Genomic DNA, 144179 nt, shown 5'->3' on the forward strand with positions numbered 1-144179 from the left:
CTAAGCAGACTAAAAGTGGAATTGGAAGAAATTATATTGGGAACAATTAGTCCAGAAAGGTTGGTGAATTACCGTGATGAATAATTATTTTTATTATTCATGTGCAAGGAGATGTAGAGAAATCAAAGGCCTTACAATACACATATCGATTGGATTTTATTGACAAAGATCTAGAAAGACTAAAGCCTTCAGGAAAGAGATTACAGTTTAAAGAACTTTTAGCTACCTTGAAACCATGGGGAGAAGTAGAAAGATGGGAAGACAGATGGGCCATAAAGAAAGAAGATATGGCAATGGTTTTGCCTCTATACCCAATGATGTAAAAAGAGAAGGGAGAGGCAGAAGCAACAGCATATCCTATGAGAGAAGTGCCAGGTGGAGGATATGTTCTTGTCCCTTGGTGTAGTCAGGATATTTTGTCTTTTACAAATGACTTTCCAAAATTGAGGGAGAAGCCTGTTGAATGGTACAAGCAAGTGGAAAAATATGTTAAGGTGTCAAAGGTTTTGTTGAAAGATTTGGACACTCTGATATTGTAGTACCAACTGATTTGTGGACTGAACGTAAAATTGCTGTTGATTGGCCAGCGATTCAAAAACTGGTGGGCTATAGGTGGAAGTGATGAGAAAGTATAATCAGGTTATTACTTATCTGAAAACAAAGATTTCGCTGAAAGAAATCGATTGGGTAAAAATAGACAGAAGCATGCAGGAATTAAAGGAGACAGTGCATACTTATTACAAAAGGCTTTTGCAGGCCTTCAAATAATATAGAGGAACTGAGAACGTGACCGAAAAGAAAATGGTGACATTTTTATGTATTGGTTTGTGTATGGCTTAAGACATGAAATAAGTTCCATGATACAACACAATTTGATCCGTTGGCAAAGTAAACCCATTAATGAGATTCTTTGTTATGCAAAATATTGTGCAGATGACATTGATTCGCGTCACAATCATTGAAAATGCTAAATCACTCTGTTCTGGTGCAATACATAGATGATTTGTTGGTCTCTTCTGGTACTAAAGAGGATTGCGTTTATGACACTATTGCTTTATTGAATTATTTGGCAATAAGGGGACATATGGTATCACCCGCAAAAATCCAATTTTGCAAAAGAGTAGTTCTTTATTTGGGACACCAATATTGAAAAAGGAGTCAGGAAGGTGTCACTGGATCGGATCACTGATATTCTGCAGATGAATCCGCCAAGTGCCCTAAAAGGGGATGGAATGTTTATGGGAATGGTTGGTTATTGAAAGCAGTGAATACCAATCATTTTCCTGATAGCCAAGCCACTTTAAAGACTTAGGGCCCGATTCACAGAACTAACTTAAGACAAAATCCTAAACTTACTACCATTTTGGTATTCACAGAAGGCACTTACTCATTTTGGTATTCACAGAATGCACTTACTCATTTCGGTATTCACAGAAGTTAGGAGTCCTAACTTTAGGACTCCTAAATGCCTTCTGTGAATACCGAAAGTCTTAAAATTAGGATTTTTCTCAGTTTAGTAGTAGTATAGTTAGGACTCCTAACTTTAGGACTCCTAAATGCCTTCTGTGAATACCGAAAGTCTTAAAATTAGGATTTTTCTCAATTTAGTAGTCCTAAGTTTAGGACTCCTAACTTTAGGACTCCTAAATGCCTTCTGTGAATACCGAAAGCCTTAAAATTAGGATTTTTCTCAGTTTAGTAGTAGTATAGTTAGGACTCCTAACTTTAGGACTCCTAAATGCCTTCTGTGAATACCGAAAGTCTTAAAATTAGGATTTTTCTCAATTTAGTAGTCCTAAGTTTAGACTTAGGACTACTAAATTGAGAAAAATCCTAATTTTAAGACTTTCGGTATTCACAGAAGGCATTTAGGAGTCCTAAAGTTAGGAGTCCTAACTATACTACTACTAAACTGAGAAAAATCCTAATTTTAAGACTTTCGGTATTCACCGAAGGTATTTAGGAGTCCTAAAGTTAGGACTCCTAACTTCTGTGAATACCGAAATGAGTAAGTGCCTTCTGTGAATAACAAAATGAGTAAGTGCCTTCTGTGAATACCAAAATGGTAGTAAGTTTAGGATTTTGTCTTAAGTTAGTTCTGTGAATCGGGCCCTTACACACAAAGATGTTCCTGATCTCATTGCATGGGATGAGATCCTATTCCATGGGACTAAGAATGCACGCTTTCTTTTCATGAACGGCAAGACAATTTGTGTGGAGCTCCAGCATTGTGAATTTACAAGAGGTTTACATTGTTCTGCAGTGAGTGCGAAGGTTGTGCACTATCAGCTCTAACACAAATGCATGGAAATGCTTGCAGACCTTTTTCATACTTTTCAGCTACATTAGTTCCTGTAGCTGCTGCATTGCTTGGATGTTTGAAAGCTTTTGCTGCAACATATGTGAGTTTGGAACAGTGTGAGAACATTGTGATGGGTCACCCTTTGAAAGTGTATGTACCTCATTCTGTCGAGATTCTGCTTACTCGAACTAGAACACAACATCTTATAAATAGATGGTTAACCAAATACGAGCAAGTTATTTTGGGAGCAGAAAATGTGACTGTGACAAGATGCACAAGTTTGAATCCAGCTACCTTGATGCCGTTTCCAGGTCATGAAGTTGTGATGGACGAAGAGGATCATGATTGTTTGGATGTGACTGAACTGTGTACCAAACCTCGTCTTGACATCCAAGATGTCACATTGCCTGAGTCAGATCGCGCTCTGTTTGTGGATGAATCTTGTATGAGAGTTTCTGGAGGTACCTTGCTAGCTGCATATGCCATCTGTACTGTGGTGTGTGTAGTCAAAGCATTGTGGTTGAAAGGAGTGATTCATCACAAGTGGCTGAATTGATTGATTACACTTACAAGGGCTTGCAGCATTACTGAACAAATGAGAGTAACCATATTTACATACAGTCAATATGGTTTTGGGGCTGTCCACGATTTCGGGCAGTTGTGGTCTCAACGTGGGTAGATGATCTCTTCAGGTTTGCCCATACAAAACAGAGAGTGTGTGAAAAACCATCTGATGGCACTACAACTGCCAGTGCAGATTGCGGTGGTGAAGTGTTCCGCCCACCAACCTGGTCATGATTATGTGACGGCTGGCAATCGTTATGCAGATGAGACTGCACGCTATTGCGCTCTAAATTCGTATGCATTCAATGGGGAACCTTTGCAAGAGCAGTCTGATGACACAGAATTCAGACTAATGTTTTCAATTGTAGAAACCTGGGAAGAGATCAAAGAATTACAAGATGCAGTACCCCAAATTGAAAGAGAAGGGTGAATTAAAGCAGGAAGCATTAGTCAAAAAAGAGGATGAACTTTGGGTGTTCACAGATGGGAGACCAGTTTTACCAGATAGTCTGTTGTCACTTATGGCAAGGAACTGCCATGGTCCTGCACATGTGGGAAGAGATGCTATGCTATGTCTGTTTTGACAGACCTCGTATAATCCCTGATTCAGAGCCATTGCAGTGAGTTTGTGTCAAAGATGTGTGACATGTCAACTGTTAGACCCGGCCCTCGTAATATACCTAGACCTGACCCCTGCACCTCACACCAGCCCCCAAACCCACGGCCTAGCCGATCCTTCCCACCAGAACTCGCACGCACCCAACCCGGGCTTCCCCGTCCGTGGCCTTCTGCCCTTCGGCCACACCGGGCCCGCGTGCCCACTTCATGCAACAAGATGGCCGCCCGGCCCCAGCGCGACCCTGGCCTAGAGGCACCACTCCGGCTGGAGGACATCATGCTCCCCTTGGGATGAGAGAGGGAGGAGCGGTTTCTATCACACCTCTGCGCTTCCCTGGGACGGTGGGTTTCGATCGACCTGCCGGCCTCCCCGAGGGCTGGCTCCACGCCTGCTGGGTGTCTGGGACTCCTCCCGACCCGGCCCTGAAAGGATCAAAAGACAATGGCAGGAAACCCCAACAAGCGACCCCTAGGTGACAAGACCCCTGCCTGCACGGACTCGGACATCAAAGAGGAGTCGCCCTATAACAAGGGGTGCTCTGGGACTGTCCGGCAGATTCGCCTTGGAACACCTGAGCCCTGCTGAGTGACTCGCGGCTCCCTGAAGATAGTAAGACCTCCGAACTTGTGCTTGAGCCCTGCTGAGCGACTCACGGCTCCCTGAAGATCGTAAGACCTCCGAACTTATGCTTGAGCCCTGCTGAGCGACTCGCGGCTCCCTGAAGATCGTAAGACCCCCGAACTTATGCTTGAGCCCTGCTGAGTGACTCGCAGCTCCCTGAAGATCGTAAGACCTCCGAACTTGTGCTTGAGCCTTGCTGAGTGACTCGCGGCTCCTCGAAGATCGTAAGACCACCGAACTTGTATCCGACCCCTGCTGAGTGACTCGCGGCTCCCACAGACTCTCTTGGTCCCGCCGGACCCCACGACGACAAGCGTATCCCCCAGCTCGAGGATTGTGAGCTGTGCGACGGGTACGCTCCTGCATTTGATCCATATCCCCAAAGACTGTCCCGCTACCTCCTACTCCCCTCCAAGACTCTGAGAGCCCACGCTCTGCTTGTATATATTTGCCGTGCTGATCATAAAGATCTTACCACTCCAATCTGATAAAGATTTGCTCGTAAGAACTCCTCGTGTGGTGTCTCTCTGTCGTGTGGTGCCGAGTGTGCGATCCTAAAAACGAGGTTCCTCCCCTGAGGAGTCTCCCGCCAGTGCCCGGCTACGATACCTCGAGGGTGGGTCTCAGGGCAGTCAGGCCCCCCTCCGGGCCCCTCTGAGGTCGCCTTCCAACATTGGTGGCAAGCGACGGGATTCGGGCCCATAATCTAGAGATCGTACCGTGAACGGCTGACGCACTACCGACAAAGATGGCAGAAGGAAACGCCGTGGTTCTCATAGAAGACGACGCCAGTACAGCTGGAAGAGTACACTCACAAACAACTAAAACAATTCTGTAAGGAACTCAGAATCGCTACCACTGGTCTCAACACCAAAGAAGATATGCAAAAGGCACTGAAAGCTTGGGTGGATTCTGGAGCCTCCCGGCCAGAAGGAGCGGGGGAGCCCCACGACAAACCTGGACCCTCCCAAGGAAAACGCAGCAGCAACCAGGTGCGAGGCTTCGTACCAGACGGGGGCCTATCCCCGGAGGAACTCGCAGACAGAGAAAAAAGTCGCCATCACGAACTCGAATTAGCCAAACTCAAAATTCAGGGCGAGCTGAAATTAGCCGAGAAAAAGCTAGCAGTAGAACAGTTGCGAGTTAAGGAGAACTAGAAGAGAAGAAACTCCAATGAGAAAACGAGGGAAAGAGACTTCAACTGGAACATGAACGCAGCCTGAAGGAAATAGAACTGAAAGCAAGAAGCGAAGAAACGCGGCCCCCGGGGAACCGGGAGGCTGCCGCCCCGACGGAACAGAAGGTCCACATCCCCAAGGATTGTGGTCAAAGGATATTACAAAAATGATGACATTCAGCAGTGGTTCCGGGCATACGAGGTTGCCATGGCCTCCCATCGGGTCCCACAGAAGGATTGGGGGGCTGGGTTATGGGGACGATTCCTGAGCGAAGGGAGAGACACCCTGCTCGACCTACCCACCTCCATGCAAACATCCTATGAACACATGAAAGCGGCCCTCCTCACAAGGTACGGCCTCACCCCGAAGATGTACCGCCAGCGGTTCCGGGACTGCAGGAAGATCCCGGGTACCACCTGGGTGGAATATGTGAATTTCTTCAGCCGCGCCTTCGATGGATGGATCAAGGGCAGCAAGGTATCCACCCTGGAAGAACTAACAGACCTTATGCTGTGGGAACACCTGGCGGCCAACGGCTTTGTGGAACTCCACCAGCATCTGCTCGACAGCAAGCTCACGGACCCAAGAAAGCTGGCTGTCGAGGCTGATCGCTGGACCAACACCCGGGTCTCCCGGGGCCCTGTAGGAGAGTACCCCCGAGCCAGTCAGGGTCCACCCCGCCAGAGAGGGGGGGGAAACCAGGGAGGGCAGAGAGAGTCCCAGGCTAGTCCCCCGAAGTCCCAACCTCCACCTTTTCCGGCACCCTCACCAGCTGTATCCGGCCCCCCCCTTAGACGGGGGCACCGGGTAACACTCACTTGTTTCCATTGCCAGAAGCCCGGGCATTACGCCAACGACCCTGAATGCCCCATGGCCCCACGCACCACCCAGGCAGCACCCCCTACTAGACAGATAGCCAATGTAGCCCTGGGGGAGGAGGTTGAGGAGGCCGAGGAGTGGGAACCCGCCGCTATGGCCCTAGTATCCTTACGAGACAGAGAGATGGTCCCTGGGAGCCTCCTGCCCTCTAACACAAAGAAATATGGGCAGCTCGTAACGATCAATGGCCACCAAGTAGAAGCCCTCCGTGACACCGGGGCCAGCATCACCGGTGTCATTAGCCATTTAGTACACGAAGACCAGGTCCTCCCCAACGCCTTTTGCCCTGTCATTTCAGCCGACAACACAGAAAGCCTATGTAAGGTAGCCCTGGTGCCCTTTGAGTGGGGAGGGGTGGTCGGTAAACTGAAGGTTGCAGTGAGAACCTCCCAGCCCGTCGACTGTCTAATGGGGAACGACCTGGAAAGTTCCCCCTGGGGACAAGTTGAGCGCAAGACCCATCTAGGGATGATGGGCCTCCCTGAGTGGGTGTGCGCCACCACTCGATCCATGGTGGCTCGACTGACCCCCCTGAGGGAAGTCGACGACGCCCCGACCCCTGAAGATAGGATGGTCCCAGCCGAGGGTCCCCCCATTACCCCACCAGAAGAGTCGATCGCCAGTGACGAGCCCCCGCCTTCCGACTCCACCCCAGTCACCGAGTTCGTCGATCTGCCCGAATTAGCCCAGTGGCGCCACGAGGGGGGCCCCTTCCGAGAAGAGTTCTGCCGAGAGCAGGCTACCTGCCCCTCCCTGGACGGGCCCCGGCAACAGGCAGAGGCCCAGGCCGCAGGCGACCAGACTGGGGCTCACCGGGTGTATTGGGAGAATGACCTCCTGTACAGCGAACAGAAGTCGGTGGAGCTAGGGTCCGGCCGGGTGCTGGTGGTACCCCAACGCTTCCGAAACCTCCTCCTGGGCTTGGCCCACGATGTCCCCCTCGCAGGCCACTTGGGCCAGGACAAAACGTACAGTCGCCTCGTGACCCACTTCTACTGGCCCAGAATGAAAGCAGATGTAGGAGCCCACTGCAAGTCCTGTCCCACGTGCCAGGCCAGTGGGAAGAGCAAGGCTCCCCTCCAACCCTTCCCTGTCGTCAGTACCCCTTTTGAGCGGGTCAGGATCGACATTGTAGGGCCCCTGGACCCCCCAACTTCCCAAGGGCACCGGTTCATCCTCGTCCTGGTGGACCATGCCACCCGTTACCCTGAGGCCATCCCCCTGCGCACCGTCACGGCCCCCGTGGTGGGCCGGGCGTTGATGGGAATCTTCTCCCGCATGGGTTTCCCCCGCGAGGTCGTGAGCGATCGCGGAACCAACTTTATCTCCCGATACATGAAGTCCTTATGGCAACAATGCGGGGTGTCCTATAAATTCACCACCCCGTACCACCCCCAAGGAAATGGCCTGGTAGAACGGTTTAACCGGACTCTGAAAGGGATGATCGCGGGCCTGGAAGAGCCCCTCCGGCATAAGTGGGACATCCTGCTCCCCTGCCTCCTATTCGCACACCGCGAAGTTCCCCAGAAATCCTTGGGGTTCAGCCCCTTTGAGTTACTCTACGGGCACCCCGTCAGGGGGCCCCTCAGCCTGGTCAAGGAAGGCTGGGAGGCGGCGCCTCGGGGCCCCCCCCGAGATGTGTTCCGTTACGTCCTGACCCTCCGAAATCAGACTAGAAGGTTCCGAGAAATGGCCGAGGCCAACCTGGAGGCGAGTCAGGAGGAGATGAAGCGCTGGTATGACCAGAACGCCACTCTGGTCGAGTTTCAGCTGGGCCAGCAGGTATGGGTCATGGCCCCCGTGAAACCCTGCGCCCTCCAGGATAAATGGACCCTGCCCTTCAAAGTGGTTGAGCGGAAGAGCCAGGTCACGTACTTGGTGGACGTCCAGTCCCCCCGGGACCCCCTCCGGGTCCTCCACGTGAACCGCCTCAAGCCCCACTTTGTGCGAACGAGCTGAGCATCCTACTGGCCACTGATGATGGGTCCGAGGAGGAGTCAGATCCTCTCCCCGATCTCCTGTGCACCAAAGAGAAGGACGGCTCCGTAGAGGGAGTGAACCTCTCCCTGTCTCTCACTCCCCAGCAGCGTGAGGATTGCCGCCAGCTCCTAGGGCAGTTTCCGGACCTTTTCTCCCTGGTCCCCAAGGTCACCGACTGGTGTGTCCATGATGTGGATACCGGGGACAGCCCCCCAGAGAGAAACCGAGCCTACCGAGTCCCTGATCGGGTCCGGTCCTGTATCCAAGCCGAAGTCTCGAAAATGTTGACCCTAGGCGTGATCGAACCCTCAGACAGCCCCTGGGCCAGCCCCGTGGTCCTGGTCCCAAAAGCAGCTGCCCCGGGGTCGCACCAGAACTCCGCTTCTGCGTGGACTACCGGGGACTCAATGAAGTCACCCGAGCCGATGCCCACCCCATTCCCCGAGCCGACGAGCTCATTGACCGGCTCGGGGCTGCTCGGTTCCTCAGCACCTTCGATCTCACCTGCGGCTACTGGCAAATTGCGCTCACAGAAGGAGCCAAGGAGCGGTCCGCCTTCTCCACCCCGGATGGGCACTATCGCTTCCGCGTGATGCCCTTCGGGATGAAAAATGCCCCGGCCACCATCCAGCGACTGGTAAATAGAGTCCTGGCCGGGCTGAAAAAATTCAGTGCCGCATATCTCGACGATATCGCAGTTTTTAGCTCTGAGTGGAGTGAGCACCTCCAGCACCTTCGTAGGGTGCTGACCGCCCTGCGCCAGGCAGGCCTCACCATGAAAGCCAGCAAGTGCCAGATTGGGCAAGGTTCGGTAACCTACCTGGGGCACCAGGTCGGAAGCGGGCAGGTCGTCCCTTTACAACCCAAAATCGACGCCATCCTAGCCTGGGAACCCCCACTACCCAAACGGAGGTCCGAGCCTTTCTGGGCCTCACGGGCTACTACCGGAGATTCATCCGGAATTACGGCAGCCTGGTCGGTCCCCTCACGGGACTCACGTCCAAAAAGCAGCCCAAGAAGGTGCAATGGTCCCCTGCCTGCCAAGAGGCGTTCGAGGCCCTGAAAGCGGCCATGTGTACTGCCCCCGTCCTCCAGGCCCCCGACTACTCCAAAGAGTTTGTGGTACAAACTGATGCCTCCGAGCATGGCATCGGGGCAGTCCTCTCCCAGGTGAATGACCAAGGCCTAGACCAGCCCGTAGCCTTCCTCAGCCGAAGGCTATTGCCCAGGGAACAGAGATGGAGCACCATCGAGCGAGAGGCATTCGCCGTAGTCTGGGCCCTCAAGAAACTACGCCCTTACCTGTTCGGCACCCATTTCAAGGTCCAAACCGAGCATCGCCCTTGCGATGGCTCATGCAGATGCGAGGAGAAAACCCCAAGCTACTGCGGTGGTCAATCTCCCTCCAGGGGATGGATTTCACCGTGGAACATCGCTCTGGGACTGACCACGCCAACGCCGATGGCCTCTCCCGGTTCTTCCGCCTCAGCGAAGAGAACCCCCAAGAAGATGGGTAGTTCTCTCCGGCTTTCAGCTGGGGGGGACGCATGTTAGACCCGGCCCTCGTAACATAGCTAGACCTGACCCCTGCACCTCACACCAGCCCCCAAACCCACGGCCTAGCCGATCCTTCCCACCAGAACTCGCACGTACCCAACCCGGGCTTCCCCGTCCGTGGCCTTCTGCCCTTCGGCCACACCGGGCCCTCGTGCCCACTTCATGCAACAAGATGGCCGCCCGGCCCCAGCACGACCCTGGCCTAGAGGCGCCACTCCGGCTGGAGGACATCACGCTCCCCTTGGGATGAGAGAGGGAGGAGCGGTTTCTATCACACCTCTGCGCTTCCCTGGGACGGTGGGTTTCGATCGACCTGCCGGCCTCCCCGAGGGCTGGCTTCACGCCTGCTGGGTGTCTGGGACTCCTCCCGACCCGGCCCTGAAAGGATCAAAAGACAATGGCAGGAAACTCCAACAAGCGACCCCCAGGTGACAAGACCCCTGCCTGCACGGACTCCGGACATCAAAGAGGAGTCGCCCTATAACAAGGGGTGCTCTGGGACTGTCCGGCAGATTCGCCTTGGAACACCTGAGCCCTGCTGAGTGACTCGCGGCTCCCTGAAGATCGTAAGACCTCCGAACTTGTGCTTGAGCCCTGCTGAGCGACTCGCGGCTCCCTGAAGATTGTAAGACCTCCGAACTTTTGCTTGAGCCCTGCTGAGCGACTCGCGGCTCCCTGAAGATCGTAAGACCCCCGAACTTATGCTTGAGCCCTGCTGAGTGACTCGCGGCTCCCTGAAGATTGTAAGACCTCCGAACTTGTGCTTGAGCCTTGCTGAGTGACTCGCGGCTCCTCGAAGATCGTAAGACCACCGAACTTGTATCCGAGCCCTGCTGAGTGACTCGCGGCTCCCACAGACTCTCTTGGTCCCGCCGGACCCCACGACGACAAGCGTATCCCCCAGCTCGAGGATTGTGAGCTGTGCGACAGGTACGCTCCTGCATTTGATCCATATCCCCAAAGACTCTCCCGCTACCTCCTACTCCCCTCCAAGACTCTGAGAGCCCACGCTCTGCTTTTATATATTTGCCGTGCTGATCATAAAGATCCTACCACTCCAATCTGATAAAGATTTGCTCGTAAGAACTCCTCGTGTGGTGTCTCTCTGTCGTGTGGTGCCGAGTGTGCGATCCTAGATACGAGGTTCCTCCCCTGAGGAGTCTCCCGCCAGTGCCCGGCTACGATACCTCGAGGGTGGGTCTCAGGGCAGTCAGGGCCCCCTCCGGGCCCCTCTGAGGTCGCCTTCCAACATCAACAAAGAAATGCAGGAACAAAAACATCGGTCAGTACAAGTTATTTTGGCAAAACAGGAGGTCCTTTTAGCTGAATGCAGATTGACTTTGTTGAAATGCCCCCTGTAATAAATTAAAATACATCCTTGTGATAGTGTGTTTCTACTCTCGTTGGGTGGAAGTTTACTCTACAAGACGCAATGGCAGTCTAACAGTAGCCAAACTACTTCTTAGAGAGTTGATGCTGCAATTTGGATTTCCGACCTCTTTGCAATCGGATAGAGGTACACATTTTAATAATGAAGTAATACGAATGCTATGTGCTGCATTACAAATTGAACTGAATTGTAAATATCGACGTGAGGCGTCTGGAGTGGTTGAACAGGTAAATGGAACTCTAAAGCCCGACTGGCAAAAATGCATGCGTCCACATCCTTGAAATCGCCTGATACTCTCCCTTCGGTTTTGATGAGTTTACTAAGCATCCCGACAGAAGAACTGGACTGTACCCTCACAAGATCATTATAGGCATGACTATGAGACAGCTTACGGTCCCAGCAAATCAGTTTGTGAATATTACTGACGACTTGATACTCGATTATTGTAAAAGATTGGCTGTTGTGGGAAGTCGCAACTCCAGCACAACAGGAGCAGTGCCTTGACCTGTGCCCAGATGACTGGGTACTGGTAAAGAAGCAAGTATGAAAATCCTGCTTGGAACCTTGTTGGCATGGGCCTTATCGAGTGATACTTGCAACCTCAACAGCTGTGAAATGTGGTGGTCTGCCTAATTGGGTGCATGCTGCCCACACTCGTCGAGTCCCATGTCCTCTTGAAAGTGTAGGGTTTGTGGTGGACTAACCAGTGGTGACACAGAGACATCCCATTCAGATCGATCACAGACGAGAAGGGGTACCAGCCACTGGGTCTTGAAACACTGGTTCAGACGATAGTCAAGGCAGGTTGGTCACGGTTGGTAACGAGTGTCAAATTGAAGGGGTTCTAACTAAGCAAAGTATTGACTTAGATAATGTGAAAAGTGTACCAGGAAAACAAGTGCAAAATGAGACCGTTGGCCCAAAAAATCTGAAAGTTTGAGACACATACTGACCACAGGAAGAATACCTTCAACTGTGATTGAAGTTTCAAGTCCATCTGAGCAAAGTGATACAGACAGAGAGGAAACCTCAGTGTGCAGAACAAAAAGAGCAAGAATACTAAGTCAAAGATATGCAGCTCCAGAATGAACTTATTTAGCAGCTGCAAACGACTGTGAACAAGAATTTTACACTTTCTGTTTTAAAACCGCTTCTGTAAAACCTTACGATACAAAGCATTCTTTAAAAAAAATGAGTACTTCTAGATTTGAGTTTGGAGGTCCAAATCAGTCTTCACTAAGGAATAAACGTATCTGTGCTTGCTTTTGACTGATTTTGTTATAATAATTGTCTTGATCTTAATAATGCTAAACCTACCTCATCATGTTTATTCCAATTCTAACTTTCATGTGACTACAAGTACTGAAACAATAAAAGTACATGAAAAAGTGAATGTGACTAACAAATTAGCAAATACAGATTTACATCATGATCAGTTTATTAATTACTTCTCACTAAATTTGTTTACTAGATTCCTCTATGAGTATGTAGACACTATGAATGTGAGACACTGTTAAGTGTGCATGCAATTACCTTCTACTGCATTGAGGGAGTGGCCTATCATCACTTCCCTCTAACTTATAGCATTTCTTGTTGTTAGAAATGGGGGTCTCTGGTTGGCACAGGTATGCACTTGTGACAAGCAGGGACTCTTACTTCTAAGTCAGGATAAGGGGATCACCCTTTCAAATAACCCCTGATCACCCTTTAGGTAGTGTGGCGCAAGCAGTCAAGACTATTCTCAGGGCGCTATAGGTTAAGCATTTGTGAACACATACAGTAATACAATGACACACCACAAATGGACACCAGTCAAGGTTATATCAAAAATAGTTCTCTTTATATAAGGCTAAGCACAAGACCAGAATAACATGAGGATCACTCTAGGCCGCTACGAGGAGGAACATGGCGGGGGGCTGACGCCGTCCGCAGGGAGCTCCAATCTGACCGGTGATCTCCCGAGGTGAAATGCGGATTTTATGCGGACGACAGTGGCATCTTACACGGTGAGCGGGTGATTATGACCCCCTTTAACGCACAATCCTCTTTCTAAACTTTTTGCGTTTTTCCTTTCCTTTTTTTCCCGTATGTTCCTCCCCACACGACGGACCTGCTCCATTCCGGTTCTGCAAGCTACGGCTGGCCCCGCCTGCGCTGCCTGCCTGCCTCCCAGCCTCCCTACCGGCGTGAAGGAGTGAATGTTATTGCACTAGGACTACGGGAGGCGCTGGGAGTATTCAGCTCTGATGGTGTTTTTGGAAACCGCCGAGCTCCCTGAAACAGCGGTGAGAGTGTTGGGGGGTTGTGGTACTCGTGAGGGTGTCGGCACTGCTAGGTTAGAACTGAGCTACAAATACAAACAAATACAAACAAATCAGTGAGCACAAGTACATGCAAAGGAGCTTAAATTGAAGCACGAGAATTGGCTTTTTGGGCGCGCTAAGTTCTGGCATGGTGTCAGCTGGCCTAGGAGACAGGAGGAAACTCTTAATGGTTAAGGAATATTTATTTAAGACAGGGGCTCGGGTTTGTTTATTGGAAGAGACCCATTTAGAGAGGAGGGAGTGTGGGTGGCTTGTAGGGTGGCAGGGGTAAAAGGGAAAAAAAGAATTCTCATATACACATTAATGAATATACTGGATATGGAAGGGAGCAGGGCTTGTGGTGGTAGGTGGAATGGTTAATATGAATAACAAAATTAAGTTTATTAGCTGGAATGTGAATGGCCTAAGAGACAGGAGGAAACTCTTAAGGGTTAAGGAATATTTATTTAAGACAGGGGCTCGGGTTTGTTTATTGGAAGAGACCCATTTAGAGAGAAGGGAGTGTGAGTCCGGACTGGGAAGGGCTAGGTGGATACAAGAAGTCCTATGTTCAGACCAGAATGGTAGCACTAGAGGGGTAGCAATATTGATCAAAGCTAATGCAGGGATTAAGGTTGTGAAATATGATACTGATCAGTCAGGAAGGTGGCTGGTGGCGTCTCTACAATGTCAGAGTATTCCTTTTGTATGTGCTGTATATTGTGGCCCTAATCAAGATCTTCCAGGGGCACTCCTGAAGCTTAGAACAACTCTTTTAGATTACACAGGGCCAGTTAACTTAGGGGGCGATTTCAATTTGATTTTGGATGACAAGCTGGATCGAACATCGAGGGTTAAATTTACACCCCCATCGAAATCCCGGAGAGAGCTCAAAAACTTATTTAAAGATTATAACCTTATGGATGTCTGGAGAGTTAGAAACAGCACAAAGAGGGACTTCTCTTTCTATAGCCGTAGACATGGCCACCATTCCAGAATAGATTTTTTCCTTATTGATCAGGTGTTACTTGCGGCCGTTGACACTACCGAATATGCCCCAGCTATCCTGTCGGACCACTCAACAGTGGAGTTAATCATTATTTTCAAAGTAAAAGAAATACAAAGGAGATGGACTCTAGATAGATCTATGCTACTAGAGGATGGGACAAAAATTGAACTGATAATTTTGACTGAGGACTTCTTTAATATTAACACAGGCTCAGCCACCCAACAAGTGGTCTGGGAACATTTAAAGCTTTTTTGCGTGGTATGCTGACCTCTTTGTCAATCGTGAGGAACAGGATGAGTAAAGAGAAGAAGGAAGAAGAGCTTCGTAAAATCAAATCAAAAGAGTTGGAACTCCAAGTAGCCTTAGCCAATCAATCCAGCATGAAACCTCTCCTGCAAAAGGAACTAGATGGCCTGCGAGCAGACTATCAAGCGGGCTTGGATAAGGTCCTCAAAGGTAGATGGGACGCCAGCAAACTTCAACATTTTTCATATGGGGAGAAATGTGGTCGCCTTCTTGCCTGGAAATCTCGGATGGACAGAAATAGAAATTTGATCACTAGTCTAACCCGGGGAAGCTCTGGTATTGTTACAAGCGATGATGAGCAAATTAGGGAGGAGGCTGAATCTTTTTTCAAAACTCTGTACACTGCTAAAATAAACCAATCCCCGCTGCTATTAGAAAACTGGCTAAGTAAGATACAGCTTCCATGTCTGGCTGAAGAGAACTATAGCTTCCTTGCGTCGGACATAAAGGAAGGTGAGGTCAGAGCTCAGCTGATGAGAATGGCTAATGGTAAGGCAGCTGGGCCCGACGGTCTCCCTGTGGAAATTTATAGGATAATTATAGACCAAATAGTGCCTGTCCTTACAACTCTGTGCAATAAAATCTTTGCAGAGGGGGGGAATGCTCCCGACTCATGGGCAGAGGCTACTGTAACCTTAATCCTGAAACCAAATAAGGATCCACTAAAGATCGAATCCTATAGGCCAGTCTCGCTGGTAAATACAGACTACAAGGTTTTTGCCGGCGTGCTCGCAGCCAGACTGGCCAAAACGGTAAAGACAATCATCCATCAGGATCAAAGGGGCTTCATCCCAGATAGACAAATAAATGAACTGACATTTCAGGTTATCGCAGCGATAGATGTCGCCATCAGCAAGAGGCTTCCTTTGACCCTGGCGGCAGTGGACGCCGCCAAGGCGTTCGATCAGGTAGATTGGCTATATTTATGGAGGGTTCTGGATGCCTTTGGCTTTCCAAACAAGTTCATAACTGCTATGAGGTCTCTTTACTGCTCCCCACGGGCAAAGATATTAATCAACGGTCTTTTAACCAACTGGGTACCAATTGCTCGTGGGACCAGGCAGGGATGTCCGCTGTCACCTTTATTGTTTGATTTGTATATTGAGCCCTTTGTTTGTTTACTTAGATCTGACTTAGCATTCAAACCCTTTAGGATTTCTGATTTAGAATTAAAATGTGCATTATATGCAGATGACCTTCTTATGTTCACTTCAAACCCAGGGGTCGCCTTGCCCAGAATAATAGCTTTAGCTGAAGAATTCGGGGTGGTCTCTGGCTATTCCATTAATAAAGATAAAACTGAATCATGGAGTGGAACCAAGAGGTTAGTACGGTGGGAGCCAAGTTAAAAATGAGGTACCTGGGGGTCCTTTTGACCCATAAAATGGAGGACATCACTAAAACTAACATGGATAAGGTATCTAAGGAGGTTTGTGCTCTACTGCAAAGATGGTCATCACTCCCCTTAAATATCTTTGGGAGGGTCAATCTAATTAAGATGATCATCCTTCCTAAACTTACTTTCCTATTTAATTCCATCCCCTTATCTTTTAATACTGCATCTATCAAAAAGTTGCAAGGGAAACTGGGTTCCTTTATCTGGAATTCAAAATCGCCAAGGGTGGCATGGAAGAAGCTCAGGAGAACTTTAAAAACAGGAGGTTTAGCCTTCCCTGATCTATTGGTGTATTGCCATGCTTTCCATTTTAAAAACTTTAGACCCCTGGCGGGGGAGATAGAGGCAACATCGTTAGGTTTATTATTTCAAGCTCTGCTACGGGATGTACCACAGGGCCAATCACATTTTCTTTTTAAGTTTGGAGACCCAAAATTAAAAAAAAAATAAGACTAAAGATCTTGGGGACAGCTATTAGAAATTGGGTTTTTGTGAGGCAGAAGCTTGATATTCCCTATTACTCAGTGCAGGCTCCAATCTGGGAATCTCCAGGAACACCGGCCTGCCTCGATGACCTACTATCTCGCCCTCTTAGGGCAGCGGGGATTGAGTGTTGGGGAGATCTCCAGGTTGATTCGCAGCTTCTTAGCTGGGAGGCAATATCTGGTCTTACCGGGGGTACACTTACTAGGTTTAAACATCATCAGCTGTCCAGATGGTGGTTAACTAAGCCCTGGAATCTCAATAACCCTAATCCAAAATTTGATCTAGTATACAGGAAGAATAAGTGGAAAAATCAAATTTCATACTGGTACACAGCTATGCTAGAAGCCGAGAACATCTCTGAATCAGAGATACAAAAGCTATGGAAAAATATACTAGTATCAGAGAGTGTAGACTCGGTGGATATTTGGATCGATTCATTTACTATCTTGCAGGCTGTGGTGAAGCCGGCCACTTTAAAGCGGAACCATTTGTACACTATGTATAGGGCATATATATCCCCAAAGAAACTTATGAAATTCGCTTATCTAGAATATCATTGCCCAAGATGTAGACTCCTGGCTGCAGATGATGTGCATATGCTGGCTGTTTGTCCAGAAATAAAAAATTATTGGGATTCAGTACAGGGCTTTCTGGGGGATGTTCTCCAGATACCAATGGTAATAACAACTAGCACTATTCTTTCCGGACTAGGAGTAGCTTATAATACTGATGATCTCAACAGAAGGTTCATTTTTTACGTCATACTCCTTGCCAGGCGCGAAATATGCAGAGCCTGGAAGGATCCAATACCTCCTTCCTTTTCAAAATGTCTTAAACATGTTATTTTTACCAGTAAGTCAGATATGGCATGTGATCCCACAAGTTTTGATAAAATTTGGAAGCCCCTGGTGGTATGGCAAGACAGGTAAAGGTAATTTGGTGTTCCTATGATTTATCCTGGGCCCTGTCGGTTCCTAAATCTCCCCAGTAACGCAGGGAGCCAGTTACGGCGTGAAAAGGAGTGGATTGGGAAAGCAGTGGCAACTTGGTTGATCAGGCATGGCTCCTTCTGAACTTGGTCGCTTAACATCAGGACCGGGTAGGATTGACCTTTTCAGTTTGAGTTGCCTAAGCTCCCTTCAAGAATTCAACAACGGTTTATGAGGAAACAAAAAAAAATAAAAAAATAAAAAAATAAAAAAGACCAGAATAACGATTAAAATAACCACAGTATTATTTCAAAGTTCAATGTTCTTGCACAAAAAGGCTTAAAATGCAAAAGTAGGCTTCTTTTACTCTTTTCAGGCTTTGTACGGTTCGTTCCTGGGTGTACGACTCATCCGCGTTAAAAACAAAGAAAGTACAAGTCAAACAATCGGTGCGGACTCCGGGGTCCGGGACGTGCACACTGCGGTGCGAACTGAACAAAGTACCTTAAGTTCGTGGGGTCCGCGACGGACAGTGCGAGACAAGTTGATGGGTCCGGGTCGTAGTTCGGCAGCGTACTCGGTCTGGTCCGGTCGCGGCGTCGGGACGCGACGTTGGTACGGGACCTTCAGGGGTACGGGTGGATGAGCCGGATCAGCTTGCAGAGTCCGTGGCGTCGGCGTTCAGACCGTACCTTCGGTGCGGATCGGCGGCGACACTTCTCGGCGCCGTACAGCGTACGGGGAGGATCAGCATACTGCGGCTTCTCGGCTCTGAGTACGGCACGGTGCAGTACGTTGGCAGCGTATGGACCGTACCTGCGGGACAGCGAAGCTTGTGTTCGGCGTACAGGGCTCGGCAGCCAGGGATGTACGTCTCGAATCGGCGGGGAAGGTTAGGTGCAATGCAGCCGGGAGGGATACGGTGCGTACTAACGCTTTTGGTTCAGTGTAGACACACGGTGACGGGCGGCAAAGACACAGCTTCGCGGCGGATGTAGAACGAGGCGTACTGGGGCCAAATCCAGCGGGAAACAAGCAAGAATTGTCCAGGCAACTCAGTTTTTGAAGGCAGATGAGTCCAATGGTCCTGGGACTCAGTTCAGGGGGCAAGCTCTCTTCCAGGCCTTTCCTCTCCTTTCTCAGCAAGGCACCAACTGCAGGCCAATCACCCAGGTAAGGGAAAGTTACTCCTCCTTCAGCTTCTTCCAGGTCCTTCTAGTCAGGCAGAGTTTTTTCGTGGTTCAATCAGGATCTGATTTCTTAGGAGCAGGGCTCCTACATTTATACTCAGTTTCTTTTGTCTTTACAGGCCAGGGGGGCCTTTGCATAATCCCAATCCAGTTCTTTTCAGTGAGGAGCACTTTGTTGTTGAGACTCTGGCTTCTTCTTTCAGCAGGCAGGGCAGAGACATCAGACGCTCCCCAGGGGGTGGAGCCAGCATTGTGGAGGCAGAGCACTGTCCTATTCAGAGTCAAGGTGCACTCCTCCCACCCATCCTGGTGTAATCTTTCTATTCACCACCTGGCAGCCCAAGCCTGTCTCCTGGAACTTCCCAGCACTGTCACTCAAGCTACACACAAAGAAGATAGCCCTCCCCTCCAGAGGCAGACTGAAATGGTTAAGCAAGCAAATGATAACTTTCTAAAAGTAGCATTTGCAAACACAGGATATTAAAATAAACTTTGCTAAAAGATGTATTTTATTATTCTGAGTTCAGGCATACTAAACACAAATTTCTACCATGCTTCCTGAGCCTGCTAGGATTATAGAGTGTTATAATCTAGCAGCCCATTCTGGCCTATGGGGAGCAGGTAGCCTTCAATAGTGAAAAACGAAAATGGCTGTAATTCACTATCAGGACATGCCACACACCTCAGGGCATTTCCTACCTTATCCTTACAATGCACCCTGCCCTAGGGCCTACCATAGGGGTGACTAATATGAAGGTAAGGGAAAGTTTAGGGACTGGCAAGTGGGGACACTTGCCCAGTCAGCATGACAGTACCAGACTGCATGCAGGTTCTGCAATGGCAGACCTTAGACACATTTTACCCTGCTGCTTCTGTGGGTGGCACAACCAGTGCTGTAAGCCCACTAGCAGCATTTGGATATACAGGCCCTTGGCACCCCTGGTGCACTCTACTACGGACTGATAGTAAACCAAATAGCCACACATGGAAGTCAATTCACATAATACATTTTACCATAGGGAGCACTTGCACTGTGGCACTGGATGGCAGTGGCACAGTGCCGTGAGCAGCTAACACCAACACAAAAATACATTGAGGCACAAACAGAAATGGAAGGGTGACCCACGCCAATGGTGCCAGGTCTAACACGTGTCCCCTCCAGCTGAAATGTGGGGAGAACTACCCTACCCCAGGGAGTTCTCATCACTAAGGCGGAAAAATCTGGAAAGACCATCAGCGTTGGCGTGGTCTGTACCGGGGCGATGTTCCACCGTGAAATCCATCCCCTGTAGGGAAATGGACCACCTCAACAACTTAGGATTCTCACCCCTCATCTGCATCAACCATCTGAGGGGCCGGTGGTCTGTTTGAACCCGGAAGTGAGACCCAAACAAGTAGGGTCTTAGCTTCTTCAATGCCCACACCACCGCAAATGCTTCCCGCTCAATCGCACTCCACTTTTGTTCCCGGGGAAGTAACCTTCTACTAATAAAGGCTACGGGTCGATCAAAGCCCTCCTCAGTGATCTGTGAGAGAACAGCCCCTACACCATGCTCTGATGCATCTGTCTGCACAAGGAACTCTTTGGAGAAGTCAGGAGCCAAGAGCACGGGTGCCGTGCACATGGCAGTTTTCAGGGTGTCAAAGGCCTTCTGACAGGTGTCAGTCCATATCACTTTTCTGGGCTGCTTTTTCGAAGTCAGCTCTGTCAAGGGGGCAACGATGCTGCCATACCCCTTGACAAACCTCCTGTAGTACCCTGTGAGTCCTAAAAAGGCCCACACCTCCGTCTGGGTCCTTGGGGGCTCCCAAGCCAGGATGGTTTCTATCTTGGGTTGTAGGGGCGCCACCTGGCCGCTCCCCACTTGGTGTCCCAAGTACACCACGGAACCCTGCCCGATCTGACACTTGCTTGCCTTGATCGTGAGGCCTGCCTTGCGCAGTGCCATCAACACTTCCCAGAGATGTCGCAGGTGTTCTTCCCATGTGCCACTGAACACTGCAATGTCATCCAGGTATGCTGCGCTGAACTCGGACAGCCCAGCCAATACCTGGTTGACCAACCTCTGGAAGGTGGCAGGGGCATTCTTCATCCCAAATGGCATAACCCGGAACTGGAAATGTCCATCTGGTGTGGAGAATGCGGACCTCTCTTTGGCCCCATCAGTCAAGGCGATCTGCCAGTACCCAGACGTTAGATCAAACGTGCTGAGGTACCCTGCAGCCCCTAACCGATCGATGAGCTCATCAGCTCTGGGGATGGGTTGCGCGTCAGTCTTCGTGACCGAATTGAGTCCTCTGTAGTCCACACAGAACCGTAGTTCGGGTGTGGCACCCGGCGAGGCAGCCTTTGGGACCAAGATCACTGGGTTGGCCCAAGGACCGCTGGAGGACTCAACCACCCCAAGAGCAAGCATCTTTGAGAACTCCTCTTTGATGCAAGCTCTGACCCTGTCAGTTACCCTGTAAGCCTTGTGCTTCACAGGTAAGCTGTCTCCTGTATCCACATCATGGACGCACCAATCTGTGATACCAGGAACCAGGGAGAACAGGTCAGGAAACTGCCCCAGCAGGTGGCGGCAGTAATCCTGTTGCTCAGGGGTCAGGGTGGGTGAGAGGTTAACTCCATCCACTGACCCGTCTCGCTCTGAGGCTACCAGGAGGTCAGGAAGAGGCTCAGACTCCTCCTCCGTCCCATCATCCGTGGCCAAGAGCATGCCCACTTCGGACCTCTCCAAGTGGGGCTTCAATCGATTGACATGGAGGACCCTCAAGGGGTTCCTTGGAGACTGCAAGTCCACCAAGTAGGTGACAGATCTCTTGCGCTCCACAATCTCAAAGGGTCCTGTCCACTTGTCCTGGAGTGCACAAGGCTCCACAGGGGCCAGGACCCACACCTTATGGCCAGGTTGAAGCTCAACCAGAGTGGCATTCTGGTTGTACCACCGCTTCATCTCCTCCTGGCTGGCTTCCAGGTTTGCCTCAGCAAGTTGCCTGAAACGCCTAGTCTGGTTCCGGAGAGCCAGCATGTAACTTTATACATTCTGGGGAGGTTTCCTGGGAGATTGCTCCCAGCCTTCCTTGACCAGACTAAGAGGTCCTCGTACTGGGTGGCCATACAAAAGCTCAAAGGGACTGAACCCCAGAGACTTTTGTGGCACCTCACGGTACACAAAGAGAAGGCATGGTAAGAGGACGTCCCACTTACGCCTCATGGGTTCCTCAAGTCCCATAATCATGCCTTTTAGGGTTCGGTTGAAGCGCTCAACCAACCCGTTTCCTTGGGGATGGTAAGGGGTGGTGAACTTGTATGTCACACCACACTCTTGCCAAAGGGATTTCATATATTTCGATATGAAATTGGTCCCCCTGTCGGACACCACCTCTAGAGGGAATCCTACTCGTGAGAAAATTCCCATCAGTGCTCGTCCCACCATGGGGGCCATCACTGTCCTCAGAGGGATGGCTTCAGGATACCGGGTGGCATGGTCCACCAAGACCAGGATGAACCCGTTGCCCATGGCTGTCTTGGGGTCCAGTGGCCCCACAATGTCAATCCCTACTCGCTGGAATGGGGTACTGACCACAGGGAAAGGTTGGAGTGGAGCTCTCAGCTTCCTTCCACTCTTACCACTTGCTTGGCAAGTCTGGCATGTCCTGCAGTGAGTGTCAGAACTCCTGCGCATTTGAGGCCAATAAAAGTGGGTGACAAGCCTTTCAAAGGTCTTGTCCTGCCCCAAATGCCCTGCTAACGGAATCTCGTGAGCCAGCTCCAGTAGGAAGGCTCTGAACTTCTGGGGTACCGCCAGCGCACAGGCTGACCCAGGTTCAGCAACCTTAGGCTCTGAGTACAGGAGGTCGTTCTCCCAGTAGATCAAGTGAGTACCGGACTGATCACCATTGGCCTGGGCTGCAGCCTGCTGCCGCATACCCACTAGAGAGGGGCATTCCTTTTACTCCCTGCAGAATTCCTCCCTGGTGGGGCCTCCTTCTTGCTGTCAATGGGTCAGCTCAGGCAGGTCCCCCAGTTCGGCTATCTGTTCCCCGGTAGGCTCCAGGGCATCCTCCTCAAGGTCTGCTTCCTCCTGGGCCATGGGAACTTTAGGAGCCGGATTCCCGTGCCTCCTGTGCCCTCTCCCTAACGCCGGTTCCTGGGCCTCTCCCTCAGACTCCAAGGTCCCTTCAACACCCCTACTGGCTGCCATCGACCGGGTGGTCACGCATGCCCAATCAGGTAAACCCACCATCCTCAGGTGAGTTGTCTTCTCCACCTTTTCCCAAGGGAAGCTCTCCAAATCGTTACCTAGGAGACAATCAATAGGCATGGCCTCTCTCTCAGCCACTTGCAGAGTACCAGAGACCCCCCCCACTCAAGGTAACCTGAGCCACTGGACACTGACTCTCGGTGTTGTCGGCATTGACAACACGGCAGAATGCGTGTGGGACAACCTGCTCTTGAGACACCAGGTGTTGCTTGACAGCAGTCACACTGGCTCCTGTATCTCTAAGAGCCCCCACCCTTTGGCCATTTATGGTCACCCACTGCCCATACATTTGAGTATTGGGGGGCAGTTGGGCCTCAGCGACCATCTCACTGTCTCCTAATGAGACTAGGGTCATCTGTACGGGATCCCCCGCCCCTTGGACATCTACCTCCCTCCCAAAGGCTACACGATTCACCTGCTTGGAGGGTGCTGGTTTATCATACATGGGTCACTTGGGATCTATGGAATAGTGCCCCAGGTTGTTACACTTGTAACATCTGGGGGGCCCTCTTTGAACAGGGTTACCTGTCGGGCCCCGGTCTGCTTCGGGGGTGGGGGTGGCTGAGAACCTTTCCCTTGGTTCCCTTGGGAATTACTTTGGGGCCCTCTGTAGAACTCCCTCTGTTTACCCTTGTCCCCACCACTCTTCTGCTGGGGACCCTGAACACCTTTGGCGGGGCCTCCCATGGGACCCTTGTGGACCCTGGTGCTGATACAGCGGTCCGCCTCCTCAGCAAGCTTCCTAGGGTTAGTCAGCTTGCTATCGATCAGGTGCTGGCGTAGCTCAGGAAAACAATTATCAGACAAGTGCTCCCATGCAATTAAATCAAATAGCCCTTGGTAATCATTCACTTTGCTACCCTTCACCCACTCATCTAGCGCTCTGGAAAAAAAAGTCACATATTCTACATAAGTGGTACCAGGTTTCTTGGTGCAATCCCTAAATCTCTGCCTGTACAACTCAGGAGTTAACCCATACCTTGTCATCAGAGCTTCCTTCATGTGTGGATAGGATGTGTGGATGTCAGAGGGGAGATCTAGCAATGTGTCCCGCCCCTCACTCAGGGACCTTCCCCACAACCCCACTCACCAATCTCTCTCAGGGACCCGGTGGGAGGACATGGCTACTTCATAGGCCCTGAACCACTGCCCAATGTCATCCTGTTTATAATACTCTTTTACTACATCTTTAGGAATATGCACCCTTGACTCTGTTGAATTGCTGCCACCAGAGGGAGGGCGGTCTAAACTCTTGGCCTGGAGATCCAACTCCCTCATTTTTACCTCATGCGCCATGGCCAGCCTTTTTTCTTTCCATTTCCATCTGTAGTTTTGCCATCTCCACTTCATGTGCTCGTGCAGCACTCCTGTCGGCCATCTCCTCTGGCGACAGGCCTCTGCTAGGCTCAGAAACACCTTCTGGGGGTATCACCTCCCGTGCATTCTCTGGGAACTTGGATTCGTACCAGGCCTTCAGCGCCTTTATGTACTGATCCTTGCTTGTTAATCCACTTTGTTTAAATCTGTACTTGGAGAGATATCCTTTCAAGACTTCATTTGTGCACTTCCTCAGTGCCTCCTGTTCCCAATCTATGTCATCAACTCCAGAGAATATAGAGGACGCTCCGCCTCCACTGACTGAGCTAGGCATGGTTTCTTAAAGCGGAGATTCTTCAGCAAAACAAAAAAAATCAATACTGTGTGGCTGCGTTATTGGTCTGAACTCACTACGTGGCGTTCACTCAATCACTGTACATGAATCACAAATGCAAATTCAAATCCTCACCGCTGACCACCAATGTTAGAAATGGGGGTCTCTGGTTGGCACAGGTATGCACTTGTGACAAGCAGGGACTCTTACTTCTAAGGCTTGTGTACTAACACGCTTATTTTACTGTAAAGGACAATTCCAATATTATTATTCAAATTATCATTTGAACTGTTCAGAAGTTCTGGTCAAGAAAATTTTTAATGTAGTACAAGACGTACAGAATGCTGAAATAATGAGCAAATTTTGGTAACCTACAATAACTATAGATACTGTATATGCGCATCAACATAATCTGCCTTCTGCTTTATAGACAAACTAGGCCACTGTCCTAGAGTTATCTGGTGCTCCGGAGGAGAACGATCCATCCCTTCTTCCTCATTCTGAAACGGTTCCGGAATCAACTATACTGTTCTCCAGGCACACACAGATAAATTGAGGTTGTGGTTTCAGTAGTTCTTTTTATTCCTTAATTGATATACTAGCCCCTTGCCAAAATGTGTTTCATCTCAAGCTGTTGTCACAGCAGACTTCCTCAGGGCATGATTCTATAACAAAATCATAATGTAAATTTTAGAATACAAATTTTGTTTTTTGTTATTGCAGAATGATGAAGGAGTTGTGAAAGGCCCACAACCTGGGTCATGTCACCACAGAAATGCCAAAAGTGTTTAGGAAATATCTAATATTTTAATAGATTGGTATTTAGTGGGTATGTGAATTGGGAACACCCTCTGTCATGCCCAAGACATTAGCAATCAGTGTGTGATATTTCATTGAATTCCCTAACACCAGGTGATGGGTTAAGTGGTATTAAGTAAGCCAAGTAGGGCAAGTACTCACTCAGTCTTGGCAAATTCTATATCAATGAAGTCCTACCAATAGTTTTCAATTAAAACTGGAATACCAGAACAAATGTGTCATGGCATTCCTCAAGAACATGACCTATAATTCAGAGTTCTTAAGTATAAATATACAGGTCTTACCTCAAGTCGGCCTACTGCTGTAATTAGGGCTGATATTGAAATATATTGATGTATCCATAAACAAAACACAATGTCAGAATCATAGTATGTGTGGCAGCTAGCAATGGATTCACTGCTCGCTGAGAAGCATATTCAATAGAAATCTAACAGTACTGTTGCAAACCCAGGGGAAAGCACCTGGGAATGGATGGACTGTGAGCAAAGTAAAGTTCCACCGATTTACATGGAAGTGACAGATTGGTAATTCAATTGAACTTAATAAATCTTAATGAAATTTACAAAAAGGATTACTTAATTATTCTGGAGTTGTGTGATTCCCTGATCACCCCACAACAGCCCACTATGAGTGACCAGTGAGAACCCCATGGACTGATGGAATTGATACATTAAGGACAGCAAACCTGGAACATTTGGTGGTATAACTGCCCCATCGGAGGAGGAGGAGGGGGCTGGCTGTCATTTTTCCTTTCTTGCCCAGCATGCTGTCAGACAGATTTTTAAACCCTATTGTCTTTTCTGTGGCCCTTTCCATCCATACTGGGTGGAATAGACTCTAACGAACTGAACTATATCCAAACTGCGACCTTGAATCCTCTACTTGGCTGGTTGGTAAAGTTGTGCACGAAAAATAACCTTTTGGCTGAGAGGTTATCTGACTCCTACTGTGACACGTGGTGTTGCTGTTCAGACTTGACCAGATCTAACTGAGGGCAAACTTGAAGTGATCATGGTTTTGAGATCTATTTTCTTGACTTGTCTATGCAACACAAGATATTAGATAAATGTTTACTATGAATTATCTTTATGATTCTGTCTCCATCTTTTGGTCATATTTCTTTTCGCAAGGCATTTGTATCAGTGGTTAAGAAAGGAATTGAATTTGGTTTGAAACAACACATATTTTATTCCAGGTCCTCATAGAATAATTGTTAACGTTTCATAGTATACTAGTCCCTATCAGCTCAACAAAAAGATCCATCAGAGGACCATGGTTTGTAGAAATCTAAGAGATAGTTGAGACTATCGAGAGAAAGAGGGTTGCTTGATGAAATGGGACTAGTAAAATAAGATTGTTGTAAGGGTAAAAACAAATTTGGTTAGCTTTGCGCTGCATGAGCATCACTATAATTCATAGAAATTGGATTATATGACTTCCAGGAATCCATCTTCAGTAGCAATCACCAGGCCAGTATAGAAAAACAAATAATTCACACTATCCTGGACCCTAACTGGACACCTGATAAAGTAGGAATAGATTGATATGGTGCTCAATTGCCCTGGCATGATTCATGTCTCCACACTTGTAACATAGAAGCAGAATCGGAGAGGGGGCTGAAACTAGACAACACTGCAACAGCAGCTGCCTCCATTCGGCTTTAAATTAGTTTCCAATTACCATATTCCTTTCCTATGTGTAGGTGGCTCTATATTCCTGGAAATGCTGTGATTATACATTGTCACATCCACCCTAGCCTGTTTGGCTACATTGAAAAAAATCCTTTCAGCAATGAGGTTATATTTTGGAATGAAACAGATCCTTGCAGCTACCCATCCTGCTGGGCACTACAACTCCCCTGTTCTATCCATCAGTTTCCTCCCCGCTCACTTAGTTCCCCACTCCAGTAACCCCACTCCCATGGGAACCACAGATCAACTGCTGAGTCAAGAAAGTCCCAAAAAGCTGCACGTTGGGGCTTATATGGCTTTAGGTAATTGGAGCAGCAGGGGAGGGTGTGAGAAGGGACAGATTAGCACACTCTCAGGCTTCTTGCCTCTCCCATCTTTTTCCCTCCTCCAATTTTCACTTTGGTAATGATGCCAGCATTGGGTGAAGCCAGTAGGGACAGATGACTGCTACATATGCCTGTGACCAGCAGTGACAAGCACGTTCACTGATCGGCCCAGCTGGCAGACTCATCACCAGGTGGCTGTAGTGAAGGCTGTTATGCAAATAACAGGTTATTGTTTTCATCATTGTGTAAGCTCTGGCAACATGCTAAAGCTCTTTTTAGAGACAGCCTATCAAACCTTGACAAAGGCAAAAGTCTTTTTGCCTTTTTGCTTTACCAATTTTATCCACTCGATTTTAGAGTGCTGGCAAATGGAAAAAAGTATCACGGTCAAAGGTGATAAGCATCAGCGAAACAAAAGAAGCTCCAAAGATGTACAAGCATACATATGTAATGATGAATGCTTATATATGCATCATGATGTTTTGCAGCCCCAGTATAATGTATGTGCTTGAATGCATCACCACGCATGAGTGCATATGTCATGACACTGTCGCCATTTCATTGTTTTATTTAATTTACTGTTACAAGAAGGTGGATGGTTACCTTGGAGCAGTAAATTAAAATATTATAAAAGGTGCACAAAGTGAATGTTGCCAAGATGGCAGTGAGCAGCAAGCACCGGAGGATCAATGCAGGAATCCCAGGGGCAGCGACAGATGAGCTACATTTAAGAGATCAGCAGAGAGAGTGTAGGACAGAGTTAAGGAGTACACAATGGAGATGGGCAGCCACATGAAACCAAATGGACTACCACAGAGTGCTAAAAATGAAAGACAAAAAATTGTTCCTTGAATGTAAGCAGTGGAAACATTCAAGACATTCAATCAAATGGATGTTAAGGAATCTATGGTCTTGGGAAGGAACAAACGCAAGAATAGGAAGGTAAATCTTTATCTAAGAGGCTAGGAAATTGGTTTACCAAACTAAACAGTGATAACAATGGGATGGCCTAAAGCCCACTGCAAGTATTGGTATTTTACACAATAGTTCTTAGAGAAGAGACTGCTCAAAGCTGTCAGCAACCAAGACCAAAATAGGAAAGGTGCAAGGCATGGAAGTCATTTAGGGGTAGCCAGAAGTCGCAGTTTGCGACCCCCGACATGTCATCTGTGACCCCAATATTTATGACTCTAAAACCACAATTATAGGTTAACCATACAGTAGTGTCAAAACGACTTGGGCACTCGGGCTCCTCTTTAGATCGAGCTTCGATCAACCTGGTGTATCTCCTCTGTGGAGTTTGGCACACCCACCAATTGCCATTGGTTGTTTTATGTGGCATTCGGAAATGCTGGCTTGTTATTTGTGCATTTCTCTAAATGTCCCTCCTTTGTGTGCTTAGCTCTCTTTTCGGCGATTTCTATCAGAGAACATTTTGGTCGGCCATCACACTGTACTGCAATTAATACGGCACTTCCTCCCTCCTCTGCTTGTCACTCTTTCCCTTGGGCGGAGGGTAATACGGGGAAAGGCATGTGTGCACTTTTTAGTCCTGAATAATGGTCGGACTTGAAATCTCACATTAGTATATGGTTTCATCTAAAGGGACACAGCAGCACTTCAACACTCATTCAACGAAGCCCCTCTATACATCAGTGATTGTGAGTTATTCTGCGATACTTGCACAATCACGCTTCTGTTCGAGGAAGTGGTGCATGCATGTTAATGATTGATTGATTCATCCATCCAACGTTCTCTATGGTATCCATTCATCCACACCCCTCCCCAAGGGCGTCGGTCTGCTCTACACCCATCTGTTGTGTCCTGCTGGACACAGTCTAGTGTTCCTGCCAGCCACTCCCCCGAGGGCTGGCCCACACACACCCCTTCACCCATCCAACACGGGTGTCACCAGTCAGGTGACCCCGCTAATAAAAGGGCCCGAGTGCACGTGCTCGTGGCTAGTCACCAGTACAGTATTCCGGCGTCCGTGTGGTCCTTCCAACAACATGTGGGCCTAGGGCCCAGAACATAACACTGGCGACGAGCGGGATTTCCCCGCGTGTGCAGCCTCCGTTTACACGGTGTTTTGTAAGGGTAATGTGTACTGCCCGTATCAAGGGCACCCCCTGCAGAAGCTGAGAAGATCGCCGGGAGACCCGCGGGGCATGTGCAGAGCTCCGGGGTGAAGAAGATAAGCGGGAGCCCACCCCGCATGTAAGCTGCCTCAAAACCTGCCGGGCGTGAGGTGTGCCCGTGAGTTAAAGGCAGTGCAGCGAGAGAAAACACCCCTGCCTCACCAGCGTCACTGCAGAGGGCGACGATACCGCACCTACACGCTGGCTCCCCATTGCCGGCAGGAAAGGACAATGCACCAGTCACTGCGGCGCAAGAGGTATGACTTTCTTCCCTCTGCCTACTGAGGTGCCTGTCATTTTTCGCTGCCTGGCGCCATCTGCCGCGGAGTGCAAGGAGGAAGCGGCGCCCTCCCCAAGATGAGTGGCGAAACCCAGAGTGAGTGTGGTCCAAGCAAGAGCGTTTCCCCAGTGAGGAGCACGATCAGCGTAGATGTTCGCTGCCCGTCGTGTCTGCCGATCCCATGCGGAGGAGAAGAGAGACACTAATTTCCCTGCCGCGTGTGGTCATGTTGCGGTAGAAGGAGGTGGTGCCCAACCCGCAGGTGAGCGCGGCCACAAAAGGAAACCTGAGTTTCTGTGGAATGCTCTGTGGGGGACGAGAGCGGCATGCTGGCCGTGCATGCGGGAGGAAGTGATGTCAAAGAAGCCTGTCACATCACGTCAGGGTGGTGAAACCCCCATATGTCTGGACACATGCAGTCAATGTAAGGCCTGGTGTGCCCAGCCTCAAAAACAAAAATAAACTTACCGGCACGGCTGAGCAGCGACCACCAATCGACAGCATTCCCTTCTGCCTGCCCCAACGATGCCCCTGTGGGCAGAATGAAGTGCAGCAACAACGAAGTCATCGAGGTTCCATGGAAAGGGAAAACGGCCGCCGGCCGCAATAACATGCCCTGCAGCGCCACCTAGTGACCATTCCGCGATACCGCACCCGCTAAGGAGGGAAAAGATAGAACACAGTACTTGACCAGGACGCACTGCTGGGTCACACAGATGCTGCAAAGGGAGACGCAGCCCATGGTCATTTTGCGAGGTGAAAGGAAAAAAAAAGTGAAATAAAGTGCTGCAGAGGAGAACCTGCACAGGGGAAGACAAAGTGGAATGAGAGGATGCCAGCCCCACCAATACGGCTTCCATACATAATACCACCTCACTTGAGGCAGAGGCTATGAGGAACAGCGAGCATAGGTGCTGAGAGCCTCACAAGCCCCTGGTGACCGACTAGTGCCACTGCTGCACTGGAACAGTGGTTTTACAACAATAGCACATCTCGTTTTGCAAAGCAGACTGCACTAGAGGCTGAAGCAGCAACAGCAAAGTACTAGTCAAAGGGGAAACACACCCTCACTGGGCCTTCCTAACGGTTGTAGAGGGGAAGAGACTGAGTCGTTACAGAGAGAGCCTAGATGCAAGGGATAGAGACAATGCATCCCTTAATGAATGGCACAGCACCAAGCAAGTGTGCAGCAACACAGGAACAGCTGCTACAGTTCTATGAGAAGAAAAGACAGCCAAGGAAGCTATCCCAGCAGTGAAGAGGAAACTGACCGGACTAGGAAACAATAAAGCTAATGAAGACACAGCGCGCAGAAGAGTCCCCCAGGCTGGTGGAGAAAGAAGAAGAGATCCCCCGGGCTGGTGGAGAGAGAAGAAGAGACCCCCAGGCTGGTGGAGAGAGAAGAAGAGACCCCCAGGCCGGTGGAGAGAAGAGACCCCCAGGCCGGTGGAGAGAAGAAGAGACCCCCAGGCCGGTGGAGAGAGTGAGAGACCCCCCAGGCCAGTGGAGTGACTGAGAGACCCCCGACCAGGAGAGAGAGAGAGACACCCTGATGCCACTACCAATGCATCCCATCGCAGTAAAGAGAACCTGGCTGATATTTCTCAGAAAAGTACGAGACAATCGTATACACTAGTTGTGGCAAGTGACCACCACAGAAAGAAAAAGCAAGTAGACAGCACCACTGCTGCCAGAGCAGAGGCAAGGAAAAGAGGAGACGGAAGGGCGATTACCCGCCATCTGCAAAGCACCAAGGAAATTCCCAGAAGGGAGAGGGGCCCTGTGTGGTCCGAAAGCAGGAGGAAGAGAGTTATTAATCACCCAACCTGCATCAAAATCACCCAGCAGGGAGCTAGTGAATATTCAGGGAGTGCCCCCGCTATTGCCTTAAAGACTGTGGTGGGCAACGGTCCATTTGTAGGCAGGAGGAGAATCCAGCACTCCGAGTGGCGCGTCACCACTACTGACGCAAGAAAAGGGAGATCATTACCTCCCACAGCAACCCTAAATCACAGCCGGACTATACGGATCCCTCAAAGCACGCCTACTTCCACTACCATCCCTGAAATTGGCGGGCGCACCTGAGAAGACGCCCTATCCTACCTGACCGGACCGGTGAGAGATCAGTGGCGGGAGCAAATGTATAGCCCAGAGAACACAACGGAGTGAGCAGGAGGCCCCTGTGAGATTTCGTGGCCCTATCGCCACCTTTCAGAGCAGGTGTAGAAGCGACTTGCATTTGCGCGGCTACTGCAACACGATGCCACTGCAACACTATGCCATTGCAGCACGATGCCACTGCAACATGATGCCATTGCAGCATGATGCCACTGCAACACAATGCCATTGCAGCACGATGCCACTGCAACACGATGTCATTGCAGCAAGATGCCACTGCAGCAAAATGCCACTGCAGCAAGAAGCGACCTGCATTACAAGTCTGTCGACACATTTTAGAGAGGTTAAGGAGTGGCGAGATATAGGACAGTGAAAGTCCTATTCTAGGAAAACGGACGACAACAAGTGAGCAGTGGGAATCAACGAAAGGGGACTAGAACAAGTACTCGCACGATCACCTGAGTGCACCTTCTAAGATACGACAGCCACTGGGGTGGGGTGACATCATTCTTCATAGTGACCGTCATCCACCTGTCGCCGGCTGCTTAAAGGAAAGGGCATCCCTGTTCTACTTACACAAATGCCAAATCAGAAGAACTGCACCAAGTGTCCGACGAGTATCATGACTGCCAAGATTCGCCAGTCATCCCTACTCACTGCTAGTTATCACCAGATGTGGTGCGAGTCGTCTCATGGCATCCACTCCATATCTGTCATGTGCATCACTACCATCCTTGGAGCTTTGACTGCCAAGATTCGCCAGTCATCCCTACTCACTGCTAGTTATCACCAGATGTAGTGCGAGTCGTCTCATGGCATCCACTCCATATCTGTCATGTGCATCACTACCATCCTTGGAGCTTCAAGTACAACAACTGGAGTCCCACACCACTTGCCAGAACAATCGACGATCCGAAAATGCAGTGACCATCTGTTTAACCGGCGCATGTTCTGATCCTGGTAGCGAGGGCATGTTTCTGACCAAGGCACATCCACCCCTGAAGTTTGCACGAGTGACGGGGCAGTGGCTCCAGAGTCAGAGCCCATATGCAGTCCCAGGGCAACTCATCCAAGGGGCCTCCCAGAGCGTGAGAGATGGACTTTACTGTGCCCCACCAATGGATTCCAGGAAGTAGCCAGGCCATCTAACCGAGAATTTCAACAGGTCACAGAATGCCAAGTCTGTCGTCAAAGGGTCAAGCGACGCAATCGTCCGGTGTGGCAGTGGACTCATCTATACGCTCCTGATGCACCCATGTTGAACAATAAACACTAATCGCCTCACAGCAAGAGTATGCTGGACTGATGAAAATCTCGTAGGTGGACCATTCCTCAACTGAAGCGAACTGTTCGTCCCCAGATATACCTGGTTAAAGTATGGACATGTGCCAAGATGTCTTGATGCTCACAGCTGCACCTGTCCACCGCTGTCCTGCGAACTACATCTCTGAACTGTGAGGCTTCCATTTTCTTTTAGTTTGTTTTTCTCATTTTCTTTCCATAGGTTGGACGTTTTTGTTTGTTGTCTTTTTCGTTTTATTAAAATTTGGGAGGAATGTTGTGTCCTGCTGGACACAGTCTAGTGTTCCTGCCAGCCACTCCCCCGAGGGCTGGCCCACACACACCCCTTCACCCATCCAACACGGGTGTCACCAGTCAGGTGACCCCGCTAATAAAAGGGCCCGAGTGCACGTGCTCGTGGCTAGTCACCAGTACAGTATTCCGGCGTCCGTGTGGTCCTTCCAACAACATGTGGGCCTAGGGCCCAGAACATAACACCATCTATACATGGCACCAGCAGTGGTACCTATGGGGTCTATAGGCTCTCTCTTCTTACCAATAGGCCCGAAGTTCACAAACTGGCAGGGTTGCGATGTCATTCCAGTGAGGCGGCAGACAGACGTGTCTCTGAGATTGTCTCTGTCTCACACCTCAGAGGATGACGAGTACCCACTTGAGACCCCAGGACTGGACTCCCTGGAAGTGTGGGAGGGGCAACAGCAGCCTCATATACAGAGCACTCCTCTCGCAGGCATGGTGAGGGCTTCAGTGGCATCTACCACGGTTGGCCTCTCCACCTGCAGATGGTTATCATTGGATATATGACTTGCCCCCCCAGCACCGCTACCAGTTGCATGTAGAGAGTGGTTATATTAACAGCTCATTTATCCTGTGGAAACCCTCCCTTTTTGTCGGGCACGTCTAGTAAAATATTTAAAAACACAACCCCAGAGTAGAATCACTTGGACAATTATTGCCCCCATATTAAGCACACACCATGAAACCTATTGTTTTCTGGAGTTCAGACAGTCGGTAAGTACCCAAGTCATTGATTAGTATTTAATTGACAAGAGAAGAATAAAAGGCTGAGTCAGCCCCGTTGAGAATGAAACATATGCCGTCTCTTGGTGGGTGCTTGACCCACCAAGTTAGTGGGCTTCTAGAAACATATTGTACCCGGTCAGCTGGACTTCCCAGTAGGCACCGGTGAGTGGTTGCACAGCAGCAGCACCGCCCTTCCTGACAGCCAGTGCTGCCCCTTCAGCCTGTGGCACCTTAGACAAGCAGCCAGTGCTGCCCCTTCAGACTGTGGCACCTCAGACAAGCAGCACAGCACAGCTGCCGCTCCGCCCTCCCTGACACCCAGTGCTGCCCCTTCAGTTTTTGAAACACCTGATGAGCAGCACAGCAGCACCTCTGTTTCAGTGCCTTAGGCTAAAAAACTCCAGGCTGCGTGAGACCCCAGCACGGAAGCCAATGGTAGATTTAGGGCCCCTTGAACACAGAAGCAAGCATGGGAAACCGACCCTAGTTTGGTCATAAAACAGAGCCACCATCGGGAAGCGAAGTGCTCCTTGCTCACCTGTTCCCTGGTGCCACTGCATCTGCTGCACCCCTGACAGCAGCAGCACTAGCCACTCTGGCTCACAATTTGCCCCGTCCTGCCCGTGAGACCCAGCCCGTTGTGCTGCTGGCAGCTCCGTTCCAGTCAAGCATCAGCTCGGTTTACTCTCCAGCTTTGCAGTGCTGCACAGAAAGAACAGAGCCACACAGAGAAGCCTAGGTGCTGCCTTTTGAGTCGCTGCCTTTTGAGTCGCTTGCTGCTCATGAGGATTTGGGACGGGTTGGTGGGATAGGGGAGACAAGACGCCATCCGAGGCTCCACAACAGCCCTTCTTCAAATTGCTGGGCTAAGAGGATTGGACCAATAATTCCCTTCTCTCCTTCCATGTTTTTCTTTTTTTTTCCAAGAAAAGATTTCTTCTCCTGGAGTAAAACCGTTTAGGATAGAATAGAGGTTAAACAAGCATTTGCAATGCAATAGGTTTCGCATTTGCGAGAGTTTAAGCTATAGGCATTGTAAATGACAATGCATTTTATTTATCTGTTTAAAAACAACACATAAATAAACGGCATTGTCATTTACAATGCCAATAGCTCAAACTCTCATAAAAGCGAGACCTATTGCTTTGCAAATGCTTGTTTTATTGTGCTGTCAGCTGCTTTTAAGTTTAAGGGAGGGGTCAGCCCTGCAAGCACTGACTGTTGTGACGCACTATGTTATAGCGTGAGTAACGTCAGTGCAAACTTCTCTTGCATGCTCACTAGCCTTGTCTGCTTAAAAACTGCCAATGAAGGGAATCAGAGGCAACAACTGTACTGCACATGCGCCTTTTAGCCACAGTTCTCATTTGCAGAGCACCGTTAAATCAAAAGAAGCCTCATGTAATGTCTTTCTTTTCCCTTGGCCTGCCAATCTACTGTGGAATGGGGAAGAGGGAGGGCACAGGAGTAAAAGGAAGAGGCTCAAAGCGGCATATGTTAAATGTAATTTTCCAATCTATCTTTGAAATGGTCAGTGGGATTGGTTAGTGGGATTGCAGGTTAGAGAGAGGATGGGGAATAGGAGGCTGCAATGTGAAGGTGTATGTGCAGATCAGAGGCGCAACTAGAGCCAAATTTTGGGGGGGCTAAGAAAACATTTCGGGGGGCTGAACCTTTAAGCAATAGGCAGAGTGGAGCTGCAGGGGCTCTTAGAAGGGGTGAAACAACAGCAAGGCCTCATTAACATGCAAATGGTCTTTTAAAGACCGGTGAAGTGCTAGGGTGCGGCTGTGTTTGTGCCCGGGAAGCTGTCTCATCCCGGGCCGCCACACACGACGGGGGGGGGGGGGCTGAACCCCTTTGAGTAAGTTTGAGTTTATTAAAGAGTAACAAGAAAGAGACCAACAATAACATGAATAGAACAAATCCTATTTAACATAAAGATGTAAATAAAGTAAGAATATATAAGGATAGGACTATCAAGCTGTCAACAAAAAGAAAAATATACAATATACAACAATAAGGGGAAAGGGCAAGGGAAGTGAAGCAATATGTAATTAATATATAACAATTGAGAGTAAAAAAACTTAATAAATAAATGATTTAACATTGTAAGCATAACAATAACCGGTTGAAAAACGTGATATAAACATAGGGGTTTAAAGAACCTTCTAATCATCTTGGAGTAGAGAGGCAAAGGGAGAAATGAAGGTGGTCTCTGTACATCATCTGATACATTCGTAGTTTTGACATTAGAAGAGGCAGATAGAGATCAATATGTTGTTAAAGGAAGCCATAAAAGATCTCTTTTAATTGCTAGAGATATAGGGGAAACATAATTGGTGTCTAGTCGATGATGAAAACAGACCGCGTTCCACCAGGATCTGAAAGTGACTTTATCATCCTGCTTCCAGTTTGAGGATATTAACTGAAAAGCAGTAGCTAGCAATAAATCTAAAACTTTAAAACTCAGTGGTGATTGTGACGATTGGGGAGATAGAGTGTCTAGGAATATATTTGTGGAAAAAAAGGGATCTGAACTTTGAAAATGATCTTAATTTGGTTCCAACCCAACAGCCAAAATTGGTGTATGGGGGACACTCAGACAGCATGTGTTTTAAGTCAGCAGAAGGACAAGGGCAGGACCAACAAGTAGAGGACACATCTGATGAAAAAGATGCTAGGGTCACTGGAGAAAATAGCACTCGTTGATAAATAAAATAAAGGGTTTGTGTGGTATTTGCAGCACAAGAAATTTTGTGAAGCTTAGACCATAATTTATCCCATGTAGTGATTGGCCAAGCTTGTGATGAATCCTTTTCCCAAGCCAGTTCAATCTTGGATTTGTGTCTATCTGGAGGAAGTTGTAAAGATTTGTACATATTGGATGCAGGGGGGAAGTGTCTAGTAATGAAGATAGATTTTTATAAATTGCAGGAAAGTTAGTAGTTCTTGGTAAAGTAAGGAGATATTGATTGAGGAAAAAATATAGAAGATTATTTTGCGATCTAGTGGATGTTGGTACAGAAAATTTAGTTTGGAGGTCAGAAAAAGAGAGGGCTTAATCATCAAGTATAAGCTGAGCTATCCAAAGTAAGCTTCTAGAATGCCAAGTTTTCCAGTATGTAGAATGATTACTAATTCGTAATGATTTATTATGCCAAATGGGTTGTTGGTGATAGGAGGTAGTTGAGGGATACGATGATGATAAGAGAGGGACCAAGACTTTACGAGAATGGGAAATGAAAGGGGAACGCAAAGATGTAATATTGGTGGTAAAAGCAAGGATCTCTTGAAAATCGAAAGGGGCAATAAGAAATGTCTCTAATTTTTATCCATAGTGGGGGATATACAGGAATTCCATAGAGATCCAACGAGCAGCTTGTTTTAGAGAGAAAGCGTAATGATAAGTTTAAAATCAGGAAACCAAAGACCTCCATTAGGTCTATCTTTCTTTAAAGAGGACAAAGCTATACGAGGGGGTTTACCTTTTCATAGAAATGTTATCACAGTAGAGTCAATTTTCTTAAAATAATATTCAGGAATGTGCATAGGGATCATGGAGATAATAAATATTATTATAAGAGGGGAGAGCATCATTTTAATCGACTCTAGACGACCCCACCAAGATAGAAAGAGCGGGTAATAACGTCATTAGTTTAACTTCATTGTTTCAGGAATTAAAGGGACGAACCACAATCCTAAATATTTTATTTTAAGTGGTTACCATGAAAACCCGGAACGTCAAAGAGATGTTTTTCACATAAAACATTTAAAGGTAAAACTTCACATTTGTCGGTGTTAAAACAGTAGCCTGAGAGCTGAGAAAAGGAGGCTACTTGTTGAAGAAAAGGGGAAAGAGAAGTTTCAGGATTAGAACAGTATAAAATAATGTCATCAGCGTAAACTGACATTTCAACCTGATGTAGACCAAATTGAAATCCTGTAATACGGTCATCCTGTCAAACCCTTGTTAAAAAGGGTTCTAATGCTATGATAAATAATAATGGTGATAAGGTGCACCCTTGCCGCACCCCTCTACTCAATGGAAATTAATCAGAAATGTTACCATTGACAAATATTGAAGCTTTGGGGCCTGAGTGTAACAAACAAATTAAAGAACTCAATTTAGGAGGAAAACCAGCCCATTTTAATGCATGAAACATTAAATCCCAGCCAGTCCTATCAAACTTCTGCATCTAAAGCGATAGCGGATTGTACTTAAGGGTGGGCGTAGTTCGCGAAGTAGCACTTCGCGAAGCTACGCAAAGTGAAGTTCGCACTACGCGAGCTACGCGTAGCACTTCGCGAACTGCGTTGTAACATGTTCGCACTGTGCAAGATGTTGTTTTCAATGATTGCACAGTGCGGACAAGCAACCGGCACTGTGCAATCATTGAAAATAGCAGCTTGCACAGTGCGAGCTGTAGTTTTCTGCTGCTGCTTGAGTAGATTTTTACTCGAGCAGCAGCTTTCTCAATGCGAACTGGTAGTTTCTCATCGCAAGCGGTCGCGAGCATACGCGACCCCTCGCATTGAGAAACCTGACCTCCTCGCGTTGGGAATCTCGCCGGGAGGTTTATTTTCCATGCTCGCGATCGGCAACTTGATGTTGCTGATCGCGAACAAGGAAAAAGTCTCGCCGGGATGTCATTTTGCTTGCTCGCGGTCGCCAACTTGACGTTGAGGACCGCGAGCCAGCAAAAAATTACCGCAGCACTACGCAACACTACGCTACGCGTGTTCGCACTGTGCTACGTGCAGTTCGCATAGTGCGAAGTAGCGCGAACTTCGCAAACTACGCGAGCGTTGCGTAGTGCTTCGCCCAGGCTTATTTGTACTGGGCCAATCAGATCACGTAGGACAGGATGAATGCGTAGTGCCAAAAGCTTTTGTGAGGATCTTATAGTCTGTATTGAGTAGGGAAATAGGCTGATATTTCCTACACAGAGAGTGATCCTTATCTTCCTTAGGGATTAAGCAGATCAAGGCTTCCTGAAAAGTGCCTTGAGATGAACCATTATCAGAGAAAGATTTAAACAAAAGTAAGAGATTAGGCAAAAGAATCTTTGCAGAATGATCATAAAACTCAATGGTAAAGCTATCTGGTCCGGGCACTTTCCCACAACGTCACACCGAGACAGCATTGGAGATATGTGTTCCCAAAGGATCAAAATCAGTGTGGTTAGGAGGAGAAGCAATGGATTGAAAATAGGAAGAAAGATCAGACTTTTCTGGTAGGGATTCAGTTGTGTATAAGTCCTTATAAAATTAAACAAATTCATTTAAAATATCATTATCTTTAAAAATAGGAGTACCAGTAGGACCTAGTAAAGATACTATTCTTGTTATTTCCTTTATTACTTTTAAATAGTTAGGCAGTAATTTCCCCATTTTGTTTTGACCCCCATAATAGCGATAACTACTTTTCAATAAGTATTGGAGGCAGCATCTTTAGCTAGTCTATTAAAAGTAAGTTTAGTGTCAATAAGATTTTTCAAAGAAGACTCATTATTAGATTGATAATAAGTATATTCAAATTGTTTAATTTTACTAAGTAATTGAGTGGATTGGGCTTCTAGGGATTTTTACTTTTGTAATACAATGTTTATAATAAAACCCCTGGCGGTTGATTCAAAGGAATCCCATATCACAACAAAGTTTGATTGTGGGGTTGTTTTAATAGTAAAATATTCAGAGGCAGAGGAATTAAATTGTTGGCAGATATTAGGATGTAGAAGTAGGGAATTATTAAAGCACCATCTTCCTGGGTGGGGAGAAAAATGGATACAGTCTATATCTACATGTACAAGGGTGTGATCTGAGATTAATATTGAAGCAATTTCAGACTGAATGGTATGTTGGGCCAAAGACTTACTTAGGAAAAGGTAATCAATACGGGATTGTGACTGATCTGAGGCTAAATAAAAACTATACTCTCGAAGGTCAGAGTGACAAAGTATCCAAATATCAACCAACGCTTTGCGACGTACTGTGGATGTAAATTGTGAGTGCATTTTAGAGGGATCAAAATTAACTCTAGAACGTCTATCTAGTATGGAATCATGAATTTGATAACAACCACCCCCAAATATAATATAGTCATCATCATGTAGAAGCTATTTGTCAGATATATTAGTCCAGAAAACCTTATCAACCAAAGTAGGTCCATAAACATTAAAAATAATTAAAGGAATTTTATATATGAGAAGCTTAACAATAACCCAACGACCTTCAGTATTAGATTCCTGTTGAACAAGGGAAACATGTATTTTTCTATGACATAAGATCAAAACCCCATTTTTCTTACCCAAAGCTGGAGAATTAAACACATGACCCACCCAAAATCTCTTCAGCTTGGAAGCTTCATCGTCAGAAATATGAGATTCTTGGAGTAAAGCAATGCCAGTTTATAAATTTGCTACATGTGATCGCACCTGTTGCCTTTTAATAGGGCTGCTTAATCCTTTATTATTCCAGGTAGTAATCCAATATGCAACCTAATGATAAAAGCATGAACAAACTATATGCTTACAAGAGCAAGAATAAAGTTTGAATACGATAGATATAAGGAAGAAAGGTGAAAGAAATGAAACATTTGTTTTAGTAAAGAAGACATAAGAGAGGAAGGAGTAAAATACATAAAAGAAAAAAGAAAATGAAAAGAAGAAACCCTAAAAGAGAACACCGATAAAAGAGAGATACGATAGAGAACAAAAAGACAGTACAGTTCAAATAAATGATTTTTTTTTGTTGAAACATTTTTTATTGTTTTCATACACAGCAATACAACAACCAGCTCTCAATCCCCGCCCAGTCAGGAAATACCCCACATATACCCGCATTTCCACTCAGCTGTCCCACCCGGCCCCTTCCCCCCCCGCCCCCCACCCTCTGTCAGTGTGCCCCCGTCTGCTACCCCGGTCCCACGCTCGATGCTTCCCCTCCCCTCAGTCAATGCAATACAGGAGCCCCACCTCTCCCTACAGCCACAATACCTTCCCCCCCAACCCTATCCAGAGTGCAGTCGGTCAGGGCCCGCCAGTCGCCTCCACTACTCCCCACTCCCCACTACCGCTTCCTCATCAGGCCCGCTCCCTTCCTCCCCCGGCTCGGACATCAGCCCCTGGAGTTCTACCACCAACGCTTCCCACGCCCGGGCTGTCGCTAGCGCTTTTTCGTCATCTCGCCGGAGGGCCAGTTGCACCCGGAGCGTGCCCTCAGCCCCTGCCCAGCGCTCCAGGGCTGATCTCCAGCGCAGGAAACTGGGTCCCCCCCGGGATTTCCAGTGCAGCGTCAATTCCCTCTTGGCCAATATCAGCCCTAGATCATAGAATTTGCTTGTGACCTTCGTGCGACGGGTGTGGGGGAACCAAAGCAGCAAGCAGGTGCCCATCTCCGGACCAATGGAGCGATCCGTAACCTGGTTCAGGCACTCCACCACCGCTTCCCAGTAGTCCCCCAACTGCCTACAGGCCCAAAACATGTGTCGAAAGTCTGCTCCGTCCGCCCCGCACCGCGGACACTGAAAATGCGCTCCCCCGAAATATTGTAAAACCTTTGCCGGCGTCAGGTACGCTCTGTGTAGTGTAAAAAACTGGACAAGCTGGAACCTGGCATTCCTCGTCCCCTTCCATGCCCTCCGCACCAGCGTGGACCATGTGGATTCAGGGATCTCCTTCCCCAGGTCCGCCTCCCACTTTCCCCTCAAGGCGCCCAATGGGGGGAGGCTCTCCGTTGACAGCCTACGATAAAGGCATGTGATGGCCTTGGTCGTCCCCGCCGCCATCACCACATATTGGCAACCCGTGGCAGTCGGGGGCTCCGACAGCCCCAAATTCCAATGCCTCTGAAGGCTCGCCACCAAGGCCGCATGGAGCAGGAAGTCTCCCCGCGGAAGCCCATAAGAGTCCTGCAAGTCTTGGAAAGGCAGCAGTACTCCCTCTCGAAATAGATCCCCTACCATCTGGACCCCCCCCCCCTTTCCTCCCAGGCCGCCAACCCCGACCAGTCTCCTCCATGCGGGAACGCCGTGCACATCCCCAGGGGGATCTCAGGGGCATAGGGGTGAACTATGGCGGCCTTTCTCTGGCATCTATTCCAACATAACCGGAGGGTACATTCCTCCATGGTGAGCTGGGCGAGGTCCAGCCTCTGGTGAAGGACTATAAAGGCCAGCACGTGGCGCGGGATTAGCCTGCCCTGGGGACCGTCCGGGCCCCTGTACTCCCTGGCCACCGCCTGCACAGTTCAAATAAATGATGACTGAAAAACATACCTACAAACACTAGACAAAATGGGGAGTGTCTATACCAGAAGAAGACGATGACAGCACTGGAACTCCACCGAACCTCAGGGGAACCACCGATAAAGACATCAACATATATGGGAGACATATGGGAAATGGATTGGTAGGAAAATACACCTGTATATGAAGGGAAGAAAACATTATGAATAAGAATTTACACCAGAAGAAAGGGATAAGCGAGAGAATAAATAAACAACTTAATGATCTAACATTACAAAAATACAAGCAAAACAACATTCAAGGAGTTACATAGACAAGAAAACAGCCAAACAGGGCGAAGCAAAATAATAATTTAAGTAGATTTTGAAGTATCCATAACATCAGCTCCATGTTGACGAAGGAATTCCTGTAATGCAGCTGGCTCATCAAATGTGATTGTCTTTTCCTTATAGGTGACCTTGAAAAGGCAGGGATGGATTAGTCCAAATCTGGCATTAATAGAACGCAACTGAGGACGTAGATCAATAATTTTTTTCCGACGATCTGCTGTATCTTTAGCCACATCCTAAGAGAAAAATAGACGGTGACCTACCCAAAAAAATTGTTTTTGGGACTTGACAACAGACAGGACTTGTAGGAGGTCTGTATATTGCAGAAAAAACATGATGACTCCACGAGGTTTTTCAGAAATCTTAGGACCAAGTTTATGAGCCCTTTGAATGTTAAGAGGAGAAGTAGCAAATAAATTCAAGAGCTTAGGCAAAAATGTCTGAAAAAAGACGGTTGGCTTGGAACCCTCAATATTTTAGGGAAGACCATAAATTCGGAGGTTGTTCCTGCAATTTTGATTTTTTTAAATGTTCAGCTTGCTTTATGAGAAGAGATATTTCAGACTCTAGAAATGAAATGAGAGAGCAAGAGGCTTGAAGAGTATCTGTTCTTTGTTCCACAATGAGCTCAAGCGATACCAACGAAGACCACTTGTCATCCAGATGTTGAAAAGTTTTATTGGTTTCCTCCATGAAAAGTTTCAAAGCACAAATTTCCCCAATGATTATATCCCTGAAGGTTGAGAAAGAGTTTACTGGAGAAGGAGGGTCTTTTTTCGGTCGCTTAGTGGAAATCGCAGATAAATTGCATGAGAGCTTTGTTTTTGGGATGGTGCCTGACGTATGATTAGGTTTCTGAGGAGAAAAGTCCTCCATTTTGTTGAGAGTAGAGTCTGAGTCAGAGTGCGCAGTAAGTTTGAAGGAAGTAGTGAGTTTAAGGTTTCTTAGTCTCCCCATAAGAAAGACAAAGAGAGTTTAGTAACTTTAAATTCAACTTTCAAAAAGCAGTGCAGCTAGGTCAGGCACACTGTGAGGAAAAGAAGGTTTCTAAAAGGAAATCGCAGGGTCCACATCTTTAACCAATAGAGTTACTATAAGTGAGAACAGTAGAGAGAAATGTTTACATAAAGAGAGTACTTAAGCTCTTCAATTTATGATGAAGAAAATGTCTCCACAAAAAAAAACGAGATAATCTGAAGAATAAGGGCACACAAATATATTTGTTCTTTGTAAAAGAAAAGTGCCAACTGCGTACAAGCAGAGAGAAAACTAAAGCGCTGAAGAAAGGCTTTAAAACATTTTGGTGCCGATTCCGATCCTGTAAAACCCGGGTACGAACCGTCGTACGGAGCGTTTTCTCCGTCCGACTCGTACCCGGGAAAATCACCTTACAAACCTGCAAGTACGAATCGTACAGAAACACCATCTCCGTACGATTCGTACAAAACACCGACCGGCAAAAATCTACCCACAATTCCGATCCGGGACACCGCGTATGTGACGTCCGGACGGAGTCAGGCAGCGTTTTACGAACCAGCAAGTACGATTCGTGCCTAAGTCACTCTGCACATAGCATTTTTTACGGGAGCCAAAAAATGCCGGGAAATTGAGGAGGACGCGAGGAAGGAGCACCTGTACGCGATGGACAGCCATGGACCCCATCCTACGTGTCATCCCGGCCCTCATAGCCTACGACCTTGTGTACAGAAACCGACGCAGACGCCGCAGAAGGTCAGAACAACCCCCAGGGGCAAAGGGGGTGGGGGCAAGGGGCAAGAAACATAACCCACACCCCACAAAAAACATATATATCCTGCACATTAATTACCTCCATTGTCTGGTCACTTCTGGGGGCGTGTTCACCAATCCCACGTCCCGCCACAATGGAAGTGGACGTGGACACGTACCTGTACCACCATTGCAGTGGTGATGTAGGGGTACGTGTGTACGAACCGTACCCACGCTCTGGGGGGCGTGGGTACGGTCTGTACCACCATTGTGGTGGTGATGTAGGGTTACGCGTGTATGGACCGTACCCACGCTCTGGGGGCGTGGGTACGGTCCGCACCACCCTTGCAGTGGTGATGTAGGGGTACGCGTGTACGGACCGTACCCATGCTCTGGGGGGGCATGGGTACGGTCCGTACCACATTTGTGGTGGTGATGTAGGGGTACGCATGTATGGACTGTACCCACGCTCTGGGGGCGTGGGTACCGTCTGTACCACCATTGCAGTGGTGATGTAGGGGTACGCGTGTACGGACCGTACCCATGCTCTGGGGGTGTGGGTACGGTCCGTACCACCATTGTGGTGGTGATGTAGGGTTACACATGTATGGACCGTACCCACGCTCTGGGGGGTGTGGGTACGGTCCGTACCACCATTGCAGTGGTGATGTAGGGGTACGCGTGTATGGACCGTACCCACGCTCTGGGGGGCGTGGGTACGGTCCGTACCACCATTGTGGTGGTGATGTAGGTGTACGCGTGTACGGACCGTACCCACGCTCTGGGGGCGTGGGTACGGTCCATACCACCATTGCAGTGTTGATGTAGGGGTACGCGTGTACGGACCGTACCCACGCTCTGGGGGCGTGGGTACGGTCCGTACCACCATTGTAGTGGTGATGTAGGGGTACGCGTGGTACGGCCCGTTCACACCCTATGAATTCAGGGGTACGGGCCGTACCACCCGTACCCCTACGGCCCCTTTACATGATGGATACAAGACGTACACACGCCATGAATGTTGGTTTACGGCTTGGTGCAGCACATCAGCTGCAAATTGGGAGTGGTGTATGCCCAGGACAGCAGTGTACCACAGCAAGGGGGCAAGTGGGTGGTTGGGTGGGTGGGTGCAGAGGAACACCAGCAGTAGACACAGACATGGGGGTGGGTGCAGAGGAATACCAGCAGTGGACACAGACATGTGAGGGGTGGGTGCAGAGGACTCCCAGCACTACCCAGACATATGAGGGGTGGGTGCAGAGGACTCCCAGCAGTAGATAAACATATGAGTGGTGGGTGCCTATCACTCCCAGCAGTGCCCAGACATATGAGGGGTGGGTGCCTATCACTCCCAGCAGTGCCCAGACACATGAGGGGTGGGTGCAGAGGACTCCCAGCAGTGGACAGACATATGAATGGTGGGTGCCTATCACTCCCAGCAGTGCCCAGACATATGAGTGGTGGGTGCCTATCACTCCCAGCAGTGGACAGACATATAAGGGGTGGGTGCAGAGGACTCCCAGCCGTGGACAGACATATGAAGGGTGGGTGCAGAGGACTCCCAGCAGTGGACAGACATATGAGTGGTGGGTGCCTATCACTCCCAGCAGTGCCCAGACATATGAGTGGTGGGTGCCTATAACTCCCAGCGGTGGACAGACATATGAGGGGTGGGTGCAGAGGACTCCCAGCAGTGGACAGACATATGAGTGGTGGGTGCCTATCACTCCCAGCAGTGCCCAGACACATGAGGGGTGGGTGCAGAGGACTCCCAGCAGTGGACAGACATATGAGTGTTGGGTGCCTATCACTCCCAGCAGTGCCCAGACATATGAGGGGTGGGTGCAGAGGACTCCCAGCAGTGGACAGACATATGAGTGGTGGGTGCCTATCACTCCCAGCAGTGTCCAGACACATGAGAGGTGGGTGCAGAGGACTCCCAGCAGTGGACAGACATATGAGTGGTGGGTGCCTATCACTCCCAGCAGTGCCCAGACATATGAGGGGAGGGTGTGGAGGACTCCCAGCAGTGGACAGACATATGAGTGGTGGGTGCCTATCACTCCCAGCAGTGGACAGACATATGAGGGGTGGGTGCATATCACACCCAGCAGTGCCCAGACATATGAGGGGTGGGTGCAGGGGACTCCCAGCAGTGGACAGACATATGAGGGGTGGGTGCCTATCACTCCCAGCAGTGCCCCGACATATGAGGGGTGGGTGCCTATCACTCCCAGCAGTGCCCAGACACATGAGGGGTGGGTTCAGAGGACTCCCAGCAGTGGACAGACATATGAGTGGTGGGTGCCTATCACTCCCAGCAGTGCCCAGACATATGAGGGGTGGGTGCCTATCACTCCCAGCAGTGCCCAGACATATGAGGGGTGGGTGCCTATCACTCCCAGCAGTGCCCAGACACATGAGGGGTGGGTTCAGAGGACTCCCAGCAGTGGACAGACATATGAGTGGTGGGTGCCTATCACTCCCAGCAGTGCCCTAACACATGAGGGGTGGGTGCAGAGGACTCCCAGCAGTGGACAGACATATGAGTGGTGGGTGCCTGTCACTCCCAGCAGTGCCCAGACATATGAGTGGTGGGTGCCTATCACTCCCAGCAGTGGACACAGACATGTGAGTGGTGGGTGCCTATCACTCCCAGCAGTGGACACAGACATGTGAGGGGTGGGTGCCTATCACTCCCAGCAGTGGACACAGACATGGGGGTGTGTACATCCTTATCAGATGATCCCAATTCCATGGGTGTATGTACGCATCCCGATATTTGGACTATGTTGATAGTGTCATAACAACACATCACTGACAGCAGTGTCCCACTCCCATGAGGATGGATGTCTTTCCCCCACTGCATGACACACCACATGTGGGCGTGAGGACAAATCACACATGCATACCCACCCCTGGCGGATGCAGCACAATACACACACACAGATCATGCCACAAGACTGTATAGTCATGTCAATGCCTACTAAACTAAGAGAGACAAAGGGAAAACACACTGTCACGCACATCCCAGGACTGATAGGAATGTACAGGTGCTGGGACAGTCACCAAGATGTTGTCTGTCATGGAAGGAATAGGGTGGAGTACCCACAGATACAATGCCCACAGTTGTGAGTCAGGTGTTCAAATACCCAACAGAACAAGTACCATATGTGTGCTAGTCTGGGATTACACACATGCATTGTGCGGAAAAGGGACAATTTCTCTATTAAGGCATGGCAAAATACTCTATACACAAGTACAGTGAGTACCAAGGATGACCCAGACGATGCAGCCGGAGACATTGCTGAGCAGGCATGGCCAGAGTTGAAGGGATCCATCACCAATAAAGGAAATGTAGACACAGGGCAACACAACAATTGTGCGACCCTCTGCAGGGGAGATGTCAGGTGCCACAGAGGAAGGAACACTCCTAGGGACAATGTCTTCAAACACAAAGAGCAGACACAACCAAAGATTCTTTGCAGAGACCTTGTGAGGGCACGCAGATACCAGGATCCACCCCATGAGATGCAGACTACAACATTTCCATGAAACATAACACATTCCCACAACCCCAACTCCTGGAGCCTCAGCATCAACATCAATACATGAAATGCAAGACTTTTCAAAACGGAAAAGAAAATGCTTTATTCAGCATGAAAAAATAAGATGTAGTAAAGAACACTATGTACAAAGGCCAGATATGAAGTCCTTGGGGGGGACACATGGCCACGCGTCTCCCCTAGCTTGCCTGCACATACTAAACCTCTGTTTCAGCGACTGGGGGGGCATCATGTGGGGAAGGACCAGGCACCGCAGGGACAGGAGGGGAAAGGGTAGGTGTGGTGGGTGCAGGGACGGACGACTCCATACCAGGGGGTGGGGCAGCGCCAAAGGTGGAGGCGAGCTCGGCACTGCACACTTCTGCCAGATCTTCAAGCGTCTCCCCTGCACCCGGAGAAACAACAGGCCCCAAGGAGGGGGGGGGTCGGAGGGATGGCCTGCAGCGCTACTGGGGGAGGTGGTGGACAGGCTGGGGGACTTAACTCCCCTACCCGTGGAGTGCCTTGACCGTTTGCGGCCAGGTGAACTAGTGGGGCTGAGGCCCAGCCTAGCGAAGTGGGCCCCCTTCTCCGATTCTGGGGCAGGGGAGCCAAGGGGAGTGACATGGGAGGGACTGCGGAGTGAGTCATGTGGATGAGGACTGTGGCTGCGTGCCTGCCTGTGTGCCCCAGACCCAGTGGGTGTGCCTGCTTCCCCCTGAGTGTGCGTGTCAGGAGGTGTGCGTTTGCCCTTACGTGGTGGTGTGCTGCTTGTGTCTGGTGGGGTGCGTGTGTTTGGAAGTCTTGGTGTGCTTGGGACAGGCATGGGTGTGGGACTTGTGGATGGTGCAGGGGTAGGGGGGGGACGCAGCGCTGCAGATGACTCACTACTGCCATCAGTGACGAGTCCAGGGACCTCAGCAACATGCGTTGGTCAGACATCGCTGATGACATGCCCTCCATGTACGAAACCATCTGGGTCAGCAGTCTGGTGTGGCCATGGAGGACAGTCAGGATCGATGTCTTCCCAACCTGCAACTGCCGCTGAATGTCCACAGACTCAGCAGTGAGGACAGCAGGGGGGACAGGGGTAGGGAGTGCGGTGCCTGGCACGAAGGAGTCATGTGGTCGCCTAGCACGGACAGAAGGGACCTGAGCAAGTGGGAGGGCGGTGATGGGAATGGAGGGGGCGGTGATGGATGGAGTGCTGCTGCCAGTTGTTGGAGCAGCCTCCGCCCCCTCAGGGAGTTCAGCCTCGGACCCGTCAGCCTCGTAGTCAGTGTTGATACTGGGCAGGTCCTCCGCCTCACTCCCCTCGCCCTCCGTGCCACTAGATTCCGCCGACTCCTCAGCAGTGGTGGCACCAGTGCTCGATCCCTCCTCCACGTCCATGCCGGTGTCTCCCTCGGTGTCCTCCGATGATGCTGTGGGCAAGGTGAAGAGACAGGGAAAAATCAGTCACCTGTATACATCTGACACATGAGTCAAAACAAAATCGGCAACAGTGCATAACAGGAAAGGCATCATGAGTAACATCTAGAATACTCCCCACATATGTGAGCCCTGCACTCCCCAGTTGGTTGACTCACCATGCCACTTGGAAAAAATGAAAATTAGGACACAACAGCAAAAAACTTGAAATCCCAAGATCCTGAGAAGCTAGTGTCTGGGCTCATTTGAGCACAGCAAGACTATGAAGGCATGACACCTCTTCTTCACTGTGAACACAACAGTAATGTTGCACCCAAGGCCAAATACCACATGCCAATGCAGAAGGTGTCCCCACACTCAGAGACCTGTGAGTACTTAGGAAACCCCAAAGAAATACATTGTGATTCCTGGAGAATCACAACCCTTTACACAATGGACATGTCTAGAATGTGTGAATGTGCCACTTTGTGAACAGAACACACATGTGTCTGTATAACAGAAGTCACACAAGGAGGTGCACACCAAACTACATGTACACAGTCATTGTCTGAGCTGCCAGACTCATTCAAATAAGCCACTGGTAGGCAGAAATGGGGTATCAGTAAGTACATATACATGGCACCACGGTGGTCTGGATGACTTGACACTCGTAAGTTGGTATCGGCAACAACCAAGGACTAACCCAAGTGCAACCACACTGTGGGAACATGTATATGTATGAACTCTAAACAAGTTTTGTTCAAACTGTGTCTTACTTTAAAATATAGAAACCAAAGGAAATGATGGACAGAGTGTTGAACATTGCAAGCACTCACCCCCAGTCAACTGATCTGGGTTTAATCCATCACCGTTCTTTAGCCCACTCTGCCACCCCAGTTCAGACATGGCCATATGCAAATCAGTCTGACCCTGTGCCTCATGGGAACAGTCCAGCCCGAACTGCCAAGCCATGTCTTCCCTGGACCGGAAACAAGCTTCCTAGGACCGGTTTCTGGCATTTCAGCCGTCTTCAGCCAGGCTTGCTTGAATCCAGTGGCAAAGTGAGAAAGGGACTCACGTCTGAGCATACCCTGCCAACTTATGGCGAACAAAGCAAAAACCAAAGGAAATGATGGACGGAGTGTTGAACATTGCAAGCACTCACCCCCAGTCAACTGATCTGGGTTTAATCCATCACCGTTCTTTAGCCCACTCTGCCACCCCAGTTCAGACATGGCCATATGCAAATCAGTCTGACCCTGTGCCTCATGGGAACAGTCCAGCCCGAACTGCCAAGCCATGTCTTCCCTGGACCGGAAACAAGCTTCCTAGGACCGGTTTCTGGCATTTCAGCCGTCTTCAGCCAGGCTTGCTTGAATCCAGTGGCAAAGTGAGCAAGGGACTCACATCTGAGCATACCCTGCCATCTTATGGCGAACAAAGCAAAATGTGCCAGCGGGTCCCAGGAAAGTGTAAAGGTGGTCTCTTGTGCACTTCCTTGGGAGACATCTGTCATGCAGGCACATTATTGTCCTTTACAACAAAACAACAATGTCAAGCATATGAAACATTGAGACATGTTGACAGGTGTAGTGATTGCCAAGGGATAATTTCTCTGAGTAACAACTTGAATAATGTCATTTGTCACATGGCTGTCCGTCACCTGATTACACAGTTGGCTACACATATGACCTACTGACTGTCATCTGGAGTGGCACAAATGTCCACACCCAGGACAATGAATAAGCTAATGGGCCTGCAATTGTTTTGTAAAAAAGCCTATCTGTACTGTGGGGACACCCTCATGGCAAGCCAGAATGTACCCACAGATGTCAGCACACAAAGTCACAACTGTGTAGCATCTGAACCACACACAGGTGCAAAAAATCTACAAGCAGGATACATGATTGTCAAAAACTGACACAGCCTACAAAGCACAAACATTAAGCACTGGCCAACATCATGGGGGCACTGCACGGTGACTTTCTGTAATGCGAATTTAGCACACACAAGTCAGAACTGGCATTGAAAAATCTGGGTTGAACATGTACGCCCCTCCCGCACACACACACCCATACCTGAGTCAATGTGACTGATACCGATCAAGAAGTGACACCTCTTATTCATGGTTACAATAACTGTGCTCGAAAACTTCATTGACCTTGTAGGGCTGGCAAAACATATTTGTCACAAACAACCATCAACAGATTGTTGTGAATAGCCACACAGGCACTGCCCAGTGTGAGTAAGCACAAGGAAACTGGTGTATCCCTGTCCAGTGGACACATGTAGCACACATGTGAAAATACAACCTAGGCCAGGGAAGAATGCCACAGAGGCAGGGCAATGCTGAACCCACAGTGAATGTGCACAGTGTTGGATGACACACATGATTAGGAGGGCAGGCTGTGTCTGGGGACTGTAGTGGGCACACTGCTCCATGGTCCTGGAATGAGCTGACTGTAACAGGAGCAACCATCCCGGCACTATGCATATCTCCCACTCATGCACATCATGTCTGAGGCCACAACATTGGCAATGCATGCTGCAAGTCTGTTCTTTTGAAACCTCACACTCCTATGTTGAGACTATCCAGCCCGTACTCACACGTGTACGGGCCGTACATGCGTGAGTGCGGCCCCTATCATTATGGCCTCCGGTAACACAACTATAGTGATAGGGGCCGCACTCACGCGTGTACGGGCCGTAAACGCGTGAGTGCGGCCCCTAACACTATGGCCTAAGGTAACACAACTATAGTGATAGGGGCCGCACTCACGCGTGTACGGCCTGTACACACGCATGTCCGGCCCGTACTCACAATGAATGTACATCAAGTCATTGTAAGTGCAGTCCTTCATGTGCAGGGCCTAGGTGTGTCAGGCAGTGATGTGGCACATGTCTCCTCATGTTGTGGCACAATAGATGTGTGATGAGCTGTTTACACATGTCATGTGTGATGGGGCACTACGTGGCACACTTCCTCTTCACACTTCGCACAGGTGTGCATGTAGTATAAAAATGTCAAGCACTGCATCACTGGTATGCCACAGTCACCAACACCCACAACTGTCCCCTGATGGCAGGTACACGGATAATTTCACCTGACATGTGAATACCAGCGTGCCACGATGTGACTATGTCATGTGTGTGTCATGTGTTGCCATGAGCTTGCAGTTGGTGTTCCGTCAACTCCATCTGCTGTTGCAGCATTGTAGTGAAGATCGTTATCTACCCATGTACAACGCTAAGTTAGCATAACCGCGTTAAATGTTAGAAAGCCATCTTGCCACTTTTGCTGCTTTTGCACACGACACTGTAGTCACATGTTAATAAATTGAGAAATGCTTACTCGACTTTGCTTCACATGAGAACTGTCTGTTGTTAACATCCTAAACAGTGAGCAGCGACCTTGGTCTGTACACAGTTTAAAAGAAACAGTCTGGGTCGCTAGACGGTGCATGTTGTTGAGTTCAGGTTGATCGGGCCACTAGTTTAGCCATAACACGCACGCAGCTGCAAATACCTGAAAGTCGAGTGCTTTTAATATTGCAGTGTTACATGTTTTCAACACATTCGGAAGAAGAGCGTTCCTAGGAGCAGAGCATAGCTGATCCTGTGATGTGAACTCTCTGAGCTGATCTTTACGGTATGGGGTTCCCCATTCAAGCCTAGAGACCTTTTATAAGTCTAATAATACTATTAGTGTGGTAGAGAAAGGAAGGTGGCCTAGAGCCACTGTCATTTTAGTATGATTACTCCTTTCATTTTCTATGGTATTGTAACTATGCTGATGGTTTTGATTTTAATCGTTTGTCTGCTAATGTTAGCCAAACTGCTGCATCTTAGGACACAAGGTTTATAAAATAAACTCTTTAAACGTTTACCGTGTCTCTGTTTACTCTGTTGTGGACTGGTACGAGAATAATTACGAAAAGGTATTTCTGATTCCCACCATTCCTGAGAAATATACTAAGTCGCTTGTTCTGGGTTGTCTATACATTGGGACCACCGAGCTAAACCTCGGATAACGAATGGGACACTGATGCTGGCCGGATGAGGGGTTCTGGGTTCTGAGGTGAGTTTTTGGTACACCACAATTCACTGAGGGCCTGGGTTCCTGCGCATAGTTCTGCGCATAAGCAGAATCCCTGCAACATGGCGCACCTAACGTTTGGTCTATTGATTTGAGATGCCTTAGTAGTGCTTGTATTAGTCCACAACACCCTCACTCTGGTTTCCGGAAGACGGGAGTGACGGTTTAACCTACCTGTGTTTCGACTAAATAGGTTCCTTCAAGCTTGATCATTAAAAAGGTTATTTAATCTGAACCCTAGTGCTTCTAATATTCTGTAGAGTTACTGTTTGTGTCCTAATGGCGGTCGATTTTCCGGCTCATAGCCGGGCACCCCTGAAACGTAATCTGGCGCAGTATGGGGTGCCGGACGATGGTATGGCTTTGATTTTTGTAATAAGTGCCGATGCGTTGTTTCAGTTTGAGTTGTTCTACTCTTGGGTTACTTTGCCTGCGGTGAGTGAGGACGATGATACGTTCCACACCTATACTGCCACGCAGCTACCAGCCAACTATACGCCATATAGGACTCAGGAAATTCCTATTTCTGCCTGGCAGCATAGCATTTGGTTTAATGGCGCCCTTCCCCATGCGGTTATAGCGGTGAAAATTATCGCGAACGCCTATAGACAAGTTGGTCGTAGCGTCTTAGGTGTTAAACCAACTGTGAAGAATCCTGATTTGATACAGCAGATGAAGGCAAACTCGTCTGGTAAGGACGAACGCCCTAATTTTCCAAAACAAAGTTGACGGGCGAAAAAACAGGAGAAGAAGCAACAGAAACAGGGGTCTCGTCCTGCCTCTCCAGTACAGTTTGAAGTACTGGGTTTTTCAGAACCAACCCAGCGGTGCCAGGGGACACACCCGAAGACTTCGAGTTCTTCCTGTTTCAGACTACAGAAACACAGAGTCTTCTAGGTGAAGTCAAAGATCGTATTTATTGGCTGCAGACCAATCACAGGTATCCGAGAAGTACAGCACGGTGTATGTTCTCAGGAGACTGCTCCCAAACAAATACCAGTCTTCTCCTTTTATACAAAATATTACGCTTTAGGCAAACATTCCTTATTTTACAGCTTGGTCATTCACATATCTTCGTTTCAAAGAAAGAGCAAAGTCATGATGACAATCCCACATTTCAGCTCGGCCAGCCCATAATTATTTATACAGCGAGGCTCAGAACCCTCATCAGATATCAGCAGACCCCCAATAAATGGGCACCTCCTCCTCTTAAAGCAAGCCATAAAGTAGGAAACAGAGTCAGATGTAAAAGAGATTAGTCAGAGTTCGTGTAAGATGCATGACTTTATGATGTGTCGGGCCCTGATGCTAATCCCATTTGGCCGCAGTAAAAGGAACCGGCCGGACAGGACTGACCACGGGCAGCGGAGTCAGTTTGCACAGGTCACAGAGAAGTCACAGAAAGATCGCGCGTCCTTCAGGCCTAGGCATGGCCTTAGTCCGCAGCCTATGTGAGGGCAACCGCAAAATGGATGCTGTTCTAAAATAGAACCTGACGGTTCAATATGTAATATCGTATACACGGTGATTTCGTCGATGAAACGTGATGAAAACACTTATATATATCGTATTAGTTATTTGCGGTTCGCTGATACCAAAATCGGCATGGTAGGACCCCGCTGCCCACATGGTTCTAAATTTTACAGTACCACAGACCCTCCTTTTGCCCTTACATAGGCAATAACTGTACTCATACTAATCTGAGTCCAGGTCTATATCCATAAAGTCATGAAGATGTTGCTGCAGCATCATCCTATTGCTTAGCACGTCCCTTGATACACGTTCCATACCCATGATGTAACACAGAGGCTACATATTACAGGAGCACACTGTATACATAGACAAAACATGAAAAGAATGGCTAAGATCTTCCCATTGACTATTATAATCTTCCATCTCCAAGCTGATATCAGTCCCCAGAACCACCCCATAATGACCAGTCTCCTTTATCCACATGAATGGATTCGGAAATCTTATGCAGTTTTGAAATGGCCTGGTAGACTGTCGGAGCGTTATCTGGTATGAAAATACAGCAGCTCGATTGGATAACCTTGCATACCCCACCACGGTCTGCAAGTATAACATCTAGAACCATGCGGTTCTGCAACATCATGAGGCGATCCGCTTGGAGCTCAGCTGTCAAGTTACCAAGGGCACCAGCCTTTACATTAACAGTGGTTTCAACTACACGAGTCAGTTGTCTCAGGTTCCGACTATTGACCATTGGTCCCCAAAACGGCAGGAAACCCAGGAAAAAAGTCTCCCGCTTCCTGACCGGCAGTATCCTCCTCACTAACAACGCTTCTCACAACTCTGGTCTTTGATAATCAGAGGCGGCAGTAAATGTTGGCGGTAGCAAATTTGCAACATAACATGTGCCCGAGAAATCAGGGGGCAACCATGTATATGCTCGGTCATTACAAACAAAGTATGTACCCTTGGCAGCCAAAAACGCAGGGGAAAACTGTGATGGGAAAATGTGCGTTTCAGCACAGTCACCCCTCCCTAATTGAGCTCTCGGATTCTGACCATTGCCTTGTAAACAGAACCGACCTATGTGGGGTACGACCCAAATCGGAGATGAACTTTTATGCTGTTTCTCGCCCAGACTAATGCTATACCCCGTCGCGTTCCATCCCACATAAGCTCGCAACTCATCCTTGGGAATAGATGAATATGCATCGATATCTCTGCTCAAATCAGCAACTCCTCTCATCAAGGCTTTATTGTTCGTGCTAGGTCTATTGGAACGCGGTGGGCATGAGGAATAAGTCTTGAGTGCAAAGAGAAACATAGTCTGGAATGCCCATGATGACCCATTACAGCTAAAAGGCAGCACTAGATACGGGATACCTTTATCAATGGTATGTGGCATCAAACCACACACCCAGCAATTTGTTGTGTTCATAACTAGTTGGTGCTGGTGTAGGAGTTGAATAAACAAATTGTTTACAAACTCAGAACGTCTAGCTTGTTCGTGTTCAGGCAAAGGGTGCAAAGAGTGTGAGGGAACAGTAGGAGGAGGTACGGGCTGTATAGTGGGTGCAAACGGCACTTGAAAAGATAATGATACACAACCTACAGAAAACATCATCATTCCAAATAGTATAAACAGACATAATATTACAAAACGTTTGCTATTCATTACTGTACATATTCTGATCTTAAAATGTATTTTCTCAGCGGGTCTCTCCATCTTGAAAAACTCCATCCTCTAATCGTGCTGCTCACGGCGGATGAGTGTCTTCTGCTAAGGAGTACACCTGTCAGTCCAGGGAACGCCCTAGACCAACCAGACCGTTGACCTAACGTTTCCGGTTTGTACCCCAAAGTATAGGCACCGCGACCCTGCAGCTGAACCCGGATGGTGGTTTGAAAAACAAAAAATCAAAAAGTTTCTCAGATGAGAGAGCTTCACTTTCAAAAATAGTAAAGAAAAATTATTTTTATTTGTCCATAGTTCTTGGCCTCAAATTATAATGACTCCTCCCAGGTACTGTTTGGTCTTGAAACAAAAGTTCAGGTTCTGTAGTGTCTAATCGAATTGACAGTGGCACAGCTTCTTGCAAAAAGTCATCGCTCTCTTTCTCAGAGAGCGTTCCTTTTACTCGTGCATTGCTAAACGGCAGAAAACGAGGCACAGTCTCAGTCTCTGAATCAGCGATCCCTTCCTGGACCCACTGGTCGTAAGGCAAAAGCAAAGGGACTCTCTTGCAATGAACGCCGTGAATCCAGTTCTTTTTCCCTTTCACTCGAACATCTGATCTCGTCGAGAGGAGAACAATATGGGGGCCGGTCCAGCGGGGCTCATCATTTTTCGTCCGCTGGAAATTTCTGACCAGCACCCATGAGCCAGGATCGATAGGGTGTCCTGGAGCTTCAGAGACCTGAGGCAGAGTATCGTAAACCTGTTGGTGTAAGACACACAATTTAGCCGTCAATTCATACAGATAATCGATCAGTACTGGATGTTCAATTTCGCTGAATTTTGTTGTCTTGGCACACCCCATATATTGGCCGGACGGCCAAACACTATTTCATACGGACTAAGTCCCACTCGTGAATGCACAGTCATTCTTGTTGATAGGAGTGCTAAGGGCAGAGCGTCAGGCCATTTAAGACCAGAACTCGCCTGAATCTTAGCCAACTTAAGTTTCAAAGTGCCATTGTAGCATTCTACTAGTCCAGCTGACTGGGGGTGATTTGCAGCGTGGAACTTCTGTTTAATACCTAGTCCTTCACATACATTCTTCATCACTCGACCTACAAATTCACTCCCATTATCACTCCATACCATTCTCGGCATTCCAAACCTAGAGCAAAATTCTTTCACAAGGGCTTTAGCTGTTGATAAGGCAGTGTTGTCTTTTAAGGGATATGCTTCTATCCACCTTGAAAAAGCGCAAACAACAAGTACATATTTCAGATTGTTGCATCTTTCCATGTGGATGAAATGTAGCTGCAAAACCTCAAACGGATACGTTGGAGGCGCAAAATGATCAGCTGGAGTTGGGGTTCCCCTACCAGGATTGTATTTCAAACATACCATGCAATTTTTGACCGCATTCTCCGCACACTTGAGAATTCCAGCATTCTGCCATACTGGAGCCAACAACTTCCAAATCCCTTTCACACTGCTATGCGCCATTCCATGTGCCATCGTAACCACTGGAAGCACATATGCATCGGGTAACAACCATCGCGGGTGTTTTGACAAATCAAACTAACAACCATTCAATTCACCCTTACTTTCTTTCCACATACTCAATTCTTTCTCTGTGGCTTCAGCTTGAAGGGACTTCACACTCTCTATTGTGTCTTCACACATTCCAACATCACCAACCCATCTTGCAGGGCCTGCAACATACATTCGAGCTGTAACATCTTTCGCTGTTTCTTTCGCTATTTCGTCAGCAAAAGCATTACCACGACCAACATCATCGGTAACCTTCTTGTGCGCACTGCATTTCACAATCGCAACCTGTAACGGCAAGGTCAACGACTAAAGGAGATCATTCACCAACTGACCATTCTGAATCTTAGTTCCATGTGAAGTTAGGAACCCACGTTCTTTCCACAAGCGCCCAAAGCTATGGGCCACGCCAAAAGCATACTGACTGTCAGTATATAAGTTCACTTTCATTCCTTTCGACAACACGCATGCACTTGTAAGTGCAATTAATTCTGCTGCTTGAGCCGAATTATGTGGTATACGTGCAGTTTCAACAATCGTGCGCAAAGTCGTGATAGCATATGCAGCAGTCGTATCACCATTCGGAAGCTTGAAACATTAACCATCCACCCATAAGGTACCATCACTCTCAACCAGGGGAGTATCTTTAAGATCCACTCTCCCTTTTGTTTCTTCTTCTGTTCTGAACAGACAATCATGTGGTTCAATCTCATCTGTATCTGCTGGAATCGGCAATAGTGTAGCTGGATTCAACGCGTTGCACCCCTTTATGTGCGCATGACTCGCTAGCAGTGTTAACTCATAACCTGACAATCGAGCACTAGTTAAGTGTTGTGTTTTAGTCCTGTTTAGCAATGTGTCCACCTGCATGCGTAACCATCACAATCAACGTGTTATTCATTACTAACCCAGCAGACTGTCGAATAGACACAGCTGCTGCCGCTGTGGCTCTCAAGCAACTCGGCAATGCCTTAGCTACCGGATCCAAAGTCGACGAAAAATACGCGCATGGGCGCTGTCTGTCTCCAAAAGACTGTGTCAACACTGACAATGCGCAACCTTCCTTCTCATAAACATACAATGTAAAGGGTTTACTGTAGTTGGGAGTACCCAACACAGGAGCTGAACATAATGCATTTTTTACTTCTGAAAAACTTTTCTGACACTCTTCAGACCACGGGACGGGATTCGGTGTGTCTTTACATGTTAATGCTATCAAAGGTTTTGCCAGCAAAGAAAAACTCGGGATCCACTGCCTACAGTATGAAGTAATACCCAAGAAAGCACGCACTTCTCTTTGTGTCCTTGGCACGCTCAATTGTGCAATGGCCTGAATTCTTTCTGGGGTCAGTTTCCTTCCCTCCTTTGATAAGAGATGACCTAAGTAGGTCACTTCTTGTCGACAATATTGCAGTTTTGTGAGGGACACTTTATGATGAAAGTTAGACAAATGGCGCAACAATAACAATGTAGCTTCTTTACAAATCTCCTCAGTATCCACGGCGATTAGTAAATCGTCAACATACTGAATAAGGGTAGCACCACTAGGTAAAACAATTGTATCAAGCTGCGCTTTCAAAGCCTGACTGTATATTGATGGACTTTCGCAGTAGCCCTGTGGAGCGTGTTTAAAACGGAAGCTTCGACCTCCTAGACTAAAATCAAAAATATCACTGCTTTCCTCTGCAATCGGAATGCTAAAGAAAGCATTCTTTAAATCAATCACTGAGAACCAAGCAGCGGAAGCTGGAATCATAGCTAACAAGGCAGTTATATCAGGGACAACTGGAAACTGTGGCACAACTATCTTATTGACCTCCCTAAGATCGATCACAAATCTGTAAACAGGTGGCTGAGAAGGGTCAGTACGTTTTAAAACAGGCAACACAGGACTATTGCAAACGTTGCCTCTTGTCTCTTCAATTACATCCTTTTCAATCAAATCATAGATGATCGCTAACAACGCTTTCTCACCTTCATTAGAGATCTTGTACTGGGGAATACATGGCAATTTAACATTTGCTTTCAAAGTGACCACATATTTCTAAGAGGCCCACATCATTAGGACCAGTAGCCCAAAGGACATCTGGAAGGGATGACAATTCAGCTGGCAGTTTATCCTTCGACAAATACATTGGAGAAATTACTTCCTTACCCAGTGTAAGTTGTACTCCTGAGGGAGAACAATATAATGTTGCATGTAACCTTTTTAATAAATCCAATCCCAACAGGTTTTCACCACAACCTGTCGTTAAGATGAGGGGTGCTTTCAGCTCACAAGGTCCAACAGAAAGGGGCATAGGACTAGAGATCGGGTTCCTAACCGGGGCGCCAGAGAAACCTACTGAAACATTAATTTCGCCAGACAAAGGCGCGCCAGGGAGTTTTAAGTGCATAATAGAACTCTTTGCAGCACCAGTATCCAATAGAAAAGGCTCTGACACACCCGCTGTAGTCACCTTGACATACGGTCCACTCTGATCCACTGGCACTGAAACAACTCCCACTCTTTGTCTATGGCTGTCCTAGCAATCATTACCTTCCGCATTTCCATCTTCTGCATAATAGTCATTATTATAGTATTGGGCCGTCTTACTAGTTGCATTGGCTTGCTGATCAAAACTATTTATCGCATTTTGAGGCGGAAGAGGACGCGCGTTCTGGGGAACATTTCCACGCCCTCTACCTCTAGGAGCTTGCTGGCCACCTCTACCTCTCGTGCCATAAGCATTATTCGTACGCTGTAACAATATGTGACAACTATACTTAAAATTACCTTCTTCCTTACAATACGAACATTGTTTGGGACCTACAGGAACACGCGGTTGGGAATACTCGAACCTTTGCGTGTTTCTCTGAAACTGTTGAGGTTGCTGATAGTTACTCTGACTACCACGTGGTGGGTAGGCCTGCTGTAACAGAACCTTCGTCTTTAATTCTTTTGTTTTCTTGTCTGCCCTATCCTTCTCATCTTTATCTCTATTTTCGTAATACTGAGCAGTAGCCAGTATTTGCGCTGAAGAGGAGACAGCCCAAGAACTCTCTGAATCTTTTAATTTCTTGCACAACTCGGGGAGCAAATTATGCACAAATTTATCAACAAATAACTGCTGACCACCTTCCGTACTCATGTCTTGACCACTGTGGTCTATAAATGTTTCTTCAAACCTGGTGAAAAAATCAGACACTGACTCATCTTTCTTCTGCTTGCATGCGGATAATTTATCCCAATTCACACGCATCGCGGGCATTAAAGTTTTCATGTAGGTAATAAGTCTAGCAGGGAGTTCTGCTACTAAGGGCTCAGGCTTCGCACCACCAACTTGTCTAGTGTCTGCAGCAATGATATTAGCCCATGTGGCACCTAGTTCTGCAGCATGATCTGCATTACGAATCGCTCCCCATAAAGGCTGCGGAACAACATTCCCGAACAACATATCTATGTCAGCTAGGTTCATGACACATGATTCTGCAGTCTGTGATAACTCCTTATAATATCCTGCAGGGTTTTTACGGGGGTCAGGCAGAATCTGCTTAACGGCTAAAACTTCCGATCGCTTCCAAGGCACATGTACCCAAACACGCTGAAAATGTGGCAGAACAGGTGGATTAGCCTGTGCATCACCAGGTCTCCAAACTGGAGGAACCTCACGCATCGGGTATTGGCGCGCTTTTACCTTTTTCCCCACAGGGAACTCCTGTTCGAACAATGACTGATGACAATCTCCATTCCTGAAGGACAACAATGTCGCAACTGCTCTATCAACATCGTGTCCCACAATCGTGCCTTTCTCAAAATTGAACCGTAGATGACACAACTCCTGCGGGCCTGAATCTAAACCATGATCTTCCAATTCCTCACAGAGGAATTCACACATTTTCTCGAAAACGTATCTCTGTTTTGGTGCTTCCCATTGATGAAAAACATTTGCAACAGATTCCACATCATATCTTGAAGGAAAAACAATCCAGTTATGTGCCATGCGGTCTAATACTTCTTTCTCTTCAGAACCAGGCAGCTGACTACGCAACTGCTTACGGTGTGAACCAGGGGTCATACTAGATGACCCAAAGAGAGGTGATATTAAACTAGTGACCGCACTAGCGATTCGCTGTCGTGTAGAAGGTGAAGAAGTTGAGGCAAGAACAGGGGGAAAAACAGAGGGAGGAAAAAGAGGTGCAGGGGTCGTATCAGGAAGAGCGTCGGGAGAGGCAGCTGATGTACTAGGCGAAGTCGCAGGAAGTGCATAAGAGATAGGTAGCGAAGTCGGCGGCCCAAGAGAGGGCTGCGCTGTAGGGATAGGAGCCGGCTGAGGAGGAGCTGGCGGCTGCGGGAAGGCTTGCGGCAAATTAGCTGGAGGCTGTAAATTCAGAGGTTGCGGAGGCGCTGTAGCGCTCTGCGCATACGGGGGTGGCAAGCTCAGCAAATGTGACATTAGGGGATCTTTCTCCTTTTCTTTTGACACATCTTGCTGAAGTGGCGACAAAACTGGGTAACATTTATCAATCACTAATTTACGTTGCCTTCGCAACTGCTCATTCATTTGTTCTTCTTCATTATCTTTAAACTGCAAAGCTGCTTGCATTATCGACATACCTTTCTCTCTCTTATTTTTCTTCGCTAATTTGATTTCTTTCTGTTTGGCTTCCTTTCGCCATAGGCGGAAAGAATCAAACATCGCCGGCCGGGCTTTCTTTTTAAATAATTTAACCTCTAGATTATCCAGAATCTCTGTGTCGAAACTACCATATTGGGGCCATTTTAAATCACCATCTTTCCTGGTGTATCGGATCCATGCTTCATTATACGTAATGGGGCCCACGCCATGTTTCACATAAAGCTCATAAGTTGGAGTTCCAATTGGAGGAACCGGACACGAATCCTCTAATCGGGAATCCTTATTACAACCCAAACAAAACAAATTTCCAAATATACTAGCACCAGGCATCTTCGCTCACTAGTCTAGTTTCAAACTTCAAAGGATTATCAAATACGATAGTCTCGTGAATACACGAGTCCTTCGGCTTTGGCACTTGCAAGTTCCAAATCAAAGCGATCCCGAAGGGATACCAAACCAAACTAAGGACTGGGAGACGCTCCACTTATACTTAACTGAGGTATCGATGACGTCACCAGAAGACTCGTTTGATCGTTTCGCTTTACCAAATCATCAAGGGTCCAAAACAGGGCGATAGTCAGGGCAGCAGTCCTTCATAGCCGTCGGGACGCGGAGAACCTCGCAGTAAAGACTTTCGGACCACGTCGACATGCAGGGGTCGATGAAGTGGCGGCCTTCCTCCAGAATTTTCACACGAAGCTCCTCACGAACCTCTGGCTTGGACCGGTACCGCTGAAATCGCCCCACGTTGGGCGCCAACTGAAGTACTGGGTTTGTCAGAACCAACCCATCGGTGCCAGGGGACACACCCGAAGACTTCGAGTTCTTCCTGTTTCAGACTACAGAAACACAGAGTCTTCTAGGTGAAGTCAAAGATCGTATTTATTGGCTGCAGACCAATCACAGGTATCATAAGAAGTACAGCACGGTGTATGTTCTCAGGAGACTGCTCCCAAACAAATACCAGTCTTCTCCTTTTATACAAAATATGACGCTTTAGGCAAACATTCCTTATTTTACAGCTTGGTCATTCACATATCTTCGTTTCAAAGAAAGAGCAAAGTCATGATGACAATCCCACATTTCAGCTCGGCCAGCCCATAATTATTTATACAGCGCGGCTCAGAACCCTTATCAGATATCAGCAGACCCCCAATAAACGGGCACCTCCTCCTCGTAAAACAAGCCATAAAGTAGGAAACAGAGTCAGATGTAAAAGAGATTAGTCAGAGTTCGTGTAAGATGCATGACTTTATGATGTGTCGGGCCCTGATGCTAATCCCATTTGGCCGCAGTAAAAGGAACCGACCGGACAGGACTGACCTCGGGCAGCGGAGTCAGTTTGTACAGGTCACAGAGAAGTCACAGAAAGATTGCGCATCCTTCAGGCCTAGGCATGGCCTTAGTCCGCAGCCTATGTGAGGGCAACCGCAAAATGGATGCTGTTCTAAAATGGAACCCGAGGGTTCAATATGTAATATCGTATACACGGTGATTTCGTCGATGAAACGTGACGAAAACACTTATACATATCGTATTAGTTATTTGCGGTTCGCTGATTCCAAATTCGGCATGGTAGGACCCCGCTGCCCACATGGTTCTAAATTTTACAGTACCACAAGTCAAGTAGTGAACGCACTTATGATCTGCATGATCGTGCTACTATTAAGTCACCTGATCGATTTCAGGTTTCTGACCAACGTTCTCCTCGTTCTTCCCAGGAAACATCGGCTTCACAGTCCGGTGGCGGAGGCAGTGGCAAAAGTCGGGGTGCACCGCGACCACGTGAGCAATCCCGACAGACTGACGGCAAAGGCAAGCAAGAAGACTCTGCACGTCAACGACCCCCATTTCAGAAGAAGAAAGTTGCTGCACTGACAGCGAGGTATACCTCAGATGGTACAGACGCAGCTTCAGAGCCTGACATGGGCGCTAACACTGCTAGACAGCGCGGCGGAAGTTACAGTAGTGCGACAAGCACTGCGTCCATATCTGGTGGCGACAGCAACTGATATATTTGTGAATATTGAAACTGCTGACACTCGGGTGTCTCCCCCTGATAGACTGTATAATATAGTCATTCAAATTGAAGGTGACATACAACGTACAATTCAAGTTTTTTTTTAGATAATCTGACCACTACCTATGATATTCTGTTGGCGCAGGCAGATTGGCCCCCGGCTTTCGTTTTAGATGCTCCTAGAGGGGAGGAAGTAATCCAGTGCCTAAGGTCCTAGCTAAAAAGTACGCCGGGGAATGGGCTCAGGTGCAAGCCCCTGCGTTATATCGAAATTAGGTTGGCTGGGATAAATTGTCTCCCGGCCATGAGATTCCGTTGCGGACTACGCCCCAACCTCAACCCCAATACCCCATGCGTCGTGAAGCTAGACCTCACGTCGCGTCAATCCTTGAACAATTGGAATATCAGGGAGTAATCAAAACATGTGTGTCACCTATGAATAATCCCTTGTTCACTGTGACGAAGCCTGACGGGTCGTACCACCTAGTTTTGGATTACCGCCACCTTAACTCTCATTGCCGGATGTATGACGTTACAACGCACACTTTTACAACGCATGCACTTACAACGCATTTTTTACAACGCAAAATCCATTACAACGCACTACACTTACAACGCATGACACTACAACGCATTTTTAAAAACTACCTTTACAACGCATACCATTACAACGCATAATATAAAATTGCATTTAAGGTAAGTATTAGATAGTATAGGGGTACAAATGACTATTCTAACTCCAGGGGGTTCAACAGTAGGGTAAGTGTTGGATAGTATAGGGGTAAAAATTACTATTCTAACTCCAGGGGTTGCAACAGTAGGGTAAGTGTTGGATAGTATAGGGGTAAAAATTACTATTCTAACTCCAGGGGGTGCAACAGTAGAGTAAGTGTTGGATAGTATAGGGGTAAAAATTGCTATTCTAACTCCAGGGGGTGCAACAGTAGGGTAAGTGTTGGATAGTATAGGGGTAAAAATTGCTATTCTAACTCCAGGGGGTGCAACAGTAGGGTAAGTGTTGGATAGTATAGGGGTAAAAATTGCTATTCTAACTCCAGGGGGTGCAACAGTAGGGTAAGTGTTGGATAGTATAGGGGTAAAAATTACTATTCTAACTCCAGGGGGTGCAACAGTAGGGTAAGTGTTGGATAGTATAGGGGTAAAAATTACTATTCTAACTCCGGGGGGTGCAACAGTAGGGTAAGTGTTGGATAGTATAGGGTTAAAAATTACTATTCTAACTCCAGGGGGTGCAACAGTAGGGTAAGTGTTGGATAGTATAGGGGTAAAAATTACTATTCTATCTCCAGGGGGTGCAACAGTAGGGTAAGTGTTGGATAGTATAGGGGTAAAAATTACTATTCTAACTCCAGGGGGTGCAACAGTAGGGTAAGTGTTGGATAGTATAGGGGTAAAAATTACTATTCTAACTCCAAGGGGGTGCAACAGTAGGGTAAGTGTTGGATAGGATAGGGGTAAAAATTACTATTCTAACTCCAGGGGGTGCAACAGTAGGGTAAGTGTTGGATAGTATAGGGGTAAAAAGTACTATTCTATCTCCAGGGGGTGCAACAGTAGGGTAAGTGTTGGATAGTGTAGTGTAATATTATGCGTTGTAATTAGGGGTGGGCGGAATTTGCGGAATTGCGTTACGCAAATCTCCGCGAAACGGTAAAAAATCTCCGCGAACACGCAGAAATTCTGCGAACACGCGGAATTGCTTGTTCGCGATGCTTTTTTCCTGTTCACAATTGCTGTTTGCGTGCTCGGGGAGAAATATCTCGCGAACACGCATTTTGAGATCGCGAACAAGCAAAAATTTCGCGAAATCGCGGAAAGCAGACTTTTTAGCAATTTCGCGTTCTCCGCGGAACGCGAAATTACGCAAATTCCGCAAATTCCGCGAGCGGAACGGAATTTACCGCCCAGGCCTAGTTGTAATGGTAGGCGTTGCAATGGAATGCGTTCTAAAGGTCGTTTTTAAAAATGCGTTGTAGTGTCATGCGTTGTAAGTGTAGTGCGTTGTAATGGATTTTGCGTTGTAAAAAATGCGTTGTAAGTGTAGTGCGTTGTAAAAGTTGCGTTTTAAAGGTTGTTCCCCCTCATTGCCGGACCTGTGCAGAACAGAACACCCACAGTTCGGCTCTCGTCGATAGTCTCGTGAGAAAAAGGTTTAAAACTACACTTGACATTTCCAATAGCTTTTACAGCCATGACCTGTCCTCTCTTAGTAGTGAGTAGACGGCGTTCACCTCCGGTGGCAAACAAAAACAATTCAAAAGATTACCAATGGGCTATAAGAACAGCCCAGGAGTCTTTGCCTCTCGCGTGGTCTCCCTCTTGGAGGGTATAGACCCAGATGCGTGCTCGTACGTGGATGACATTTATCTCACGGATGACGAGTTGGACCCGCATCTCCGTCGCGTTGATCGCATTATGTTTGGTTTGCAGACTTCGGTTACAAATTCAACTTTGCGAAGTCACACATTGCCGAATATACAGTGTTGGTCTTGGGGTACAAACTCAACAATGAAGGTCGAGGATTTGCTCCGCACTTTCTAGAGAAGTGCGCATGCCTCCGTGCTCCTACTTCACTGAAGAGATTACAATCCCTGCTGGGTTTTCTGAATTTCAGTCGAACTTACATCCCGGATTATGCCCAGCGTATCAAGCCGCTTTATGCCTTGGTACAACCTACTTTTTCCAAATCTTGTTGGCTGCTGGAGCATTCAGCTATATTGCAGTTATTGCAAGCTGATCTTCTTGCTTCTAAGTACTTACTGACACGTGATAACCACACTAACCTGGTCATAAGAATAGTGCCCGGCGCAGTTGGTTTCACATACTTAACGTTCAATGAGGGCGACACTGTCCCCTTTGCTTACAAATCTCACTTGTACACTTCAGCTGAACTACATTTTTCCGCTGTCGAGAAGGTTCTGACAGCAGTGCAGATGGCGATTCTGAAAGAACGTGCGCTGTCGCAAGGAAAACGCATGTTGGTGGTAACACCCTATCCTGCCCTTGAGGCGGTGACAAAAGTAAGTGTACCAAATTCTAAAGCTTTGCATCCAAGGTGGATACAATGGGCCACTTCCTTGACTTCGCCGGACGTCACTTTTATCTTTGACGTGGCACTTCAGACTCAGGAGTTTTTGCAGTATGAATTCGTTCATCCGGCTCCTCTGTCCTTGCGCCCGCTTGAGGATTACCATTGTGTCATACACACTGACGGTTCTGCGTAACCCGCAACTGGATCAAAGCACGCCTATTCAGCGGCTTGTGCAATTGTAGTCGGTACTTTCGGAAATGGTGAATTTCAGTCCGATGTCGTGCATACGCAGTCATTGGGTGATTGTACCGCTCAGTTGGCGGAGCTTCGTGCTCTGGTGTTTGCACTGGAGTTTGCTGATCCCCGAGTCACTACACTTATAGTGAGTGACTCCTTTTATTGTGTTCAATCTTACAATGACAATCTACGTTTTTGGTCTCAGAATGACTACCATGATTCCAAAGGTAGCACTATTAAGCATAAACTGCTTTGGGTTCGAGTGGCAGATCTTAAAGACCGTCTGCCTCTCGTGAATGTAATTCACACTCTTGGTCACCAACGCGTTGGTGTCCATGCTGTCGGCAACAGCTTAGCTGACGAGGCAGCAAAAACAGCAATGGCGACATACTTAGTAGCAGCAGTTACAAGATCCAAAAGTAAGATTGATGATGACATCTTGGCAGCTATTGCTGCTACAGAACAGGGAACGAAGCCACTGAGAGGTTTCCCTGCTCGTTACCATTATCGCTTAAATCCTGATAAAGTCCCATTAGTGAGGATTAATGATGTTGGTGACAGATTGATTCCCAACGCGGACTGCAGACGTTCTTTGATATTAGCGGCTCACGAGGGCATGGCGTCCGTGCATGCCGGCGTTGCAGCTACTGTATCTCTGCTACAACAACGTTACTGGTGGTGCGGTTTGTACAAACAGGCCAGAGCTTATGTTCTTAATTGTGACATCTGCCAGCAGATTAAACCTTCAACTGCGGCGTGCCCACCACACGCTCAGTTGTACATATCTAATAAACCATTGGGTTGTGTTTATTTAGATCACTGCGGTCCTTTTACCTCTAAAACTGCGTACAAATACATCTTGGTTGCAGTTGATTCGTGCACACGTTTTCTGTGGGTATGGCCACAAAGGAGTGCTGATTCTCGCACTGTCATAAAAGATTTGCTTGTCTTTGTTGGGAGTTTTGCATGTGGAACCTTTCATTCTGATCAGGGCCCGGTGTGCGCCTCTAAGGCGTACAAAGAGGCCATGAGAAATTTGGGGGTCCAAGTCAAATTTTCGTCTCCATACCGGCCTGAGGGTAATAGTGTAGTGGAGCGAATGAACCGTGACTTAAAGCAATCTTTGACAGCCAGAGTTTTGGGTACTGGCCGGAACTGGCTAGCCCACTTGTATGACGTGCAACGTGCACTTAATAATCTCCCTAGAAGGTCTCTGGGTAGACGGACCCCATACATGATGCTCTTTGGTGTTCGAATGTTTGTTCCAGACCTTGATGGTCTAGACATGGCGGCGTCAGCCGCACCCTTTGACGTAGATGAACACTGTGCTGTATTGCAGAATCTTCAAGAAGCCAGAAACAGTCTAGCGAAGGAACACGTACCCTCCTCATCTGAAGCTGAAATTCAGATTCCAGTAGTCGGCTGGCTACCTCGAGTTGGTGATCTGGTCCGTGAGAAGGTGGAGAACAAGAAGGAGTTTGGCCCCTCTTATCGTGCACCGGTTCCAGTGCTTGGAGTGCAGGGTACTAGAACAGTCATTTTACCTCCACTTCCTGGTCGAAAGGATAACAGGTACATTTCGATTGACAATGTCAAACTACAGCAAGTGGCCGATTCTTCTTAGTATGACTCCGGCGGTTTCCTGCCCTTCGATGCCGAGAAATTCTGTTATGGTCCGAGCTTCTGACACAGTGCCTGATGTTGCCATCGAGATGCATGCCGTTACTGGTCCCCTGTTGCCACAAACACCTAGTGGTGTGCTTGAAGAAGTTGAGTATGCTTATCCAGCGGATGTTACCTTGCCTGTTTTACAATCCACCACAGTTGCCCTCTCACAAGACTCTTTTGATTCTCGTTCAATGACTTCCATTGCCCCGTCCAAGGTTTCGATTTTTGTGGCTTGGTTCAAAAGACATTTTTTAATACCCCCTTGGACTTACATTTGGCTGGTGCTCATATGTGTTTTTTTGTTTATGTCCATTGGCTTTGTGGTAGTGTTTTTTAGACTTATCAATGGACACTACCTGAATGAACGGTCTACGACTAATTAATGGAACTTTGGCCCCCTACTCCTCATCACACATTATGAAGAGGGACCAGACTTTTGTGAACATTACTGCCTGGCCTGTACGTGATGGGATCGCTTGGGATGCCGTTAAATTTCAAATTCATGGCCCCACTGAAGTGATTAATGTGCCAAATGTATTTCGTGTTTCTATGGGTGATGTCGTTAAGCAGAACATTCACTCAGATGATTGGGATGTTCAAGCCATAGAAGCACTGTTTTCTGATTTGAAATATTATTCTGCAGTTGATGCTGAGGATTTGTAATTAGATACTGCTAATTATGATGAACAATTTTGTTATCAATATTATGGCACGCATTTCCTACACAAAGCAAATACGTTTAGAAATGTTGTAAATTTTACACAATGGGAACACTGCCCCGCCCCTAGGATGGGCAGCTCTGCCACGTTAGTGGAAAAGTTCACTTATTTTTCTGATTTTGGTGTGTCCAATCCTGCCTCCTTTTATTTTAAAGTTGCGCCTGAGTCTGCTTCTAAAGTTAGGCTGACACACACCAAATTGTTGTATTCCAAGTCCTTTTTGGACGAGTTGGCAATTGGCGGGTATGATCTGTGGAAAGCTACAGTCGATCTTAAATCGGTTTGGGGCTCCAAACGATGGCAAGTACAGGGAACAGAAGCTTTGCATCGTGCCTGTCTTATCCTGAATCATATGTTATTTTTAAATTCCTCAATTTTCAGACAACCTGTTTTGTATTGGCTACGTCTAAAAAATTAAATTCTCCCTCCGTTCCGGATCTGGGTGCTTATCCCAATTGGGGTAATCATACGGATCTATCCCTTGCTATGTTGCAGACACAGGTTTCCAACACATCCTTCAATATTTCTGAATTGGATCCGGAAGGGTGGTTGGTGTGGCAAAAGAGTTCGGACTCCTGTCAACATAGGTTTCTGGGATTAAAGCAGGGGTATACACAGGTTTGTGGGGACCCCCGTTTTGAATCCTCTCACACTGTAACTACCTACTCAGTAGGGAAGTTATGCCAGTCTTGGCTGCAACATTCCACTTTAGCGTCTGTTAAACTTCATTTAGCACGATTAAATGACAAAATAGATTTGAATGATTTTGTTAAAGGTCCTGCAGTTGGCAGGCCCAAACGATGGGTGTATGCTGTTTATAACGAAGTCTGGAAATTATCACAAATTGAGGCTGCATCCAGATTACATGCTATTTATCAAGCCAATATGGAAAAAGTGTTGGCTGTAATAGATAATAGTATTAACACCCTATCTTCTAGAATTTATACCTTAGATAATATTGTATCATCTGTGGTAGACATTGTGCAGGATGATTTGTCTATATTGTATCATGGTGAAAATCAGTTGCGTTCTATTATGCAGTTTGCATGGACGTTGCAAACTTTAAAGGCAGGGAAAGTCCCTTGGGATTACATGCATACTTCATCTTTGTTCCTTCCTTTTAATTTAACTGCAAAACAGCAATTCATGTCCATGAAAGATGCTACATATTCATTGCTACACGTTGAAAAGTTAGAACCTTTGCCTTTCTCTGTTGCCGAATTGAATTCTGCTGTGTGGCTTGTACATGGGTTGATCACATTACCGTTTCCCCTGTTTAAGTTTAGTTTGTGCATGAAACATTATGCTCTAGGCAGATACGAACAATTGGGTACTGCCTTCCTGCATGAAGTTTGGTCGCTCCCTTTCACATACAGATGTGTGAGGGACGGCAAGGAGGTTTACTTGAAAGGTGAAGAGTGCACTTCCACTCCGGATCACTCTGTTGTGTGTAGGCACATTCAATTGCATGGTGCATGTAATGTGCACGTCCCTAATTTAGCTTGCGTCCTGAAAGGGATTCCTGTGCCAGTTATTACTCCATCTTTTACGCTGCTTGCTAACGGTAGTTATTTGCTGTTAAATAATGAAGCTTGCTGTGGGATGTTAGTGGGGATTCCCTACATAGTGACTGTATCACAGAGAGTAGTGTGCTGTAATAACGTCCTGTTCCCACCCCCGCATGGCCGGCTGGATGTATCCATCTGGCCTTCCATTCCAACCTTGAAAGCAGAGTTCAACAAGATGAGCAGAATAAGGGCTCTATTGTCTCAAAAAGAAGTCGCGTTGACTTCGTCCCGGGAAACATTTGTCCTTCACGTAGCAAACACGCGCACTGAGGTGCAAGCGCCTTTAAATACTGATCTGCCGCTTCATTGTGGGACTCTGATACAGACTATCTTTAATGCCTCATCCACAAGTGGCATAGCTCATTTTTTAAAAATTGTGGGCTCCGGCCTCGTGACCTCTTTTCAAACTATTTTTGGAGTGATCCCGGCCTTTTTTCATTCTATTTTTTCCAGTGTCTTCGGAGGTCTCCCTTTACTTCTCGCCCTCATAGCTGGAATACTGTTGTTGATCTGCGCCCTGCGCTATGGATGCACAACTTGCGGCTGCTCCATCTTCGTAACCGGATGCTTGGATTCTATGGCACTTTACCGCTGGCAACTCTGAGCGTAGCCTATGGATTGTCCTTCCGGTTTGCCTACTTTACTTGTGTGCAGCCAGTCTTTCATTGGCTAGATTGTCCGTTCCAATGGGCTCTGGATTTGTGTCTGTCAAACTCGGTGTCTCCTGACCCGGATTATGATCGGCTAATGAGCCCCTTAGTGGCTCATGAGTTGGACTGTTCTGGTGTCGGGATTATGGACTGTGCAGCAGCGCATGGAGTTCTTGGGAATTGGGAAATCGGAACGGCTGCGATTGACTCCTTAGCAAGAAGTTATCTTGAAGAACATGCCAGTTGTCCTCGCCAGGTTCTGGAGGCTCCGGTGGTTGAGGAGCATGTATGTTCCTTCCCCATCCTGAACTGGATGGCAGATAACTTTGCGGAACGTTCCAATGATTTCCTCTTGGAAGCTGTTGCAACTTATTGTGCTTATACATTGATGGATTGACTTTTTGCTTTCATTTCGTCCTACGTCCGTTGATGATTTTTTTAATCTAAATCTACTTGGTTTTTTACTCCGATTTAACTTTTTTCTTTGTTTTTTTTTTCCTCTCTCTTTTCTTCGAACTTTTTCACTTCCCTCATATGGACTTATAGTTCATGCCCTTGGTTCCGTTCTATCAAATTTGAACTCTGCGTTCTTGCAAGTGTGCCCCTACTGGTTAGTGGTCCGATCAAGGGGGGGTGTAGTGAAGATCGTTATCTAGGTATGTACACACTTCGCACATGTGTGCATGTAGTATAAATGTGTCAATCACTGCATCACTGGTATGCCACAGTCACCAACACCCGCAACTGTCCCCTAATGGCAGGTACACGGATAATTTCACCTGACATGTGACTACCAGCGTGCCACGATGTGACTATGTCATGTGTGTGTCATGTGTTCCCATGAGCTTGCAGTTGGTGTTCCGTCAACTCCATCTGCTGTTGCAGCATTGTAGTGAAGATCGTTATCTACCTATGTACAACGCTAAGTTAGCATAACCGCGTTAAATGTTAGAAAGCCATCTTGCCGCTTTTGCTGCTTTTGCACACGACACTGTAGTCACATGTTATTAAATTGAGAAATGCTTACTCGACTTTGCTTCACATGAGAACTGTCTGTTGTTAACATCCTAAACAGTGAGCAGTGACCTTGGTCTGTACACAGTGTAAAAGAAACAGTCTGGGTCGCAAGACGGTGCATGTTGTTGAGTTCAGGTTGATCGGCCCACTAGTTTAGCCATAACACGCACGCAGCTGCAAATACCAGAAAGTCGAGTGCTTTTAATATTGCAGTGTTACATGTTTTCAACACATTCGGAAGAAGAGCATTCCTAGGAGCAGAGCATAGCTGATCCTGTGATGTGAACTCTCTGAGCTGATCTTTACGGTATGGAGTTCCCCATTCAAGTCTAGAGACCTTTTATTAGTCTAATAATACTATTAGTGTGTTAGAGAAAGGAAGGTGGCCTAGAGCCACTGTCATTTTAGCATGATTTCTCCTTTCATTTTCAATGGTATTGTAACTATGCTGATGGTTTTGATTTTAATCGTTTGTCTGCTAATGTTAGCCAAACTGCTGCATCTTAGGACACGAGGTTTATAAAATAAACTCTTTAAACTTTTACCGTGTCTCTGTTTACTCTGTTGTGGACTGGTACGAGAATAATTACGAAAAAGAATTTCTGATTCCCACCATTCCTGAGAAATATACTAAGTCGCTTGTTGTGGCTTGTCTATACATTGGGACCGCCGAGCTAAACCTCGCATAACGAACGGGACACTGATGCTGGCCGGATGAGGGGTTCTGGGTTCTGAGGTGAGTTTTTGGTACACCGCAATTCACTGAGTGCCTGGGTTCCTGCACATAGTTCTGCGCATAAGCAGAATCCCTGCAACAGCACCCAACATGTGTCTGTGTGCATATGTGCATGGCACACAATAACGTACACCATGCCACATGTACAATACCACGTGACATGTGTCTGCATGCATCGAAGATGGTATTGCGACCTGAGGACATATCTGCGTTGTCTTAATGTCTGGTTTATCAGCATTTGACATGTACCCCTTCATGGAAAGGTGTGTGATCTGCCCTTTTTAAATGACTTCTGACCTGTGCGTCTATCTTTCCGCCTGCTGTCTGTATGAGATTACTTCCTTCAAATGCAGATATGTGGATCTCTGTCACTCCTGTAATGTGTCTGGCTGTTCACTTACACTGGCACACAGCTCGTTTCATGGCATGTCACGTCGACCTTGCAATTAATCTATTGTAGCTGGCTCTTCATAGGAGTATCACCTTGCTGGCATACGTGTGCTGGATGTATTGCACAGACCAGACTCTGTATTTAGCAGATGTGTATTAGCTGTTGAACATGTGCTCATTTCATTGACATTGTTGTTGGAATGTACTCGCTCATCGTTATTCCTTCCAAATCTCTGCAGGGCACCACCTCTCCCCCGACCAATGCCAGACCTGGGTACCATGCGTGAACATGACTACATCCGAAGATACCGCTTCTCGCAAGAGTTGATTGAGCGCTTGACCACCCGGCTGGAACCACACCTGCAACCGCGACACAGGTATCCTACTGCTCTGACCCCCAAGATGAAGGTGATGGCAGCCCTACATTTTTTTGCCACCGGTACCTTTCAATTCACCATAGCTGATGTCGGTGGCATGTCCCAGACAATGTTCAGCCGTGTCCTGCATGATGTTTTAGAAGCCTTGTTGGAGCACCTGGATGAATTCATCCATTTTCCCACTCGTGAGCAGTTGATAGGTGTCAAGGGTGACTTCTATGCCCTGGGAGGGATGCCTCATGTAATTGGGGGAGAGATAACAACAAAATCGCTAATACTGCAACTACTCATAAACCTCAAATTTACTTATGAGGGCACATTTTGGGGAACAAAAAAATGCGTATAAGACCTTTGTTTTCGTCAAATTAATGCAAGAATTAATTTATATTTGTTTACATTTTTAACCTTCCATTTTCCAAAGAATCTAAAAATTCAACCATCTATTAATGGGACATATTTTGAACAAAATTATTCACACCATTCATAAAATCACTCCAGAAACTCTTGACACCATTAATAGGTTCACTCTAAACACTCTACTAGCACATGCAATTCACTACTCACAAGCAGCCATTCAAAAACATACACATACTGAAATAGTAAAGTTTGATTTGAGGTAGAAATCTTTCTAACTAGACCACAGAAGAAATACTAAACAAAGTACTCTCTATATTGTTTCTTTTTTTGAAACGTTCAAAAATTCTTATGGTCGCATCACAAGGTCTACGCGTTTCGAGACCCCTTGTTTTCTGGGGCTCTCATCAGGACCTATAAGTAAAAAATGAAAAAAACCTTTTTCAGTAAAGGTGGACTCCCGAAACTACCTCAAAGCACCTGCATGCCTTAATTGTAACTTGATTTACCTCTATGGAATGAAGATAAGATCAGCCAATCTAGCAAGTGGTTGAGCATGAAAATGAAAAAAATGAATGAAGCGATATTGTGGCAGTGTTCAAAAAGCTGTGTTCACGTTACACTCACACACTCAATCTTATTGACTTACATTATGTTTTCATTGTTTGAAGTCTGATTGTGACTTGAAATATTTACGAGTTGTAGAGCTTTGGTCCGACTATATATGACGAGGGATTTGCAATGTAGTCTCTTGCCAACTGTAAAGAAGTATGAATAGTCCTTTTAAGTATTAAAAAATGAAACAAGTAAGTACGTTTGCAATTAGTGCTTGAAAATGAAGTACCTTAATTGTATGCGGGAGACTTTAAGCCGAGTCACAGAATTAACCGGTCTTGAAGTTCTTTAAAGAAAACTGTTGGCGATAAAATATAGCATTAGCGTTCTTACCAGGAGTCTCATCACTGGGCTTTAGCTTATGTTCATAGTTTTGTTAAGAAGTCTGTAGTCCAAGCATACCTGTGTTTTCTCCTCATCACTAGCAGTAACCGTTGGTGAACGCTGTCTCTAATCACGTGTCAGTACGTAGTATGGGTGTTCGTATTTACATTGGGAGACATAGAAGACGGATTTTCAGTGGCGGGGTCCTGGTTTGTATTGATGGAAATGTGAAGTCGACAACGTGTTTTTTGACTCAGTGTTGAAAAATTGAAAAGGCGGACTTTCAATGGAGAGATCTTAAAATCTCCTTTAATAAATCCCAATTAGCGTGTGGTTTGAAGAGGATGAAATGTTATTAGTACTCGTGAACAATTCTAACATGAGCGATGGAATAGCTTTGATATAATGTCGGCAAGCTGAATATTAGCTCAGTTTGCAGAGCTCAGAGAGCTCATTGAGTCCATTGGGGAGACGCAGCGGCAGCAGCGAGGCCAAGCGGACTACGGGCCACAGATAAACCACACGACCCAGGAGACAGTGGGTCTCACGGCAACCTGAGGACACGCCCCCTGACACTGGGGCTGCATTTAAATTCCTCGCGCCTCCCGCAACGCGGGACGTGCACGGGCGGGCGCCGGGCTAAGCCCGGGCAAAGGGCGGGCCATCTGTGGCCGTCAGGGGCCAAAGGAGGCCAGGCCGGGCCAATCCTCTTTCCTGCACACTGCAAGATCCAAGGATGGGTAAGCGGAAACTACTTAATACCCAGGATCAGGGGGAAGCTAAAGCTAAAGCTAAAGTGCCCAGAAAGTCGGGAACTATTATTTCTTACTTAACCTCAGCTGTGGGGGTACTAACTTCAGAAATAGCGCAAGCTGAGAGAGAACTAGGCCTTGATCCCACCCAAGACCAACAGTCTGGCCTTCCGCAGCCGATAGGGAGAACCCCTATCCCACTGGAGCCGGTTGTTGTGATTGGTCCTTCAGCTCATGCACGGGATCATCCTGCTGTTCCCGGAGACATTATGGCCACTATCCTACCCTCGCTTTCTCCCCAACCTACGCCTCAGCAGGCTGCTGTAAGAAAAAGGCCAATTAAACCTCATTTAAAGGGCGCTAAGAGACTGAGTAAAAAGCAAAATAAGCGGGACCCTGCATCTATTTGTACTGTACCAGAGGGTAGCCCTGTGACCATGGACTCCCTTTATTCTTCTATTCGGGACATGGTGGAGAACATTTTTTCTAGTTGACTTGAGGAGACTCTTACCAGCATAGCAAAAGACATTGTTGACACCTTGAACTTGTGTGTTGCTAGCCTACTAGAAAAATGTGCCAAGATTGACTCTGCCCTTTCAGCATTAAATAAGGTCCGCATTACCCCTTATAACAGTACCTCACCTATTTTGACTGATGTCCCAATAGAAGGCCGAAATAGTTCTTTAGCGAGGGGTCCCTCTAGTATCATGACTACAGTTGTGCCCCCTAATTTGAGTAATGAAATGACAATTTTAAAAACAACAGATGCAGAGGACCAGTCGAACGGACAGGTTAGGCCTGTAAAACAAACTAGGACTCAGGTTAAGCCCGTCAGTGGCCATATTCCAATTAACTCGCCCACCTTACCCTGTATTAATCTCCCTCCCGAGGCTGGCCCGTTGGTGGTCATTTTGGTCAAGGTCCCACCTTTAGCACCTGGTAAGGTTGAATCAACCAAAGAATTATTGTCAGTCACTAGGAAATGGTTTGACCAGAATTCTTCTGGCTATGACAATATCTCTTGCCATATTCTAACAGCTAGGCGGGTTGGTTGGATTGGAGGCACTCAGAAAAAACTCAAAGGGGACTGTGTAGTTGTAAATTTTAATAGTTCCTATGCCGTACTACGTATGTTATGGGATGCATCAGATATGGAAGGGGATATTGGTAATATTAGGGCTGTTCCTCTAGGCTTTTTCTATCCACCGCCCCCCAGATTGCCTGGACCCTGTGGGAGTACCCGCCATCCACTATGCCTAGAGTCCACTTTGGCTTCCATGCCTTGCGCTGTATCTAGCAAAGAGGCTGCCCCTTGGTGTTTCCCTAAAGTATCAGCTAAGGTCAACCCCGGAAATAACTGGAGAGATAGGCCCTTAGAGGCTGTTGCTACATCTAACAGGTTATCACCCTTGTCCCAGCTAGATCTAAATGATTGACTAGATCTTCCAGCACCTACAACTAGTAGCACTGTAAAGGAAAGTGCTATCACAGTAGATTCTGGAGTCCTCATTAGGATTATGAGTTGGAATATAGCTGCGTTACGTTCCAAGCAAGAAGACGTAAATTGGCTAAAGTATGTTGCAGGTTTTGATATTATTGCTCTTCAGGAGACATGGGCTAGGGACAACAACCTGTGGATTGATGGATTTAAATCCTATTGCCTGCCTGCTTTACCATCAGTAGCTGGCAGGGCAAAGGGAGGGCTGTTGTTCCTTTTTTCCACTAAACTTAAGGCGGAGATAAACCAGATAGTCACTGCCTCATTAAACTGTTAATTTATGGAATTCATTACTGAGTCCCAACCTAAAACACTGTTTATCAATTTTTATAATGCAGGGGATTGTGTACCTGTGAATGAGCACCTTAGTTTCTTAACAAATTTTTTAGAATTGTATAATGCACGTCAAACCACATTTGTACATATTATTTTTATGGGTGATTTTAATATTCATCTCTGCGATTTTAACTGTAAGATCGTTGACCCCTTTGGCCCGCCCCACTCGGCCCCCCCACACTTTGAACATTCAACTAAGGGTGAGGCACTTGAAGAGCTCCTCCTAACGGCGGATCTCTTTGAGCCATGTTTTTTATCTAAGGTTGAACGGACAGCGACGTTTGAGGCAAGGGATAGTGAATCGATCATTGATTATATCTTCTTATCCCCTGCACTTTTAAGGTGGGTCCACAAATATAGTGTCTTTCGCCTTCCTTTTAGCGATCACAATCCAGTGATCCTAGAACTCGACAAGGCTTTTTGCTTTAAAGTGGCCCCACTGGCGATAGTTCCCTCTGCTACCCTGGTCACTAGCGAAAAGGGCAGGAAAGTAAAGTGGACCAGAGTAGTACCAGAAGATTTTTTGGATAGCTTGATGGTGAAGAGAAATGATGAGTTCAGGAAGTGTATGGGCCCTCCTAATACGGGTGGTGAGACAATAGTTGCTTTTGACTCAATCTGTAAACAGGTCTCCTCTGATTTAACCATACCTAGCATTCCGCGCAGTCAACAGGGAAATAAGTGGTTTGATGCTAGTTGTTCCAGGGCTCATGGACGTCTATTAACTGCCCTAAAAACACTGCCCCGCGATAAGGCCTTAATAGCCACCCTCAGGAGAGACTATAAATCTATGATCCAGCGCCGGAAAAACGATTTAAAACAAGAGGCCTGGGACGCCTTGTCCTCGATTGAAGTCCTTAAGGATAGCACAAAATTCTGGAACATAGTGAACAGCCTTTTCTAACAGGGAACGATAATGCCCCACTCGATATTAACATTCCAGAGGGGGAGTGGCTGATTCACTTCGAAGGAATTTATGCGAGTAACCTGACCCCTGAGCCTTTTAAGGTCCCCGATTCCTTCTTTCCCCTCAACCAGTTGATTTTTAATAAAAAAGATGTGGGGAAGGCCATAAAAGACTCTGCCTCTAATAAGGCCCCGGGACCAGATGGTGTCCCATTGGATCTTGATAAAGGGAACATTGAAATCTGGAGTACCATTTTAACAAATGTTTTTAATGATAGTGTTGAGAATGGGTTCCCGGTATCCTGGTCCAAATCAACTATTGTACCGGTTTTTAAAAAGGGGGACAGGGGTGACCCGAGATGTTATCGGCCCATCTCACTAATTGACTCAGCGGTCAAAATATTGGGTAATGTGGTTTTAAACAAAATCTCGGATTGGGTGACGGAGAAGGGGATTCTATCAGAGATACAATATGGCTTTAGGTCAGGCAGAGGTACCATGGACCAGTGCCTCAACCTGTACCTGCGAATTAATAAATATACTAAAGCCTCTAAAGGGTCCCTATATTTAGCATTTATGGATTTATCCACAGCCTTTGATCTGGTGAACAGATCGAGGCTGTGGACGATCCTGTTGGATCTAGGTTTAGACCCCTGCCTGGTGCATTTCTTAGCGGAACTGCACCAAGATCTATATGCTGCAGTGAGGGTCTCCCACGAGGGAAAATGCACACATCGCTTTAAATCGGGCAGAGGGGTACGCCAAGGATGTATCCTGGCCCCCCTGCTCTTTACCCTATATATCAATAGACTAGATGTAATTCTAGGTAAAGCCAGTTTGGACACTCCGCGTATAGGGAGCAATACTCTACCCGCTCTTCTATACGCGGATGATGCTGTCCTTCTGGCCCGCACCCCGCTGGGCCTACAGAGATTATTGAACTCATCCGGGGACTTTATGAGCTCATTGGACCTCGTGGTGAATAGTTCCAAATCACATGTGATGTCCCTGGGCAGCCAGAAAAACAAAGTTAAAAATTTTTACTGCAAAGGAGTGGAGGTCACTATAGTAAAGGTATTCACCTACTTGGGGGTCATATTTGACGATAGAGGTTCATGGGCCCCTCAGCTTACTGCTAAAAAGAATAGTGTGGGCAGAGCATCTTCAGCCATATTAAGTTTTGCACGACGTTTGGGTGGAAAACCATGTGACGCAGTTCTTGCTATTTATAGGGCGAAATGTCTAGCCATAGCAGCTTATGGTGCTGCCATCTGGGGGTATAAAAAGGCGGAAGGAATTCAGATTGCAGAAAATAAATTTTTCCTTTCACTTCTCTCCGTCCCCCAATCATCTCCAACTTTCTCAATTCACCAAGAACTGGGGATGGGTTTTGTTTCTGATCATTTAAGTTTGGTCCCCCTTACATTTTGGTTGAAAACATGGTTGAATCCCGAACTGTCCCTTAATAGATTGATTCTAAAAGATTGCATGGATTTAGATTGCCAATTTCCTGGTTGCTGCAGCTCGGGCAAGGAAAAAACTTGATGTGCAGTCTATCTTATGATCTTAGTGTTATTTGTATTTGTCGGGATGAATTTTTATAATGTTGTTATTGTATTGTACCTGTGTTTTTAACAATTTGTAATATTGTGATTTTAATCAATCGATTAAAGTGGTGTTGATGATAATGATGATGAGTCCATTAATGGCTGTGTTAAACTTCAAGATTAACATAGCTTCTCTTCTGGATAATTTAAGTTCCAAATCGCCGCCTCTTTCATCTTGTTCCACTTTAGAAATCACTGTCCATTTCAGATCTTTAATTTGATGATTATTGGCTTTCCAATGATTTACTAGTGGGGCTGTTTCAACATTTTTATTGATTCGCGATTTGTGTTGAGACACTCTTGTTCGGATTTCTTGACTTGTTTTCCCTATATATAGTAGGTTGCAGGGGCAACGTATCCCGCAGATCACAAACTTACTTTTACAATTAGTAAAAGATTCATGTTTCCAAAAAATGGAGTTATAGTCAAATAATGAACCCTCCTCTGTGGATTCGCAACAAATACAGGTACCACATTTATGATGGCCTCGCACTGGTGGAAGTCCTACATAATCCCGTAGGGAAGTTTGTTTCTCTTTCGGCATTGCTGCTCGTACAATTTGATTCGCTATGTTACGATCTTTTTTAAAAGCAAAGAGTGGATTTTGCTTAAATGAAAGGTCCAGATTTTTTATCAGATGCCAATTTTGAATGATGAATTTTTTCAAAATGTTTGAATTGGGACAGAATGTGGAGACACAGACAATCCTTTCTAGTGGTGGTTTTTCTGTCTTCTTGAGCAACTCTTCTCTTGGAGTCCACCATGCTCTTTTCATTGCTTTTTTCAAAAGTTTCTTCGGATAACCTCTTTTTTTTCAGATTATCAAGTAATTTAGTAGCGTGGAACATGTATTCATCCTTGAAGTAGAAATTACGTTTTACACGTAAAAACTGTCCGTATGGCAAATTTTCTCTTACATTTCTCAGATGATTACTTGTAAAGTGTAGCGTCTTATTTCGGTCAGTTGGCTTTTTGAATAAAGTGGTCGCAAGTCCGTTATCTGATGGATAAACCTCCACATCTAAGAATGGAATCTTTGTTTTGGAATGGTTCAGACTGAATTTTATATCTTCCGTGCGATTATTTAGCCAGCAATGGAATGTTTTGAGATTCTCTTCTGTGCTGGGCCATGTCATGAACATGTCATCAATATAACGGGTCCATTTCCCAATGAATTGGAAAAAAGGGTTGTCGTTATAGATGAATTTCTCTTCGAATTTAGCCATAAAAAGTACTGCTAGTTCTGGTGCAAAGGGGCAACCCATTGCGACTCCTTTGACTTGATAATAAAACTCACCGTTAAAGTTAAAATAATTTTTCTTTAATGCGAAGCTCGCTAGTTCCATGATGAACTCTGTGGGTGCTTTAGGGCTGAGTCTACTTTCCAAATATGAGCCAATCACTGAGAGTCCTTCATCTTGCGGTATATGTGTATATAAAGAAACCACGTCTAGTAATGTGTGCCTTGTTTAAAATGTATTAGTGTCAATTTATTGATGAAGTCTGTTGTGTCACATAAGAAAGATGGTATTTCAAAGATGAAAGGTTTTAAAAAATGATCAACAAATTTGGAAATTGGTTCCATCAAGGATTCGCAGCCAGAAATAATAGGTCTTCCTAGTGGTGATGTCTCATTTTTATATATCTTCGGAAGTACATAAAACGAAGGGGTCCTTGGATTCTTGTTTTGCAAAACGTCATATTCTTTTTTTGAAAGGAAACCTCGCTGGAGTCCTTTATCAAGTATTGGAAATAGGATGTTTTGTAGTTCAAAAGTTGGGTCTTTGTTGATATTTTGATAACATTCTGTGTCACCCAGCTGTCTCATGACCTCAGTTGTATAGTCAGATTTGTCTAATATGACTTTTGAACCACCCTTGTCTGCCTGCTAATTATTATGGAATTATCATTTTGGAGGTTGAATAAGGCTTCCATTTGCGATTTCGTCGTATTGTATTTGACCCATCTTTTTTTGTTTTCCATCTCTGTAATTGCTGAGAGAATTGTTTTTTCGAAGGTCACTACTTCTTTTGGAATTTTATTGGCAGGTGGACAAAATAAAGATTTTTTCTTTAATCCGTTATTTTCAACAGTTTCCGTTGATGGATTGTTAGAAAAGAAAGTTTTCAGCCTGATTTTATGACAGAATTCAATGGTCTCTGTTTTTAGTCGAACAAAGTCCGTATGTTTTGCTGGAACATAGGAAAGACCTTTTTCAAGTATGCTCTGTTCGTCATTGTTTAACTCTCTCTTTGATAGGTTATACACTAATGATAGTCCTAGCTCTTGTAGTTCTGTCGCCGGGTGGACATCTCCCATGGTTGGGTGTTGAATCTTACTCTTCCCCGTGATCGCTGTTGGCCTCTCCCTAAAAAAGGAGTTTGTTGTTGAGGTTGTTGGAAATTTCCTCTTTGATTAGTGTTTTTGTATCTGTCATTAGTATCCCCTTCACTGCCACTTGATGAGGATGATGTCTCTGAAAAAGTAATAAAGTTTTTTGAGGATCTACCTTGCTATTCGGGCAGGTACCGACAGGACTCTGTTCGTGTGTAGAAGTCGGCTTATAAAAAGGGGTAAACTTTTGTTAAAGCGAAGTTTGTTTTATCTTTTTCGAATTTATTGCTTTTTTGATTGACAGTGTAGTCCTTGAATTCTGAGATTTCTTTCTCGACTTTCTCTAATAATGCTTTTGATTCAGTAATGATCTGATTTGTTTTTATCCCTGATTCTAATACTTCGATTTCCTCAAGTTGTTGTTTGGAATTACGTTGTGCAGTTTCCACTGTCAGGACCATCAGGTCTCTGCTACATTTAGTCTCAATCAAACTGTATTCTTTTTTGTAAAGTGGGTCTTCTGTAAAGATACCCGGAATGTTTCTAATTTGTAATCCACCTGGGATCGTGCCTGTTTTAAGATGTTGAATTAAAAAGTGTCCATGTAAATCTGTTCGTATTTGCTTCTTCTTAAGTCTTAAGAGTTTATCTGATTCATTCTGTTTTTTTTTGCTGAAGAACTAAGTGAAGCTGATGCAAAAAGGGGAGGGGCGTCCAGAAGGTTTTTTATATTTTCTCCACTGTATGCAAAGGTGTCACTCTCAGTCATTCTGTCAAACAAACTGTAAATGTGTGTGAACTTTGTAGTGTAAAAATTCGGGAAGGAGAACCTACTATTTTCAACAAATTTTGTGATTGGGGCCATTGATGGGACACATGTGGCTTTGCTACAACCACAGGCACAGGAGGTAGCCTTTAGGAACCGCAAACATTATCACTCTATTAATGCCCTTGTGGTGTGTCTACCTAACATGTGGATTTCCCATGTCTGTGCCCGTTTTCCAGGGTCAGCACATGATGCCTACATCATGATGCGTAGCAGGGTGCCAGAAATGATGCTGCGGCTGCACGACAAACGAGCATGTCTTGTTGGTGGGTATACTCTGTTTGTCCTCTGTTTAGCAGTATCTTAGTATCTTACGGCATCTCCTGACCCACTTCTTCACATGATGTTTCCATGTAGGGGACTCTGGCTATCCTAACATGCCATGGCTAATGAAGCCACTCCGCAATCCCAGAACAGCCGCAGAACACCGTTACAACGACGCCAATGGGCAGACCAGGTGTGTGATTGAGAGGACGTTTGGCCTCCTGAAGAGCTGAATCCGGTGCCTCCACAAAACCAGCGGGTCCCTCCCATATGCCCCGGTGAAGGTCTGCAAAATCTTCCTTGTGTGCTGCATGCTGCACAACATGGCAGTGGAGAAGGCAGTGCCACTCATCCTGGATCCCGATGAGCAGGAACATCCACCCGTGGAGGATGAAGGGCTTGGGCATGAGGAAAGTGAGGAGGAGGAGGAGGAGGAGGAGGACATCCGGAGTCAGCTCATCCGCAACTTCTTCTCATAATGGTGAGTCCCTGTGTCTGAGTGTGCACGCTTTGAGCCTTGTGTGGTAATGTTTTGTGGAATGTGATGATGAAGGCTAAGGGTGGGCGTAGTTCGCGAAGTAGCGCTTCGCGAAGCTACGCAAAGTGAAGTTCGCACTACGCGAGCTACGCGTAGCACTTCGCGAACTGCGTAGTAACATGTTCGCACTGTGCAAGATGTTGTTTTCAATGATTGCACAGTGCGGACAAGCAACCGGCACTGTGCAATCATTGAAAATGGCATCTTGCACAGTGCGAGCTGTAGTTTTCCGCTGCTCGAGTAGATTTTTACTCGAGCTGCAGCTTTCTCAACGCGAACTGGTAGTTTCTCATCGCGAGCGGTCGCGAGCATACGCGACCCCTCGCAATGAGAAACCTGACCTCCTCGCGTTGGGAATCTCGCCGGGAGGTTTATTTTCCATGCTCGCGATCGCGAACAAGGAAAAAGTCTCACCAGGATGTCATTTTGCTTGCTCGCGGTCGCCAACTTGACGTTGAGGACCGCGAGCAAGCAAAAAATGACCGCAGCACTACGCAACACTACGCTACGCGTGTTCGCACTGTGCTACGTGCAGTTCGCGTAGTGCGAAGTAGCGCGAACTTCGCAAACTACGCGAGCGTAGCGTAGTGCTTCGCCCAGGCCTAATGAAGGCATCAATGTGTGTAAAACGTCCCTCAGGATCATACGGGATGCTGATGGTGGACATAGTGTGGGACATCCCCATAAGAGGCTCAAAGGTGAATTGCAGACTCTCCGTGTGGAGCAAGGGGTGTTTGGTTCACCCACTTCACTTGTGTGCCAGCCCAGTAGGATTTTACCCATCTGTGTGTTGCAGGGGGTGTCCATTGTAGGTCCCACATGGTCAGAAGATTGACCTGTGAGTCTGTTCAAAAGGATGCATTTCCCTTAGTGTGAGCCTGAGTAATAAAGGTGTTCCTCACACTCCAAGGTGCCTCATCTCTGTCAATGCTGGTCTCTTGCCACTTTGCATGCGGCATCTCTGGCATAGTTGTGAAAGATTGTGCATAGGAGTCCATGTGTAGTTTAGCAACATGCATGCAGTTCCTCATGGATAATGATCCCTATTGTGCATGAAGTCCATGGTTGTGTATGTATTGTGGCATGTTGGTCCACACAATGGGCCATCAACACCTGCTGAGGGTGTGTCTCCTGTGCGCAGCTCGGCCTTCAGTTCCCTGATCCGGTGTCATTCATCTTTGGTGTTTGTGCATGCATTGTCTCTGGGTGTTCCATGTGAAACTGGACACTCCTTCCTTTACACACTCCTGTTGCAGTTGTCCTTCTGACATCCTAGTCTTTGTGTGCAAATTTCAAGGACATGCCGCCTGCTGCTGCGGACCATGCAGCAAGGGCCCACAGAGTATCCTGATTTGGCAACACACACGCCTCAAAGATGCTCCTCACTTCCTCCCTCCACCCATTCATTTGGCTGTCTTCAGCTTGTCTATGCCACAGTTGGCGCCACGCGGTGGCAAAGGCTGGATAATCAGCACATGCAACATGCACATTGCACAACCCTCATGTCCTTGCATAACCCACATCACACTACAGTCTGATGTAGCAGCCACACTCCAAGCAATGTCCATCCGCAAATCAACCGCCTGCTGTCAGACATACCCTAAGCGCACACACGACAGGTTTGCATGCTGATTGTGCAACTCCAACTGCCTACACAGCGCTGCCACGCCTTCCAGGCCCTGTCACACCAACCAGGTCATGTCCCTCCTACTCCCCACCGGCTCTGTACCCCAGCAAGGCCATGGGAGTGGGACTCAAGGCTTCTGCATGTAGTATGGTGTCGTCGTCTGACACATGGCACAGGTATCTCCTCTCAGTGTGTCAATCTACAATGTGTTCAGGACCCCCCTCTCCACCATCACATGCACACAGCACCTCATCAGCTCAAATGCCATTGACAGCCAGGTGCTCCTCACCCTCACCAAAGACACAGACATTGCCAGTTCCATCATTCCTGAATGCATGAGATCCATTGATGAATGGCGGTACATGAGCCACCCGAGACTGGACTTGTACAGGACTGAGGTGATCATCTGAGGATTGTCCCCTTACAGCTAGGTCAAGTGCTTGTGTCCCACCCACAAGAGGCCTGCACAAGCACCCAGTGGCCAGACACACAAGATGGTGTGCATGATGTATTGCTCGCACACATTTGCCATGTCAGTCCACAGCATCTGTACCTCATGCTGCAACGCCCTCTGCATTATGCACATGATCCACAGATAGATCCACTCCAAGGATAGACAGACCATCCCCCATGTCCATCACAACATCCGTGTCAAATACTGCCCTGCCCTCTACGGAGCACGTACTTGCAAACTCCCGGGAAACTTGTCCACATCCTGGGTGCATCTGCACACCTCAGCTTCAACATCCTGCGCCCCAGCCACATCACCGTCCACCATAGATAGCTGCAAAGGATCACTGTCTGCTGCAGGATGACCTCAACACTCCCCACCCACACTCAGGAGGCAGTCCACAACCCCGACACAAAACCAACCTTGTACATCTTGTCATACGAAACACCATTGGGCCATCTCTGTGCATCCGACCTCGCCCTGGCCACCATTCTTCACATCCACCGTACTCCAGCATGCAGGACATAGTTCTCCCACCTGCCCACACATACCTGGGACTCCCTCCCAGGGAACCTCCACATGAGCCATGACCTCTACACCTTCATGATAATCTTCCAAATAGGTCTGTCCGCACAGTATTGCAAACCCCCCTCAGCAGCTTGTGGCCATCACAGGTGTGGGTTCTGCTCCATGGCTGCTTTGAATGATACCTTGTGACCCATGTGTGTCCTGTACCAGACTCAGATCCCAGGGTATGGCTGGCTGGAGTTAGTTCAACACTCAGGCATAGTTTGACATTTACACACAAATATGTTGTGGAATTAAGCTACATGACAGCAACGTCTCATGAACCAAATAATATTTTTATTTGTGGTGGGGTACGTGTTTTGGTAGGTGAAATTTGGTGCTCTACCAGGGGAATAGAATCCAAAGTTCACAGGGGGAGATGGTATCCTTGGCATTGGAAGTCATCAGAGTCCAGAGCACAGTGTTGGTCATCATTGGTCAGACTGTGACCAGCAAGTCCATGTGGCAGAGAATGTCATTGGATGAGGTGCTGCTGTTGCGCCAGAGGGCCAGGTGACCTGGGAGATGTTGATGGCCCGCTGACTCTCACGGTCTTTTCCGTGGACGACCCACCTTCCTCCGGGGACCCTCAGATGTAGGCCTTGACGATGTTTGGGACGCTCCGTCGGATGAATCCTCCTCCTCCTCCTCCCTCCCTGTGGCTGGTGCTGGTCTGTGCCTGCTGTCACAGGGAGGGTTGCCCATGTTGTCGGCAATCCAACGGAGTGAATGGCTAATGCCCCTTTGCACCGCCAGGAGCTCAGCCTGTCTTGCCTCCATCCGTCCTTGGTGTTGTTGTTGACTGGCATGTTGCTCGGCCTGCATGTTCTTGATCTCATTGAGGGTCCCCTGCATCTCTGTGAGTCTTGACACTACCTGGCTGATGCCCCTGGTGTCACGCCGGTAGGTGTCCAGGATGTGGCGTATGTGGGACATACCGGTTACCTCAGCTGGCTGGTCAGGTTCGCGCCTCCGCCTGCCTCCACTCCCACCACCCCTGCCCACTTGAGCCTGGCCTGCCGTTGTGGGCACATCAGGTCTACGGGACCCCTGAGGGATGGCATTTGCAGGGTTGCCTGCCTCCTCCTGGGTGCCCCGAGAACCTTGTCCCTCCTGGTCAGACTGGCTCTGTTGTTCAGTGCGAGCAGGGCTCCTGGGTGTCTCCTGGGATGTGGCAGGAATGGGGTGGTGGTTGGCACAGATGTACCTGACGCAGGTGCTGCAGGGGCTTGGGCACCAGAGGGGCCAGGTTGGTCGGGGTCATCCACGGAGTGGTGAGAGTCGTTGCTGCCGGTGGGGTCATCTTCACGCCGAGCCTGGGCCTGTGATTGTTCCCCCCCAGTGTTGGCGGGGAGTTCCACGGCGTTGCCCTGTGTGTGAGAGAGAGACAATGTTAATGCTGTTTCATGCGACATCCATGTTTGATACATATTCATGTTGTCACAGTTCCTCCAGGTAGTTGGATGTGCCTAGTATTCCTCTCAATGTCCACTCGGGGATGGGTATGTTGCAGGGGATAGATTGAGATGTTCTCCTGAGTGTTTGACCAGTAGAAATTAGGCTAGGATGCTTATTTGGCTATGGATTGGTCTTGTGTCACATGTCCCTTGTGAGAGTGTGTAAATCCGTTGCCTGCCCCGGGGGTGTGTGCTTGTGTAAGGGGGGTGTGTGTGACTGGGCCTGCTGTTGGGTGTAGTGTGATTTGTCATTGGGTCTCCCAGGTGATGTGTTTGTCCCCTCATGGTGAATGCTGGCATGACAGTGAGTGTGAGTTCCTGTGCTAGTTACCTGTGCTTGTGGAGTTGGTGTTTGAGTGTACAGTGGTCCCAGGAAGGGCTTGTGCTGCATACAGCAGGGCCAAGTGTCAGCTACCTTGTCAGTACTTTGCCAGTCCATGTGCATTGTGCATGGGTATGTACCTATGCCATATGGGCTGAGGGCATTGGTGTCTGCTTCTCATTTTCACAATGTGTTGTGTGAGGCCCACCCTCCCAGCCTCCCGGACATCCAGTCTTGGGTTTGTGGTTGGTGTAGCCTGGGACATGGCATTGGCTTGATTTGTGAATGGTGCATGGAGACATTGGTGGCATGAGCGTGGTTTTTGAGTGTGGTTGTGTGCGGTGAGTGCTTGGGAGAAGTAGCGTGCATTTAGTGTATTTGTGGTGTGGATGGCATTCCCTCCGTGTTACGTGAGTTGTTTGTGTACTCACCAGGCTCTGCGACTCCTTCTACGCCGTGTACTCCCACCGGCGGAAGCGTGGCCATCACCTTCTCCTCCCAGGGATGGTAGTGTACGGGTCTGCGGGGCAGCCCGCCTCCAGTGATGTGACTCTGGGCGTATTCCTCATTCATCTTCCTCTTGACTGCCCTGCGCAGATCGTACCACCTGGCTTGGCATTCATGCCTGGTCCTTCGGATGAAGCGGTACAAAAGGGGGTGGTGATGGACGGAGCATCAGAACCAATCAAACACTCACACCCAGTCAACAGATCTGGGTTTGATCCATCACTGTTCTTTAGCCCACTCTGCCACCCCAGTTCAGACATGGCCATATGCAAATCAGTCTGACCCTGTGCCTCATGGGAACAGTCCAGCCCGAACTGCCAAGCCATTCCTTCCCTGGACCGGAAACAAGCTTCCTAGGACAGGTTTCTGGCATTTCAGCCGTCTTCAGCCAGGCTTGCTTGAATCCAGTGGCAAAGTGAGAAAGGGGCTCAACGTCTGAGCATACCCTGCCAACTTATGGCGAACAAAGCGGTACAAAAGGGGGTGGTGATGGACGGAGCATCAGAACCAATCAAACACTCACACCCAGTCAACAGATCTGGGTTTGATCCATCACCGTTCTTTAGCCCACTCTGCCACCCCAGTTCAGACATGGCCATATGCAGATCAGTCTCACCCTGTGCCTCATGGGAACAGTCCAGCCCAAACTGCCAAGCCATGCCTTCCCTGGACCGGAAACAAGCTTCCTAGGACAGGTTTCTGGCATTTCAGCCGTACCGCTTTGTTCGCCATAAGTTGGCAGGGTATGCTCAGACGTTGAGCCCCTTGCTCACTTTGCCACTGGATTCAAGCAAGCCTGGCTGAAGATGGCTGAAATGCCAGAAACCTGTCCTAGGAAGCTTGTTTCCGGTCCAGGGAAGGCATGGCTTGGCAGTTCAGGCTGGACTGTTCCCATGAGGCACAGGGTCAGACTGATTTGCATATGGCCATGTCTGAACTCGGGTGGCAGAGTGGGCAAAAGAATGGTGATGGATCAAACCCAGATCTGTTGACTGGGTGTGAGTGTTTGATTGGTTCTGATGCTCCATCCATCACCACCCCCTTTTGTACCGCTTTGGTCCTTCGGATGGGCGCAACAGCATTCACCTTATCGACGATCCTCTGCCACAGGCTGGTTTTTTGGGATATGCTGGTCTGTCTGACCAATGTTCCAAACAGCTGTGGCTCAACTCTGATGACTTCGTTGACAAGGATCTCCAGCTCCGCCGTTGTGAATTTTGGATTCTTGTCTGTGGGCATGGTGTGGGGTGTGGGTGTGGATGGTTGTGGGTGTGTGGGTGTGAATGTGACGGTGTGTGTGTGAATGTGAGTGGGGATGTTTGTTAAGGAGGTTGTGTGAAGGTGTGTGAGTTGAGGTGTAGTTAAGGGCTCAGTAAGGTGCAGTTGTTTGTATGTGGGGTCTGGCAGCAGTGGGTCTGTTGCACAGGCTCAAAGGTGGTGTGTGTTGGCCCTTTTTATTGGTCCATTTTTGGGTGTGGCTGTGTTTGAATTTTGGTGGGTGTGTTATAAGAGGTGGTTGTGAGTTTGGGCCTCTGTTTACCTGTTTGGATGTGCCAGGTCAGTCTTTGAGATGTATTTTGTAATGTAGACATGTTTTGTGGTGCTGTGCGAGTCGAATTGACCCTCCTTGTGCTGTTTTACAGGGTCCTGTCCTGGACAATTATTTTTCGCGTCGGTGCAGACATATGCGGGTGTGGGGTATGCCTGGGGTATGGTGCAGACACATGCGGGTGGGGGGTACGCCTGGGGTACGGTGCGGACATACGGGGGTGGGGTTTACGGTCCGTACATACGGGGGGGTGGGGGGTACGGTCCGTACATATGGGGTGTGGGGGGTACAGTCCGTACATACAGGGGTGGGGGGTACGGTCCGTACATACGGGGGAGTGGGGGGTACGGTGCGGACGTACGCAGGAGGGGTGGGAGGCTGGGGGGGCCGTATGACCCATACCCCGGGCACAAGTGTACTCGGGGTAGGGGTCATACAAAGTTCACTCCGTACAGGGCCTTTTCCATGCGCTTGCGTTTTCGGACGGGCGGTACGGATCGTACTTGCGCTCGGACTTCAGTTTTACGAGTTGTAAGCAAACCTGTCCGGGGACGTCTCGTAGATTTTTTCTGAGGCGATTCGTATGTATTTTCCACGTACGAATCGTACTTCGCCGTTTGTGCGGGACTTGTACGATTCGTACGGAAAAAAATCCGGATACGAGTCGTACGGGAAAAAAAATCCAGGATCGGAATCGACCCCTTAATAATCAGTTTTAATAATTATTTTAATAACCTATAAATTATTAAAAATATTATAAATTACCAATACATCTATACACATAAATAACAATTAAATTATTATGTATAACAAATGTAAAACATTTTTTACTTTTAATATTTTTCAAATTAATTAAATACTACATTAGCTAAAATAATACCAAAAATATTAAATAGCGGAGGGAATAAAACTACTATTCCAACTCCAAAAAAGAACAACAATAAGGAAAATGTTGGATGGCGTAGGGCTTAAAATTACTATTCCAAATCCAGGGAGTGCTACAGTAGGGAAAGTGTTGGATAGCGTAGTGGTATAAATTGCTATTCCCATTCCAGGGAGTGCAACAGTAAGAAAAGTGTTGGATAGCGTAGGGGTAAACATTACAATTCCCACTCCAAAGAGTGCAACAGTAGGTAAAGTGTTGGATAGCGTAGGGGTATAAATTGCTATTCCCACTCCAGGGAGTGCAATAGTAAGGAAAGTGTTGGATAGCGTAGGGGTACAAATTACTATTCCCACTCCAAACAGTGCAACAGTAGGAAAAGTGTTGGATAGCGTAGGGGTAAAAATTACTACTCCCACTCCAAAGAGTGCAACAGTAGCGAAAGTGTTGGATAGCATAGGGGTAAAAATTACTATTTCAACTCCAGAGAGTGCAACAGTAGGGAAAGTGGAGGATAGCGTAGATGTAGGAGAGTAGGATCTGCACTTATGTTATCCCCACTTTTTTTCTGATGTTTACACTTGTTTCTGGCTATAGTCTGGCAGGGACCATGCTAATCAAGGCCCCAGCCTCTCTGTTCTCTCTAAACAACTTGGAGTGCATATTAGATGCACTAGTGATTGGATACTGTGGTACCTTATGAGCCCCTAGTATATGGTACCTTAGATACCAAGGGCATAGATAGGTACATCACAGGCCTACCAGGGGCTGAAGCATGTATTATTATGCCACCCCTGGGAAGCAGACTAAATCTGACACCACAGGCCTGCTACTGCAGCCTGGGTGAGGTAGTGTTAGCACTCCTCACTGAGATATAGGTACACTATATCTCTACCTGCACACACATATAAACCTATCAGTCACCCCTAAGGCAGGCCCTATCAATCCTGAGGGCAGGGTGTTTGGTTTCCATGTAAGGGGGTGCGTCTGCCTGAGCAGGGCCCCTCTGCAGCTCTCAGAGTCCATTCTCTGTGGCTGTTTGTGGATGCGGTTAAACCATATACTCTTAAGTGCATTATAACCTCGCGGTTAATGCTAACTTTGGAATGGCTGCATGAAAACCTATCATGTTTGGTGTCAAATGCTTTGGAATCATACCCCCACACCAGTAACTGGTGTGGGAGTATGATCCCACCCTTCTAGAGGGATAGACATGTACCTACTGTGGAAACACGGTTGAATCCTGAGGAGCCCTGGCATCACAAAATGGGTGCCACCAGCACAGACACTGGGCTGCCCTCCTGCTGCTGACCGAAACTCACAGTGGAGGAGGCCCAACAATAGGCATCCTGTCACAGGGAGGTGTAACCACCTCTCAGACAGGGTTTAGTGTATTGGGGCTCGGTGGGTGCACTCCTAGAGTGCTTTGAAGTCCTGTACTGGGGGAGCAGTAGGCTCCTTTGTGCATATGCCAGCTCATGTTCTGGCGTGAAACTGGACAAAGGGAAGTGGGTGTAGCCAGACACTCCCCTGACCCGCCCATAGGAGGGGTAATAGAGCTAGTCCCTCCCTTCCTTGGAGTATAAGTTAGGGAACCCTTGCCATTGCAAACTAGATATCCCTGGATGTCGCTCTGAAGAAGAATCCTAGACCTTCGATGTTCCACTACCTCTGGAAAACTGAAGAATCTCCCTTGGAGACAAAGAGTGACTCCCCTGCTTGGCAGGCACCAAATCTTTGAACCAATGGTCGCAAACTTTCCCGCTCCTGCCAGAGTCCGAAGTCCCTGCAGCCCTGGAAGTAAATTTCCTGACTTTTCCAAGCCCATCGTGAGTCTCCATCGAAGCTGAGCCAAGTGGACCCCACGAGTGATGAGGAACCGCAATGCCTGGGTACCGGGCACTCTTTTCAAGTGCAACCCCTTTCACAACGTTCTACGAACTTGTGCATTAGACCACGTGTGGTCCAAGCCTCCAGCAGGATTTCCACCAAAGATCAGAGGCCTACCTTGCCCCAAGTGACCGCAGGCTCCTGTTGAGTGAATCCTCCCGAGGAGTCTTCGCAATCCCTTGCGGGTTGGCTTGTGGGTCCCCAGAAGACTTTTCTACAAATCCAAAGGGCTCTCCTCGTTGCTCCATGCCTGCCCTGACTTACCCTTGCTGGGTGAGTCCCTCAAACCTTGATGGTCTGCACCGCTGACTTTTTACACTTTCCACAAGACTTGCTGTTACCAAGGCTTGTTGGCTCCAATCTGGTCATGGACACCGCAGTAAGCTTCAGACTTTATGGCTCATGCTGAATCCAGCTCCTGGTTGTCGTCGATGCCTCCTGAACCTCATGGCTGAAGAGTCAAGACACCAATGATCACCTGAAATCCCCCGACGAATGTGGGCATCCAGCTTCCTGGACCCGGGTCACTGCCAAGTGACTTTGAACACTGTCTCTTCTGCTTTCAGGTCTTCCTTCTTCTGAATCCAGCCTTGGGTTCCACCGGACACTTCTTCTGTCTTCACAAGCAGCAAGCCTCCTTTGGCTCCCATTGAAAACGACGCCGCAACCCTACCCCAAAAGACACCTATGCACCCGGCTTCCCTGGGTGAGGTAACTCCAGCACTATGGTGCTCCTGTGTGTGTTGGCTCTAGAACTACTTACCCTGTAATTGACTTGCTTGTAAACTCTCCCAAAGTATTCTAAAAAACTTTAAAATTCCAACTGCGACTTGCTCCATTGAAGTCTATTGGGATCCGCGGCTGTGTTCTCACTCTGCATGCGTCTCCCGTGGGTCCTTTACTCACCTGCCTTGGGTGGATTAGTGAGGCCCCAGCACTTCTGAAGGCCCTAGGCCTTGTCCCCTCACAAGTCGATATTCCTAAACCTCTTTTTTAGTATATGTTCTGGTACGCCCCTAGGGCCCCAGCCACATAAGTGCTTAACTTGTTGCGAAACGTTGATTTATGCATATGTTCCTGACTTCTAATCTCACAAAGGGATTAGTAGAGTGTGTCTAGTAATAAATACATATATATTTTATATTCACTGAAAAAACCATAGGTTTCACACACGTTATAGTTAGGAATTAGCATTTAAAAAACCTTGCAAATTCACTGAAAAAACCATAGGTTTCACACATGTTATAGTTAGCTGGACATTTCACTCGTAAAAAACCAATGAAATTCACCCGTTATAGTTAGTTCAGCTAACTATAACTCGCGCGCCCGCAATCCACTGCTGATGACGTCACATATTACATCACTCATGGCATGGTCAGTGACATCACTCATGACATCACTGATGACATCTCAAATGACATCACTGATGAGATCACTGATGACATCATCCATTAAGTATGTGTTTCTGAACAATTTTAATATGTTTAATATGTATAGGGAAAGGCCTGTTGAAGAATGAGTGGGTGTACAAGTGTGTAAATGGAAGATTTTCTGTGGTGCGTAACTGACTCTATAAGTGAGTCATTAAATGTATCTTACTACAGACTAGTGACTAAACTGTGTAAATGTATGTATGTTGGTATATAAGTGGCTGCATGGTTTTGTGAATAGCTATATGAGTGTCTATATGAGTTATTGATTGCTTCCTGAGTTCCTGAGTGTTTGTGTGGGTAGGGTGTGTGTGACTGCATAGATGTTTGAGTGGGTGATTCTATGGGTGCATGGTTTTAAGAGTGCATCTGTGATGGACTATATGGTTGAGTGAGTGTATGTATGGGTGTGTTAGGGATTGTATGTATATCTCAGTGGTACATTTGTGACTAACTACATATGTGAAAGGCAGTATATATGCGTGTAAGAGTATATAAGTGGGTAGATGTGATAGTGTGTGATTGTGAGAGTGACTGTATGGATGAGTGTGTGCTTGAATCAATGATTCTATAAGAGCATAAGAATGTGGTACTAATTTTATTATTAAGTGAACTTGAGTGTGTATAATTGCATAGGTGAGTAAATGAGAGTGCAATTATTTGCATGACTGACTAGGTGTGAGAGTACCTCTATGGATGATTGGTGGTGTGTGAGTGTCTATATACGTGTATAAATGCATATGATATTCTTGTATGGAGTGATTGTAAGTATGAGTGACTGTACAGGTGAATGAGTGGAGGTGTATGTAGATCTAACAGTTAATAAGTGGGTATGTAGTTATTGGTATTGGAGTATGTATGGTTTTGAGAATGGAACTCTGAAATTTTGAGTCGGTGTATCAAAGGTTATATTAGGGTGTGAGAAGATGTAATAATTTATCACATGGATGACGTCATCAGAGATGTCATCAGTGATGTCATTTGAGATGTCATCAGTGATGTCATCAGTGATGTCACTGACCATGTCATGAGTGATGTAATAAGTGACGTCATCAGCAGTGGATTGCGGGCGCGCGAGTTATAGTTAGCTGAACTAACTATAACAGGGGAATTTCATTGGTTGTTTACGAGTGAAATGTCCAGCTAACTATAACTTGTGTGAAACCTATGGTTTTTTCAGTGAATTTGCACGGTTTTTTAAATGCTAATTCCTAACTATAACATGTGTGAAACCTATGGTTTTTTCAGTGAATTTCAAAGGTTTTTTAAATGCTAATTCCTAACTATAACGTGTGTGAAACCTAAGGTTTTTTTTTTGTGAATTTGCAAGGTTTTTTAAATGCTAATTCTTAACTATAACGTGTGTGAAACCTATGGTTTTTTCAGTGAATTTCAAAGGTTTTTTAAATGCTAATTCCTAACTATAACGTGTGTGAAACCTATGTTTTTTTTAGTGAATTTGTAAGGTTTATTAAATGCTAATTTATGTATGTATTTTTATGTTTTTTATATAATTATTTTACAATAAACTACCTATGTATATAGTTATAGATTGACTGTATCCTGTAATATTGAATGGCTCAGCTCTTTTTTTTTATTTGGATAAAGTTGAACAGCATAGTTAATATCTTCTATAAACTTATAAACACTTGAATTTTTTTTTAAGGGTTTTTGACCGTGCACGCACCGTGCACGCACGGTATGCACTCCACGTGCGCATGCGTACGTTGTGCGTGCTCTGTGTGCGCGTGCACCATACACACATGCGCACGTGCTTCGTACGCGCATGCGTGCGCGCACCGTGCACGTACGGTGCGCGCACCTGCGTGCTTCGAGTGCACATGCGTATGTTGTGCGTGCACCATGCGCGCGTGCTCCGTACGCGCATGCATGTGTAGATCCTACACGCGTGCTCCATATGCGCATGCGTGTGTAGACCCTACGCGCGTGCTCCGTACGTGCATGCGCGTGCGTGCACCGTAGGCACGTACGGTGCGCGTACCGGCGTGCTCCGAGTGTGCAAGCGTGCGCAAGCGTGTGTGCTCCGAGTGCACATGCGTGCGTGCTCCGTACGTGCTCCATGCGCGTACGGTACGCGTACAGTGTGCGCACGGTGCGCGCATGGCAACTCATGTGATTACAAAACAACACTTTTCATTGGTTCATATTAGTTTCTGTTTCAGAATCTTCAAACACCACACCTACTACCCTCACTTTTTCTACTAATTTCCTGAGAGAAGGTTGCTGAAGAGCTACTCCAGTGAAATGGCAGAACACCAGTCATCTTCAGACAGTGAGGAGACCTTTCAAGAACCACCAAGAAAGAGCAAACAGAAGCACTCTTTCATTTGGAATTATTTCACTTTTCCAGATGGGCAAAAAAAAGTGAATTCGCCAAAGGTCACTTGTACAATTTGCAGAAGTGTCCTGTCTAGAGGGAATCCGGCCAAAAAATACTCCTTTAGCATTCATTGCATGCTCAGGCATTTTAAATCAATGCATCCAATTTGGTTTGCTCGTGAAACCACAAGAGCCGTAAGGGAGAACCCTCCACCTGGACCTTCTCAGCCAAGCACATCATCTGCGGCTGCAGATTCACCATGCACCAGGCCTCTTGACATCCGGCCCCTGTTCCAAAAAGTGCACATTCATTGCAATATGTGCAATGAGGTAATTTGCTACGGAAAGAGTAGCATAAATTTAATTGAAAACCGTATACAGCAGCACACATGCTCCAGGTCATAATTTTTTTTTGTTCCTGTTGAGCAGTTTTTTGATTCCCAGTTTTGTTTTGGTGCTGTAAAAAAATCAAAAAACAAATACAAAATTGTTTGAAAACTAAAAAAATATATAAAACAAAAAAAAGACAAAAAAAACAGTTCTTTTAAGAACTCACTTCACTTCTCCAAAAAGAGCTATATTCGTAATATCCTGTTTTTTATTTTGATTGAATGAATGTGTAGCGTATACATGAATGATTGAAATGATTGAAATGACTGAGTGAAGACGAGGAAAGGACAGACAGAATGAGTGAGAAAAGGAAATTATGATCAGTCATGAAAGGCAAGTGAAAGACTGACTGCAACAAAAGGACTAAGGGTAGAGAATACAGGTAAGAAGAGTAAATGAGTAAGGGAATGGCAGTGAGTAATGGAGAGTGATGGAGGGGGAGTGAGAAAAGGGGAATAAGGGACAGGGATAGGAAAAGGGAGTAACAGATGAAGCGGATGAAGTACAGCAGGGTAAAGGGATTGAAAGTAAGAGAAGTGGAGTGATGGTAAGATAAGGGGTATGAGGATTAGAAAAGGGGGTAAGTGAGAGATGGGGAGTGAGGGGATGGAAGGATTTAGGAAACTGGAGTGAGAGTAAGGGAGTCAGGATTTCAATGGGCAAAGAAGAGTGAGGGAGAGCGAAGGAAAGAATGCAAAAAGATGAAGGGGTGTGAGATACAGACAGAAGGAAGTGAAGTAGGAGAATAGGAGTGACTATGAGTAAAGGATAGTGACAGTTAGGGAAGGTGAGGAAAGAAGAATGATGGAGAAGGTTAAAAAATTAACATAGATGGAAAATGAGTGATGGAGAGAGGAGAAGTGGTAGAAACAGAGATGTTAAGGAAATTAAGGGTAAGACAGAAAAAGGGAGAGAGACAGAAACAGAGACAGAGAGCAAGGAACTGAGAAGGAGTAAGGCAGTTACAATGACTGAGACATATGGAGACAGGGAGAGAAACATGGTTGAAAAAATAGTGATGGAGGCAGTAAACCTAGGGGAGTAGTAGAGAAGGAGTGAGGGAGTTACGAAAGACCAGTAGAGGAAGAAGAGAGAAGGAAGGGGTGAGGTTCCGTGAGAATCGTAATGACATTTTTTGGGTTTGTTCGAATATGGACGAGTTTGGTATCTACGAACCGCAAATGACGAGTTTAGTGGGTGTACGCATTTTCGCTACGCTACTATGTACGGTTTGTCTCATTCCTGGGTGTGTCCATCTGAACCCTCGGGTTCCATTTTAGATACGGCATCCATTTTGTCTCTTGCCCTCAAGTAGTCAGCGAACGGACACTGTCCGCTTTGTGACCCTGGGATTCCCAGGCTTTCGCGGAAGACACATGTTCCTTTGAAGGTGTCTTTATGATGAGGGGGATGACACTGCAAGGGCAGATGGCTCCGCTCGAGGCTCATCTTGCCGTGCTAGTCTATTGTTTCAGTCGTGCATGCATTAGGCACGAGTCCTTTGATCCTGCAATCAAGTTTCCGATATTGCTCTCTACACTCTTTTCCAATCTGTTGTGCATCCTTGTTTTTCCTTTGCACCTGTTTCTGTCCCTTCTCCTAATTCGTTTACAGTCAGAATGAAATGTGCTTAATGTGGGGATAATGTGCTTTTACAGTTGGGAACCGGCAATGCTGCTGTAATTATGTTCCGGGCTTCTGAAAACATGAATGCGACCCTTTTGAAGTTTACTGTGGGAACTGAGTTGTAACCTTTTGTTTGCCATGTTGTTCAATGACGAAAATGTGTATAAAAGGAGCGATCAACTTTTGCAATTTGAAGCAGTCTCTCAGAACCTACACGTTGTGTACTTCTTGCGATTTCTGTATCCCTGCAGTAAATAAATACTGATCTTTGACGCCGCAGGAAGTGTCCCGTGTCTCTGTGTTTTGTACGCCGGAACAGGTAACCCACGAAGGTTTCAGGTGTTGTCCCCTGGCACCGCTGGGTCTTAGAATAGCCCAGTCCTTCAGTTGGCGCCCAACGTGGGGCGACATCAGCGGTACCGGTCCAAAGCCCGACGATCGTGAGGAACTTCGTGTGAAATCTCCGAGGGAAGGTGCACCCCGCTTCATCGATCCAGTTGTCGAAATAAGTGGTCCGAAGGCTTTTCCCGCGAAGATTCCCGCCTCCTGACGGCTGCGACGGACTGATGCCCTGACTGTCGACCTGTTTTGGCGCCTGGCGTAGTCCTTTGTACGGCGAGACGATAGACGGGCCTCCCTGGTGACGCCATTGCTCTTTCAGTTAAGTGTTTTTGGGCCGCTCCCAGAGTCCATGGTTTTGTAGTTCCTTTTTGGGACGGTTACTTTGTATTTTTTTTGTAACTTGGTTAAACCTGGTTGTTTGCATGGTTCCATTGCATTTGTGGTTCTTAGTTGTTGGTTTCTAGTTGTTGGGTTTTATTTGACAATTGCAATTGCCAAAAACCGATGGTCTTGCATTTTTGCGAGGACGTCGTAATTCGATAGCCCTTGAAGTTTGTAAACTCGGTTAGTGTGCACGATGCCTGGCCGTAGTACTTTGTTTGGTTTCCTTAAATGTTGCAGCACGGATTCCCGACTGGAGGATTCATGTCCGATACCTCCAGTTGGAACTCCAATTTATGAGCTCTATAGTCGCCACGGAGTAGGTCCTATCATATATAATGAATATTGGATTTGTTACACTAAAAATGATGGTGTTCTTAGTTGGCCATCACACGGTAGTTTCGAAACTGCAATATTAGATAATCTTGAAGCTAAATTGTTTAAAAAGAAGGCTAGGCCGGCCATGTTTGATTCCTTTCGGTTATGGCGTAAAGAGGCCAAGCAGAAAGAAATCAAACAGATTAGAAAAATAAGAGAGAAGGTGTTATTACGGTGATGCGAAATGCAGAACAGTATCAGCAAGACAAAGACGAGAAGGAGCAGGAAGTTTTTGCTAGACTGCATCATATGGCGGTGGATAAATGTTATCCGGTTTTACCGTCTAGCTCTGATAAGACAGGAGAAGAAGCGGTAGAGGATCCATTATTGTCTTATCTATTGAAATCACCACCTCCCTATTCACCAGATACTGTGGGTCCTGTGATTCCTCCTGTTCCTCAACCTGTTGTTCTGGCGGCTGCTGGTCAGCCTGTCTTTCCTCCTGTTCTTCCGAATCCCCTTGTGCCGCAAATTGTCCATCCTCCTCTACCCGCTCTTCTTCCTACTGCTCCTTTGCCAGGACCTCATCAGCCTATTGTTACTACTACTCCTGCTATCCCGACTACTGCTACTGTTTCTACGTTTACTCCTAATGTTGTTGCTCCTGTACTTCCTTCTTCTTCCCCTTCTGTTCGTAGTCGTATATTTAATGCTGTCGCTAATCTCTATTCTCCACTTTTTGGACCGATACTCGGGTCCGATCTTTCTGATGTCTCTCAGAGGCGCAGTCAAATTCCTGATGGTAGAGAACGTGAGTCGTTAGTGAAAATGGCGCATAAATGGATTAGGCATCCTGCGAAGTACACTTCGCGTATAGTTTTCGAGACGTTTTCTAAGTTTAATGAGCCCACACAAAGATTTGTGTACGAGGAAATGTGTTAGTCTTTGAGAGAACAGTGGGATAATGATGCGGTAGACAATGTGCCGCCCGAGATCACTGAACTTCAGAATCAGTTTTCGAATGGTATGATTGTGGGTGCTAATGTCCGACGTGCTTTAGAGCGTCTGTTATCTTTTCGATCTACAGTACAACCTCGAGCATTGTTTAAGGACGAAACTGAGGAGCGGATGGCACAACCTGGTCAGTATCCTATGCGGGAAGTTCCCCCAGTATGGATGCCAGGTGATCCTGCTGCTAATCCTGCTGTTCTACCACACTTTCAGAGAGTTTGGATACACCTCCCGTGGAAGCGATCAGAAGTTTTGCAGGGAAAGCAAACTTTGCCTGACCCCCGCAAAAATCCTGCAGGTTATTATAAGGAGTTATCCCAATTAGTGGATGCTACTGTTATGAACCTTGCCGATATCGACATGTTGTTTGGTAAAGTAGCACCTCAACCGATTTGGGCGAAAATCCGTCAAGAGAATCACGCAGCTGAGTTAGGCGGTGATTGGGCTGCTCTTGCGGCGGCTGACGGACGGCAAGTTGGTGGGGCTAAACCTGAACAGATCATTGAGAATCTGCCCCAGAGGATAATTACACTTATGAAGACACTTATGCCAGCAATAAGAGTTAACTGGGACAAATTGTCTGCGTGTAAACAAAAGAAGGGCGAGAGTGTCTCCGATTTCTTTACGAGATTTGAGGAGGCATTCATCGATCATAGTGGTCAGGATATGAGCTCTGAGGGAGGTCAGCGATTGTTTGTTGATAAATTTGTATCGAATTTGTTGCCTGAACTAAGCAACAAATTGAAGAATTCTGAAAGTTCGTGGGCCGTTTCTACCACGGCTCAAATATTAGCCACGGCCCAATACTACGAAAATAGAGAGAAAGAAGAAAGCGAACACGCAGATAAGAAAATGAAGGATCTTAAAACTAAGGTCTTATTGCAGCAAGCGTATCCTCCGCGCCCAAATCAAAATGACTCGCAACAGCAAAATCGATTACACTCACAGTTTTCTAGATCGCAGTTGCGTACTGACTCCGCTACACCTCGATCTATGCTGGGGTATAATCAATGCGCATATTGTAGGGGTGAGAGCCATCTGAAGATTAATTGTCCAGTTTTGCGTGACCGAAACAATGGTGTTTCGGCTCGAGGAGGTCGTAGTGGTCCTCAACAAGCGTCACGTGGTAAAGGTCGCGGTGTTACTCAGAATCAGAATGAGCGTTTTGGCACTTCATCAGACTCGCAAAATTGCTTTGATCGGCGAGATTCATCGTCTGGTAGATCTGCACAGTATCATGTGGACGACTATTATGTCGAGCATGATGTTGATGCTGACGGTAATTACTAGGACAGCCATAGACAAAGAAAGGGAGTAGTATCAGTTCCGGTTGATCAGAGAGGGCCTTATGTCGCAGTTGCCACATTGGGCGTAGTTGATTCTTTTCTGTTGGACACTGGTGCAGCGAAAAGTTCCATCATGCATTCGAAACTCCCTGGCACGCCTTTGTCTGGCTTAACGAATGTTTCCGTTGGATTCTCTGGCGCCCCTGTTAGCAATCCAGTTTCTAGCCCTTTGCCCCGTACAATTGGGTCTCGTGAGTTAGAGGCTCCTTTGATTTTGACTACTGGTTGTGGTGAGAATCTTTTGGGCCTGGATTTGTTGAAGCGGTTATATGTGACTTTGTACTGTTCTCCTGCGGGAGTGGAGCTTACGTTAGGTCAGAGAGTGATCTCTCCTATGTATTTGTCGACTGATAAGCTCCCACTGGAATTGAGTTCTCTTCCTGAGTCTTTGTGGGCGACAGGTCCCAATGATGTGGGCCTGCTGGATATACCACCTTATGTTGTTCAATTGAAATCCAACGTGCGACTCCCACGCATTCCCCAGTATCGTATCTCTCTTGATGGAGAACGAGCACTATTAGCGATCATTTGCGATTTGATCGATAAAGATGTCATTGAGGAAACTCGGGGTAACGTGTGTAATAGTCCTGTGTTACCTATTTTGAAACAAACTGATCCATCCAAGCCTCCTGTGTATCGTTTTGTTATTGATTTAAGGGAGGTAAATAAAATTGTTATTCCACAGTTTCCCGTGGTGCCTGACATTACAGCTTTGCTGACTCTGATTCCAGCTTCTGCATCATGGTTCTCGGTAATCGATCTGAAGAATGCTTTCTTTAGCATTCCGATTGCTGAGGAAAGCAGAGATCTATTCGGTTTCTCATTAGGTGGTCGCAGCTTCAGGTTCAAACGCGCACCTCAGGGCTACTGTGAGAGTCCATTGATCTACAGCCAAGCTCTTAAGAGTCAACTTGATGCGTTTGTGTTACCGGCTGGTGCGGCCTTGATTCAGTACGTTGATGATCTGTTGGTAGCTGCTGACACTGAACAGATTTGCAGAACTGCTACAGTATCACAGTTACAGCATCTGTGTGACTTACATCACAAAGTGTTACCTTCTAAACTACAATATTGTTGTCAAGAAGTAACCTATCTAGGTCACTTATTGTCAAAGGAGGGAAGAAGGTTGACCCCAGAAAGAATTGCAGCGATTGCTCGAATGACTGTGCCAACAACTCAGAGAGATGTGCGTGCCTTTCTAGGTATCACAACATACTGCAGACAGTGGATTCCGAACTTTTCACTGTTAGCGAAGCCATTGATAGCTCTCACGTGCAAGGATGTTTCGACTCCTTTGCCATGGACGGAAGAATGTCAGAAAAGTTTTTCTGAACTGCGTGATGCGCTGTGTTCGGCTCCTGTGTTAGGTACTCCTGATTACAGTAAACCATTTACACTATACGTTCACGAGAGAGAGGGTTGTGCGTTGAGTGTTTTGACGCAACAATTTGGTGGTAAGCAGCATCCATGTGCATATATTTCCTCGACCTTAGACCCGGTAGCTAGAGCGTTGCCAAGTTGCTTGAGAGCGACAGCGACAGCTGCGGTGTCTATTCGACAATCCGCAGGCCTGGTTATGGATAATATGCTCACAGTGATGGTTCCGCATGCAGTTGACACTCTCCTGAATCGTACAAAAACTCAACATCTGACGAGTGCAAGGTTGTCCGGTTATGAGTTGATACTTTTGGCAAGTCATATACAGATCAAGCGTTGTAATGTACTGAACCCGGCGACATTGTTGCCGACTAATATGGAATCAAATGATGTACCACCACATAATTGCTATTTACGAACTGAGGAAGAAACGAAGGGTCTTGTTGACCTGAAAAACACTCCATTGATAGACCCCGATGGCACTTTGTATGTTGATGGTTCATGTTTTAAGTTAGCGAATGGTGATGTGACGACTGCGTATGCTGTAGTGACGTTGAGTACGGTTGTGGAAACTGCGAGATTGAGTCAGAATTCAGCGCAAGCGGCAGAGTTGATTGCGTTGACAAGAGCGTGTGTTTTATCTAAGGGAAAGCGAGTGAATGTGTTTACTGATAGTCAATATGCGTTTGGTGTTGCACATAGTTTTGGTCGATTGTGGAGAGAAAGAGGATTTATGACATCACATGGTACGAAGATCCAACACGGACAGCTTGTGAACGATCTTTTGGATGCTCTTACATTGCCTAAACAGGTGGCGATCATTAAATGTAGTGCGCATCGAAAGGTTACGGATGATGTTGGTCGTGGTAATGCATTTGCGGATGAAATTGCTAAGGAAATGGCTAAGAATCTTGCAACCCGAATGTATGTTACGAGTTCAGTGAGGTGGCCGACGGAGACTGGTATGCGTGAAGACACTGTTGAGAGCGTGAAAGCAATTCAGAATGAGGCCACTGAAACTGAAAAGACCAAGTGGAAAGAAAGCACGGGAAAGTTAGACACGCATGGATGTTGGGTTGACTTGTCAGAATGTCAGAGGTGGATGTTACCGGATGCATATGTGCTAGCCGTTGTGACTATGGCTCACGGTTTGTCACACATTAGCGCGAAAGGTATATGTAACTTGTTGTCCCCTGTATGGAAGAACGATGGTATTGCTAAATGTGCTGAGAGGGTGGTTAAGAATTGTATGGTGTGTTTGATGCATAATCCTGGCAAGGGCACCCCCACTCCACCCGGCCATTTTGCTCCTCCTACCTGTCCCTTTGAGGTTATCCAACTGGACTTCATCCATATGGAGAGATGCAATAATCTGAAGTACGTTTTAGTTGTGGTTTGTGCGTTCTCCAGATGCATCGAGGCCTATCCTCTTAAGGATAATACTGCCCTGTCCACAGCGAAAGTCCTACTGAAGGAATACTTTCCTCGGAATGGAATGCCACGGATTGTGTGGTCAGATAACGGAAGCGAGTTTGTGGGAAGCGTGATGCAGAGCGTGTGTAAGGGCCTTGGAATTCGACAGAAATTCCATAGCGCCAATCATCCCCAGGCAGCGGGTTTGGTTGAAGGGTACAATGGTACTCTGAAGCTGAAACTTGCGAAGATACAAGCTACGACTCGTTTGTCATGGCCTGATGCCTTGCCTCTGGCTCTCTTATCAACCAGAGCGACTGTGCACTCTCGAGTAGGGCTCAGCCCATATGAGATTGTGTTCGGCCGCCCTGCAAACATTTGGGGAGTCCCGAGGCCTAAGGCCTTTGATAGTCTTGAGTATCCAATGTTAATTGATTATCTTCATGATCTGACTGCTAAACTGAGGTTAATTCATCAACAGGTCTTTGAAGCTTTACCGGCACAGACAAAGGGTCCTGGACATCGGCTTCAACCGGGTGACTGGGTTGTCACCCGCAATTTTGGCAGAAAACGCAACTTGGAGCCGAGATTTGTGGGTCCCTTCCAAGTATTGCTGGCTACAAGGACTGCAGTTCGGTTGGAAGGCAGAAAGAACTGGGTGCATGCCACCCATACCAAAAAGGTTCCGATCCCTTCACCAGCAGATAATTGGGTGAGATCTGGTATAGCGGCAACGGAAACCGAGACCCCTCTATGCTTTGTGCCGTTTAGTGATGCTCAACCTGTAGGAGACAATTCATTGCAGCCAGACACATCTGTTGAGTCGTCAGTTTTGGAGAACTCAAGGTCTGAATTGTCATCTGATCGACGGAACACTGTTTCACAAGTTGAACAATTATTTGAAGAGCAGACTCGACCTGGAAGAAGTTGATATTTTCTTCGTTCACATGACAAAGACTAATAAAATTTTTCTTATATTTTCCTTTACTGTTGCCACGAACATTAATAACAATTGCATCCTTTACTGATTTTCGAGTTCCTTTCTACGTGTGCTTTTTACAGCTAAGAGATTTTTTTTATTAAGTTGGGTGTTTGTTTAAGAAAACCTATCATCCGATTTAACCGTAGGGCCGTGCGGGTACTTCCTTCTGTTTAGCAGGTTCCTGACACTAGGTCGGTTACTTTTTGTCGATTCCTGGGAACTCCTGGGAATTGATAATCGCTACTCAGAACGAAGTGCGTCAAGGACGTCACGGACGGTTTTTAGAGGATGGCATTCTCTGAGCTGTTGGAAGTAGAAAGGATGTCGGAGCAAAGATCAAAATTGCATAAGATTGTACGAACAAAATGCTTTTTGTTTCAGGTATTCCTGCTGTTTCTGACTGTTTCTATGCTATTGGTGGGTGGAGTGTATTTCGGAATACAGTCGTTATTGCCTTCCATTTCACCTACTTTTTCTCCTAAACTAAGTTCTATTACCACTGTTTCCCCACATTCCTTTCATCCTCTGCCCCAACATGAACAGGTTAGACGTGCGGAATTCATGAATAACTCCTTCGTTCAACTCCTACATCAGCATCAGTTGGTGATGAATACTACCAACTGTTGGGTGTGTGGGTTAATGCCACATACCATGGATAGGGGTATTCCGTATTTGGTTCTTCCTTACAGCTCCCAGGGCTCAGCTCGAGCATTCCAAACTATGTTCCGTAGTGCACTAGATTCCTACCCCAGTCGAGAGCCACGTTCTGCAAACTTCGGTCCTGGTCCGTACCACAAGCCTTTGGCGATAGCGATTGCTGATTTAGATAGAGATATTTTTGATGCATCGCTTATTCCAGATGAAGAGGTGCAAGCATATAAAGATCTGAGTGAGGCTGAGTATAGTATGTCAGTCGGTGATAGACATCTTAGGAGCTCGTCTCCAATATGGATCGTACCTCACCTCGGTAATTTCTGCTTGAAAGGTCTTGGTCGAAATCCGAGAGCCCAACTTGGGAAGAGTGCTTGTACTGATACGTATGTTCTACCGACGCTCTCTTCCCCTGTTTTCTTGACTGCCAAGGGTACCTATTTCGTATGTTATGAACGTGCATATACATGGTTGCCCCGTGACTTCTCGGGTACCTGTTATATTGCGAATCTTTTGCCACCGACTTTTACGGTTGCCTCAGACTATCACAAGACTAGAGTTGTGAGAGGCGTTATTAGCGAAGAGGACACTGCCGGTCAAGAAGCAGGAGATTTCTTTAAGGGTTTCTTGCCGTTTTGGGGACCTATGGTTAATAGTAGGAACCTGAGACAGTTGACCCGTGTGGTAGAATTGACTGCTAACATAACTGCGAGTGCTCTTGGTAATTTAACAGCAGAACTTCAGGCGGATAGACTCATGACGTTGCAGAACCGTATGGTTCTAGACGTTGTTCTTGCAGATAGAGGTGGGGTGTGCAAAGTGATCCATTCGAGCTGTTGCATTTTCATCCCTAACAACGCTCCAACTGTTTACCAAGCCATCTCGAAGTTACATAAGATCTCCGAGTCCATACACGTGGACGAAGGTAATTGGACACTTCTAGGATGGTTTTGGGGCCTGATATCAACTTGGGGTTGGAAGATTCTGATGATCATAGGGGTTGTTGTAACGTTTCTGTTCACGTGTTGTCTTTGTGTGCAGTGTGGTCCTGCCTTATGTGGTCTCTGTGCTACAACGTGTATAAGACGGCCATCTGTTACCAAGGAGACATTGATGGATAGAATGATGTTCCAGCAACAACTGAACGATTTGATGAACATCGAAATCGATTCTGATCTAGACTAGTGCTTGCCTACATGAGGGCAAAAGGAGCGTCTGAGGTTCCGTGAGAATCGTAATGAAATTTTTTGGGTTCGTTCGAATATGAACGAGTTTGGTATCTACGAACCGCAAATGACGAGTTTAGTGGGTGTACGCGTTTTCGCTACGCTACTATGTATGGTTCGTCTCATTCCTGGGTGTGTCCATCTGAACCCTCGGGCTCCATTTTAGATACGGCATCCATTTTGTCTCTTGCCCTCAAGTAGTCAGCGAACGGACACTGTCCGCTTTGTGACCCTGGGATTCCCAGGCTTTTGCGGAAGACACATTTTCCTTTGAAGGTGTCTTTATGATGAGGGGGATGACACTGCAAGGGCAGATGGCTCCTCCGCTCGAGGCTCATCTTGCCGTGCTAGTCTATTGTTTCAGTCGTGCATGCATTAGGCACAAGTCCTTTGATCCTGCAATCAAGTTTACGATATTGCTCTCTACACTCTTTTCCAATCTGTTGTGCATCCTTGTTTTTCCTTTGCACCTGTTTCTGTCCCTTCTCCTAATTCGTTTACAGTCAGAATGAAATGTGCTTAATGTGGGGATAATGTGCTTTTACAGTTGGGAACCGGCAATGCTGCTGCAATTATGTTCCGGGCTTCTGAAAACATGAATGCGACCCTTTTGAAGTTTACTGTGGGAACTGAGTTGTAACCTTTTGTTTGCCATGTTGTTCAATGACGAAAATGTGTATAAAAGGAGCGATCCACTTTTGCAATTTGAAGCAGTCTCTCAGAACCTACACGTTGTGTACTTCTTGCGATTTCTGTATCCCTGCAGTAAATAAATACTGATCTTTGGCGCCGCAGGAAGTGTCCCGTGTCTCTGTGTTTTGTACGCCGGAACAGGTAACCCACGAAGGTTTCAATTGTTGTCCCCTGGCACCGCTGGGTCTTAGAATAGTCCAGTCCTTCAGGGGAATGAGAAAAGCAGAGTGAGGATAAGTGAAGAAAAGGGAGCATGAAAGTGAAGAGGTGAGAAATACAGATATTTTAAACTTACCTGACCAACAAAATAACTTAATTAGAAATAAATGTTTTTTTTTAATTGCTAGAAAAAAGGATTACATTTCCTACATTTTCTTTCTCGATCTGAAAAAAAAGAAAAAAGTATTTATATTTAACAATACATTTTAGAATACAGTACACATGTTTTCATATTTAACAAAGTAATTTTTTTGCCCTTTTTTTGCTGTCTTCAGAATATATTGAATTTCACTGAAAATAGTGATATCAATTGCATTCATCACTTAACAGCGGGCAAAAAAATTAACAATCTGAAAGATTGTTTAAAAAAAGCCCTGAATCTATCCTCAGTAAAACATACCTTGATAGAAATGTAACATATATATTAAAAATATCTTCTAAGAACAATAACTATTTGCAATAAATATCGTCTGTAAATCTTGTTGCTTAAGCACATACACCAAAATAATATCTGACAAAGAAGTCCACAATAGAAACAGTTACCTTTCCATTAAGCCAAATGGTAATTTTTAAATTCTTTTTTGGTGAAATATCCAATGGTAATCCAATAAAATCGAAATAATGGTTTCTTCAGATGCTGCAATTTGTATCTAAAATTTTGGTTTTAGAAAAATTAACTAGGAATTTGGTAATTCTGCAGGCAAACGTTGCTTGAAAATCAATTGCGAATCATTACACAGTGTCCAGCCTTTTTCACATTTAAGATAAACTGTGTAATGACCAGAAGTTATACAAGGTCCATCATGGAAAATTATTGCAACTGCAACAAAAGTCTTTCCTGATATTGATAATTGATTTCCTGTAAAATTCTTTATTAAAGTGTCCAATTTTGTTCCATCAGCTCTACAACGTTGCATCATTAAAATTACATACTGTCCATATTTCTTTAAAAATAAAGTTGATAACATTTCTGATTTACATTGAGAACATTCCATGTTGTGATTTGCATCTTTAACTAATGTACTAAAAGTCACTGATTTACTCTCTGGTAATGTTAAATATATGAACCTTTCAGAATCAACATTAGAGCTGCATGTGTTCAAACAGTTTTCACAACTATGTTCCTATTTATAAGAGAGACCAAACATATTTTCTATTTCTACCCCTTCATCTTCCAGTACCATAAGCATATACATTAAGAATTCCTGTGCGTCTTGCTGGACATTTTGAGTTAACTGTGTACATCCAGAACATACATCTAAAATATTTCTAACATCAGAAGCACTATCTATTTTAGTTTTATCATTACTCAGCTTCTCATAAAGGAAACTCAGCAGAGAACAGAATCTTTTTTCATGATTTAGTATTATCTGCTCTTTCAAACTTTCAAGATAAAATACAACATTCAGCACTACATTAGCGTAGCAGTTGACACCAGAGCTATTTTCAAAATGACAACCAACAACCTCTTCAGCATTGTCCTTTTTCTTTTTGCTTGCAATCACATCAGTCTCTATATGTTCACTCTTCTGTACATCCTCATTACAGATATTCTCAATTCTCCTTTTCCGACAAACAACACGTTTTTCAAACACAGGATACTGACCTAAATGAGGAGCATAGCTTCTTCTTAATCTATTATACTCCTTTACACAGTTTGCATCAGCACTAACTTTTGACTCATCAAAGTCTATCATGAATAAACCAGACATTGTTTTCACGCGTGACAAAGCAACATATGCCATACCTTCTTTAAATACACTAGATCCAATGTTTACAAAAGCACTATCTACAGTTAATCCTTGAGATTTGTGAATAGTTACAGCATATGCTAGAGAAAACGGAAACTGCTTCCTACGTACATATAAGTCTTTCACAAGCAAGAAACGAACTGAACAACGACTAATGTCTTTAACCTCTTCAATCTGATCAAATTTTATTTTTAAAAATTCAATTCCATTTTTTTCTGGTAACTAACAAAACCCACAACTTTACCCATAGCTCCATTCACTAAACCTTTTTCTACATCCAAATTACGTCTTAAAATTACTCGACAGTTCATACATACATAAAGATTCTTTTCTAAACCAGCTGTTTTCGATATGTTTTTGTCTAGAGAATCCAATTTAGTTGTCAATTTGCTTGTCAATATAACAGTTATTCCTTCATGCTGTATTTTATCCACAGCTTCCAGTTTTATAATCTCTTCATTTTCCAATTTCAAAAGTTCTTGATTGAATATAGAGCATTCATGTAGTGTTGGCATTAAGAAGATTACAGTATTTTTTCCTGCAATTTTCTTGTATATTTTCTCTGGAACTATTTGTTCTGTTGGAAACAAATTACATAGCAATCGACTCTGTAAAGCTTTTCTGCCATGTTCTGCGAGTAGTCCAATTCTGATATCTTTGAGAATACTTGCATAATCATCATCATTTGCTTGCCGCATATTGGTAATGAGTGCTTTGTACTCAAAGTATGTCCAAATATTCACATTACCTATACTTCCTAACGACTTTTTCGTGTCTTCATTTGTAAGAGTATGAAATACTGGTTGTCCTTTAACTGGAGTGAGCTGCAGTAGATCCCCAAAAACTATAACATGTTTTCCTCCAAATAGCACGTCATAGTTTATCTTTCGAATTTGCTGCGTTCTAAAATGCACAAAGGCAAGCATTAAGTTTGATACCATGCTTACCTCATCAATAATGAGAACTTTCATTTCTTTCAATACTCTTGAAACTTCAAAACATGCTTCTCCTTTTAGCTTGTGATATTGTATTTTGTTCTCATGCTCTACTGGTAACATTAGCAAACGATGGAGGGTAATTCCTTTTATGTTATATGCTGCTAACCCAGTTGGGGCAGTAACAACACAAGACAAAGTTGAATCAGTTTTTTTCTGTAGGTAGCTTCTAATTACTTTAATTAAGAAACTTTTTCCAGTTCCAGCTTGTCCACTCACATACATTCTGATTGGTTCAAATGATGTGCATGAGCACTCTTTATTTTCATGTAGTAATCCATGATCAATTTGTTTTTTGACTTCCTCATAAATTTGTTGTTGTTCATCATTCAGTTGTTGTTCCAAATTTGGTAAGTTTATTAAATATTCCTGAGCTCGATTCATAGCTGTTTCCACTTCAGTCATGGCTATTGCAGCTTCATTTTCTACGATTGGTTGTCCTAGAGGATCTTGACTGAGCGTCCCAGAACTTTAACTGTCTTGAGAACTGTCTCTAGCTACTTCAGCTGCAATTGTTGCTTCTTGTTCAATTTCTTCGTTTAACATTTGTACATAAGTTGTGAAAGTACTGCATTCTATGGTATCTTTGCATGCATTAAAGGAATCTTCATAGCTTTGAAAATGTCCAAGTAAATTATCCTCTGAACGCCATGGTTTAAACAACTGTAAAAGTGCTAAGTAGTAAAATTCCTTCTTGTCAGTAGTGTCGCAACTCAGCTTTCTGTGATTAATCAAACTTCCTTTTATTTGTTTTACCAAACATCCTTCCTCACCAATGACTTTGGGCCCGATTCACAGAACAAACTTAGGACTAAATCCTAAACTTAGTACCATTCTGGTATTCACAGAATGCACCTAGTACTCCTGGTATTCACAGAATGAACTTACTACTTTTGCTATTCACAGAATGAACTTAGTACTTTTGCTATTCACAGAATGGATTTACGACTACTAAACTTACGTCCGCACTCGGGCCGGAAATTCCGGCCCGGAGGCGGGGCTTCCGGCCCGGAGGCGGGGCTTCCGGGCCGGAGGCGGAGCTTCCGGCCCGGAGGTGGGGATTCCGGCCGATTTAGCTATGGCCGAAATCTCCACCTCCGGGCCGGAAGCTCCGCCTCCGGCCCGGAAGCCCTGCCTCCGGGCCGGAAGCTCCGCCTCCGGGCCGGAAGCCCCGCCTCTGGGCCAGAAGCTCCGCCTCCGGGCCGGAATTTCCGGCCCGAGTGCGGACGTAAGTTTAGTAGTCGTAAATCCATTCTGTGAATAGCAAAAGTACTAAGTTCATTCTGTGAATAGCAAAAGTAGTAAGTTCATTCTGTGAATACCAGAAGTACTAGGTGCATTCTGTGAATACAAGAATGGTACTAAGTTTAGGATTTAGTCTTAAGTTTGTTCTGTGAATCGGGCCCAACATATTTTCCATTGTTGATGTCTTCTGTGGTATTCAGTTTAAAAATGTAGTTCTGCAGCACTTCATAGAGACACATGTTCTCAAGATGATGACTTCTCTTTGGGTAATATGTGTCCAACATGTTTGTTCTTAAAATGTCTGTACTTTCTGGTTCATACTCTGCTAAATATTCAATTTCTCGAATAGATTTCAATACCCGATTACGCATTCCTGCAAGGCCTAAACTTACCCAAATTATTCTTCTGGATTTGGAGTACAGACTTGCAGATGATAACCTATCTGAGCATTCGTATGACCCAGTTTCTCGATGCGATAACATCTTTAAACTGAAACTGTGTATCTTTTTACTGACAGTCTTCTCGTGAGAAATCTCTTCCCACATTTCTTTTAATTCCGTTTTCTCAGATTTAGTGATGTAAGATGTGACATACCGAGCAACAGCAATAGAATTGTCAGCTACATACTGAATATCCATGTTAGCATTCCACATGGATAAAATGACTGGGTTGTAGTCATTTATATATTTTGACTCTTCTTTTCTTCTTAGGTTGTAGGTATTTTTAGGCGATTTTCTTGTAATAGTATGTCGCACAGCTGAAATAAAACTGTTTACTCTTCCTTTTGAAAGAACAGGTCGTGGAAATCCAAATCGACATTTTGTGTAGAATTGATCTTTACTCTTGTACTTTCGTCGACAGTATTTTCCACACCGATGACTTTGGAAACCTAAAACTTGCTCTTTTAAGTTTTTTTCTTCTGTGCTTTTAGGTATAGCACATGTTTCATATCCTTCAATGAAAGATACAACTGCATCATCAGAATCTGTTCCAAATTTTGGGGCATCCTTGATCCACAACAGCATATGAATATGAGGAGCACCTCTTGCTTGGTACTCTTTTCTCCAAAAGAAATCCACAACTTCTCCAAGAGGTGGATTGTTTTATTGCAGATGAAGGACATCATAGCCTCAAATCTATGATTGAAATATCTGCAAACATTAACCAGATCCAATGAGCACAATTCTCCTGCTGTCTTGTATTGGATATTTTCAATATTTGAATTTGCCTCTCGAAGAAAATCCAGTAAATCATCCCAAGCGTACTCAGCACAGCTTAGGGTAAGGAACCATGTAGGAGTTCCTAAATTCCGTAACATACATTTCAATTCTCCATGGCGTCGGTACCAATATTCATTAGTCCCACGCTGACAAGCCATCAGATTAATCAATTGAGATTCCAAATGATCATCTCGCTGTTGCACTTTGTTCAGAAAATCCTTTGCAGACACATTATGTAGATGTACTCCAGTTTTTAAAATGTGATTTACTGCATAAGATAGTGCAGACAAGTCACTTTCAAATAAAAGATGGAACAAATAAGGAATACTTTGACGAAATCTTGGATCTTCTGCATATAATCTTGTAGTCCGATACTCAGAAGCAGGAATCTGTACTGGGCGTTCATCATATCGTCCACCTTTTCCTGTAGGAAACAGCTGGGGAAAGCAATGAGCTTCCAAGCTCTCCTCCCATACACTCACGGGAGTTCCTTTTGCTTTTTTCATCTGAAACAGATCAATTGTGTTTCCCATAACTTCTTTAGAATGAAGAGGATGTATGCTGAAATGTTCATAAATTTCTTCTTCTTTTGACTTATCCACTTTTTCAATTTGCCCAGTTGGTATTCCTGTGTCTGCTAGTAAAACTTCTTCATCTTCATCCATATAAATTGATTCATACCATTTAATATTTCTTTTCAAATATAAATTTGCTCTTTGTACTTTTCGTACATCTACCAGCTCCTGCCAAATTTTCTTATTCTTTGTAGGTACACCATTAACCAGAATAACTAGTGGTTCAGTTTCCAAACTATCTGCATCAATTATTTCAATATTTTTTTTCAAATCCAATGGCAAATAGACAACTCTTCCTTTTAAACCTCTTTGTAAATCTGAAGGAGGTAGTTTACCTGTTTTGGGCTCCATACGAACGATAGTCTGAAACGGATGGACACATTGAATGAGTATAGACTCATACGTATTTAAATCACTAACAGCCTCATGTATCAAGCCCAAATCCAGTCGGTAAAATACTGATTCCTTATTAGCTCCCGGTAGCGAGTCCCAAATACCCAATCCCAATGCATCAACCCAAAACGTGAGGAAATAACGAATCGCTAAATAAATATCCGCTAACATACCGAATCGGTAATACCAAAAATGCTAAGTTACCGAATCGCTAAATACCGAATTAGCAATTACCGAAATCACTATTAGCTCCCGGAAAGTGCCAATAGCAAATAACGAATCGCACCCCAATGCAACAAAACTCGCTAATAACGAAAATCCCAAAAATCGCTATTTTGCAAGAGCTAAATAAGGGGAATCAAAACCTGGAGGTAAAGTTACAAAAAAAAAAAAGAGATGATGCAAAAAAAATTTCAACATGTGCAAATGATTGAGGCAATCACTAAACCCTTAAATGTGGCCCAGGAGACCCTGTTGGCTCCCACAAAATGGCTGCCCTCTACGTGCTTGCAAGGAGGATGCGGATCAATGCAGCAGGACAGCGCAGGAGAAGGGTCCAGGAGCGAGTTTTCAGACTGCGCATAACCTTGCTCGGGCAGAATGAGAACGAGGTGTACCAGAAGTATCGCCTCAATCGCGCTATGATCATGCGCCTGATTGCAGACCTGGAACCATTACTGCAGCACCAGACACACCGGACAAATGCAATCCCTGCGCACGTTCAGGTCCTATGCAGCCTGCACCTACTGGCCTCAGGGAGTTTCCAGGGTGTAATTGCGGTGGCCGGAGGTGTTTCGCAAAGCGCACTGTCACGCTTCTTCAAGAAATTCCTCGATGCCATGCTGACAATGCTCCACACACACATCAGCTTCCCCACAACCCCACAGCAGTTGGACCGCACCAAACAGGCTTTCTACCAGGTGGCACAATTCCCACATGTGATTGGATGCATCGACTGCACGCATATCCCCATATGTCCTCCGGCAGCAAATGAGTACCTATTCCGGAACCGCAAGTCATACCACTCGATCAACGTGCAGGTTGTGTGCGATGCCAACATCATAACGGACCTAGTGGCACAATTCCCAGGGAGCACACACGACTCATACATCTTCCGCAACAGTGGAATGCACAGGCGACTAATCAATGGAGAATTTGGAGAGGGACTCCTGCTAGGTACGTAGAAATACGCTTCCCCACACCAACACCACACATGTATGTACATCACCAATGCTAAGTCTATGCTTCTATCTTCTAGGTGACAGTGCTTACGCCCTGCGGGAATACATACTCACCCCATACCTAAATCCAGCAACCCCGCAGGAACATCGCTACAACGCTGCACACATCAGCACGAGGAATGTGATAGAGAGGACTTTTGGGATTCTCAAGAGCCGCTTCCGTATCCTCCACAAGACTGGCGGCGCCATGCTATACCAACCAGAAACATGCTGTCGGATAATTGCTGTATGTGCAATGCTGCACAACATTGCCACCAGAAGGGGGATACCCATAGAGGTGGACAGGGATGACGACCACCGGGCTAACCAACCACCCGCCCAACAACGACAGGCACACATACCAAACACAGCAGAGGGCCATAGGAGGCGGACATACATAATGCAAAATCATTTTTGATCCTTGGTAAAATGAGACATTACAAGTTGGTTTGGGGTGCAACTGTTTAATGCACAGTAGCACTGAGGATTGTGCAACAAAACTAGCATTGTAAATCATGCTCCAATTGCATTATTGTAAATAAAAGGTGCCTTAAAGTCACGCCTTTGCATACACAGTGATTGGATGGCCATGGTTGCCCCACCATGGTCCTGCATGCATGTCCAACTGTCTAGTGGCGCTTCCCACGTACCCCAAGCCTCCGCTCAGGTGTATCCAAAGCCTCACCACGGCCTGTCCCCGCGGAGGCACGCGAACTGCGGCGCCTGGTGCTGGCCTCTGCCTGTGACACGCTGCTGACACTGGAGGCAGCCTCACTTGTGTCATCCCCTCCCAATGCAGCAGCACTGCATGTGCTGCTCTGAAGGTGTTCCACAGCAGTGGTGATGTGTCCTAGTGACTTTGCGACATCCCCGCAGAAGTGCCCAAGGTCCACCTGCAGGGCGACTGAGCGGCGTGCCAACACAGCAGTGCTGTTGCTGTGCCGTGTGATGGCCTTGGTAGCGGCGGCGGAACGCAACATTTGCTGCCGGTGACTCCTCTTCTGGCACTCATGGCCCTCCCTCGTGGCACGGGTGAGCTCATGTACCTCCTCCTTGAGCTGAGCATTGCCCTCTGCAACCGCTGTGGTCATGTCCCTGACCGCCTTGCTCATGTCCGTGACTGCTGCAGTCATGGCGCGCATCTCCCTAGCAAGGCGCACGATATTGCAGCTAATGTTAGCCACATGTCGCCCCTGCATGCACTGTGTACGCAGCATCATCTCCTCGATTGCAGAGGTTGTTGGGACATCCTGTTCGGCTGAGGAGACGGAACTGCGACGAGCCCTGTGCCGCCGTGCGCGTCTAGCACCTCCAGGTGGTGCATCAGGTGTTGTGTAAGTGCGCTGGCTGGGTGCCAATTACGAGGTGGGTGTTTCCATCTCCTGCAAGGGCGCAACTTTGGACCTGCGCCTCTGCGCTATTGTGGCTGTAGTAGCTGCAGCCTGTTTTGCTGGTGCCGTAGCTTGTGGCGCTGGTGGAGGTGCCGTAGCTTGTGGCGCTGGTGGAGGTGGTGCTGTTGGGTTGGCAGGTGTTGGCGATGCATGCGCGTCCTGCGCTGTCTCCTGGTCTGACTCGACGGGTGTTTCCGAGATGATCAGCTGGCTGCTGTCGTCCGAATCCCCAGGTGATGCATCTGTGTGTGAAACAGTGCATGGTTAGTGGGATAATTACAACTACATAGTGGTGTACACATGAATGTCCCTCTGTGGTCCACTAAATGAACAGTCTCCATCCATGTTCAATTGATGTGGTGTATGGTCATTGGATATACGCCTGTACATGCACACTGGGCTGACTAGACTACAACTCCCAAGATGCACTGGTGTCATGTGTAAAGCTGTCTGTGCCAGAGCTGCAGACACACTGAGATCGGGCTGGGGGCATGGGAATGGATTTACGCAATGCTGGGTGTGGGCACAGGCATGCATCTTACCTTGGGCACTTGTGGCTGTGCCGGACGTGTCCATCTGGGTCACCCCCACGACGGCTTCCCGCTCTATCGTCCCCTCCACAAGGTCATCCAGGGCTGTGTTGGCTGGTGCTGTGGATAATCCGCCTCCAGTCCTGCTCGCCTCCCGGAGCCTCTCCGCAATCCTCTCTTTGGCACGCTTCCGCAGGTCGTACCACCTTTTTTTGAGGTCGTCGATGCTGCGGGTCGTGACGCCAACTGCATTCACCCTCTCACAGATGCGCAGCCATATGCGCCGCTTCTCCTGCTCAGGCACCTTAAGGGACAGCTTGCCAAAGAGGCGGTCGTGTTTGCTGGAGACTCCCTCGATAAGGTACTCGAGCTCCCTATCAGAAAATTTTCGCTTTCGCTTGCGTGCAGACTCTGCGCTGGATGGCACTTCCTGCGCCATGATGTGTGTGGCTTTGGATTAGCAGAGTCGGTGTGGCCTCACTCTGCACAGGCAGTCTTCCTTCCCAGCTCCTGTCTGCTCCTCTGTCGAGGCAATGTGGGTGGGGCAGCAGTATTTCCTGGATGGTGATGTCATCTGCACGTTCCCGGAGCGACGCGGCAAATTGCGATTTCGCTAATACCGATTCGGTAGTAGCTAACTCGGTATTACCGAACTCGCTATTAGCTAAATCGGTATTACCGGACTCGCTATTTGCTAATGGGAGTTTGCATGCCCCGCTATGTAGAAATCGGTAAATTTAGCGATTTTTAAGGAATCGCTAAATTTTACCGAATCTGTTGATGCATGCCATATACCGATTCCTTAATGGCGATTCCTTATTTTTCGCTATTAAGGAATCGGTATTCGTTTGGTTGATGCATATGCCTATAAGTTCTGCAGGGATATCAACCAATTCTAAATTATTATGTTCAGCTCTAGCTGGCATTTTATTTTCTTCTAACTTGTTATAACAGTATTTACAAATACGTTGATCTTCACCCAAATCAAAACAATTTTCCAGAAATAAATATGTAGCAAAATCCTTCCACTTAGAATTATTTTCTTTTTCACTCTTTTTATAGAGATCAACATTCCTTGTTTGAGTTTTATAATGGCTTCTCCGGCAACAAATACAAGTAATATTTGGTCTTTCATTAGAGAGGATAGTAAATTTTGTCATTTGATCTTCAAATGTTTTACTAACAGTGGGTTCTACATTCTCTTCCACATTTTCTTCAATAACTGTGTCATTTGCTGCACTTTCTTGCTCTGGACCAAAGTAATAAAACTCAATATCCTCACAAACCTTCTTCACATCTGATACAGATACACAGAACAGAGCACTATTCAACTCAGTTAACTTTAGTGCTGGACTTTTAGCAAAATACAATCTTCTCACAAACTTTCTCATTTCAGTATGATGAACTGCCAGCATCCTAAAAGAGTGAAAAACACTTTGACAAACTTTCCTAGAAAGACAAGCCAGAGAATGTCCTTGCAAACCAGTATTGTCTCTCACTCTGCATGGATCTAGTCTTTGAAGCACCTTAATCTTCTGTTTAACACTTTTTTTACTATATTCTCTTAGAAAGTCACTTAATTTATCAATAGATTCCTGTCGTACAGTACAAATACTACTACAATTCCAAGTGTACACTGGGGCTTTAGGACGTCTCTCCATAACCTCATCAGCTAACACTTCTTCCTCATTTCTTGGAACCATTTTCTCCTTTTCCATTACACAACCATCTATAACTTCATATGCTCGACCACTGGTGTCAACTGCATGCAGCAAACTATTACTTTGAAGATAACTCTCTTCATTAAAAAAATGGTTCAGTACTTGAACTATGCTTCCATTCTCCTAAGAACACTTTACAAAAGTTTTTTTATTCACTTCACTTTTTCTTTTGCTTTTTGACTTCATTACATTCACTAATTTATCTAATATGCGGATCATGTTCAAAATTAAAATGAATAGTTTTCTTTTTAATTCAAAAGCCTTTGCAACAATTGATTCAATATGTTTCTTTTTCTTATAAAATTTGGCTTTCTTCCTATATTTTTTCACATCCTTTAGCAAATTGAACATCACTCTTCTCTGAAACATTTTTCTACGAATGTTTTTAAAATCTATTTTTCTTTTTAAGTCATTCTTTCTTACTTCTGATTGTACATTAGCATTTAGTATATTCTGTCGATTGTCTTGTTGTTTTCTACTTGAAACACTATTTGCAGTGGATGTATGTTTTACATTTTTTCTTTGCTTGAGGATATTTTTTATAAAATCCTTAGTCTGCTTACTAGAAGGCTTTTTCTTTTTTCCAACATGAGGTTCCTCAACTCATTTTTGTTGTCCAGTTGTCTTCAAATATAGATGTTGTTGCTGTTCTTTTCTCTTTCTTGATTTTATAGGCATCTTTAATTTATTTCAGTGTTGTTCAGCAATACCTGAAAGAAACTAAACAAAAATACCTTTATGTAATTTAAATATATTACTATATTTTTTATGAGCTTTTCAAATCCTATTATATGAACTGTCCCTTTCCTATGACTGCAAGTCTTACACAATAAAAGCTACACAAATTAAATCTCTGACAACAATTCCTGTGTGCACACAGACTCATGGTGTGATTCTAGGCAGAAAACGATATTTGATTGGCAATTTCAAAGCACATTTACTACTGTGGTAGAGCAAGTGATAATTACTTTAACAGCCTGACACATTTTCCTTATAGTTTAGAGAGGCAGAAAAGAGCACATGTCCTAACAGCTACTTGAGACCATGAGCATGTGGAACCTGGGTGAGTGATTAGACTAGAGCAAAGGAAATGAGCCTTGGTGATGTTGAATGTGTTAGCGTTACACACTGCTATCTGAAATACCACACAGTGCTGAATAGTAAGCATGGGAGTGCAGGAGAAGCAGCTGCCTGTGTGCTAAGAGTGTGTTTCTGGAGCCTGTGTATTGTCAGGTGCAAGAGAGATCTGCATGGACGCTTGCACAACTGCATGAAGACTGCAGAGATGTATGTAAGAGTACATGTATGGTAAGGGTTAATTGGAGTTTTGAACATGTAGGAACTACCTCACCCATTGCAGGAGTGGAAGGAAAATCTACCCTGTTGTTTTCAAATGTGTTTGCATTTGCCTTTCATCTGTGAGATAGTGATGTGTGCTGTATGCTAACCATCACAGTTCAAGAAAACAAGCTGCCCCTTTCCTACGAGTGCAAGTCTTACAGAACAAGAGCAACACAAATTAAATCTCTGACAACAATTCCTGTGTGCACACAGACTCATGGTGTGATTCTAGGCAGAAAATGATATATGATTGGCAATTTCAAAGCACATTTACTACTGTGGTAGAGCAAGTGATAATTACTGTAACAGCCTGACACATTTTGTAATTGTATTTTGTATTTGTAAGTTGATTTATATAGCGCGTGTATACCAGCAGGTCTCTTAGCGCTGACAGAAGGAGATTAGAATTCAACCCAGTGCGGACAGTCCTGGCGACGGAAAAGTTAGAAAATGTCTTTGAACAGCAAAGTTTTTAGCAGCTTCCGAAAGGGGAGCAGACCTGGTTCTTTTCGTAAAGCATCCGGCAAATGGTTCCAAAGTCGTGGCAGGATAACAGAAATAGCTCGTCCACCGTTGATGGCCAAGTTGCTCCGAAGGCAGACTAGTTGAAATGCATCTGTAGAACGGAGTGAACGTCCTGGAACATACTTGACCAGGCGTGCCCTAATATAGCTAGGGGCGTAACCATAGAGGGTTTTATGAGCAATACATAGGCCCTTGAATTTTGTGCGCTGTCTAACAGGCAGCCAGTGTAGCTTAAGCAGCAGGGGAGAAGCATGGGTCCTCCTAGGGAGGCTAAAGACCAGCCTAGCGGCATCATTCTGTACAACTTGGAGTCGGTTCGTGAGTTTCAGAGGGAGTCCAAGATAGAGTGCATTCCCATAGTCAAGGCGCGATAAAATGGTGTTCGAGACTATGGATTTCATAGAGGAAACTGATAGGAGGGGAACCAGTTTCCTCAGTTGTCTCAGGACGCCAGTGCAAATGCCCACTACTGAGGAGACTTGGTCACTCAAAGAGAGTTCTGCATCAATCTTGATTCCTAGGCTTTTCACAACTGGTGAAGGACATGGAGCGGCCCCAAGTTCTTTGGGCCAGAACAAGCCACTCCAGGAGTTGTTAATTGTTGGAATGACGAGAACCTCCGTTTTGTCCGGGTTACATTTTTAAGGAATTAACCGTCATCCAGTTAGTGGTGAATCTTAGAATACTTTGAACCATCTCTTGAGCATGGGCCGAATTGTCGATCCTCAGAATAAGCTGAGTGTCATCAGCGTAGTTAAAGACTCGGCAATCCAAGTTGGACAGTGCAGTCACTAAGGGTTGTAAGTATATATTAAAGAGTAAGGGGGACAATGCAGAGCCCTGGGGCACGCCACATGGGATGTCACCTCTATTTGAAATATGATCGCTGAGTTGAACCCTTTACGAACGTCCAGATAAAAAGGATTTTAACCAGTAATAGACCGAGCCCCTAAAACCCAAGTCCATCAGTCGGGTCAGTAACATAGAGTGACTGACCGTGTCGAATGCTGCGGAGAGATCTAAGAGCACAAGTGCGCTCGGCTTTCTATTATCAGCATTTAATCTAAGATCGTCAAGGACCGACAGCATAACTAGCTCCGTGCTATGATGGGCTCTGAAGCCAGCCTGATGAGGGTGAAGGAGCTCGGATTTATCCAGAAAGCCGGATAATGTTTTCAAAACATGCTGCTCCATAACCTTGGCCAAGAAAGGAAGTTGCGAGATAGGCCTATAGTTTTTCAGCACAGCCTTGTCAGCCTCTGGCTTTTTCAATAAGGGGATGACTCTAGCCTCCTTCAGGTTAGATGGCACCTGGCCAGTGGCCAGGGAATTGTTGAGGAGCGTCAGAATCTGACAATCCAAGACTGGAAGAGCCAGCTGAAAAATCCTGGGTGGACAAGGATCAGCCGGTGAACCAGATTTGGTTTTATTTATCAGTGAGACCAGAGCTTCTGAGTCCAGAAGGGGAAAGTGTGTAAGAAATTGAGCAGGTGAGGTAGGGAGCAATGCCAGTCCCTGAATGCTCAAAGCTGCAGGAGATCTATCGATCTCATGAAGAATATCTATCACTTTCTGCAGAAAAAAGGACTGCAAGGTGTCAACATCGAAAGGTATTAAGGTTGATTTGACATCAACCTTTTTGCTAAGTTCCTTTAGTATCTTGAAAGTTTCCTTCTGTTTATTAGAGGCGTCTGTAATTCGAGCCTCATAATATTCAGCTTTCCTGGAGGTGATAGATTTCTTGTAACAAGCCAGAGCAGCTTTATTAAGGGTCAGATCAGTGGCATTATACGCTTTCCTCCACTTTCTCTCCACTTTACGCAAGCTCTGTCTATGGATCCGTAAGGCTTCATTAAACCAGGGAACCCCTTGTTTTTGGGCTTTATTCTTTCCCTACGTTCTGGAGCCAGGTGATCAATAGCCAATTGGAGGGTGTTACTAAGAGATTGACTGGCTAAGTCAATGTTGGTGTAACCCACCTCCGGCCTGTATGGGGGTAGTTTCTGAAGAAAATCTGTAAGATTATCCGTCTGGATCTTATGCCAGCTTCGCACTCTCCTCCATTCTGAGGGAGAGTGGGCGGAAGAGCGATCCAGAGGAACCCAGCACAAGATTAAGGAATGATCCAACCAAGCACAAGGGAGACAGTTTAAAAGTCTGTCTTGCTGGTTAGATGACCAGACCAGATCAAGAGTGTGCCCCTTAATGTGGGTGGGGCAATTTACCAATTGGTGGAATCCTAGGCTCGACATAGTCATGCCGAATTGTCTAGCTTGTGAATCTCGGGGACTTCTTTCCCAGTGGAAATTAAAGTCTCCCACGACCATAAGCTTTTGATAACGTGTGCTAAGGTCCGATATGGTTTCGCAGAAATAATCGCAAAAACCAGGGTTAGCATCCGGGGGACGATAGACTGTCAGAAGTACGAAGCAGGAGGAGTCAAAGGTAAACTTGACTCCTAGAATCTCAGAGTTATCAGAACTTTCTGATATTATCATAGTGGCCTTAAGACTAGATTTAAAAAGAGTCGCCACCCCCCTCCCCCTCTCCTGCTATCTTGCCTATTGTGCCAAATGGCATCAAAATTCCCAGGCAGGGATGAGATAATATCAGGGGCTGATCATCCCCCATCCACGTTTCTGTCAGAGACAGAATATCAATATCCCCTTCCTGAAGAAGGGTGAAGATCGCAAGGTGATGTTTTTGCAGGGATCTTGTATTCAGGACAGCCACTGTCAAACCCAAAGGCTTCTCTAGTCTAGATGATAGGTGGACTAAGGGCGCAACCAAAGGGCCTGGGGCTATAGCAGGAGTCCTTAGAAGGTTTTCAGCTTCCAATATCAAGAGGGTGGAGGGTTTAAGAGTATAAGAGAGCTAGTGGCGAAGGACAACAATTCATCAGCCGAGTACAGGAAATTTGGGCCCGAATTTGTGGCCCCTGGTCCCGGCAGGGCACGTCCGCTGCGCGACGGCTCCAGCGTGCTAAAGTGCAGTCCCCTTCCGCCCACCAACCAATCAGCTCTGCTGTGCAGCAGCTGCCCGTTCCCTCCCAGCACTAGACCGCGTTTCTAAGCGGAAGTGCAAATCAAGACGTTATTTTTGGCAGGATTCAACAGGAAGTGACTGACTTATAAATTTAAAACAGGTAATCAGAATGAGGCATTGTAAAACAGTATAAAATATTTAAACAGGTACCGGCAATGACGCAGTGCTTTTCAGAGTCATACACATACACAGGACTGCCTGAGAGTTTTTAGCGCATCTCTCACTTCGTCCGCTGCGCGACGGCTCCAGCATGCTAAAGTGCAGTCCCCTTCCACCCACCAACCAATCAGCTCTGCTGTGCAGTAGCTGCCCGCTCCCTCCCGGCACTAGACCGTGTTTCTAAGCGGAAGTGCAAATAAAGACGTTATTTTTGGCAGGATTCGACAGGAAGTGACTGACTTATACATTTAAAACATGAAATCAGAATGAGGCATTGTAAAACAGTATAAAATATTTAAACAAGTACCGGCAATGACGCAGTGCTTTTCAGAGTTTTCCTTATAGTTTAGAGAAGCAGAAAAGAACACATGTCCTACCAGCTACTTGAGACTATGAGCATGTGTAACCTGGGTGAGTGATTAGACTACAGCAAAGTAAATGAGCCTTAGTGATATTGATTGTGTTAGCGTTACTCACTGCTATCTGAAATACCACACACTGCTGAATAGTAAGCATGAGAGTGCAGGAGAAGCAGCTGGCTAAGAGAGAGACTGTGTATTGTCAGGTGCAAGAGAGATCTGCATGGACGCTTGCACAACTGCATGAAGACTGCACAGATGTATGTAAGAGTACATGTGTGGTAAGGGTTAATTGGAGTTTTGAACATATAGGATCTACCTCACCCATGGCAGGAGTTGAAGGAAAATCTACCATGTTGATTTCAAATGTGTTTGCATTTGCCTCTCATTTGTGAGATATTGATTTGTGCTGAATACTAGCCATCACAGTTCAAGAAAACAAGCTGCCTCTTTCCTACGAATGCAAGTCTTACAGAACCAGACCACCACAAATTAAATCTCTAACAACAATTCCTTTGTGCACACAGACTCATGGTGTGATTCTAGGCAGAAAACGATATTTGATTGGCAATTTCAAAGCACATTTACTACTGTGGTTTTGCAAGTGATAATTACTAGGGGTGGGCGGAATTTGCGAAATAAACTTACGCAAATTCTAGCGAAAATGTTTAAAATTATCGCAAACAAGCGGAAATATCGCGAAGATGCGGAAGTTTTTTTCCGGCATGTTCGCGACATTTTCTGCATGGTTGCGGGTCGCCAACTTTCCCATGTTGTTGCTTGCGGGCGCGGCCATCTTGTTTTGAGTTGTCTCGCGGTGCATGATCTCGAGAAGAAAGACATGATCGCGTGACGCATGACGTCACTGCGGGCGCGAACTGTCGCGAGACAGCGCAAATGGCTAAAAACAATACAACATCTCATGGAGAACGCGACCGGATCAAGAAAACTTGTCGGCGAACGCAGGGATTCAGGTAAGGCGATCGCGTGCGCGCGAGAATGTATTATTTTACAGTGCAAGCAAGAAACAAATTATCGCCAATCTGCGGAAACCGGAAATTTTGACATTTTCGCGCTCTCCGCGGAACGCGAAAATGTCAAATTATCGCAATTTCCGTGAACGGAACAACATTTTCGCCCAGGCCTAATAATTACTGTAACAGCCTATCACATTTTCCTTATAGTTTAGAGAGGCAGAAAAGAGCACATGTCCTAACAGCTACTTGAGAGCATGAGCATGTGGAACCTGGGTGAGTGAGTAGACTAGAGCATAGGAAATGAGCCTTGGTGATGTTGAATGTGGTAGCGTTACACACTACTATCTAAAATACCACACAGTGCTGAACACTTAGCATGGGAGTGCAGGAGAAGCAGCTGCCTGTGTGCTAAGAGCGTGCTTCTGGAGACTGTGTATTGTCAGGTGCAAGAGAGATCTGCATGGACGCTTGCACAACTGCATGAAGACTGCGGAGATGTATGTAAGAGTACATGTGGGGTAAGGGTTAATTGGAGTTTTGAACAAGTAGGATCTACCTCACCCATTGCAGGAGTGTAAGAAAAATCTAGCCAGTTGTTTTCAAATGTGTTAGCATTTGCCTCTCATTTGTGAGATATTGATTTGTGCTGAATACTAGCCATCACAGTTCAAGAAAACAAGCTGCCTCTTTCCTACGAATGCAAGTCTTACAGAACCAGACCACCACAAATTAAATCTTTAACAACAATTCCTTTGTGCACACAGACTCATGGTGTGATTCTAGGCAGAAAACGATATTTGATTGGCAATTTCAAAGCACATTTACTACTGTGGTTTTGCAAGTGATAATTACTAGGGGTGGGCGGAATTTGCGAAATTAACTTTCCCAAATTATAGCGAAAATGTTTAAAATTATCGCAAACGAGCGGAAATATCGCGAAGATGCGGAAGTTTTTTTCCGGCATGTTCGTGAGATTTTCTGAATGGTTGCGGGTCGCCAACTTACCCATGTGGTTGCTTGCGGGCGCGGCCATCTTGTTTTGAGTTGTCTCGCGGTGCATGATCGCGAGAAGAAAGACATGATCGCGTGACGCATGACGTCACTGCGGGCGCGAACTGTCGCGAGACAGCGCAAATGGCTAAAAACAATACAACATCTCATGGAGAACGCGACCGGATCAAGAAAACTTGTCGGCGAACGCAGGGATTCAGGTAAGGCGATCGCGTGCGCGCGAGAATGTATTATTTTACAGTGCGAGCAAGAAACAAATTATCGCCAAGCTGCGGAAACCGGAAATTTTGACATTTTCGCACTCTCCGCGGAACGCGAAAATGTCAAATTATCGCAATTTCCGTGAACGGAACAAAATTTTCGCCCAGGCCTAATAATTACTGTAACAGCCTATCACATTTTCCTCATAGTTTAGAGAGGCAGAAAAGAGCACATGTCCTAACAGCTACTTGAGAGCATGAGCATGTGGAACCTGGGTGAGTGATTAGACTAGAGCAAAGGAAATGAGCCTTGGTGATGTTGAATGTGGTAACGTTACACACTACTATCTAAAATACCACACAGTGCTGAATACTTAGCATGGGAGTGCAGGAGAAGCAGCTGCCTGTGTGCTAAGAGCGTGCTTCTGGAGACTGTGTATTGTCAGGTGCAAGAGAGATCTGCATGGACGCTTGCACAACTGCATGAAGACTGCAGAGATGTATGTAAGAGTACATGTGGGGTAAGGGTTAATTGGAGTTTTGAACATGTAGGATCTACCTCACCCATTGCAGGAGTGTAAGAAAAATCTAGCCAGTTGTTTTCAAATGTGTTAGCATTTGCCTCTCATTTGTGAGATATTGATTTGTGCTGAATGCTAGCCATCACAGTTCAAGAAAACAAGCTGCCCCTTTCCTACGAATGCAAGTCTTACAGAACCAGACCAACATGAATTAAATCTCTGACAGCAATTCCTTTGTGCACACAGACTCATGGTGTGATTCTAGGCAGAAAACAATATTTGATTGGCAATTTCAAAGCACATTTACTACTGTGGTTTTGCAAGTGATAATTACTGTAACAACCTGCCACATTTTCCTTATAGTTTAGAGAGGCAGAAAAGAGCACATGTCCTAACAGCTACTTGAGACCATGAACATGTGGAACCTGGGTGAGAGATTAGACTAGAGCAAAGGAAATGAGCCTTGGTGATGTTGAATGTGGTAGCATTACACACTACTATCTAAAATACCACACACTGCTGAATAGTAAGCATGGGAGTGCAGGAGAAGCAGCTGCCTGTGTGCTAAGAGCGTGCTTCTGGAGACTGTGTATTGTCAGGTGCAAGAGAGATCTGCATGGACGCTTGCACAACTGCATGAAGACTGCAGAGATGTATGTAAGAGTACATGTGGTGTAAGGGTTAATTGGAGTTTTGAACATGTAGGATCTACCTCACCCATTGCAGGAGTGTAAAGAAAATCTACCCTGTTGTTTTCAAATGTGTTAGCATTTGCCTCTCATTTGTGAGATATTGATTTGTGCTGAATGCTAGCCATCACAGTTCAAGAAAACTAGCTGCCCCTTTCCTACGAATGCAAGTATTACAGAACCAGACCACCACAAATTAAATCTCTGACAACAATTCCTTTGTGCACACAGACTCATGGTGTGATTCTAGGCAGAAAACGATATTTGATTGGCAATTTCAAAGCACACTTACTACTGTGGTTTTGCAAGTGATAATTACTTTAACAGTCTGACACATTTTCCTTATAGTTTAGAGAGGTAGAAAAGAGCACATGTCCTAACAGCTACTTGAGACCATGAACATGTGGAACCTGGGTGAGTGATTAGACTAGAACAACGGAAATGAGCCTTGGTGATGTTGAATGTGGTAGCGTTACACACTATTATCTAAAATAACACACAGTGCTGAATACTCAGCACTGGAGTGCAGGAGAAGCAGCTGCCTGTGTGCTAAGAGCGTGCTTCTGGAGACTGTGTATTGTCAAGTGCAAGAGAGATCTGCATGGACGCTTGCACAACTGCATGAAGACTGCAGAGATGTATGTAAGAGTACATGTGGTGTAAGGGTTAATTGGAGTTTTGAACATGTAGGATCTACCTCACCCATTGCAGGAGTGTAAAGAAAATCTACCCTGTTGTTTTCAAATGTGTTAGCATTTGCCTCTCATTTGTGAGATATTGATTTGTGCTGAATGCTAGCCATCACAGTTCAAGAAAACTAGCTGCCCCTTTCCTACGAATGCAAGTATTACAGAACCAGACCACCACAAATTAAATCTCTGACAACAATTCCTTTGTGCACACAGACTCATGGTGTGATTCTAGGCAGAAAACAATATTTGATTGGCAATTTCAAAGCACACTTACTACTGTGGTTTTGCAAGTGATAATTACTGTAACAGTCTGACACATTTTCCTTATAGTTTAGAGAGGTAGAAAAGAGCACATGTCCTAACAGCTACTTGAGACCATGAACATGTGGAACCTGGGTGAGTGATTAGACTAGAACAACGGAAATGAGCCTTGGTGATGTTGAATGTGGTAGCGTTACACACTATTATCTAAAATAACACACAGTGCTGAATACTCAGCACTGGAGTGCAGGAGAAGCAGCTGCCTGTGTGCTAAGAGCGTGCTTCTGGAGACTGTGTATTGTCAAGTGCAAGAGAGATCTGCATGGACACTTGCACAACTGCATGAAGACTGCACAGATTTATGTAAGAGTACATGTGTAGTAAGTTTTAATTGGAGTTTTGAACATGTAGGATCTACCTCACCCTTTGCAGGAGTGGAAGGAAAATCTACCCTGTTGTTTTTCAAATGTGTTAACATTTGCCTCTCATTTGTGAGATATTGATTTGTGCTGAATGCTAGCCATCACAGTTCAAGAAAACAAGCTGCCCCTTTCCTACGAATGCAAGTCTTACAGAACCAGACCACCACAAATTAAATCTCTGACAACAATTCCTTCCTGCACACAGACTCATGGTGTGATTCTAGGCAGAAAATGATATTTGATTGGCAATTTCAAAGCACATTTACTACTGTGGTTTTACAAGTGATAATTACTGTAACAGCCTGACACATTTTCCTTGTAGTTTAGAGAGGCAGAAAAGAGCACATGTCCTAACAGCTACTTGAGACCATGAACATGTGGAACCTGAGTGAGTGATTAGACTTGAGCAAAGGAAATGAGCCTTGGTGATGTTGAATGTGGTAGCGTTACACACTACTATCTAAAATACCACACAGTGCTGAATACTTAGCATGGGAGTGCAGGAGAAGCAGCTGCCTGTGTGCTAAGAGGGTACTTCTGGAGACTGTGGTGCCGATTAGGATCCTGGAGAAACCGGGTACGACCCGTCGGACGGAGGCTTTTCTCCGTCCGACTCGTACCCGGTTGTAAAACTTCACAAACATGCAAGTACGATTCGCACGGAAACACCATTTCCGTACGAGTCGTACAAAACACTGACCGACGAAAATATACATACGAATGTGATCCGGGAATGCTCCGACGTGACGTCGGGACGCTTTCAGGCAGCGTTTCACGACCCAGGAAGTACGAATCGAACCGACAGCAGTCCGGACGGCAATATTTTTACGGCACCCAAAAAGTGCCGGAAAAGCGAAGTACGCCGCGAAACGAGCAGATTAGGGGGCCCGGTATGCGCCGTACCCCCCCAGCCCCTGTGAGTACGCGCCGTACCCCCCCCAGCCCCCGTGAGTACGCGCCGTACCCCCCCCAGCCCCCGTGAGTACGTGCCGTACCCCCCCCAGCCCCCGTGAGTACGTGCCATACCCCCCCAGCCCCCGTGAGTACGCGCCACACCCCCCCAGACCCCGTGAGTATGCGCCGAACCCCCTGTGTATGTACACCTGTGTACGTACGAGTCGTACCCCCACCCGTGTATGTACACCCGTGTATGTACGAGTCGAACCCCCACCCGTGTACGTACGAGTCGAACCCCCACCCGTGTATGTACACGGGTGTACATACACGGGTGGGGGTTCGACTCGTACGTACACGGGTGTACATACACGGGTGGGGGTTCGACTCGTACGTACACGGGTGTACGTACACGGGGGTTCGGCGCGTACTCACGGGGGCTGAGGGGGTACGGCGTGTACTCACGGGGGCTGGGGGGGTACGGCACGTACTCATGGGGGCTGGGGGGGGTGTTCGGCGCGTATGTGGGCACATGTCTCCATGGTTGCTATGGGAGTTCGGTGCGGACGTTTTTTTTTACCATACGGTTGTAACATCGGACGCACAGGATGGATCGTACTTGCGCGGTCGGACTTCACTTTTCACATTTGTACGGTAAATCGTCCAGGGACATGTCGGACACATTTTCCGACCCGAGGACGTGTGGGGAATTATTCCCAATGCGATTCGTATTGACTTTTTCCCATGCGAATCGTACTAGTACGATTCGTACGGTAAAAAGACCGGATACGAGTCGTACGGGGAAAGTTTTTTACAGGATCGTAATCGGCACCTCAGTATTGTCAGGTGCAAGAGAGATCTGCATGGGCACTTGCACAACTGCATGAAGACTGCACAGATGTATGTAAGAGTACATGTGTGGTAAGTTTTAATTGGAGTTTGTAACATGTAGGAACTACCTCACCCATTGCAGGATTGGAAGGAAAATCTACCATGTTGATTTCAAATGTGTTAGCATTTGCCTCTCATTTGTGAGATATTGATTTGTGCTGAATGCTAGCCATCACACTTCAAGAAAACAACCTGCCCCTTTCCTACGAATGAAAGTCTTACAGAACCAGACCAACACGAATTAAATCTCTTACAACAATTCCTTTGTGCACACAGACTCATGGTGTGATTCTAGGCAGAAAACGGTATTCCTGGGTGATACCAGTACACCTTAACTTATGCTGAAGACATACTCCATAATATCTTACAAGTTCAAGGCAGTTAAATATCTTCCAAAACATAAAATGTAAAACACAACTTTAAAACAAGAATCACATTTCTATTTGTTAAATCAAAATGCACCACATACATCCCCTCTCAAATTCATAACTCACCTTTAAAAGTAGTTAGTTGAGAAAGAAATGTAGCACTCACACAGCAGATTATCAGAGCCAGAATCTCTGAACTGTACACCTCTCAGCAGAACCAGTAAATGGCAATCTTTCCCTCTCTTTTTTCACACATATACATGTTAACTTGAAATCACAGTGCTTCCCACATTTTTTCAAATGGAAACACACATTTCTATTGGTTGCAAATTTCAACCCTTTCCAAATGATCCCTACCCCCAACATGACTTCTGCCTGCTACCATAGCAACAGGTCATGGAACACTGGTGGGAGCAGAGAGGTCAGAAGTTCAGCACACAATGTTTCTAATCCAAAGAGCAAGAGTGCTTGACTTTTCAAACCTAACGGCAAATCCAAAGTAATGTTCTGTGGGAACACATTTTTCTGAACCAATACAAAACATGCTTTTAAAAATGTAAACACACAGCCTAGTTTTTAGTGTTGAATGGTCTGAAACAGCCAATGAGTTATTTTTATTTAAAAAAAAGTATGTAAGCCTCCATTTTACAACTATCTTTCTTTTCATATTGCCATTCTACTGAAAGACACCTTCTGAGTGCATCCAGATCTCCTTGAAAGATGTTCACAGTGTGTATTGTAGGTCATAGCTATGTCTTCTGGAGTGATAAGAATGCAGAAAAAAGAGGTATTGTGAAAGACCTTGCTTTGCCAAATGTAGACATTAAATGGATTGGTCAGAGAGGGTTAAAGTGGCACCAATTAATGCCTTTGGTGAAATCCTTTCTACATCTCCCACAGCCTGACCTTATAATTGTAGACTGTGGTGTAAATGACCTAGGCACTTTAACTAGGGTAGGTCTGGAAATGCTTGTTAAGGACACCTTTGTGCAATTGATGTCACTTTTTCCACAAACTTGGAACTGGTCCAACCAATATTGTCCGCAGATTGACAAAGCAAGAAAGCACGTCAATAAGTTTCTGCTTTCCTCAGAGACTATGGTATGGGTTCTATATACCACAACAACTTGCGTTACAACATGCAAGGCATTTATAGAGGAGACGGTGTACATTTCACAGATGAAGGCAACAGAGTCTTCCTCTTGAACTTTAGACTCTGCATCGGTACTTACTTGTAGGTACAAAAAACCACTCAATGAACACAACGGCTCTTTTTAGAGCCAACCAACATCTAAACACTTAAACTTGATTTTTAATTCTATTTTATTTATGTTTTTGCCGCCCTGCGCGCACCGTGCGCGCACCCCGCGATATTTTTGTAATTTTTTTTTTTTTCATGACCTAAGGGGTCTTTCATGGTCCCCCTGAGAAGGCCTAGGGGGTCAGGGACTCTCTACCCTGCCCCCTTTTCACGTTCTCCACTTGTATTTTTAGCTCTCTTCTGCCTCTAAAACTCAAAATGGCGGCTGGGGGGTGCGCGCACCCCGCGATTTTTTGAAAATATTTTTTATGTTTTTTCACCCTTCAGGGTCCTTCAGGGACCCCCTGACAAAGGCTAGGGGGTCAGGAACTCTCTACCCTGCCCCCTTTTCACGTTCTCCACCTTTCTTTTTCTCTGTCACACACACAACACACAAAATGGCGGTCGACACTTCCTGATTTCGACCGATTTGAATGTTGACTGTCATGAATCTACCAATCAGAATTACGCTCGCGCACGGCACCGGCTATAGATATTTATTAGAGGTGGGCGGAATTTGCGATATTAACTTTTGCAAATTATCACGAAAATGTTTAAAATAATCGCAAACAAGCGGAAATATCGCGAAGATGTGGAAGTTTTTTTCCGGCATGTTCGCGAGATTTTCTGCATGGTTGCGGGTCGCCAACTTACCCATGTGGTTGCTTGCGGGCGCGGCCATCTTGTTTTGAGTTGTCTCGCGGTGCATGATCGCGAGAAGAAAGACGTGATCGCGTGACGCATGACGTCACTGCGGGCGCGAACTGTCGCGAGACAGCGCAAATGGCTAAAAACAATACAACATCTCATGGAGAACGTGACCGGATCAAGAAAACTTGTCGGCGAACGCAGGGATTCAGGTAAGGCGATCGCGCGCGCGCGATAATGTATTATTTTACAGCGCGAGCAAGAAACAAATTATCGCCAAGCTGCGGAAACCGGAATTTTTGACATTTTCGCGCTCTCCGCGGAACGCGAAAATGTCAAATTATCGCAAATTCCGCGAACGGAACGAAATTTTCGCCCAGGCCTAATGTTTATGTGCTTTTAACTGCAATTTTCTCAGGAACTACTGAACAGATTGACACCATATATGCAAAAGGCACATCCCTGACCTGAGGACTACCTCTTTGCCAAATTTCAACTAATTCTGTTCAGCCGTTCGGGCTGTACGTTCGACTAAAGGTCCTATGGGAAAATGCATGGGCAAAACACGTTTTGGGACCCCCCTTTTTTCTCGGCCCCCGCTTGACGAATCACCCCGAGACTTTTAGGGTAGGAGCTGAGCGGAGCGCCTCATTAGTTTTGAAAATTTCACGAGGATTCATCAACCGGCGCCAAAGTTATTCAAAATAGAATTTTCAGATTTCCTATGGAAACTCGGTCCTAACTATCACTATTTACTGGCGACCGCCAGTCGATATTATATACCTGTGTGGTGTCCTTTCATTTAGTGATTCAAGAGATTATAAGGTAAAACAAGCTGCTTTACATTCCTCTAAAGACTTAGCCTGAAGGCTGCTCTCCACAGCTACCACTAGGATAGCTTTCTTTAAAACGCTGTCTTAAACCTATCTACCATAAAAGTCGAATTGTGCTGGTGGAAGGTGGCCACTTTAACCAGTGACCAGCATATACCAGGCCAACTTCTCACAGTAGGGGTAAAATTAACTATTCCAAATCCAAAGAGTGCGACAGTAGGGAAAGTTTTGGATAGCGTAGGGGTAATATTTCTATTCCCACACCAGAGAGTGCAACAGTAGGGAAAGTGTTGGATAGCGTAGGGGTAAAAATTACTATTCCTACTCCAGAGGGTGCAACAGTAGGGAAAGTGTTGGATAGCGTAGAAGTTAAAAATAACATACTTATAAATAAAATAATTTAAAAAAATAATTAATGATTTAATTATTAAATAAATCATTTACAAATACCAATAAATAATTATTAAAAACATAATTACCAATGAATAATTAATTAACAATAAATTAATAATAAATACCAATAAATAATAATTAATAAATAACAATTACCCAATAAATAAATATTGAACAATAAAATATTTTTCATAACAAAAACATATTAATTATTAAACTGTAATTACCAATTAAAAATATAAAAAATGTATACAAAAATATGAAACATTAATTACCAGATAATAATGACTTATTAATATATTATCTAAAAATATCAATAAATAATATGTAATATTTAATTACCAATTAATGATTAGCCAACAATAAATTAATTTTTATAACCCAAAACTTCTAATTCGAAATAATTACCAATTAATAATTAATGACCAATACATTAATTATCAATACCCAACAATAAATTTAATAATCACTTAATTAGATTTCGATTACTTCCAACACTATTCCCCTATAAACACACAACACACCCCAATAATACAATAATACACTTAACATAATTATCGATTAATCAATTAATAACAAATATTTAGAAATTAATAAAAAATAATTACCAATTAATACTTTATTAACAATAATATAATTAGCAATACCAATAAATGAAAATAAGTTATTACTTAATTACAACTAAATTTCTTCCCACCCTATTCCCCTATAAACCCACAACCCGCTACGTAACTTAAACGCAAAAATTAATTAAAATGTATTTATAATTCCTAAAAATGTATAATTAATTGAGTATAATTAAATTACTTCCCACCCTATTACCCTATAAACCCACAACCCGCTACAGTACTAAAACACATAATCGACTTAACAAAACATTATTAATATATAAAAATTGTATACATATATTTTAAAACCAGTAGAACACTTAACAAAAAACATATAACACATACATATTAAATACATAATAAAATACATAACAATAATATAAATTTCGATATTAGTAACATCGAGATTAGTAACATCGATATATTTGATATTGATATTGCTAACTTCGATATTAATTACATCGATATAAATAAATTGGTATTACTTACATTAGGGTCGATATTCTGTCCATCGATATTCTTAATATCGATATTCTGTCCCTTCGATATTATCAACTCAATATTAGTGTGGGTCGATATTTAATTTTCGATATTTTGACTGCCCACCGTTGCATGCCAGTGCTCATGGTTATAGCCCCTATGGTCTCATATAGATGCTAAGTGCTGCTCTGGCATTTTCTCCTAGTGCAGAAATTAACTCACATCTCGTTCTTACTCTGAACCATTTCAGAAATTAAGCATAGCTCCCTGGATTAGTAACAAAGCACTTTTTATAGCTTTATATGCCATGGAATCCTGCCTCTACATTTCTGTGAAGTGCTGAATGGGTATGTTCTTGCTAATTAAATTAGCATACATATTTCATGTTTTGTGCTACATTGTTCCTCTGTATAGCAAATGGTACCAGTTGTCAGAGTTGAGCACCGTGTGTTGTCCTTGCCATGTAGTGCAGTCAAACAAGGAAAGCATTGTACAGAGTCACTATTAAAAACCTCTGTCTGAGTTATATGTTTAGTCAAAGTTGTAGCGAGAATACCCAAGTCTTGCTTTGGACAACTGAACCTTTTCTCTTTCTCTGCTGTTATGATGCTTGGCAGTGGCTACCTGAGGGGACCCTGGCATTGTCCGAATTTGTCTTATGTATTGAGCTGTCAAAGATGATATGGATTTTCACATAACATGCCACTAGACATCTCTGAGTCAATTAAAAATGTATTCTCTTCCGCTGGCCTGTGGTGGGACTACTAGTGCCTGTGCACCCACCTACCTTGAGCACACCGCCCTGCTGCCGACTCTCGTCCCCCGCCAGCTTCAACTGCGGCCGCCGAGTGGGGCCGAAAACTACAACTCCCAGCAACCTGTGAGGCTGAGAGCAGCTGACACCGTTTACCGCGCCAGGAGGCGCTCAAAAGGACGGCACCTCCTCGGCAGAGCGGGTTTCTCTTCCGCTGGCCTGTGGTGGGACTACTAGTGCCTGTGCACCCACCTACCTTGAGCACACCGCCCTGCTGCCGACTCTCGTCCCCCGCCGCCGCCAGCTTCAACTGCGGCCGCCGAGTGGGGCCGAAAACTACAACTCCCAGCAACCTGTGAGGCTGAGAGCAGCTGACACCGTTTACCACGCCAGGAGGCGCTCAAAAGGACGGCACCTCCTCGGCAGAGCGGGTTTCTCTTCCGCTGGCCTGTGGTGGGACTACTAGTGCCTGTGCACCCACCTACCTTGAGCACACCGCCCTGCTGCCGACTCTCGTCCCCCGCCGCCGCCAGCTTCAACTGCGGCCGCCGAGTGGGGCCGAAAACTACAACTCCCAGCAACCTGTGAGGCTGAGAGCAGCTGACACCGTTTACCGCGCCAGGAGGCGCTCAAAAGGACGGCACCTCCTCCGCGACGCGGGACGCGCGCGGGCGGCGCCGGGCTAAGCCCGGGCAAAGGGCGGGCCGTCTACGGCCGTCCAGGGCCGACTGAGGCTGGGCTGGGCCACCCCTCTTTCGTTGGCTACTCAAATGTCACATCTCGCTTAAAAACCAGGTGACTGTCATTTGCTCTGTTGGGGCATAAGAGAGGCGTTTTCAGCAGCCACTGACTGTTATTTGATTCATACGTTTCACCCTCTTCTTCGCATGTTAGCTCTGGTTCTCTCTTATTATTCGTGTTTTAAATTTGTAAAAGAGAACAAATAGTAAATCACTATGGCCACACAATCCATAAAAACAAAGCCTTCCCTGTTAGGGGGCTCAGTGAGGGGGACTCTAGACCATTTTATTACTAGGGCGACTTCTGTGTTAGAAAAAGAGATCGCTATCACGGAACGCCGTCTTTCACTGGACCCTGTGTTCCAGAAGCGCTCCTCTTTGGGCCAAATCCAACAGGTTTCTTCACCGCCAATCAGGACTTCGGATCCTGAACGACCTGACGACCCTGGTCTTCCTGTGCAACTGTGCGATTCAATGGACATAATGCCTATTTCAAATGTAACTGGCATATCTTGTTCTAATTTGCAATCTTTAATGGGCTCCTCCCCTGTGGCCTCATCCCCTACTTATATTGCCTCGACTTCTAAAAGTAAACTTGTTAAAAATAGGTTTCCTTGTCCAAAGCCTGTGGCAAAAAAAACCCTTACTGTTCCAACAAAAAAAAGGAGAAAAGATCGCCATCTGGATATGCCCAAAACCATGCCCCAATCTATATTAACTCCCTCACGAACTAGGCAACCATCTCCACTGACACAGTCTCCCATTTCCCCTTTTTCAAATCTATTGACAGACTTAGAGCGCCTGGTGAGAGCTTTACTTTCACCTCTAGTAGAGAGAGTTAAGAACATTGCGACACAATTAACATCTTTGGAAGCATCTCATGCCTCTCTCATTGCATTAAACACTGATCTGAATTCTTACTTACGTAAAAATTCTACTGAGGTTATCACACATTCTCCCCCCACTCAAATAACTATTCAGCCCAACATATTGAATCACACACAGAATACACAAGTCTCCAAGCCTATACCAGAGAAACATCCTACCGCCAAGAGGGACTCGAGAGAAGACCAAATTTCTAACTCCGTAGCATCCTCGGGTAACAACAGCAATAGGCAGCCTCTCTCAGATTATAAACTGGACAAAAGCTCCCATATTGACTTCCCCCCCGAAGCGGCTCCATATGTAGTGACCTTATTGGGGGTCCCTGCGCTTGCTCAGGGTAAAACCGAGAGTTACCAGCAACTTAAAAACAAAGTAGTGCACTGGTTGACTCAAAACAGACCACTCCCCCCTGAAATTAACGGTGAAATACTACATGTTAGGAGACTGAATTGGTTGGGCCCCAGACCTAAGGACAAACAGGGCGACGTTATTATAATTAATTTTCGTGACCGTAGGGTGCTACCATACATAGCGGATTGGTATACACCGGGAAGGGGTCTTGGAATCACAACGGCCGATCTTAGTTACTTTTATCCCCGCTCTCTTTTGACAAATTATTCACTTCCACATCCACCACCGAGGGCTATTACTGAGATATCTCATTCTACTATTCCAACTTCAAACAGATATGCTATATTATCAGGCCTGGACGAACAGGATTGACTTTCTAATTATGAATTCACGTCCGATAATCCTCCTATCATGACTGATACTTTTAATCTACATCTTGTAGAATTAAATTCTTCCACAACGGAAAACCCGGGAGCTATACATGTTGACCGATTAAATTGTTCACTAGAATCTTCTTCTATTGACGTCCTCCCTGGCCTTGAGTCACATGATACCTATAACGTGTCTTTAGTCTCCTGGAACGTAGCAGGACTGGCCGATAAAATAAGTGATCCTGCTTGGTTGGCATTTGTTAAAAAATATACCATCATATGTCTCCAAGAGACATGGTTGGAAGATAACAGCGCGTACATTGAAGGATATCAAAGCTTTATTAGCCCAGCAATTCACTCAGCTAGTGGTAGGGCAAAGGGGGGTCTGGCTATTTTTATAAATTTGGCTCTTTCCTGCCTTACATGTAACCGACAGTACGCAAACAGAAATGTCCAAATACTTGACTTAAAGAGAGGCAAACGTGTTTTGACTTTGATTAATTTTTATAATGCTATATCCAGACAAGGGGATTGTAATATATTGTCTTTGAAAGAAATGTTGGCAGAAGGCGCAGGTGGGATGTCATGCAATTTATTAATAGTAGGTGACTTTAATGTGCACCCTTGTGGTAATCCTCGAGATACCCCTATGGGGTCTCTGGGATGTAACAATGTGAACGGTTTTCATTTCAACCACACTAGGTGTGGACTTCTCCTAAATGATTTGTTAAATGAAAACAATTTGTCCGTAGCTATGTCTGTGGTACCGGAGGACAAGGTTTATGATGTACCAACATTTAAAGGTTCTGCCAATGGGTCTTTTATAGACCATATATTTTTATCCGCAGACCTTACCATCCAGGCTTCTAGTTTCACTATTCATTCGAATATCTATAGTGATCATAATCCTTTAACTATTAAACTGGGTGGAGGAATTTTTGAACTGCGTAGGTTCTGTGAAGATAGGGGAACCTTAAAATGTATTAATGGAAAACGTCGTTTGAAATGGAATCTAGTTAATCATGAAAACTTGTATAATGAAATTAATAAGTCATGTGGCCAGGAACTTGCGGTTTGTGTATCAACACCTATTTCTCCTGAACAAACCTTAGCCTCGTTTGAGGTTGTGGTGTCTACTGTAGGTTCTATGCTGCTAGTTCCAGCGAAGGGTCAAACCAGAAATAACCCTAAATGGTTTGACCATACCTGTTCCAAGGCAAGTAAAGACTTAAGAAAAGCATTGAAAATTATACCTAGAGACTCAGGCTTAATCAAAAATCTTCGTGCGACTTATAATAAAGCACTTGCTAGTCGTAAAAAGGAAATCAAGGCCCTTACCTGGGAATCTCTGCTTGACCCCTCAACCCTGGGTAATAGCAGTAAATTCTGGGAAATTATCAACAAACCCCTATTTGACAACCCCAGGGATACTGCCCTAGGAACAAACATCCCAGAGGAGGACTGGATTAATCATTTTAGTGCAATTTTTAAAAGTAATAAGCAACAAGCAGAATATGATTTTTTAACTAAAAGGGTGAATCCTCTGTGTTTTTTGGTCAACGAGGTAGAAAAGGCCATTCAAGGGCTAACTGGAAATAAGGCTCCAGGCCCGGATGGCCTACCTCCGGATCTTTTTAAATCTTGCACTTCACTTTGGGCCCCCATACTTACTAATGTAATAAATGCTGCTACGGTTTCGGGCTGTCCGAAGACATGGGGGCACTCGACTATAGTTCCCGTGTTTAAAAAGGGTGACCGTAGCAATCCATTATGCTACAGACCAATTTCATTGATAAACTCTGTAGCAAAGGTAGTGGGGGGTGTAATCCTGACTAGACTAACAACATGGGCTCACGAGAACAAAATTGTATCCCCAATACAATATGGATTCAGACCTGGACACTCAACAGTAACCCAATGTCTGAATCTATATTTGATTACAGGTAAATATACTTTGGCTCGGAAGGGAACTATTCATACGGCTTTCATGGACCTATCGTCCGCTTTTAATTGCGTGGATAGGGGTAAATTATGGGACATCATGTTAAAGATGGGTGTTGAGCGAAACCTAATCCATTTATTGGCTGATTTGCATTCTGATACAAGAGCAAACGTTCGCTACACCCAAGATTTGAAAGTGACTGGGGACATAAGAATTAATCGGGGTGTCAGACAAGGTTGTATCTTGGCCCATTCCTCTTTAACCTGTATATCAACGAGTTAGAGGACCATTTGTTGAGAACAGGTACAGATTATCCCTATGTAGGTCTAAGAGGAGTCCCGGTTCTGCTTTATGCAGATGATGCTGTACTGATTTCAAGGACAGCAAATGGTCTCCAGACACTTCTAAATTCATTCTATCTTTTTATGGAGTCTCGAGGCCTCAGTATTAATAACTCCAAGTCCTTTGTCATGAAAATTGGCCATGGTTCACGAAAACCAAATTCTTTTACTATAAACGGGGAAAAAATTCCAACATCTAAAACTTTCTCATACCTCGGCGTCCTTCTCGATGACCAATTATCTTGGGGCCCAGCAGTCCATACAAAAAAGGACGAAATGACTCGTGTCAACGCAGCCATACTTGGATTTGCGAGAAAAATGGGCAACAGCCCGGTGGCGGCCTTGCTTAAATTATATCAAG

This window comes from Triturus cristatus, chromosome 8 (genome assembly GCF_964204655.1).
Source record: "Triturus cristatus chromosome 8, aTriCri1.1, whole genome shotgun sequence".
Lineage (NCBI taxonomy): Eukaryota > Metazoa > Chordata > Amphibia > Caudata > Salamandridae > Triturus > Triturus cristatus.